General features: G+C 33.2%; 6 protein-coding genes across 6 annotated transcripts; 3 read left to right on the top strand and 3 right to left on the bottom strand.

Annotated features, from left to right (window-relative positions):
• Positions 1 to 1,686: 1,686 nt before the first annotated feature.
• Positions 1,687 to 34,299, bottom strand: LOC137925676 (collagen alpha-1(IX) chain-like). Its single transcript, XM_068769148.1, has 23 exons — positions 34,193 to 34,299; positions 26,241 to 26,299; positions 24,466 to 24,682; positions 23,394 to 23,586; positions 22,774 to 22,851; positions 22,325 to 22,411; positions 21,237 to 21,305; positions 20,340 to 20,378; positions 19,693 to 19,764; positions 19,328 to 19,390; positions 19,090 to 19,185; positions 18,502 to 18,580; positions 17,607 to 17,668; positions 15,921 to 16,020; positions 15,119 to 15,207; positions 12,882 to 12,989; positions 12,408 to 12,524; positions 11,836 to 11,952; positions 6,576 to 6,630; positions 4,892 to 4,993; positions 4,348 to 4,515; positions 3,334 to 3,396; positions 1,687 to 1,802 (listed from the first exon to the last, which is right to left on the bottom strand). Exons 1-23 carry the CDS (start codon positions 34,204 to 34,206, stop codon positions 1,699 to 1,701), a joined length of 2,151 nt encoding a protein of 716 aa, XP_068625249.1. The 5' UTR covers positions 34,207 to 34,299; the 3' UTR covers positions 1,687 to 1,698.
• A 4,927-nt stretch (positions 34,300 to 39,226) lies between these two features.
• eIF2alpha (eukaryotic translation initiation factor 2 subunit alpha) lies at positions 39,227 to 43,029 on the top strand. Its single transcript, XM_068768879.1, has 7 exons — positions 39,227 to 39,320; positions 39,404 to 39,641; positions 39,975 to 40,203; positions 41,071 to 41,303; positions 41,724 to 41,839; positions 42,272 to 42,383; positions 42,866 to 43,029. Exons 2-7 carry the CDS (start codon positions 39,404 to 39,406, stop codon positions 42,931 to 42,933), a joined length of 996 nt encoding a protein of 331 aa, XP_068624980.1. The 5' UTR covers positions 39,227 to 39,320; the 3' UTR covers positions 42,934 to 43,029.
• Positions 43,030 to 43,835: 806 nt separating this feature from the next.
• Positions 43,836 to 53,022, bottom strand: EndoG (Endonuclease G). Its single transcript, XM_068768945.1, has 6 exons — positions 52,732 to 53,022; positions 51,610 to 51,812; positions 50,895 to 51,018; positions 46,688 to 46,800; positions 45,705 to 45,885; positions 43,836 to 43,995 (listed from the first exon to the last, which is right to left on the bottom strand). Exons 1-6 carry the CDS (start codon positions 52,933 to 52,935, stop codon positions 43,900 to 43,902), a joined length of 921 nt encoding a protein of 306 aa, XP_068625046.1. The 5' UTR covers positions 52,936 to 53,022; the 3' UTR covers positions 43,836 to 43,899.
• Positions 53,023 to 53,579: 557 nt separating this feature from the next.
• On the top strand, positions 53,580 to 55,997 carry PheRS-m (Phenylalanyl-tRNA synthetase, mitochondrial). Its single transcript, XM_068768954.1, has 3 exons — positions 53,580 to 54,225; positions 54,397 to 55,041; positions 55,748 to 55,997. Exons 1-3 carry the CDS (start codon positions 53,710 to 53,712, stop codon positions 55,913 to 55,915), a joined length of 1,329 nt encoding a protein of 442 aa, XP_068625055.1. The 5' UTR covers positions 53,580 to 53,709; the 3' UTR covers positions 55,916 to 55,997.
• A 2,631-nt stretch (positions 55,998 to 58,628) lies between these two features.
• On the bottom strand, positions 58,629 to 74,013 carry LOC137925363 (uncharacterized). The gene is made up of 9 exons (XM_068768792.1): positions 73,911 to 74,013; positions 69,554 to 69,704; positions 69,316 to 69,472; positions 67,260 to 67,399; positions 66,153 to 66,320; positions 65,360 to 65,441; positions 64,149 to 64,191; positions 63,254 to 63,880; positions 58,629 to 62,441 (listed from the first exon to the last, which is right to left on the bottom strand). Exons 2-9 carry the CDS (start codon positions 69,685 to 69,687, stop codon positions 59,080 to 59,082), a joined length of 4,713 nt encoding a protein of 1,570 aa, XP_068624893.1. The 5' UTR covers positions 69,688 to 69,704; positions 73,911 to 74,013; the 3' UTR covers positions 58,629 to 59,079.
• Positions 74,014 to 74,634: 621 nt separating this feature from the next.
• On the top strand, positions 74,635 to 101,231 carry iav (transient receptor potential cation channel subfamily V iav). Its single transcript, XM_068769149.1, has 25 exons — positions 74,635 to 74,647; positions 80,975 to 81,073; positions 81,161 to 81,315; positions 82,172 to 82,312; positions 82,590 to 82,671; positions 82,819 to 82,914; positions 84,115 to 84,332; positions 85,090 to 85,315; positions 85,772 to 85,887; positions 86,634 to 86,882; positions 87,416 to 87,567; positions 87,974 to 88,104; positions 88,824 to 88,909; positions 90,294 to 90,455; positions 92,147 to 92,335; positions 93,019 to 93,134; positions 93,569 to 93,708; positions 93,797 to 94,006; positions 94,819 to 94,967; positions 95,781 to 95,916; positions 96,750 to 96,846; positions 97,726 to 97,806; positions 98,309 to 98,418; positions 99,509 to 99,611; positions 101,019 to 101,231. Exons 1-25 carry the CDS (start codon positions 74,635 to 74,637, stop codon positions 101,167 to 101,169), a joined length of 3,408 nt encoding a protein of 1,135 aa, XP_068625250.1. The 3' UTR covers positions 101,170 to 101,231.
• The last annotated feature ends 1,791 nt before the right edge of the window (positions 101,232 to 103,022 follow it).

Below are 103,022 nucleotides of genomic sequence, written 5' to 3' on the forward strand. Positions count from 1 at the left end.
CCCATTAATCCTTGTCTGTACTAAGCTTAATGCATTAAAAACCTTACATTCTAATACCTAGCATATAAAATAAGAAGAATCCAGAGAGGAAACTCTTCAACGGATTAGATTTAATTCCGCCCACATCTCGCTCTCTACAAGTTCTAAGCAGCTTTCAACAGATTATCCGTGAGGCGAGGAGTTTACTTGTTTGAAGGCGATACTTTATCAATGTGTCGTCGGAACTAATCCTTGCTAACGCGTTTCAAGCTTCGTTTATTTTTAAAATGTAAAGAAACATTCTCTATTTAATATTTTACTGACCCTAATGCATAACGCATTAATAAATAAATATTGTAACCCGTAGACATAGTATGTAACCGACGTAGCCTAGCGAGATAGCAAGTTGAAAGTGGTAGTGTTTTGGCCACTAGACAAATGGTCACTAGGATCTTAAAGTTCAGAAGGAATAACCTCAGATGGGTTAGCGTATCATGCAGATGACATTGTTCATGTTATAGGAAGAGGTTGGGTGCAAGCAATATTCAACCGGTCCTATTAGGAATCTACGGAGGAGGCCTGAGTTCTGGGATGGACCTCCTAAGGAGAAAAATGGTGACGATGTCAAAATGTTAATACAAGATAAACACATATTTAATGGAATCGGGCATTATTTTGCGGAAGTCCATTCTAAGTAAGGAAAGGACCAATATTTAGCCAATTCCGCACATGCAGTGCTGTGCACCGATTAGTGCACAGCACTCTGTGTTTGGCACTAATCGGTGTAACATAACTCCTGAAGATGCCCCGTGGAGGGGTGAAACACGTGTTGAGTGATTTAACGGTGGCAGTTGTGTAATTCGCATTGTTTGCCGCAAGCGCATTTATTAGCGGGCTGGCGGAAAGTGGCTAAATATTGGTCCTTTTCTTACTTAAGATAAACACATGATTAGGACGCTTTTAGTATTGAAAATTAAAATATTTATAACTAAAGATTTAATTATACGTGATTAAAAATAAAGACATTGATAAAAAAAAAATACACGTAGCCTGCATCATAAAATAGCTCTACCTAGAGTAAAACGTCCATCTTAAATACTTCAACATAAGGTCGTAGGTTCAAGTCCAAGGAGAGGGGCATGCAGTGCTCACGAATATGCCAGATAAATCAAAAAATTAAAGATATGCGATATGTTTTGAAAAATATTTTTAATAGAAAATATGCACTAATTTTGCATTATATTATAAAAAATATATTTTTATCGATCTACGTTATAATTTGCACAACAGGACCGCATTTAATTTCTTTGAGATAATAAACGATTGTAAAATAAGATAAAGCTAGTCTAACAGAAGTAGACATTTAATATTTACACAATCAGAACCGTTATCCACTAAATAATATTAAAAACAAAAAAAGACAATTGAATGTATAAAAAGAATACACAGCAATTACAGCTTCTTAGGAAAAACAAAAAAAAGTAAAAAACTTTTAAAGACGAGGGAAATTTCTAAAGTTTTATTTTCATCAAATTTTATGTTATAATTATCTTATATTCCGGAGGATAACTTATGTAGAACATCTTTTTAAAATATGTTTAGAGGTCGCAACATTTATTTATTACGGTACAGGCCGTCTAAAACTTGATGAAGGATAAAAAAGGTATTACAAAAAAAATGCATTTAAGTTGAACAGAATTTATTAGCACAGCATAGTTATTATGGTCCCTTGAAATTTCCAATTGGCGAATAGGAATAATAGGAGGCGACGGGACAATCGCACGTTCCCCTGGATCCTGGAACTCCTCTCGGGCCGACTGCACCTGTGGGAACAATTTGAATTGAAATTGTTAGATTATTATTTTACTTCCTTTATTTTACACTTTGGATTACTTAATTATTATCCCTTTACAGCAATATACAGCAATTAAAAGTACCAGAAAAGCTCAATTTGATAAAAACATTTTTTGTCCTAAAGGCCCTCACATGGCAAAAACAGAGCTACACGGCGTCTCTTAGTGAAAGCAGTGTAGGCACCAGAAACGACTGACGATATTGGCCACGACCACTCTGATAAGAGTACATGATTGAGAAGTAGATTTTTTTACCGGATTTACACTGCTGTCCAAGTAGGTAGATTCCGCCTAAAAACGCGAAGCTCTAGGGGTGATGCACTAGTTGAACCCAGCCCTGGCCGCTACCTGATACTATTTCACAGGATTTCAAGAAACCAGTATTAAATCGCCCTTCCCTATACCGATATCTTTCTATTTAAACCTACGTGAGATCCAATCATGTCATGATTTGTGTGAAAGAGCCTGCAATAAACTCAGTCCAGTGTTTTGAGCAATCAATTCCTAAGCTACTCTAGGTTACCTAGTATTTGTTTGAACAACATTCCAAATTTATTATAAAATGTAGGAGAGTTTATATTAAAAGACTGCGATAGCTGCGTCCAAAGGTGTTACTAAGATAACCAAGCTTAAAAAACATTTATAACAGGCTTTTTTATTTTCTTTGCTTCTAGTGCCTCGTTCACGCTACATATATAAGTAGTTTACATATTGTCACAATTTTTACTTCGACAACTTTTCCTATTCTTTTTTCTCTTTTGATATATTTTTTTCACGCTTTGCTGTGTTATGCATCTAATTAAAACTCCGAACAAATGGGCAGTTTTGATAACGCAAACACTTATTGGTAAAAAAAAAACAATTTTTCAAACACTTAGGATATATCTAATAATTCACAAAATTTTCAAGGCGATTGGTTGTATGATTCTTGGATCTATCGAGTAAAGATAGACAACTATTTATTTTTATATATATAGAAGACGTTTTTATGTGTATCTAATACTATTATTAATTAGTATATGTGTAACAAGGTAAAGAAATTAGAGAAAGATTATATCCTTATATCCCTATAGATGTCTTTGGGGAAGGCCGTTTATGGGGTGAAACAAAAATATTATTACCACAACTACATACACGCAACAACCATAAAACTATGTTTTTTTTTTGGAGAAATATTTCCATACTAGCTTCCAGTACTGTAACTTTTAAATTTCTTTATCAATATATTTATCTTTTTCTCTAAATAAATTCGAACAATATTTAATTACTCAATAATATTTCGATCTTTTAATAATTTTGACAGTATTATACAATATTCTTGTTTCATTATATTTATATCAAATCGTTATAATGTTCATGCTGTTTGAAAAGTTCGAAGGAGGTCGAAAATTTAAATTCTGAACATGCACTGTAAACTCAAAACAATCAAGTTTTTGTTGTCATAGTTTTTCCATTATTCGTTTAAGTCGGTTTATCTAAAACAAATTTTGGCATGAATTACCTGGACTTCCAGGATCGCCCCGTTGTCCAGTTCTTCCATCGGGGCCTGGGGGTCCAAAAGGTCCTACAAAATAAAAAAAACACTTTATGCTATTTAAATAAAAATAATCTAAATACTTTTACTACCTGCGCTTTTAAATCAAGGATTGTTTTAATATTTTAAGAAGTAAGCCACCGACGGCTCGGAACGCTGTTCTTTAAAAAAGAGCTGGCCAGAAAGTCACCTCAAATTGCTCTTTTAAACAAAATTTATCATTTTTTTATGTATTAAGTACACTAGTAAAACTCTTGTATGCTATAATGAGATTTATTTAATTATTTACTTACATTTTTATATTTTTAAAGTAGAAAAGGAAGGTCTTATAATATGTATCATATGGAATGGAATATCTTGTGGAATTTTAATACACATGCGCACACGCAGGACCCATGAAGGACTTGTCTATTTTTTGAAGACGTAATTTAGGCATTAAGAGTTTATTTTTATTTCTTGCATTTATCATGTGTTTATCACTAAATTTCATTGAAGATTTTAAATCAAAGCGCATAAATAATGTGTTATTAAAAATGTATTGCGAAACAACCGTCAGAATACTAATTTTTACGGAAACATCTCTCGAGGAATCTCTGGCTCAGTGACATATGTAACGTTTTACATGAAAATATTTATCCGACTTTATTCAAAGTACATTCTTGATGCGAAAGTAGACAAGAACGTTTCTTTCCTCGATTTGTAATATCTTTCACTGTAGCAAATGGTCAACATTTGCCTGTTGTGGCTATAGGAGCTGCACCGGGCTAAAAGTAGCTAAGTGTTATTAACTAAACCTTCTTTCTCAACCGTTTTAAACCGAACTTTTGTCGTGTTATTACTTTACTTAAGATCCATAATTAGGAAGTCGCATGAACGAACATTTCGGGGGAGAGAGTGAGTGGGATCCTCAGATAGGAATGTCGCTCAATATGCGCGTAGCATATGAAGTCTTTACAACTGACAACCCTTGAACAGACGTACCTTGTAAACCTCTTGGACCTTCTGGTCCTGGAACTCCTATCCCTTCCGGTCCTCTCTCGCCTTTATCGCCTTTCTCTCCACGAGGGCCTGGTTCTCCTACTCGTCCTGGTTCGCCTGTACTACCTGGATAACCAGGAGGTCCTTGTATACCGGCTTCCCCGGGTAAACCTAAATACATAATATTATTAAGACTTTTGTTACGACAAGCAACATTTTCGCGTAAAATAGAAAAGTTGTTAATGAAAGAAATGCGTAAAGAATAATTTCACTTTAACTTTATAAAAGAAATTACTGAATATAAACTCTGCGGTAAGTAGGTTCTCAATATCAACTACACACTTTTAATTTACAATTACATAACTCCCTCAGATTAGGTAATTAATCAGTAATAAGGTTGGTGAACCATTTATAATAAGATCAGTTTAAATGGATTATTTTATAATTTTTTCTCCTCACGTGGCTTCAGATATTTTAAGTCCATTATGTTATTAGAAAATTCTTTACGATTAATCGGAATTCGAGTTGAATAAAAATAAATACTAACCTGGCAACCCAGGCGCTCCTGCTCTACCGGGAGGCCCTCTTCTACCGGCGCTTACAGGTGTGGGTGGCACTTTGAGACTCTCCGCTAGTTCTTTCAAACGAACTTGAAAAAGAACATTTAAAATTTCAGCTTTTCGTTACGAGTAAATATTATACTTATCGACTTGTAATAACGTTCATCGTCATTTTCATTTCAGCTACAGTACCTCCACTGTTGGACATAGTACACCCTCATAAATTTTCTATAAAACAACTTGGAAGTAGGCAGCAACCAGCGTCTTCTAACAATCTTAACATGGTCTTCTGTCCACCCTTTGAATGTATGTTGTACGTTGTGCTAGCTTTATTTTTGCGATACCAAGAGACAGATCACGATCAATTTTTATTATTAATGATGACATACAGCAGTTCAGTATAATCACATTAATAAAATAAATTATAAATTAAGTACATAGTAATTAATTTATTAATAGTACAATGAATCAATAAATAATTATTGAGTTTTTTATACGCATTACGTTATAAGAACATGTTAATGTTAAAACGTGTCTTGGTCGAATATTTGGTTTAAATCCGTCTTAAAAAGCGTCCCGTAGAGGAATCTACAAATATGCCGTTTCAATAAAATGGCTAACATAGAAAAGATGCACACATAAAGCAAATAATCGAGGTTCGGCTTACTGCTTATATTTGAGTAGTATTACATAATAAATATCTAATGCATTTTTTTCTGTAATTCAAATTTATTTATATTTATAAGTACATATATTGTAATAAACAAATAATCAAAAATGTTTATGTACAAAAACATAAAAATATTACAAATAAAATATGTACTATATACTTTTCTTTTATATCTACCATAAAAAGTTATGTATAAAAACATATACTTGAATAAACAGATATTAAGGGGCAACAGCAATATAAAATAAACTAGAGGTACATGTTCTTTCAATAATAAGTCGCTATCAAAAATTTTAAACTTAAAATTAGGTATAGTCTGATTTAACTTAATAATTTGAACAAGTTTTTTTTTTTCATAGAAATACGTGTCAGCGTAACTCTATTGTAAATTCGCGTGATACTTATAAAAAAATATATTTTTAGAGGATAGACAGTGAAGGTCGCTGGAAGTCACTGGATACAGGCAGCTTAAAACTGGAAATCATTGCGATCTTTGAGTAAGGTTTATGCTTGGCAGAAAAATAAGCTTGAACTTCAGACTTTTTTAAGATTCTTTGAATTTGTACTGTATTGAAAGTTTATTGTAATCACCAAAATTACGTTAGTGATATCGGCAAAGTTGACATCGTCTTTTCAGCTTATAGACCCACTGCCTCTCCCGAAAATTTAACTAGGGGGATATACCATAGTCGCCACACTTGGTAGGTAGCTTCGCTATCACAGTGTATGCTACGCAGAGGGCGCTGCTGCTCATCCTCTTAAAACTTGTTTGTTAGCAATAGCAATCCTATCTAATTAAAGCACCAAGTGTAAATTACATAATATTGTATCTCGGGAATCGAACCCGCGATCTATAATCGAAAATATTAGTCCTCTGTCGCTGAGCCACCGCTATTCAAGTTGACAATACTTTTTGAGGTTATTTCGTCCGGAAGCAAGTAAATTAAGACTTAATTTTAAAAAAAAAACAACTTATTCCATTGTTACACAAGAAATATTACCTCTGATCAGATCCTCGCAAATGTTTCTTACTTCTGTCTCACTAAGAGAGTCAGACTGGAAGAGAAAAAAATATTTTAACACATTAATCGACAAGACGTGAAGAGCAATAGCGTATATTTTATATGGTTTCTCACATGCAAAACATACGATTATTTCAACGCTAAGTCGCCATGTCTCGACATCTATGGTGTATTGCTTTGCCAGTTCCGAAAGCAAGCTTTGACACATTTGTTAGATATAGTTAGAGAATTTTTTTGGTTTTGTAATATGTGGTTAATTTGTAAAAATTTGTATAAATTGGATAGCACACTACTTTTTTTACTTATTTATGTTATTAATATTGTACACACCTTAATTAAACAGGTGCATAAGAATTTTTAATTGTTATAACTGCTTCTGACCAGCTTTACTTAGTATATCTATATATATAAAAGAAAGTCGTGTTAGTTACACCACTTATAACTCAAGAACGGCAGAACAAATTCGGCTAAAAATTGGTAGGGAGGTAGCTTAGAGCCAGGAGATGGACATAGGATACTTTTTATCCCGTTCGACAGCGTTCCCGTGTGACTTGACTTGAAACGTCAGTCACTATAAAACGTGGTATAACAAAAAAGAATCAGACTTGGAATAACAAAACGCAAATGACAGCAATGTAATTGACGTAAAATGACAGCTATGTATTGACGTAAATAATTAACAAGTGGATTGAAGTGAAGTGAAGTTTAATTAATAGTGCCGCGACCAAGACGATCGAATCTTTCCCGACAAAGCCGTAATGCAAGAAGAATACAAAATACTGCAAATGTAAGGACTGAAGAAAAACAAGAAATTGCACGTGAACAGCGCCGCGATAGTATGGCTCGACTTCGTGCTTCTCAATCACGAGAGCAAAGTGAAGCAGCCCGTGAAACAGCTCGGTTGGCAATGCAGAATCGACGAGCGAACAACAGAAGGCAACAAATAGATAATGTGCGACGCAGAACAAGATATTTAGCTGATTTGAATCGAGCAGCGTTTCGATACGATTGCAGCAAGATAGCAGGTAAACAGATCAACGACCATCTGGAACACACGAACGCACATTTAATGCTCCAACAGTAGACGAAGTTGCTATCCTGATTGTTGGTGAACAATTGGAAAAACGCGATATTGTGCTTACACGTCGCGATACTGGGCAACTGCAACAAATATCTGAAACTCATCGATCATATGACGCATTGCAATACCCACTGATGATTTGGCAAGGAGAAGATGGATATTATTTTAATATTAAAATGATAAATCCATTGAATGGTAAAATATCAGTATCTTAATAATGGTTAATGTCTGTATTATTTGTCTTTGAAATGGTTAATTATCAAATTTTGAATTTCAGGTGAAGAAACTACAAAGAATCAGCTCAAGCTCAATGAATTATTATGCATATCGTTTGATGATTCGTCAAAATGCTGACAACTATTTGCTGCGGTTTCGTCGATTGTTTCAGCAGTATTGCGTTGACATGTATGTAAAAATAAAAACGGAACGTTTAACATTTATTAGGTTGAACCAAGCCAAACTGCGTTCTGAGGAGTACATCCATTTACGTGATGCTGTAAGTACTGAAGGAAATGCAGCTAATAATGGTCGATTAACTATTCTGCCGGCGACGTACATTGGTAGCCCACGTCATATGCATGAATATGCACAAGATGCAATGACGTATGTTCGTCATTACGGCCGGCCAGATCTCTTTATTACTTTTACCTGTAATCCAAAATGGATAGAAATTACTCAATTGCTGCTTCCCGGACAAACATCAAATGATAGACACGACATCACAGCACGTATATTCTGGCAAAAAAATCGGTCCCTGATGAACTTTATTGTTAAACAACGCGTCTTTGGAGATACTCGATGCTGGATGTATTCAATCGAATGGCAAAAGCGAGGCCTGCCGCCATTCTTATTTGGTCAGTGGAAAGAATTCAGCCTGACCAAATAGATAATATCATATGTGCCGAGATTCCTGACCATGAAGTCGATCCAGACCTACATGATGTTGTTACTACTAATATGATTCATAGACCGTGTGGTGCCATCAATCCCCAATCACCTTGCATGGTCGATGGAAAGTGCTCTAAAAGATATCCACGGAAATTAACGGCGGAGACTGTCACTGGCAACGATGGGTATCCGCTGTATCGGCGTCGATCACCAGATGACAACGGTCGAACTGTCACAACGAAAGTGAAAAGAATGGATTTCGTTGTCGACAACAGTTGGATTGTTCCATATTCGCCACTTATTTCTAAAACGTTCAAGACACATTGCAACGTTAAATACTGCAATTCAGTTAAGTCCATAAAATATATTTGCAAAAATGTCACGAAAGGCAGTGATATGGCGGTTTTTGGATTGCAATCCTCAAATACCAACGATGAAATTTCACGCTATCAAGTTGGTCGTTATGTGAACTGTAACGAAGCGATTTGGCGTATATTCGCATTTCCAATTCACGAACGTCATCCTACTGTTATACATTTGGCGGTGCATCTGGAGAATGGTCAACGAGTATATTTCACGGCTTCGAATGCTACGCAACGTGCTGAAACACCTCCAGCAACTACATTGACCAGTTTTTTTGCAATCTGCCAAAGCAATCAGTTTGCACGAACTTTGCTTTACTCGGAGATGCCACGTTATTGTACTTGGAATGTTTCATCCAAGAATTTTCAAAGACGGAAGCAAGGTGATGCGGTTCCTGGGTATCCAGATGTGCGTTCTACTGATGCTCTTGGTCGTATGTATACAGTTCATCCAAAGAATGATGAATGTTTCTATTTGCGGTTGTTGCTGGTAAATGTGCGTGGGCCAACTTCATTTGACACACTACGAACTGTTAATGGTGTAATATTCCCAACATATCGTGCTGCATGTGAAGAATTGAACTTATTAGAAAACGATACCCATTGGAATACGACAATCGCTGAAGCCATTATCTCTGCATCTCCAAGTCAGATACGCACATTATTCGCTATCATAATTTCGACATGTTTTCCATCAAACCCATGTAACCTGTGGCACAAATACAAGGATAGTATGTCAGAAGATATTTTACATCAAAGTCGTGTCAGTTCCAGAAATCACGATATTGAGATGAATGAGGAGATACATAATCGTGCTTTACTCTTGATCGAAGATATGTGTTACCTCATGTGCGGTAATTTATTAATCAGGTTAGGAATGCCAGCGCCAAATCGTGAAATGAATGACGCATTTAATCGAGAATTGGAACGGGAACGTGAATATGATCACCAGGAGATCATTAGATTTAGTAGTTCAAAGGAATGTACCCCTGTTAAATTACCAACAAAAGGAAGTTTATGATACTTTAATGAAGACAATAGCTGATGAAAATGGTGGTTTATATTTCCTAGATGCCCCTGGTGGAACTGGCAAGACATTTCTTATGTCATTAGTTTTAGCAACTGTTCGGGCGAGATCTAACATAGCGGTTGCAGTTGCTTCTTCTGGAATAGCAGCCACATTGTTAGAAGGATGCCGTACGGCTCATTCAGCATTCAAATAACCGTTAAATCTTCAAACTATTGAAGAACCAACGTGTAATATTGCAAAACACTCAGCAATGGCCAAAGTTTTAGCGGCATCGAAAATCATCATCTGGGACGAATGCACAATAGCGCATAAACGTGCATTAGAAGCACTTAACCGAACATTAAAAGATTTACGCAATGACTCGAGATGTTTTGGAGGAGCAATGATTTTTCTGTCTGGCGATTTCCGCCAAATCCTGCCAGTAAATCCAAGATCTACGGCTGCCGATGAAATAAACGCTTGCCTCAAATCGTCAAATCTATGGCGCTATGTGAAGAAACTGCAGCTGACAACAAACATGAGAGTTACATTGCTTAATGATACATCTGCTGAAGATTTCTCGGAGCAATTGCTGACTATCGGTAATGGTCAAGTACCTGTCGATGAATCGAGCGGATTAATATCATTTCCAAATAATTTCTGTAATTTTGTCTCATCAAAAGACGAACTTATCAACAATGTATTTCCAAATATTATTTCTAACTACAAAAATAATGAATGGTTGAGTGAGCGAGCAATTTTAGCGGCTAAGAATAAAGATGTAGATGACCTGAACTACATAATTCAAAATAAGATCATTGGAACAATGCATTCATTCAAATCTATTGACTGCGTCACAAACGAAGATGGAGCCACCAACTATCCAATTGAATTTTTAAACTCTTTGGACGTGCCTGGCTTACCACCGCACAATTTACGCCTAAAGGTTGGCTCCGTAGTAATCATGCTTCGAAACATAAACCAACCAAAACTGTGCGACGGTACGCGTTTGGTGGTTAGTAAATTGATGAACAATGTAATTTACGCTACGATAATGATAGGAAAATTCAAAGGTGAGGAAGTTCTCATTCCGAGGATCCCGATGATCCCAACCGATATGCCGTTTGAATTTAAAAGACTTCAATTTCCGATACGTCTTGCATTTGCCATGACCATCAACAAATCACAAGGCCAATCCTTAAAAGTTTGTGGTTTAAATCTAGAACATTCATGTTTTTCACATGGTCAATTATACGTGGCATGTTCACGGGTCGGAAGACCATCTGCGTTGTTTGTTTTTGCGCCTGATAATAAAACAAAAAATGTCGTGTATCACAAGGTACTTAAGTGACGAGCAACCTATGTACTAAAATACAGAAATAATAATGAATGATTAATGCAGTTATTTAATTTTTTTTGTATTTTTTCCAAAAAAAAAAACACAATCTGCTTATTTATTGCCATTAAGGCGGAACAAAGTTCGCCGGGTCAGCTAGTCAATAAATAAACAACAATTTGGTAATACGTAAACTTTAGTAAGTAGATAGGTGCGTAAGCCCCCACTAGGTAAACCGACGACATAGCTAAGGTTGCGGGAAATCGTTAGATGCGGGCAACACAAGAGCAGCCATCGTGGTGACCTTTGAGTTCCCTCAATGCCTATGCTTTAAAGTGGCCGTAAAAAAGTTGAAAAAGAAACTTTAAAAATACAAACAACAGCAACAGTTGTGCACTAGTTCTGTTTTAACTTGAGAACATACATCTGATTAATCCAACGATTCAATATCTTTCACCAAAATTTAGCACATGTATTGAAGAGCTTGTGTTTGACCATATTTATGAAACTTCATCAAACTATTCATTAAAAATATGATGTCGTTTTTTTATATTCGATAATACCTGTGAAACAATATTATTAAATCCAGATAATCCGGGAGGGCCTCTTTGACCGGGCGGTCCAGGGATACCGTCTTGTCCATCTTTTCCTGGTCGACCAGGGATTCCAGGATCACCTTTCTAAGATAAAAATATAGAATATTTAAATCATAACAACAATGTTTCAAACAATATTTTTAGCTTAAAACTTGAAATCTATATATCGTTATAAACGCATTGTAAAATCTCATTTAACAGCAGCTAGAGTGTTAAAAAGGCGTATAGAGGAATAACGTATAAATGAAAGTCTTACCTTTTTTGTTATAGTTAGTGTAAGTATGTACGGCTGCGGGTGTGGGTGCTTGCGTGTTTGTGTGTATTCGCACGCGCGCGTCGGTGCATGCGTGTATATGTTTGCGTGTAAATGCGCGTGTTTATATGCATTTCTGTTTATTTTACATCTCCATAAGGTTTTCACTTGTGTACAATTTGTTTATATATTTGCATAATTTATAATTCGCGAAATTTTCTTCTAACCTTTATCTCTATTATCAAAGAAAGTACCAAAAACCTGGTTATTGATAAGTATAACTCACCGGACCTCTCTCTCCTTGTGGACCTTGTGGTCCTGGTATTGAAACAAGTTCTGATGACACAGCAGGAGTACCAGGAGGTCCGACTGGACCGGGAGGTCCCATTGGACCGTCAGGGCCCTGAAAGTAATACAAAAATACGAATCCATTTACGATTGTTAAAAGTAAATAACTTTCCAGAATTATACTTTGAACAGTACCTAGAAAGTCTGTTTAGAATACTATTTTAAAATTTTTTAAATCAAGTTTGTGATAAATTTTTTAGGATTTTTTGTACATATTATTTTTTCATTTGGTAACAGCACCGAGCATGCTTAAAAATTTATCATGTTTTGAGAAGTCAAATATTGCACGTACTTCAAATTATATTCTTAATACAAAATAATGGTTATGGGGGTAATCGAAAACAAGCTTTTTAAAATTCGTTAGAAGACTAAAATAAAATTGTATTAGTTTGGTGGAATATAGGGCACCTACCGGTGGTCCTTCAGGTCCTCTTTCTCCTGCATTTCCTTGTAATCCGGGTAAACCTCTCTCCCCATTCAACCCTGGAATACCTGGTAGTCCTTGTATACCGGGCAATCCCTTTAAAAAAGGTTAATCAATTAAAATGTATTACTCCATGTAAGCTATCAAAGTGACCCCTACTATTGTTTTTGCTTATTTTATGTTATTATATGGACTGCGTAGCCTTAATGACCGCTGGAACCTTAAGGTTCCGCAGTAGAGACCACTGACTAACAGGCCCAGCAAAGGATACCCGCCCACAAAATGGACGCACAACCTTGTTAGAATCGCAGGAAGATGCTGGATGCTGACCGCTTTCAAATGTGATACCGACTGTTTATTGATTGATGATGTTTATGATTTAATTAGTAAAAATAGAGTTTCTTACACTACACACACCACACTGAATCCTGATGACCCAATACCTGTGATATTTGAGAAGTAAGGTGAAGGATTAAAGATGATGAAAAGGAGGAAACTAGAAATGGATGAGTATGTAAGATCACGTGAAATATGTTAGAAGACCGAATGAATGACTTTAAGAAGACTGAAAAAGGAGAAAAGAAATAAAAATAAAAACGTGAAATTATTATTTATAAATTGTAAGTTCCTTGTCCCTAATCGAGATAGGGGAGAACGCGAGGCCTTCAATAACTAGAACCATAAAAAATGGTCGTATCGCAAATTTATGAGGGAGACCTATGTCCAACCGTAAACCTCCAATAGACGAAATTAAAAAAAATAATGATTTGAATAGCCTTAATTATTTGAAGTTTAGGGATCTACTCAAGATCACGATGTTAAGGAGCATGGTAATTTTTTATTTATCGCGACTTTTTCTTTGATTAATTATTGAAAGATGGGAATACAGTATTGTTTTAACATCAACAAATCGCCTACTTTATTTAGATAACTTAAAAGAGAAATTTTATATCAATTTGTCGATAGGAAATCAATACGAAAAGCCCTACATTGGCTCTTAATAATTAGTTGCATATATTTTATGACATGTCGAAGAAAAGAGATGTTCGTGTCACGAGTTCACCATGCAAATATCCAAAATCGATCCACTTTTCCCATTTTTGATGATATTACAAATTGTAAGAATTTCAATAAAATATGTAAAACTTATTTAGAATTTCAATGCAAATATCGAATGAGATAGTCAATATTGAATTTTCTCTAAATCAGATATTTTCTTGGAGGGTTGATCGTCTGAATGAAGCGATGAATTTTCAGATGGAGAAGAGATAAGATAAATCATTTTAGATCTATGAGAAATGAATAACGTTTCCGAAATTGAACATTTGGCATTCCTGAATTGAAAACCAATTTCTTTTACAATTTCTATAACATATTTGTGACTTCAACATGTGTTAAAAGATATATGTCATAAGCAAATTATTGATCGTGAAATTAAACGAAATAAAAAATTTATTAATAAATTTAAAATATAATTTTTTCATATTTACACTTTTAGTAGGCATTTTCTACCTGTTAACCTAAATTGGTGCAGAAATAAACATGCAGGTGTGTAATAAGAGTTATAGATTAATACTATGTACTATATATGAACAACAAATACATTTTTAAATAGAAACATAATAAGTGCATAAATTACACATATACATACATAAAAATATACGAAAACACATACTACAAGTAATATACAAGTAAAGTGATCATAGTTTCGATAATTCTTCTGTGAATAAGTCTAGAATCTTCTTTTTTAAAATGTAACGGCTTACTGATGTACGGGTCCCTAATTTCGAGAAGTATGTGCAAAATTAAGAACGTTTTAGACAAAAAAATATGAACGATCAAAGTCGGATTTGTAACAACAAAATAATATTATTTCTTTGAGATTTCTTTTATGGTTGGAGTCAAGGAATGTCAAGTATGACGATGAGTAGGAAGGAGTGTTAGACATAAACAAGGAATAAAAAGTTTATAAAATACAAAATATTCTCCGCCCGCCGATGGACAATTGTTTCAAAGAGCAGAGACGCAATCGTATTTCTGTAGATTAAAAACGAAACGAATGCAGTAATTGAGTAAGCGGTCTAGGTTATTTTAATACTCTTTAATTATAACTAATTAATAATAGAAAACTTTTGCTATAGATATATTCTGATCATGTTGCCTTCTTATTAGATCTTTCGTTGATCAAAAAAATAATGTACTTCTCATAATATTATCATACTTACGACAATTCCGTCTGCTCCAGGTGGACCCCTAGGGCCCATATCACCATCACGACCGGGTCTGCCAGGAGGCCCCCTTTCTCCTTTTGCCCCTGAAAAATTTATTGTTAATACTTCGAATGGGCTGTAAAAACAGTTTTTACCATTAAATATAAATTTATCTTTGATAAATTCATAATAGAGGAAAAAACACTATTTTTCGATATTTTAAAATATTTTGTTTTGATGTTACTAACGAAATTTTTAATGCTTTTACATGCTATAACATTTTTTAGGCTTCATAAAATTTTTGATTCCATTGTGAGCAACTGTGTACGGTGTCACAATATGTTTCCATTCAATATCTATAAATTTTCAATTATAAATTGAAGAATTTCACTACATCTAAAATGTTATTAACCGGAACCGAATGGAACCGGGTGAGTTCTCGAGTGGCGATCACGAGCCGACAGACAGCGTGAGTGGGCCCCGCACTAGATGAACCGTCAATATAGATAAGATAGCAGGAAGTCGCTGGGATAAGGTCGCTGAGGGAGACCTTTGCCTTGCAGTGGGCGTTTATAGGATAAAAGAAAAAGGTGAAGAATAAAGATATTTGGAAATTAATCACAATTTTGAATTTGAATTTCGTCTTTGACGCCATCAGAATATTGGGTACCACGTATTCTTCTCATGATGTACTCAACTTCTCTCTACAAATGATCCTACACAGATAACAATATGTATAATTGAATGAAATAGTGAATTTTAAGTAATATTTGATAACATTGGCATTAGTAAAAAAAGTGGTTTATTTTTAGTTTACCATAAATCAATGAAGTGTTAACATTGGCAGGAGGGCCAGGAGGTCCCTGGTATCCTGGCTCCCCGCGAGGTCCGATGGGACCAGGTGGCCCGGGAAATCCCTGTTATAAAAATAAAAATTCTTTTATTTTATACATATTATATACATTACGGTTTACTTTTAATCGGTTACTAAATTAATTTAGATACGAATAACGGCAATCATCGTAAGTCCACTACTAGACATAGATGTCTCTCATACGTTTTCATAAGGACCGGTTGGAAGCGCCCTAACTCTTTCTACGACCTTAAAAAGAACGTCTATCTTTAGTAATCTTTTTAGTCTATCTTTCTTTAGTAAATAGTAAAATTAATAAACATCTAATGTAAACCTGTATTAATTATAAGATATTTTTTACAATGCCAGATAATTTATAACAAATAAATAAAGCTTTAACCCTTTTCTTGGTAATGTATCTGTAGAGATACATCAGAATTAAAAAAAAATAGTGGCATCAATTTTGAACGCAAAGTAATCATTTGTATGTGAATGTTTAGGTAATTTCTTAATTTTCGAACACTTGTTCAGTTTTTTCTGTTGGCATCTTTGGGTCTTAAAAGTCAAGTGGTATGAATATTAATGTAATATTTAAAAAAATCTGCCAAGTTAAGGGTTAACATTTTACTCGATATGATAATATCCTACCGTACGATCAGAATACGTGAAATGCTATGAAAAAATCGCAAAATAATTTGCAAGAAACTCGTAGACATGATTGTCGAACATTGTTTTATGTAATAGTTGCATTGTTAAAACACAAGAGCCTGCCAGTTCTTTACATTTATTGCCGATTTATGTTTCAATATTTTGCAAGTTTTCTTTACTAGTATTAAGCATTTGCTTTATTATATAATTCACATACAAATTGATTAAATATAGGTGTAAGAGTTATAAAGGGGTGAATGTACAGTTCATTTGTCAGCAAAAAGCTTTAAAGCATCTGTTTTCAATCACCCAGAATAAAGTGATTTTGAAATAAGTCACATTAATTTATTTATTTTTTTATTAAAATGCGACTGGTCAATAACATCTGGCAGTATAAAATCTGGAGAGACAGATAATGAACAATAGTTAATTTCAATACATCGTAATGGGAATTATGGAGACACTTTTCTTCCTATAATATCATTACGATATTAATTTTTTGTCTGTATCCATTGATTTTTGAACAGTGTGTACAATATATTAATTGACAGAAATGAACTAGATTCACTCATTTAAAGCTTTTGCCCCTATAACTTATCATCCTGTATGTAAGCGAGAATCAATAATGGAAATAGAATCACAGAGCCTATAATATAAAGTCCCATTTAACCACAACTGTAACCACTGCTCTCCAAAGTTTCATAATTATGTGAAAGATTAATTAAGATCGCTTTCAACGTCTCAAACTGTTTCCGTTTAAGCGTCTGGAATATCTCGGAGAAATTACTCGTTACCCGAAAACGTTGCTCGAATAAACCACTTCATACGTTTAATCTAGTGCCAAATTAATTATTTTAGGCGTATCCCTAATAAGGCACTATAACTTCTTGTAATGAATCAAAACATACTTTATACAAAAACAGAACTAAAAGGTGTGAAAGTTCTTTATTTACCAATTTTAGTTTTATTTAGTACATTGGTAACTTGTTACTTTTAACTCACATCTCTACCATCAGCACCTGGAAGTCCCGCTAAACCCACAAGGCCGGCTTCTCCTGGTTCTCCTGGAAGGCAATTAAGATTTTTTAAATAGGGAACTTTTCTTTTATTAATGAAATTAATATTTTAACACTCTTCGTTTTTATTACCCAAATAAAAATTAACGAATGTTAGACCAGAAACTGAACTGGTGATTTTTTGTAGTTTTAGTAATAACATATTACAATGTATTTATTATTTAGTATAAATATCAACATATGTAAACATAAGTGCGGTTATGTGTCTTATATATGTATGTATGTTTGCATGTACATGTCGATTACCCGCTAATTATTTTTATCTATTGTCATACTGTGGTTGTCTGCACGAAATTGTCTTTTCATTCATCTATGTATTTCTTTTCTTACGTGTATAATAAACAGTATTAAATATTAAAAAAATTGTGATAAATGTAATACAAATGTATCATCAGCCATTACTATTTTTTTAATTATTGTTCTTAAATACAAATATTATGCTTTGAGTCCTATATCAGTAAAATCCAAAAGATGACCGAAAGTAATTCGAGTAATAACAATTAAAAATAATTAGTTTCTAAAGTTGACATAAACAAAATTTACATCGGTAAGTAGAATTCTATGAAAGTCAAAAATTCCAGAATTAAGATTTAAACAAAACAGTGTATTATCGATGAGAGAATTGGGTGCGACCTGATCAATCCTTACGTCTTCAATGTTAACTTAGTCTCTCTTCACACTTAAATGTAAAAAACTCAGCTCAAAATTTAAAAGCTTCCAAAACTTATATGAAAATATATGCTATCAGTTTTACATAAATTAATAGCGGTATACATAAAAATAAGTTTTAAAAGTCCTAAACAATTTATATATCACAATACCTTTTTGCCCAGGATCGCCTTTATCACCTTTTGGGCCCTGTTTTCCTGTTTCTCCTGGTGGCCCAAAGCCAAAAGTACCCTGTAAATCGGTATTGGTATTAACATCTTCATAATTGATATATTTACGTCAAAAATACCAGTAGCCTCCAACAGTATACGCTTCGCGTTTCTGCTTCTGTATGAAATCTTATTTTTATTAAAATAAAATAATGAAATCCTATGAATATACACAAAAGAAGTCACAAAAGAAAAATCATCAAGTAGCTAAAAATTGATATGGTTTAATTTTTTAATTTATTTTTATTTAAATATACATTGGTATTCGTTGTCTGTTCCGAAATATTTATCTTTACCTAATCTTCTTCAGTATTGTTTTACAGTAATGTTTTATGATATTTTAGAACAGCGTCTGAACATTTGTCCAAAATATTATTTCGACTTAATTCACTTAACAAGAGCGTAAAATGATTTGTGAAGTAATATTTTATATTTCAATTCTGATGCTTTGGAAATAAAGATTATCATTATTATAAATACATATAGTGATACTGTTTGTTTTGTATTTGAAAACGTTTGAAATACACTTACATTTACGGGTACTCCTGGTGGTCCAGGCTGGCCTCTCTCACCCTTTGGACCACTAAATCCGGGCGGACCAGGAGGGCCTTCCACACCACGAACTCCCTTAAAAGATATTTTGATTATATTTTTTTAAATTTTTATGTCTTAAATGATCCCCGATGGTAAATATATCTTTCACCTTCTTCCTTTAAAGGGACTAAGGGGGAATAATTAACATAATTTAAAAATCTAATTGAGAACGTACCGGTAATCCTGTGTATCCTCTTGGTCCTTGTTCTCCTTTTGCGCCTGGTGGTCCCTCGGGACCCTGAAAAATTATACAACTCAAGGAATCATTAAAAAATTTATTATTTTTTAATAAAGATTATGTTCATTTAAGTGCGGCGTAAAATAAACAGAAGCGTAAAATCGAATCCGAAAATTTACATTGTTATAATATATAATATGATGGTATTAAAAATGAAGTGTATAAAAATGCAACTCTTCCATTAGGTTTATTAAAACTAGTTGCATTTAAAGTTGGTCTGATGAGCTCTACATTCTTTTGTCTTTCATTAATTAAATTTAAAACACTTACTTTAAAACATATTAAAAGCAATTTCAACCTACCGGCGGACATGATTCGTTACATGCTGATGTTAACATAGGAATTCTATTAGGTGTCGACTCTGGAGATATTAACTGTAAAAAAAATATTAATTACAATTACACTACATTTTCTAATAATTTACCAAAGATATAATATAAAAGCAATAACAATTGCAATAAAATTAAGTAACAGAACATTCGGACCGCTCATAAAACGATGTTAACATGGCTAAAAAGTAATTAATTTTATTTCATTATTTCAAGCCATCCACTGGACCGAAGCCTCTTCCATAGATTTCTTATAAAACTGGTTACAATCGACCTGCATCCAGCGCCTTCTGACAACCTCAATATACCATGTGAATAAACGTCTCACACTGCGCTTGCCGGTCCCAGGTTGCCAGTTTAAAGTGGCAGTGGACGGGACACATAGATCATATAACCTTTGAGGCGGATGGTTCTCGAATGGTGACTAAGAGCCGCCAGACGCGGTGTGACTACGCCTCTACTAATTAAATCGACGACAAAGTTAAGATCGCGGGACACGCTAGATGCGGGCAACGTAAGACCAGTCATCGAGGCGATCGTTGAGACAGACCTGTGCCTTGCAGTCGGTATCTATCGACTGAATAGAAGAAGAACAAGAAAGCAAAACAAGAGAGACTTACTGCTGACGGAGCCGTTACTGACTTCAGTTCTTCTGGTTCCTATAATAATAACAAACAGACATACAATATACAATATATACTCATAAATTTTTAATAGTTTTTTTTTAATTAATTCTAATTTGTATCGCTAGTGTTTTGTTTACAATATTTTTTTAGGTTTTACTAAACGCAGACAGTTGGGAGAGGGTTGCCGCTATTTGATACGGATCTTTCTTCTCCCAGCTGCGAGGCACGACAGCGTTTTATAATTTTTTACAATTTTTCTTACACAATTTTCTCTTGTGGGTACAGCTAAAATTTATACATATTAACAATTCAATTTGGAATACTCAATTATATATTAGTTGGTACATTATTTTATTTCAAGTCGCTGCCCAAGCGCTACAAACCGTTAAATGCCTTGAGATTTAGGACAATGTGCCGGGCCAACTCATCAAAAGATTCTGCTGTAGATTTTTTCTTGAGAAGGTCCGGTAAGATGAACGGAGGTATATTAAAGTTTTCAAATTTTTTATAGTTTAGGTACAAAGTTTAGTACAATGAAATCTATGTTTCTATGGAATAAACATATGTAATTTTGAGAAATAATTTTAGACGTGTTATCGTGTAGCGAATGCGAGCATATTTCTTCGGAGAATTTTCATTTTTGACCTATGTTACAAATATGTAAGATATGGCCCTTTTTACATAAGCAATATGATAGTATAGTCCCTTCTTTACAATGATGATATTCCCTTTTTAATATCCTCTTCTGTTTTGTCCTAACTAAGTCATCATGTAAAACATTTTGCAAGCATTAAGAACTTTCCACAACCTACCCATTGCTTCTGTACCCTAGGTAAGTTATTGTAGCCCTTGCGTAGCATAAGAATGTAATTATAAAGGTTATATACTTACGATTTCCTCGCAACTATCCTCTGTGAGATTGTAACGGTTACAACTTAACGACAACCACTGAAGATCTATCTGTAATTTGATTTTATTATTTCATTAAGTTAAAAATTGTTGAGCATTTTAATAAATTAGTGTATAAAAATAGATAACATAAGGATAGAATTCATATAATCACAACTGCAACTTTTAACAGAATTTTTATTGGTCGTTAGTTATGTTTCTTTAATTTATTTGACTCTACTCTGCTTCTCAAGGTGTTATAAAAACTCCACAATAAAGACACTAAATCAATTCATCGTTGTCATCATTATAAACGCAACTTAAACATTATATAGCAAATAACGTTAAGCGTTTATCGTTTTGATAATTTTACAATTGATATTTGATGCCATTATTTTCCGTCCGCACAGTCAATTTTTTTAAATTACGTTTTGATTAACTTGTCTAGCGGATTAACAAGTTGAAGTGACAGTGGGCTTAAGGTAACTGAAGTAATGACCATGGATAGGTAAACGCAACGTATGATATAAAGCCGTGAGATGAACACTGGACTAGTTAAGATCGTATGTTCACTTTAAGTCGACAACGCTGAACGGCAGACCACTTTCCAACTGTCCTATTGAAAATCTACAGGGCCATATGTCCAGCAGTGGTAGTACTACGGCTGAAGTAATGATGATGATAATGAAATGAATTCAAAGCTCTGCCATCTGAATTCCTATTAAAAAAACAAACAGATATCGACATAACTGTGATTAAATAACTTTTAAATAAAATTCAAAACATATTCCTAGTAAAACTTTTTATTTGTCATTTTTATGAAATACAACGAAAAAATACATTTTTTTTAACCGTAGTTGGCACACTAATTTCGAATGGACACCGATAGCGATTTAAATTTTAACCCGACGTATGAATGTTTATTGTCTTTTTGCAATGATAAAACTAGTTTAAATATTTCAAAATCCGCTATAACATCGCTGTATATACTTACAAATAATGCGTCCCGAAAAACCTGTTTTATATGTCTACAAATTACATTATTTCACACTAAATGAGTTGTGACTAATTTTAATCAAGATTTCACTTACCGGGGTTGGTGTGCCGTTATCATTGGATACAATAGTTACAGAAGTCGCGTTTCGGAAGTCATGTTCTCTTATTTTTTCTGGAAACAGCTGTTAAAAATATAATAAATACAGATAAATTAATCAAATGTACATTGTTTCAATTCTGAATATGAAATTTTGCATATGGTTATAATCGTATGCAGGACATCCCAATCTTTGATGTAAAAACAACATTTATTCGTGGTATACAGATCAACTGCAGATAGTTAATTTATAAGAATAAGACAGAACGTATGTATGATAAATATGCCCTGTTTCGTTCTATGTAATGTATGGAATGTAACGTATTAAATCTTATATATTTTTATTTTACGTATCAAATTTTTTTAAGTATTTTTTCGAGTATTGAGTTTGTTTCTTCTTTCTTTATTCATATCTAACATAAATTACAGCATTTTATAATTACTTACTTCTTTGCAGTCAATAGCGACGTAGACAGTGTCATCTGTTACAGCTGCATGTATCTTGTGCCATCCAGGTGTGAACAACTGTAAATTGTATGAAGAAATTGACATTGTTATTTAAAAATTGTCTCTAGTATTTACTTTGTATCTCTGAAAATTGTCTTTTCAGCCCATAGAAGCCCACTGCAAGGTAAAGGCCTCCCTCGAGGTATTTATGGGGGTATAATTGTAACGCTTAAAAGGTGGGTTGGTGATCACAGTGTGTATTATGGTACGCAGAGAACACTTCGGCGCATCCTTTGGAAACTTGTATATAAGACTGCCACTGCTCACAAACAAGTTTCCAGAAGATGGGCAGCAGCATACCATAATTCCACACTGCGGTCTGCAACTCGCCTAATTATGATATATTTCCCCATAGATATCTTTGGGAAAGGCCTATGCCTTGCAGTGGTCGATATAGGCTGTAACGGCAACATGTTGTTTTGATTGTTTAGCAATTAAGAGATTAAGTTAATTTTTAACAACAGTTTTTTTAAGTATTTTCTTTACTTTTACATGAGTAAATATAATGACGTTATATTTTTAGTACTCCCTAGGTTGTTTCATTTATTTTTAATTTTTACCTCAGGACAATCAAATACAACTCTAGACGTCTGCACATATACGGCAAGCATCTTCACATTCGGCAAAAGGGTGAGAGAGAACAGAAGGTGCTGAGATCGAGCTCGGATCAGGCTCCAAGGCCTTTGATGTCCATGCGCGTTGAATGTCCCCACCACACTGAAGTGTTCAGGCCACCCGTTGGGAAATACTTTTCTGAAAATAATTTAGACAAGCTCACAGTTTGATAAGCGCTGTTTGATAACTCGTAATTTTTACAAGGTGCCGTAATTACTAACTCATTATGCCTATAATCTTTCTTAGGCTTTGTTATGTTGTTAAGCCGATAGCGAGACGTACAATATTTTGCTTTACAGAATTTCGGAAATAGTTAACGTTTCAAGAAAATTTCTGACAACAATTTTCACAGCTTCATAGTCAGTCAGTTCAACATTCCGATAGTCATTTTTAAAAACCACTAAGTTTTATAACAGACGTGGCCGAGCTGATGGAGAGATGCCGGCAGTAGATAGAATACATAACGCACTGAAAAGATGATCGCTGGGGCTTTGGTTCTTGAGTGAAGACCATGGATCGTAAGACGTCGACCCGCAAAGTGAACAGACGTTATAAAGCTCTACAACAAACGCTGGACGCAGACCGTTTTCAACCGGTCTTTTCGAAATTGAGATTTATGTACATGAATTTTATGTAAATTAAAAAAAAACTTTCGATCGTTTAACACAAATCTTAAGTAAGAAAAGGACCAATATTTAGCCACTTCCCCACAGGCAGTAGTAGTCGTGCAACACGTGTTGAGTGATTTGGCGGTGGCAGTTGTGTGATTCGCATTGTTTGCCGCATACGCATTTATCAGCGGGCTGGCGGGCGGTGCACTTTGTTGCACGACTACTACTGCATGTGCGGAAGTGGCTAAATATTAGTCCTTTTCTTACTTAGGATGGACTTCCGCAAGGTAACACCTGATTCCGATAAATAAAAAAAATCACAAATCTTAATCACCAAGCAGCCAATGCTCTATAAAGTGTCATAATTATGAAAAAGATAATTAGTCTTTACCAAGTAAATACTTACTTTAATGGTAAGGTAAGATTCGCACCATCGCCGATTCTATATGCCCTTTGCAAGTCCTGGGAGCCCTGAACTAAGGTAACTCCGGTAGTGTCAGGCTGGTCCAGTCGGTACACCGCGATCAGGTCCACTGTCTGGAAATCGACGTCGCCTGGCCGGAGAGGCGAGCAGGGGGAATACGGCGTCGCCTCAGGAAACGGTGAACTTGTCGTTACATTATCTGTAACCAGTTTATCAGCTATTCATAATCGGAAGCCATAAGTTTACCTCTAAATTTAGTATAAAAATATACTTATTATTATTTAATTAGAGATATTTATTTAAATAAAGAGAAGTAGAGAATAAATAGAGAGTCGTTAAAGTAATATAAAATATTAAAAATTACTTAAGTGGTCTTTAACAGAAACGTCTTTTGAAAGTTTATTAATGTATCGTTACTGTTGTCTTAATGTAACGTTTGAACACGAATCTCCTGAAAGCTAAAGTATGTGACGTCTTCAGTATCTCTTCGTAAGTTTCGTAACAAATAAAATTATAACTATGCATATATTATTATAATATATATTTAAAAAAAACTTATCTATGTGCATAAGAGCATTTAAAAATCTATTAAATTGCTAAGTATATAGGAGTAGCACTAGAACTTAACGAACTTGTTATACCTTTGTCTCTTTCACAACACAAAACAAAAGAAAAATATAATAAAAAAACGACTTCTTGAGTGGTAATAAAACTGAATTTTTACATTGAATAAACTGTTCTGAGTACTGTATAAATATAAAGGATATTTATCAAATGATAATAAAAAAGGAACTAAGTTTGTTTTTGGCGCGTTTGGACGTAATTATTGAATGATGCTATAATATTGCAGCTTAATTTGATTCTAGTTTATATCAATTTTTGCATCTTTCTGTACTATAGATACTTTCAATGGTGTACAAAACAAAATATCGCTAAAATTATATTTAATGATAATATGAACAAATAGACTTTATTAATAGCACAATAGAGGTTGTAATTAGTACATGTGTCATTAGTACCGCATGGGCAGATATGACACAATACAGTCGAGTGCAAGACATAGGACACACACAAAGATCACCACGATGATCGATATTGCGCTGATACCATCCAGCAATCCGCCTCAAGCCACTCCGCGTCTACCGGCTGGTGGTCGCCACTTGAAAACCTTTGGGCTATCGATTGTTCGAGCATACCTCACCCACTGCCACTTTAGACGTGCAATTACGGATCTCCTGATTTCTGATTCAATCTCAAAGCGAACATTGCTCTCTAGGTCATATAGAGCCTTTTTATAAAGCACATCCTAAGCGACTACGTCTCACATCCGTATCATAATAAATGGAAAACAATATGAGTATAAACACTTTATTTATAGCACAGTGAAGATTTTAATTAGAGCATGTCGCCGCAAGCCCCTTTTACCCTTCATACGCAATGGCACTAACAATGATAGCCTGCGAACTGATTACCGTGACACAAATCGTAGCTTCGATTCTACGCTGCCTGAATGGTTTGTATAAATCAGAAAAATAACATAAGGAAATCTGCATACATTTGTAGTAAATATTCAAAACATCCTACATACACTGGTCGTTATTGGCTCGTATATTCAGTATCAGAGATATCTAGTCATATCAACATTTGGAACACTAAACGATTATTAATACTGCCTTTTGAAGCTTTCATATTTGAATATATCGTTTTAAATCGTTTAAAATTAGAATTATAGTAACGAATAGAGTTTAGAATCTTACCCGTTGCTTTTCCATCACTTAATGGATACGTTATAAGAAATATTGCCAAGGGCTGAAACCTGAAACAAAAAGGACACTGAAAAAGTATATTATAATAGTAATAGAATAAATAAATAAAAAAAATATTGGTACATAAGGAAAACTCCATATCCGGAAACGAGATCTATCGCTATAATTTCTTCCCAGTTGCTTTTAGTAAAAAAGATATTCAGATCTCAAACTTATTAGCCTACAATATAGATAGTTATGGTGATAGTCATCAAATATGCTTATGTTGCTACTTCTTCTCCTTTTTCTCAGCCGATAGATGCCCACTGTAACACATAGATCTCCCCAAGGGATCGTCAACTATTGATATATATAACACTTAACTTATAAAATCACTCCCGAAGCAATATTGAGCCCTTATTAATTATAATAAAAAATTAATATTTATTTTAGTATTCAATAATTACACATGTAATTACACCTGTGTTATAATATAACACTCTGCTCTTTCTTAAAAAGATACATTAACAAAAAGTGTATTTTCAAACAAAAAAGAATTTAATAGACATTAGTAATAACAACAACAATAATAATAATATATAAGTATGTGCGTGTGTGTGTAATATAATAAAGACTGAACATTTCTTTGTTTATTTAAAAAAATCATAAAAAAACGTTAGTGTCTTTCATAAAATCTCTTTCTATAGCTTCAACGGAAAGTAGCGTCGCACTAAAAGTGCCTCTTTAATCTCTAATTTCAGAGTATTTATTTTACAAGAATAAGACCCCAAGTTCTCAGATCTTTTAAGCGGAAGTATCCTCCGTGAAGTAACTGAAGGTATTGCCCTTAATAATTTATTATATGGGTAGAGTACTAGGTTCATTATACTAAAGATAGGGAGTAAAAAGGATTCTACGTGAAGTTCCCGTGTAGGCAAAAAAGGTTTTATCCTTCCTGCAGAAATTCTGCCCTCAGTATGAACTAATATTAAAAATAGTTTAAAAAATATTTTGTATTGGGGTCTCTATTAATGACAAAAAAATAAACGTTACAAAGCTCGTTACAAGATTTTCTCAGCTAGCATTAATTTGAATTTAGAATTCCACCCAAAATATATTTGAATCCAATGTTACCAGCATTGTGAATTTTATCAAAACCTTTTATAATAATAAAAATTACTGTGTCATAACATAACAAATAGTTCAAGTAATAGCCAATAAAGATACAAATTAAAAAATGCATAAAACTCAAACCATTAACACCGTTTAACATTGACCGCGCCGGCATGAATCAATCGGAATGTCCTAGTTTCTCGTTCCATCAAATCCCGATACGTGATGGGTCAACAAATAATTGATCTTTTAGGAGACAGTGTTAACGCACGCGGCCCACTTTGAAGGCCTTCAAACGCCAATCAGACGGGTTAAGGAAGCAATTTGTTGATGCGAAGTGTTTATTTTACAGACGTTATGTAAATGCATGTAACATCTTTTACATGTACCAATTGAGTTCTGAATTCAAACTTTGTAATTTAAGAAGGTTAAAATCATATATTGAGATAATTAAAATATGAACCATTAATGCTTAAATCCATTAGATTAACAATTCACTGATTCGTTCAACACCGTTTTTCTGAAAGGATATCCATATATTATAGAACCTTTTTGAAAATTTAGAAAAAGATAGTTGTTTGATTACTTAGGAATCATTCAAGGTTCCAAATAATTTAAAAAATCCTGTCGTAGGCATTTTTCTAATTACTTTATGCTACTCCTATAATTTGAGACGATGAAATAAACTAATAAATATAAATAAAGCTGCTATTTATATTAGAAAATAAAAATATGATGGAAAATATGCGTAGCATTAGACTTTATTAGAACTTTATAGAAATTTAAATTTAAAATTCTAAAATTCTTTTTTCAACTTTAGATGGATTACATTCTCCATTCACGTCGAAATGAGTTTACCGCGGAAAAGAAAACGCTTATGAAACTCGATGAGACTGTGTGCTTTTTTAAAGAATATTAGATTAAATAGCAAATTAACATTGAAATAGCTTAGAGTCCAATACATCATTCGTGGGTATTCACTATGAAACAAACATTCTACATCTACCAATGAGAACTATCTCGCAATTTTCTGGGATCCTATTGTACAAGCGTTTGCACTACTATATATTAATTAAAAATTTGTTCAAACTGTCCTGAATTTGTGAAATGCCTACCTAATCTTTAAAAACGTTTCAATCCTTTACGCCTATAAAAACGTTAAACCTTGCAATTTACACTTACTTCTAGGTACATACGTATAACGATTTTTGCTTTCGTCGTTTTTGCGTCGCTTAGAGAAACGATCCTTGAATAACTAGGTCCAAGGACCAAGGGAAACGGCTTGAGCTGCCATTCTAACCACATTTAGCAATCTGATTGCAGGGTGCACAAGACGGCATTTAAATTATAACTTCTTAATCTAAAATTACTACTACTTAGAAAAGAGTTCGATTTAATTCGACGCAGGCGCACACTATGTGAGAAGTGATTTAAAAACAAAGGAACCATATATCCGCATGATATTCTAGATCATTAATCTCATGCCTTCTCTCTAAGAACAGGCAGGTTTACCTAAGGAGGTATAGCCGCCGTAGTAGAAGCTACACATCTATCGTACAACTGTTAACCTGCGAGCCTTAACAGACTGCCCTACTTTGAGCGAAGTCAATTCCCTTTGTACAACCGATATGTTTGACTTCCGCCTTTAAAATAGAGGAACGTCGTCGCAGCTTATCCCGAGTTTTGATAAGCTTCATGCCACGTTATTTCCAAAGGTGTATAAACACCCATTAAATTTTCTAAATACGAACGCTCCGATTTAAAAAGCCTTTCGCCTTTTCGCAAAATAGAGTTACACTTCAGTTAAAATATAGAATATCTCTACTCTGAAATGCCTCTTTGCAAATATATTTTATACGTATATTACACATGTATTTTACATGTGAGTTTATATAATTACTGACACATTCCAGCTCTTTGTTTTAATTGACGTCCAATTAAATAATGTCAGGAAGAAATCACTCGTGACGATTAGACCACCCATTGTGCATTTATAATTGTTATTTAACATTTCCGTATATTTCTACGGGCGTGCAATAGCATATCTTCGTTTTAAATAAATAACTGTTTTGTGAAAGAATTAACACTTTGAGTTATCTATATAAAGAGTGATTGGTTACAAGTGTAAAAGTTTTATAGAGGGTGCATGTATGTATATATGTATATGTATATGCTATCGATTCATGTATGGTACGACCTGTGCAAAAATCAATGGTTTCAGAAATAATGAATAACGTAATAATAACATTGCAAGAAAAAGCATTTTCAAAGTTTTGATTACGACATACTGAAGTTAATTATTGTTTATCATCTATCAGTGCAAACTTTGAACTACCTAAAATCATGCTCTGTCGCATTAGAAGAGTTGTGTGTCTCAGGTCTCAAAAAAATAACTTGTTTCAGAGTCATTAGTTTATTTATAAGATGATTGGAAATAAGAGTGCAACACTACTGTATAAAACATAATTTGATATTTAAAAAAATCTATGTACATTTATGACACAAGACACTGACTAATCACTATGTCTTTGGAACCATAAAGTTTAGAGACTTGATATTTAGTAGAAATATTTCTTTTCTTGACTAGAGCTCAACTAAGGGCAGCTTTTATAAAATTTTACCTGCAAGGGGTTTGAGGAGGCGTTCATTGAGTTCGCTAAGTGAACGGTAGGCAGCTATTATATATACATTCAAAATATATACATTTATTTTGTAAAATTCATGTAAGTCAAATGTAAACGCGTGACTCTGATGCAACTATGAGTTTATTAGTCTTCATAAGATTGCTTTTCGTGCACTACCGGTTAATTAATTTGTCTGGCGAACAACAATTTGTCTTTGACAAATCAATCTGCTATTTATAAGAAGCATAACTACGTAACATATTAGAAAAACGTTGTCTTGTAAAATTTTAAAAAAGTGAATACATTTGGTAGTTTCAACTATACAGATCAACTAGTAATATTGTTTCTAAATATGTGAATGCTGTTAGCCCTAAGGCTTTATCGGTACTGAGTTCACGGAGCGAAAGGGTCCGTGAACTAGATTCAACGAGTAATGCGTACCGGTCTTCTTATACGATAATTTAGGTAAGAAATACACAGTGAAGAGGGGCTATTGTTGCTTAGTTTGACAAGATGAAGGTGACACGGGAGGATGAGAGGGGGGTAAGAAAACTCGAGAAACATTGTTAAGATACTTTAATGCCGATTAAAGATATCTTAGAATATTTCAAGTAACTCCCGAAGGGTTATTCTTTGGATGGCCAAACATCTTAAGTAATAAAGAAACAATCAATTTTAAATATAAAATATTAACTAGTTTTTTTAAAAAAAATTCGCAAAGATTATTATTAATGGATTAACAAAATAAAATTTGTTTCGTTAATCTTATTTGTAGGGAAAGTGTTGTACTTGACATAACTTTACAAGATGAGTCGCAGAAAGTGTAACGTGATATGACCACAAGCAGGGGATATGATAAGAAAAGTGTAATTTGAGATGACGTATTGCATAAAAGGCCCCTAATAGTAGAAATTAATTTGACTAGAACCACATTCAGTTCTCCTCTATTCTTTTGCAAATACGAAAGAAGCAATTATGGAATAGCTGTTACCAAAAGTTACTGGATTAATTAATGTCTGTGTAAATGAAAAGAGTTTATGAGCTGAATGATTATTGGAGCAAATTGACGCTCGTAAAGCGAATCAACGCGACCGCAGAGCGGCGGCTGGACATTTTTCGGCTACTTTTCAATCGTTGCAAGGTAAATGATGCGTCTCAACTAAACACACGCTTTTGTTAATTTTCAGTCATAGCATTAATCGTTAATACAAAAGGAATAATTAAGTGATATAATTTCATCATTGTCATCATGTCAGCCCATTGCAAATCATATGCCTCTTCAAAAGATCGCCACGATGGACGGTCTGGCGCTGCCCGCTTCCAGCTACTTCCGGCGACTTTGACTATGACGTCAGTCTACTTACTGTGCGATCTACCCATGCCGCGTTTACCGACTCGTGCTCGTCACTCGAAAACCTTTAGGACTCAACAGCTGTCGATCGCACAAGCGATGTGCCCTGCCCAATGCCACTTCAAACGAGAAATCTAGTTACGGTGGCCTTCCTTCTCCTACGTTACTCTTTAAATCTATCTCGCAGCGAAGCTCCAATCATGGCCCTTTTCATTGCTCTTTATTTTACATCACACAGAAAATAAAAGGTACCATATAAATTGATCAAAAGATGAAGTACAAACGGCGGTTCTTCATAAAGCTGTCACTTATTTCAAACAACCATTGGATGGACTTTATTAATAAAAAAAATAAGCGATCGGTCGTCAAGCGATAAAAAGAGTTGAAAATTTATATGCAAGTGTATTAGATTACTTACGTTACATAGTACTTATAACACATATATTATAAAAGTAAGTATATAATGTGACTTATTGTACACAGCAAGAAAATAATAAATCGTTATAAGCAAGAGTGTATATGTACAATACAGTAGCGTACAAAATACTAAAATGACAGGCGAAGCTTTTTCAGTCATATATAAAGAAGCCTGAACAGTAGATGATTTTACAAGCAATTGCTTGCTTAAGAATCTTTTATTCCAAATTCTCTGACTCACTGTGAATGTGTCTCAGGAAGTGGAAAAGGTTTTTGGATAAGTAGGCGAAGGGAGAAAGAATGTGTATCTATATAATAGAGGAGTCACTTAAGCCTGAAATCGGAGTTGTGATCATATCTACGTAACCCAAAACAAGAGGTCCCAAGAACGGCCCCAAGGAAAAAAAGAAAAGAAGGAATTATTAAATACCACAATTTTAATTAATAATAAAATTATATGATTAATAACATATTCAGAACATAAATCTTTAAACAACTACCTTCAGAATTAAAATCAACTCTAGTCAAAATAAGCCGACTATCTTCATAAAGCAAGTGGAAGTTGTAGAAGAGGGATATAGTTGAATAAGTAGTGACAGAGCAGTGGTAGCCCAGTCGTGACGTAATAAGACTTGCGGTAGTATTATAGATCGCGGGATCGATTCCCAGGATGCAATCTTATATAGTTTACATTTTATGCATTAATTATATAAGATTGCCACTACTTAGAAACAAGTTGCCCGAGGATGGACAGCAGGGTCCTCCGCATACCATAATTTCAAACCGCGATCGCCAACCCGCCTGTCAACCGTAGCGATTATGGTATTTAAACTAATAGATATCTTTGGGGGTGTATGGGCTGAAACGACGACAACGACGAAGGAAAGATACTGTTAAATAAAAGGAGATACGAGGTATTCACATATAAAAAGTAAACAAACTTTGGTAAACCTAATCTATACATAGTTTATATAAGAGATATCAAGTTATGTATTGGCTCATCACATTATCTCTGGTACCATAAGGCTTAGGAACTTGAAATTAGATAAAAAATATTTCTTTTACTAATCAAAGATTAGCTAAGGTGATTTTACGAAGTTCCGCCTTCAAGAACGATTGAGGCGATGTTGGTTAAAATAAATACATATTTTCAAACTATAGCTCTTATTGGTACAAAACTTGTCCAGAATTTTTTTTGGTATGTACGGATTTCTTTCTATATATTACTCGGGCAAAATGGGACAAGTAGTTATTTATATATACGTGACAAGCACAAGTCCACCTCTTTCACAATTTTATAACAATTATAATAGTTTCAAGGAAAAAATTAAAAATTATTTTCATTTTAGAAATAGTTCTATTAAAAGTCTGTAACTCTTTTAAATTTAACGAAAGTAAGGCAAGCATGGGTATCGCCGTAGTTAGTAAGTTCGAATCGGCAGTTGTCAAAACTATAGGTCAATCTGCTCTTGAACATGCCTGCTATAGTTTATTAGAACGCATAGAATGTCTTAATGATATGTGTAATAATATATAAATAACTATTATAGGTAGATAAAATATTTTTTAAAAAAATGTATTCCGTATAATAGTATTAACTTACGAAAATCTTAAATCATTTATGTGATTTACATATTACACATTTTTTTTCTTAATGTGTGCCGTCAATTTTGAATTTCTTAATTTGTACTTGTCATGCTGTGGTTGCCAGTGACTAAAGTTGACTTACCCAATATGTAATTTGTATTTGCATGTAACACAGGAAATATTTTTGATGGTCCAAAATAAATAAAGTAGAAAATAAAACCACTCGATTCCCCTACTTAATGTAAAATACGTCTATTATGCGGGTGTCGGGTCTATCACGTTGTAGGGATTGAGGCTGAATACCGTGCATGGTCTCTTTACAATGCATTCGCGTTCACCTTCACCGACCAAACTCCTCTCTTTCGCTAACCAAATTTTAAATGTACGATCATTTTTTTCCTAATGTTGCTTACGAAGCCCGTTCCAGAAACGAGCTGAAGTTCTTTCTCGACAATCTTAAATCCTTCAGCAGATTATAGAGAGATATATTATTTTATATATAAACAATACGCTGCATGTACATTTTAATAATTTTCTTAGGAGTTTTGTCCTATTCGAGAAAATTTTTCATTTTACATGCAATATTTTATGTAGAGGACATTTTTTAGTTACCTAATAATCTATAATTAAAAATTTCATGTAAATAAAGATTTTTAGTACACAAGACTTGTGCGGAACCATGATTTTGTATATTATTGGATACAATGAAAAGTCAAGCTATATTTTTAATAAAAAAATTATTTTAAAATTTTCAATTGATTAAAGAGATGGTTATCTTTTTAAATTCTATATAAACTTCAAATTAAACCCAAAAGATTTTGAAATTCAGATAAAAGGATTTTCTTATGCCAATTTATACAATTAACACTCACCAGTACGTTGTCATAGTGGCTAAACGTTATATGAAACTGAATTAATTACGTGCATATTTTAAATGCATCACAGTCCCGTCCTCATGAGGCTGACACTTGCAACACTGACTGACTGACAGCGGCCGAGTGGGCCACTCAACGGGCCCGAGATTTATCTAGTCCAGCCCACAGCGATATATATCAATTAATTCGCGGCATGACAGACTTGTAATAGCTGACTATTGTTGTATATTGATATGCGTGAGTAACGTGCAAGCGATGTTATTATGATACAAAAGTTATATTACACACTTCCTAATAAGATCTCTTTTTTGATAAGTTTATTAAATTAAAATAAAAGTCCAATATACAAATATTTTTTAATATTAATTTATTATGTACAACAGTAAATAAAATCTTCTTTATTTTTTTACTGTTTTAAAAACGAAAATTTATAATTTTATTATCATCATCATCTCTCAAGCCTCCCGCATAAATTTCCTCTGGGAAGTCGTCTCCATATTAAGGTCGTCTATCCACCTTCTGGACGTCCTTAGCTGCGCTTGCCGATGTGTGGTCTCCACTCACGTACCTTAAAGCCTTGGCCTACCATCTATTCAGCACGCCATATAGTCTGCCCACTCATCAACTTGCCAATTACTTTCATTCGTTTACGAATCTCCACATTCCTGATTCAATCTCGTAAGGAACACAACTCTCTCCATGGCTCTCGAAATGAGACACCACGTTCCAGTGCCGTAGCTCATCACTGGTAAAATTGGACGAAGAATTTCATCTTGAGGCGCAAGGGATATTGGACGAGATGTTTCGTAGTTCCCCGAACGTTGCACATCCGAGTTGGATACTACGGTCGGCCTCTTTCCTAAAATTGGACGACCACGAGTTCACTATCGCTTTATAACACTTAAAAGCCAAGGCACCAAGGATCGCCTCGATGACTAACGATATTTTGCGCTGTCCGCATTGCAGACACTTCTCCCGAACTTAACTATGTCATCTGTTCACCAAATGAGGCCTGCCTATCCTCGTCGCATCTACCGGATCATGTTCGTCACTCGTGAAAGGTTTTCAGCCCCATTAGCCGTCGGTTGCACGAACTTTATATCATAGTAAACTCAGTTTTCAATAGGTCGTAATAAAACGATATTTAAAGATTTAGTTTTACGCACTACTATAAAACAGCATTTGGCAACAAGTTAGAATATTCCCTAAGGATATAAATTAAATTATTGCGTGTGTTTTTTGTTTTAATTACAATAATTCATTTTATGTTTATTAATTCGTTGTTTATAGTTATATCATTATTTAATAATGAATATTCATTGTAAAAATAATAACTTTTTATGCCTGAAACAAGACTGCTATAGCCATAGTAGCAATTTTCTCATTGAAACATTTTCGTAATCTACAGCCCTGAAACTCCCCGAATTAGTTAAAACAGTATGATTACTAGTCAGAACTTTTTTTTAATGAGATAATTAATTATTTTTAAAATATTATACGATGATTATTTTTTTAAGTTTTTAATCACAACTTTATTCCCTCTAACAAATGTTTGTATGCCGTTTTGATAAATATCTGAACGTACTGTACAAATGTTTCGAAAAGGTCTCTAGAATCGAGGCAATATCAATGCACAGCACTATTCATGTATTCAACATAGCACAACGTACAATGTTGCAAAAGACTTTTGTTCTACGATTGATTTCTTACCATTCCAGAATAAAACCACAACCCTTACAATACGACTTTCAATGTGTGGAGCGGCAACATTGTGATTCTCATTATTGTTTTATTTCTTAAGTTATATAATGCTTGTTATTATCTATGTCACTAGCATAAAATATAGCGCATTGTTTCATATACAAACCATTTCGATAGTCCTCGTAATTTAATAATTATTTAAGGTTTTCACTACTTTTTTCCCTGTAGAGATAAATACGTTTTATCGTTTTCGGCTTTTTTCCAATAAAACTTCGATCTACATAACAGGGGTGGCCAACCAATGGCTCGCAAGCCACATGCTGCGCTGAAGAAATATTTGTAGTTCTCGATAAATGCACCCAAGTTAGCTTATATTATTTTTTATTATTGTATTGTATTAAGTAACTGAAACTTAACTTATTAACTAATTAAACAAGCGTCTGAAAAAACTACTGAGAAATTCCGTCACCAATTATTCATCTAATTTTAAAGAACTATCAAGAAAATAAAAATTAATATGTTTAAATTATTTAAAATATTACACATATTCAATACTTTTTTATGTCCTGCCTGTATTATTTTTGGAGTTTAATACCTTTTTGGATAGATTTCAAAAACATATTCAATTACGACTCGTGAAACATTACAAATTATGAAAATAATAATATAAAAATATATAAAAATATAAAAAAGGCTGGGACTATTAAGGAACTTCGTCTCCCCTGCTAAGTTTATTATTGCAAAAAAAAAATTTTACATTTTAAACATTCCAATACACGGAGCATTTATTAATTTTCCTAGTAGTACAAGAAACTTCAAAATGGACCTTTTATATTAGAACAAAGACTACTTATCCGTCCGAGAATGAGTCTGAAGCTTTTAGGGGCAAATATAATATGAAATTAATAATGAATAATTTAAAATCAATTAGATCTCTTCTTATTATTTTGATGCTATTAAAATTCGTAAGTATTTTTTTTATATTAAATAACATGTTTGAGTGTGCACATGTGCAGTGCATTTCACATTTTATGATTAATTCAACTAACAATGATTCAAGAAGAATCAATTGATTTACATTGCAAAGGTAAACATTAACAATAACGACGAATGGCTGCACTTCCTAGAAACAAAGTATTATGACACGCGAGTGTAAATTATTGAATGAACCTCGGTTAATGAATTTCATAGAATCGATGTAATAATTAAAGATCCCATTTCGTTTCTGTGCTAATTAAAAATGACATAACGGCTAAAAGAATCTATGTGATTTATTTATCTCTTTCTAAGGGAAGATCTTTCATTTTATAAAAAAAGAAAATTAACACCTACTAATATTTACGATTCATGTATACAATATTATATTCATGTATATAATATTGTATTAATAATTTCTTTTCTTTACATCATAAAGTAACAAGAAGGGCTGTAGCCACCTGATAGGAAATAATAATGCGATTAGGAATAATTTGAATTACCAAAATGCACTACAGTTTTTGGATTTTTTTATTACTTCTGGTTTCTGCTACATTTAAAATATGGCCTTTGTTAGCTTTAATTTTGATTTCATCATTTTTTATTTTACATTCTTTTTTCATACTTCTCAAGCTCTTTCATTATTCTTCTATTTTTAAACACAGCTTTCATTTTTAACATTATTAGCATTCCTTCCAAACATCGCATTTCATCCCTCATCGCCATTCCCAAGGTATCACAGTTCGTCTCTTATTTCATTATACACAGTTATTTTATAATTTAATTTATTTTCCTTATAACTTTACAGTAAATCTTTATACATTTTATGCTAATTTCTTATTACTTTTACCATTGATAATTCAAATTTCTTAAAAAAAAATTCTTACCCAACCTATTACACAATTACTAATTATTAAATAGGACTTGTAATATTAATTAATTAATTAATATTACAAGTCCTATTTCTATTGATTGTGTACTGAATTATCCTCCTGCGATACCCCAAGAATGTGAGGTGACTCTCGTCGTCACCCACCGAGGAGACGATGCTATCCATATCTATACGCTTCCCTAGCTCTATACCTTACAGGGACAGATATTGACCAGACATGGAGGCCGCGCTCCGTATCTGCGCTAATTCCAACTTAAGGACAACCAAGCGTGTGAGTGCGACCTGGCGATAGAGGAAAATACTCTGCATCTACTGCTGGATAACCCGAAGTATGATCAGATGCAATCTAGGACGAAAAGTTGATCACGAAACTTTGCCGGAGATAATGTTCGCAAAATTGTGCGCAAAGCAAAGGCCGCTATGATGTCCTTTACCGAAGAAGTCTTACGACTACCACTGGCTAGGGACGGCAGCACGTGATTCCCTATTCCAGCACAAAGGAGGCCGTGAACAGACCGAGTGCCATGTGTAAATAGTTAAAATCTACAAATAAAAAGTTTCAATTATAAGTATTTATAAATAGGTAGTAAAATTGGTAGTAAATTATCAAATGAAAAGGAATAACAGTATGCTAAATGCTATCTATTATTAGTAACAAAAGGACATACATGTAATATTGGAAGAGGATGATTAAAATAAAAAAATACATTAATGAAAAGAAAAAATAAAAAAAGCTCATAGGAAAAAAATCTATGGATGATACAATAATGATAATTGTTAAAACTATAGTGCGAAAAAATTTATTACCAACCCTCAAACCTACTGTGATTAGTTCAACATAATACTTGGCACTCATCACCTAAAGCACCAGATGGACTTATTATGAAGTTAAAATTAATGATTTGTATTTTTATTTTATTTTTGTGAATAATAATAGTTAAATAGTTAATTAAATAGGTAAAAATAGTTGTACAACATAACAAATGTTACTGAACGTCGTACGTATATATTTTTTTCTTTCTTCTAAAAAAAGTTATTCAAAACTGATTATAAAATAATAAATTGTACCAAATATAATTAAAATTAAACAAAAATCGTAAGTACACTACTAGAAGATTAAAGAGAGTTTGTATAAAATAAAAATTCGGAAGCCTAAGCACGTCATGTATGTACAAAGCAAGAGAAAATGCTAGAAAGTCGAAAACCTGACAGAAGAAGCAGCTTATAGCTGAAAAAGCTCGAGTACGTTTAAAGATAAATTTAAAAAACATATTATAAGATTATTATCATTTGACGAGCGGAGAACCAAAACATTGTCACAAAAATTAATATTATTTGTTTGTTTAGTATAAAAATACTTAGTAAAATTGTATTCTGTAAGCAAATCGAATTTGATAATAGTTTTTGGTTCATCTGCATTTAAATTTTATGATCTGCTAACACTATTTTCTGTAGCTGTCAAATTGTCAATACGGTCAACGTGAACGCTTTATAACATTTCATCATTTTCTTAATTTCATTAATTAAACTGTCTTGCTTAGCGAGAAATAACAAAAAGTGATTATCGTTTACAATTATTATGTTGTACTTTAAACATTTATCGTACTTTTGTTTTAATGTAGGTTATAATCGTTTTGCAGATGCCGTTGTCGTGTCGATTTTACCAGGAGAAATATCCTGAGGTGGAAGATGTAGTGATGGTAACAGTGAGGTCTATAGCGGAAATGGGCGCATACGTTCACCTCCTGGAGTACAACAACATTGAGGGCATGATTCTGTTGTCCGAATTGTCAAGAAGACGTATCAGGTCCATCAACAAACTTATAAGGGTTGGAAAAACAGAACCAGTCGTTGTTATTAGGGTAGATAAAGAAAAAGGTAAGTAAATTACGCCCTCTGACAGGCAATTTAATTTATATCTACATCTTTAAACTGCTACAATATAAGTATGCAATTTTAAAGCCATGTTTTTAATTTCCTGGATATTTGATGGTATTTAACTCTCTTAATTTAAGCATTGTTGATACTATAGACACTAGTTTATTCAATAATTATAAATGAAAGTCATGGTCCACTAAAATAAAATTATGAACTTAGATTATTTTTTGAACATTGAAAAATTTATACAGTATTATACATTACCAATCTCTAATGAAATATAAAAACATTACTATATTATTTGATTTTAATAAATATGTGATCTAATTTCAGGTTATATTGATTTGTCTAAACGGCGTGTATCAGCAGAAGACATAGAAAAATGCACAGAAAGATTTGCTAAAGCTAAGGCGGTGAATTCAATACTTCGGCATGTTGCAGAACTTTTGCACTATGAGAGCTCAGAACAGTTGGAAGAGCTGTATAAGAGAACAGCTTGGCATTTTGAAGAAAAATATAAGAAGAAAGCATCTGCTTTTGATTTCTTTAAACAGGCTGCTGTGTAAGTATAAGTATTACTATAATTTTATATAACAAGGGAAACACTGTTGGTTGAAGTTTCATTGTTAGATGCTAGAGTAATTATTTCAAGACAGGAAATAAACTTTACAATGTTATGAAAAAGAATTAAATCAAAATCAAATAAATTCAATACATTTGTTTTAGATTAGATTACAGTAACAATTACAACATCCAAAGTTTTACTCTTGATGTACATGAGCTATGACCAATTATTTATGCCAAGTTTCATAAATGTAAATCTTGCTAGTGGCTATATTCTTTCAAAGTTGGTTTTGTATTTCAGCACTTTAAATGTTACATTCCCAGAGTTCATGACATTTTTTTAAGAGCACACCTCATAACAATTTTATCTTTCTGCTATAAATAATTTTTCAATTTATTGAGTATTGTAAAATTTAGAAATAATTTATGTTTATAAATTGTGGAGATATTTTTTACAATTGTTTAAATATGTCCCCCACCAGCTTCACTCTTTTTTTGTGTGCCATTTTATAAAATTTATTCTAGGCAATTTTTAACATGACAATAAAAAATTCTGGCAAAGTTTTATACCTATTAGAACTGTTGTTTGAAATTATTCTTTTTTTACATAAAACATTCCTTCCAACATTCTTCCCTTATGGGTGAAATTTCTACACAAGGAATTTTCCTATAAAATTTCAAGTCTATATTCATTGCCTTTTCTTTCAACATTATCATTCCATTATATATTATTAAAATTATTTTTTAACCATACATTCATTAACAGCATATGAGCAATACATTTACCCCTATAAAGTTTGTACACCTCTAATCAAACACCTTATAAATAGATAGATATATTGTAAAAGATTATGTTTTCCTACAGAGATCCATCAGTTCTCAATGAATGTGGATTAGATGAAAAAACAAAACAAGTGTTATTAGAGAACATCAAAAGAAAGCTAACTTCACAAGCTGTTAAGATCAGGGCAGATATTGAATGTGCCTGTTATGGATATGAGGGAATTGATGCTGTGAAGGCTGCCCTCAAAGCTGGGCTTTCTTTATCCACTGCTGAGATGCCTATCAAGATCAACCTTATAGCCCCACCACTGTATGGTAAGTTTCATACCTTCATCTTGTATTTAAAAAAAACAGATATGTAATCATAGTTGAACATTCACTAGTGAGACATTAATAACTATTAGTTCCTGGTAAATAAATCAACAAATGCTTTTTATACATGCATTTGTAAAAAAGAGATGCTATGGCAAGTTTAGTTATTTATCAAAGTTAAAAAGAAACTACTTAAGAACTCTTTAAGAAACTGGGTCCTTTTCTATACAAAATTATTTTTTCCAATAAGCCAACTTTATATCACTAGCTACTTAAGCATTCATATATCTATTCTCTGGTAATAAATAGAGCAGTCACCATTTAGAGAGAACATTTTGATTTGAACTGTCTTTATTATGTCACTAATTTAAATAAGTTAATGCTAAGTTATGTTTTAACTTGTATTGCATTTTTTATTTACAGTCATGACCACATCAACTCCTGAGAAGGCAGATGGTCTAAAAGCTCTTCAAGACGCTATAGATAAAATCAAAGAAACTATCACAGTGTCAGGTGGTGTGTTTAATGTACAGATGGCAGTAAGTATAATGTTAATATCTCCTTTAAAGACCTAATGTAAGAGTTTAAAAAGGTCTTGATCATCATCATCATCTTTATGGAAGCACCATCCCAAGTTTGCACATATAAATTGTCACAAATGTTATAAAGCCAGATACTCGGTGATCTCAATTTCTTGTATACAAGCTTTAGATTTTTTTATAGTCCATCTATAATTGAATGGAAAGCTTTCAAAAATGTGCCCATTATTTGATTGACGAAAGTAAGCAGTAGTATAGTTATAGATTATAGACCATGGGCCTGTATACCTGTCGTGGGTAGGTGGACCGATGACATAGTTAAGGTCGTGGGCCACGCAAGACCGATCTTTAAAGAAGGTTGCAGTGGATGTCTATTAGCTGACATGATTATGTTGATTGTTATATAAGACTAATCTCTTTTAAATATTTCAGCCTAAAGTGGTTACAGCAACTGATGAAGAGGCTTTGGCAAGGCAAATGGAGCGCGCTGAAGCAGAAAATGCTGAAGTTGCTGGTGACTCAGCAGACGAGGGTGAAGATCAAGGTATGTACAACAGCTTCTTATATATATATGACTTATACTTATGTTACCTATGTGCTGGTAAAATTGTGTCTGAGTGTGATATGTTTTTTCTACATAAATTATGACTGAAGTGAAGAAAAACAGCATCCTGATCATAAAGTATATAGACAAACTGCATTATTATGGTTTTTTTCGACCTGGCTTATGCTGCTGCCCAAGTGGCTTATGCAGTTTCTAACCTCTGTTTAGTTTCATTAATTTATTTAAAATTACGATATGTAATTCTAGTGAGTCATTGGCAGCTTCCTAGTTATAAACTGTGTTAAAGCTGTCAGCGTCTATGTCACTGCAAGGCAATGGCATCCCCCAAAGATCGTCACTATGACCGGTCTTGCACTGCCCATATGCAGCGATTTCCCGCGATCTTAATTATTTCTTTAGTCCACCTAGTGGGTGGGTTACTGTATAGTGTATATTGACATATTTTCGTTTAACTTTCCAAGGTATGGGAGACGCTGGTGATGATGGCCCACAGCAGAACGGTGCTTCTGATGAGGATGAAGAAAATTGAGCATGATATATTCATATTACTGTAACATATAAACCGCCACTATAAATATATAGTACCATCATTCAACTCCTAAAATAAATACATGTTTTATACAAATATTTGTTTTATTTATACTGTTGTTCATGTTCAAATCAAAAGCAAATATATTATAATAATGACAAATCGACATTTTATTGCTGTCTTAATTTGTCCATTTTAATTTGGTCTTCAATGTTAAGGAAACTAAAAACATTAAGCTTACACTCATAGAAATGCTTTGTAGAATGGTCCTGCTTAGGTAATACTAAGTGAAAATGTAGCAATAGTAAACATGTGAATTGTGATCCTAAACAAATAAATAATTATAATATAAAAACACAAAACTGTTTTGTATGTAGAATTCTTAGAAAGCACCATATTATAGTGCATGAAGGTATTATAAACAGGAACAAACAGAGTTTTTAAATATTTTTATTGGCTATTGTATTCAATTGTAATTTCAAATTGTAAATTGTTTACTAACAAACAAATGTTTATTTATTCATATTATGACATATTAAGAAACATTTACAGAGACCACTTGTGTACGTCATAAAAAATATCTGGAGAGACCAATTAGAAACAAACTAAAATAATATTGAGATCCCATGCTGGTATTGAATGATACTAGTTAATCTAATGGCAAGGGTACACTAAAAATAATTTTCAATATAAATTGGTATTGCATGCTTTTATTCAGACAGGAAAGGAATGCGATTGGTAAGAACTTTCATTCTGCCGAAAAAAAGTTCTGAAAAACTAACACAAAATGGGTCATACCAAAAAATTTATTGAGTACAAGATTATCACTATTTTAAAAATAAATAACAAAATTGAACATAATAACATTTAATTAAAATTCTATTTACATATTTAAAATAAAATTGTATTTATTACTAGTACTAGTATTTGTAAATTTCTCTACAGATTCTTTATTTAAAAATATATTCATATTTTTCGTCCATTTATTTTATTTAACTTAGTTCTATGTATTTTGTCAAAAAATAATAAACCCGCTGCTCTTTCTATAGTCTCTGGTGGTACCTGCGAATGTAAAGAGGTATGTTAAAATCAGAAATAAAATAACATGCAATCATTTTGGTAGCGGAGAAACTGTAAGGTCATCAGAACACGTCGTATAGTCCTGCTGCAAATATACGCACGAGGCTTTTGTCCAGCAGTGGACGTCCGACAACTGAATAGATGATGACAAAACTCAAATAAAGTTACCAAGTAACTGGAACACAATTCCCTTATACTTCAGAGTATACCCGATGAGAATTACCAAGAAGTATCAGCAGGGGCGGCTTAACCTATAATGCAGGGTGTGCAATGCACACGGGCGCCGCCGCGACGCCCTCTGATACGGCTAAGAGCATCGTCTAGAAATTTATCGCGGTTCGCCGCTTAGTTTCGCAACAGAGATGTGCTACAGGCATAAAAAAAATAAGTCTTTTCTACCGTCATAAGAAGAAAGGCAGTAACTAATACCATACTGTAACCTACTTATAAAATAGCTTGTTGGAATATGAAAAAATCTTGTTATGACGGCAAAATTAATAGTTATAGCCGCAGGGGGGAGAGTCAGGCCTAAGGGCGCCAGGGTTTCATTGCACACGGTCGCTACACGAGCTAGAGCTGCCCCTGAGTATCAGACTAATAAGAAAAGAAATTGCGGGGAAATTGCATTCATTTTTATCATACAACATGTCTTTTGTGTATTTAAAAAAAAAAAAACAAAATTTTAATTTCCTTCTAAATTTTAAATAGGTATTATAAAACATGTCATAGAAAAATAAATCTGCATTTGGAACATTTGTGTGAATTTACGACTTCAGGTCAAGTTTGTTTTTATTTGATTTACAATACTGATGAATCTAACAAAATAAATGAAAGAGACTACTTAATAGCTTTTAATGGTTTTATTGTTGGCAGTTCATTAAATCGTAAGTGAAACACATTGGACTGAAATTCAATTCAGCACTTCAGTAAAAGGAAGACCTTTGGGTATGGACGATTTTGATCATGATATTGTTCGAAGAATGGTGGATGATTTTCACTTACGATTTAATTAACTGCCAACAATAAAATCATTGAAATCTTTTAAGTATTAAATTAAATTATATTGACCTCTTTGAGAGCACAGATAGTGAAATGGAGGTTACTGAGAGTTAGAATTATTATTATTTTTATTACAATATCCCATTTTAACAATAGGTATAATGGTGGTAATTGTGTACAGTTGTAATTTTCCTAAATAATTAAATACGTAAACATAATGTAAACATGTTTTTTTACTTACAGAAAAATTGTAATTGTATTTACTTATAGAAAAATTGGCGTATTTTATACAAATAAAAATAATAATCAAAAGAAGCAAATGATACTTGTTTTAACAGCTCCTAATAAATACCGGACTGTTTGTATTTCGTGCGTCAGAGATTACGCTCTACGAAGCCGAAATAAGCCGATTGTCTCTCCAAACGTCGATGTGTAATATTTATCGGCGTGTACTATACTTAAATTAGGATCACTTCAAACTGTACACACTGATTTTGAGAACGACCTTGTGAAAATACTCTTTGCAGGCCTTTCAAAATTGATTCCGACGCATGTAATTTTTCAAAGGCTCAAATACTTTTTTTTATTTATTTTAATGTTTTGCATATTTGGCTTAATATGTTAATAACCGTATCATAAAAATTTCACTTAATAGATTTCGACATTTAGTCACATATTCTATTAGCACTTACCATAAAAGAAGACAGAGGTGTCTCGTCTGATATCTTTTGGTTGGGCATCACGTACGCCTCCATTTCAAGGGTTCCGTCCGAGGCTTCCCCCACGACAACCTTGTAGAAATGCGTCGGTACAGCCACTGTATTCGCACCGATCACTTGGTATCGTACATATAATTTACCATCAGACTCCTTCCTACAGACAATATGAAATATTTATACATTACCAACAAAGGAACATTTACAAAGAATAATAATATGCATCATGAAAAGAATGCCAGATGAACCCAATTTAATATAAAAAAAATCAATTTGAGCTCCCTAATAAAGGCATTCTTCAACTAACAAGCTACGAGGGTTCCAAAGGCTCTATTTGTGAAATACCCACAAAAAAATGAAAAGGGTTTTTTAGTCACTTGCACAATAACCTTAACATAGCATGTATGTAACTGCAACTTGAACCTTCATATTTTATAGACTCACGGACAGACAAGGACTTCGAGTAACGACTGATTGTCCGCGCGATTCTTGGAACGTTTAATGATATTATTCCTGCAAGCAATAGCCATGTAACTTTGACAGTACAGACTTCCGTAATGGCGTATGGATGCAACTTTCATTAGAGTAGAGAACCTCTCTCTTCTTCTTCTAAAGTTATCTTTTATTACTTATCACTGTAATATGATTTATTTATAAAGTTTTGGTTAACAAATAATTCGCCTAATATTACGAAATTCTTCTTCTTTCTTCTTTTAAGCCCTTAGACACTCACTGCAAAGCATACTTTGCTTAAAGGCCGCCATGATGACCGGTCCTGCGCTGCCCGAATCCAGCGACTTACCACGACCTAAACTATGTAGACTTCACTTGGCAGCCCACAAATATTAATAATTTAATTGTTTGTTTTCAATCAAAATCGCGTGCCGCGTAAAATTCCTAAAGTTACACACCGGACATGACGTTTTTATTGAACAGATATTTAAAAATTATCGAATCACCTGGGAAGATACAAAGGACCCGTGCAGCAATAGACATTTACATAAACCTTAGTCAATTTCCTCACATGTTTTTCTAGTCGGTTCCATGAATGCCTGTTAAATCCTTCCCCTACCTGCGAACAAATTATTAATATGTATATTCATAGTATTATATATGTATGCAGTGGCGTACCTAGAACTTTTGCCGCCCGGGGCAATCTCCAGTTTGCCGCCCTTTCTATTATATGTCAATCAAATAGTGGTTTTTGATTTAAAAAAATATTGATATATCACTTCAAAGTAATCATATAAACTTTTTAAAAGAAATGACATTTATAAACTGACATCAAAAAATTTTAGTTAGGAAAATTTGCCGAACAAAGTCGTAAAGATCTTCTATGTCTTCTATCTCTTAAATGAATACAATAAAATAAAATTATTATATTGTTCTTGAATTAGAATCCAAAATTTACACTAAAATGCATTTATATACACCGAGGAATAATATTCGAAATCATAAATTTAATCATTACAACTATAAGTAAATAAAAAAAATGGCGCCCCTAGGTAAGTGCCGCCCGGTGCGGACTGCACCCACCGCCAAGGTACGCCACTGTATGTATGCATAACCCAATGGTGGGTCACAAAAATTACAACGTTCCGTAATGACATCACTATAGTATTGTGCTGTGCCAAATCACCTTACGAAAGGGCGGACTTACGGAACCGAGTGACCAATATTTCTCTTCATGTCCCTACGCATATGCCTAAGATGCGGTACAGCAGTTTTGGTTGCTCTATAATATACTTATTATTATCTATAATCCTGCAACTTCCCCCTCCCATCATCGCGACGGTTCTTCCGGAAGGAGTGGTGATAAACATTTGCGACGTATGGCGAAGTTTCCGCTTTTTCTCACGTGACCTGATGGCCGCCGAGATCTCGCATACCCGTGTTTGAGCGCTATCTTCGCGGTCGAGCGACCTCGGTTTTGTAAAATTATAGTTTATCGTTTTCGAAAATATCCCCTACTTTACCAACCCGGATAGATTTTTTTTTCGTTACCCCGAAAGCACCATTCCGGGGCTCTCGAATAAAACCTGCAAAAAGTACACTTTTTCGAATTCTAACCGCAAAATCGAAGCCTATAGTTTCCGAGGACGCGATCGCAAGACTCTTAGCGAAGTTAATCGAAGTTAAATTACCCCACGCTTATGTAAATTTTCCGATTTTTCTTACCAAAAATTTAAAAAAAAAGAAACAATATTTTAATTGGAAAAATTACACCGGAAGACGCGTTGCGGTCGTAATAAGGATTATTGATCATTTTCGTCGCCATTTAAAGGCCACTCTGACTAGAGGATTTTTTTTCAATCGCGAGCTATATTTGATTCTCTCTCTCAAGGTAAGAGATAGAAGTTTGCCTGCATAAGACTTCTTTTTAAGTCCTCCAGTGTATTCTAGAAAAATATGTCCTCTGGTGAATTCAAGATGGCAGCCGCGCTGCAAATGTTCATTTGATTGGGATATTTTTATTAAAAAATATGAAAAGTAGAAGAAGCAACATTTTCGATCAAACTACTGCAATGAATAATGTAACGCAAACTTGTGGCAATGACATTTGACCATTTTCGTCGCTAAATGCCGACAACAACGGCCGCAGGAAATTCAGTAATGTTATCAAACTATTAAATAAACCTTTCCTGGCGAATAAATAAAGCTATTCGTAACCAAAACCAGAAATCAACTTACGAGGCGTATCATTTACTCCAAGGCCTTAATGTACAGAAACACAAACATTACTATTTACCTAATTTAAGTTTAAATTTAATATCTTATTTTTTATTTGAACACATCACTTTATTTTATGTAAACGTTGATTGGTAAAAGTGGTCACACAATAACTACACATGATTTAAAAATCGATAGCAGGTGTTATATAGATGGCATAGGTTTATATGGGTTGAATCCCCTAATTAAATATAAAGATAGCGTTGAATAATTGTTAAAAAATGATTTAGTTATATAATATCAATATTGCTGTGAAAAGGACGGCTAACTAAAAGACAAGTATAAATTAAAAAATAGCTGTTTGTCGTTTTGCAGCGCGATAACTTAAATAGGGCATGGCTCCAGATATAAGAGGCCTCCAAGTATAAGAGCTAATAGTTAAGATAATAAAGTTATTATTATATTTCTCACTTATAGTTAAAACGTTGTACTTGTATTTTTAAATGAACACGATTGTCGGAGTTGAATAAATATGACATCACAATATACAGTAACGTCAGTTTTTAAAATCAAAACAACATTATATATATATATATATATATATATATATATATATATATGTGTGTGTGTATAAATATATATAAATACATACATATATACATAAGTAAATTGGGTGTTATTTTTTGTTTTTCAGAAGGTCCATCGATCTTGGGTATTGTAAACTTCTCTATACGAATAGACGCCTAGATTTATAACCTTGAAATTTTTCAATCTGTGAGATCAAGTCATGAAGGTATGAATGTTTTTCTTTCGACAGTATTTTAATAGCTCGAATGTATTCTGAATATGACCGATTGGATTAAACAAGATATAAAAAATATTAGACAAGGAGATTTCTCGCACGGTTTTTTATGTCGCTTGATATTTTTTTTTTTGTATCAATCGACTTTTGCAAGTGTGTAGGCTTTTGGCACTTGAATAGGTGCACGCGTGTTGCGCAGCAGCGCACGCAAAGGGCTACCTAGTATTTATTATATACTTGCACCTACTAAACAAAGTGTCGGCCTAAAGGAATTGAGATCATAACGGCTTCTCAATGCCGTGGAACTTAACGAGGAATGAAGTCTCTTCAAATCTGTTGAAGCTGTAAATACCAACAATCAAACAGCATTTTAATGAATATTGTGGTAATTTCCGTTAGGCGGGCGAAATCAAAAAGTCATTCACAATATGCATTTAATTTCTATAAATAAGTAAGAAAAGGACCAATATTTAGCCACTTCCGCACATGCAGCGGTAGTCGTGCAACATAGTGCACCGCCCGCCAACCCGCTGATATATGCGTATGCGCTACCGCTACCTACCACCGTTAAACCACTCAACACGTGATTCACCCCTCCACGGGGCATCTTCAGGAGTTACGTTACACCGATTAGTGCCAAACACAGAGTCACGACACTAATCGGTTTAACATTTATAGCTTTGTTGCACGAATACCACTGCATGTGCGGAAGTGGCTAAATATTGGTCCTTTTCTTACTTAAGATGGACTTCCGCAAAGTAACGCCTGATTCCATTAAATATTCTATAAATAAAACAATCAGATTTGGGGTTAAGATACATTTCCAAAAGGAGACAGGTGAACGGAATCGACGGAGCAGAGATGCGCCTCGAGACGGCTCTCCGGAGAATACTGTGTCTCTACTTGAAAACTACAGCTACAGTTATTCATAGGCGGACGATAAATTGACGTGATCTTGTCCATTATGCACCATGTAGATTATAGAGGTAACGTAAACAACGCATACCCAAGTATGGGCTATTTACAATAACACAGCGCGGTAGACTGCACCGTGTAGAGGGCAACTACACAAAATTTTTAGTATAAATCCCACAATTACCCCTCATCCGCCCAAAAGGGGGTAATTTGAACATCCAGAAATTTTCCCATGCGAAATCAAAAACAAAGGTTTTTGAAAATAAATGGACGTTACCACGCTAATGTACGATTCATTATATGTATACCTCGCTAATGTACGATGTTATATTACAGTGGCACGGGATTTTGTAATTTCGAATTGTGCAGCATCCATAACAATTAACCATCATGTGGTGCAATACAAAACTCTACCAGGCTATGAAACATAAAACACAATAAAGCTTATTATGGAAAAATTATTTCGTCCCCCACTTGGTGGACTGACGACATAGTTAAGATCGAAAATATCGGTCGGAAATAGCTGTTGTAAGCAGCGCAAAACCGGTCATCGCAGCGATCTTTACTGCCATAAACGCTTATGCCTTTGCTATGGCCATCTCTAGACTCAAAATAAGTAGTGGTAAAATAATTGAGTGGCCAAGTCTCAAACAGTAGTGATAACTGGATAATTCCAGTGCTTAATACATCATGGAAAGCGATAAAGGCAGCCAATTGATGATGTACAGCCACATCCTCACCAGTGAAACGACCAGAGAAATAGAGATATTATAACAAACCTGTGGGGCCATGTTGGTGAGGTAGAAAGTTTGTTCAACATGTTTTTGTGCCAGCCGGTGGTTGCCCGCTGCAGCCATGTGACCCCGATCGAAACCAGACCCCTTGTAGTCACTATTCTGTGATCTATCCAATAGAAAATTAAATGTAACCTTTTCAAAAATTTCGCAGCATAAATACAATGAAAATCATCATTTTTATCCATACAGAATAAAAACCGACTTTGTTCATAACAGATTAATTTGATCTAAAAATCACTTTCAATTCAAGAATCAAATCAGACTGGCGAGTATAATGGCGGCGAGGTACGGGAATTCCCCGCGTATAGTGTGAAATGTTTAGTCTGTTAATATTTTTAATAAACTAACTTATAATAGCTTGATATATATAACATTAAATAAATATGATAAAAAGATCGTTTTAAAATACATTAGTGTTAGAACATATATGAAATTAAACATACAGGAAAATAATAAAAAAAAATTAATTATTTAGATCCTACATAAATATTTAATTCAAGAGTAACACTTCAAAATTATCCACTACCAACTGTCATGACAACCCTCAAAAATGTTTTTTGAGTAATATGTTAAAACACAGAGCAAATCATCTAAAGATATGATACCAAGATCATTAGATATCTAGGAGTTTTAACATTTTTTTAACAGAGTTCTATATTGTAAATATTTGCCTAATAAGAAATAAATAAATACATACCTAAAGAATGGATGAATGCTCTCATCCGGGGTAAAATCACACTTGCTCCTATCAACTTGATCATTCTTTTCAATATGGGCTTTGGTCAAATGCTCAAAGACCCAATGTGGTACCCTGTTACGACGATCATATGACAGTACAAAGTCATCGAAAGACCTCACATTATCCAAACCGGGGAAGCCATACTTCATTATCTGTGAAACCTGTAATTAAATACAGGTGTTTATATATATAAAGTACATCCTAGTAATTATAATGTTTATATAGGGGTAATCACCTTAACTAGTAAAAAGCAAATACAGTATGTCAGATGCTATTGTACAAGGAAACTGCCGAGCAACTTCCTATTAAGGTTTTGTGGAAGATTCGGCGGTACAGGTTCAGCCTGCTTAATGTGAATGTTACCAGAAAACTACCACACATTGCAGTCATTTAATCTTATTTGCTTATATTGTTGAAACTAAAGAGAATAGATATGCACAACTGTAAACTGTTGTAGGTGCACTAAAATTATTTATATAATATCATTACTCAAAACAATATAATTTGGATTTTTTTTAATTTTCGCAGTTAATCTTGGCAGAAAATTTATAAATGATTTCCAGGGTTTTAACAAGAACTATGCTTTTTTGTAAATCATAAAACTCTTAACAATATTGGAAAGAGGAGAATTTAACAATTATCTAAAATGTTTAAGAACATAGATTAATAATCATTCCTCAGTATTTAATAAAAATCTTTATTTATATTTTAACAATGGGGCAAGCCTATTTTAGTAATTAGATGATGTATGCTAAGTTTTAAGCCCACAGTCAATTCTCAACCTTCGTACAGATTTCTAACATGGTCTTAAAAATTGTATAGATATTGAAACCAAATATTTAATATATCCATATCTGCTAGACAACAAAGTTCTCGTAGAAAAACCTTGTAAAATTAGGACCAACGCATTGCAAATGAGAGTTTATTATATATACTAATATAATACTAAAGATAACTTTTTGTAACTTCTTAGTCTATGAACCACAAAAAATATGTTGTTGTGGTTAAAAAATACATTAAAAAAATCATCAAATTAACTTGAAATACTTTTAGTTTAATTTGCATATTTGAAAGCCATACCCTGGTAGATCCAGTCTCTATATAAGGTGTTGCTGCAGATACCGTCCCGAATATAGGTAGCCCTGGCATATTCCGTATTTTTTTACCGTCGACCTCTACTAAGTTATTAAGTAAACCAATTTTATTTTTATTTAAACCAACATAATAACCTGTAACTCCAACAATACCTAATTGAACTATACGGACAACTCTTTTTGGTACCATCCTGCTTACTACTTAGAAATCCATCAAAAAATCTAGGGATATTTTTAAACGCTCACTTTTATCTCAGTAATTTTAATTTTCCATCGATTTAAAATATCTTTTAGGTTATGTCAGTTTTAAATATTTGACATATTTCATAATCATGAACATAATTGGCAATCACGGTCTTTTTTATATTAATTCACGGATAATAATGTTTGGTATCATTTAATGATTGTACAGAAAAATTACAGCATTGTTAATAAAAAGTAAAAATGAAACTACTTTTTAACTACATAAAACCTATTACATTTTAAAATGAAAATAATTTAATTTTTATATAAAATAAGGTAATTCGACTATCAGTAATTTTTTTTCTAAATAATTTTTAAAAATTGTGTTCGACTAGGATGAAGCTAATTTGATCTTTTAGATGATGAACATAAGTGTAAATGAGTATTATATTTTAAACTTTAAAAAAAATAGTCAACTATTCATTCATTTCATCAAATCAGTTTGAATTTAATTCATAAATTGTATTTGTAGCAGAAGTTAAAAATGCCGGAAAAATTAAAAGCAACGTACAATAATTAAAAAAAAACCACAACTGTCAGTAATGTACTGTTTTGACGAATTAAAACTCACTCACTTTTCAATCGCCCATTTGTTTGAGTCTTATAATTTGTAATGTAATAAACTGAAATTGATAACATCGTTTTTACTATAATACCTAATGTATTCTTAGAAACTTTGGTGGTTAATATAATAATATTTATTAAGTTCAACTAAAGCAACATGACTAAAATACTTTTAAAACAGATTCGTATACTGTCGGGGCATTTATCTAAGTATAATTACACAACTGCACCAAAATCTATACAAACTATCAATATACATGGTAGAGAATTCGTTACTGACGATTATACCAATGTAACACCAAAAATTTTGACGTATTTAAATCAAAATCTACATTTAAAGAAAGATAATCCGTTATCAATGGTAAGGCAAAGGATTGTGAATTATTTTTATTCATCATTCACACATAGAGGTAATCCAACATTTAGTGTGTACGACAATCTATCACCTATAGTAAGTACAAGACAAAACTTCGACGATCTTTTAATACCTGAAGATCATCCAAGCAGAAATAAATCCGATTGTTACTATATAAATAATAAGACGCTACTGCGTGCCCACATGACTGCCCATCAAAGCGACCTACTACGCTCTGGCCTGGACAATTTCCTAATGATTGGCGATGTATACCGAAGAGATGAAATAGACTCCACACATTTTCCTGTGTTTCATCAGGTAATTTCATTAATCCTTTAAAAATGCTGTTTTTTACAAGTTCCACTTATATATCTCAAAAATTCTTTTACAGCTTTTAAAAATAATCTAATTGGAATCTAAACAAAAAAAATGAATTATAGTGTATAAAACAATTTTGCAAAGTCTAGTACATATTTAATAATATTTCAGGTTGATGCAGTTAGATCTCAACGAAAAGATCAATTGCTTCCAGAGCATACAGAATTTGAATTATTTGAGCCCACTTATGATCCACAGAACCCACAAATGTTCAAAAATTGCATAAATGATCCAAACAGACAGAGTTGCCATACTCTAGAAGCATCAAAATTAATGGAAGCCCAGCTTAAAAATCATCTCATTGGTTTGGTTCATACACTATTTGGTGACAATGTAAAACATAGATGGGTAGATGCATACTTTCCTTTTACACACCCATCATGGGAGTTGGAAATATTTTATGAGAACAATTGGTTAGAGGTACTGGGATGTGGCATTGTAAGAAATGAAATATTAGCAAAAGCTGGTCCAACCAATACAATAGCTTATGCTTTTGGTCTAGGTTTAGAGAGACTTGCAATGGCATTGTACAAGATTCCTGACATTCGGTTAATGTGGAGTCAAGACACAGGCTTTGTGTCACAGTTTCAGAATAAAAATTTGAATGACAAAATAACATACAAGGCAGTTTCATCATATCCACAGTGTATAAATGACATTTCTTTTTGGCTACCTTCAAATGTTACTACTGATACATTTACAAACAATGACTTTTTTGATTTAGTAAGAGATGTTGGTGGAGACATTATAGAACAGGTAATTTTAGCTGCACAATTTCTTTTTATTTTTAACTAATCTATTTTTTTTAATTCTTGTTACTGAAGGTATAGGATATGTAGATATTGCACAGTAGAATATGTTGATATCGAAAATATAATGATAATAATAAAGACCTTTATTTTGAATATAGAGAATTACAGTTTTCATTAATAGTCCATGTTGTAGTTGTCTATGCATCTTACACTCAATTTGTATGTGCCCAGAATAAATAAACATTATTTTAATTTTATTTATTCATACATATAATTAAAATTAGGTTCGGAGTTGCCACTAAGGGCAGTGTATGATGACCACCCACAAGGTAGACCAACAATCCTTAAAAGATGCTGAATGCAGGCTATTATCAAACCTGGCTATTTGGAAATCTATTAGGAAGTCCATGTTCAGCAATGTAAGTCCTAAGTCTGAAATGTTGATGAATATAAATATAATAAAAATAGTTTCCAACAAAAAATATTTTCACTGTTTAGTACAGATATATTTTGTGGTGATATTATCTAGATAAATTATTACAAAAGAAAACTTCTGTATACATATATAATTATATATAGTTACAGCAAATTACCTAACACTCAGTACAGTGGTTTTGGTCAGACTTTACTTGTATTATAAATTCTAAAGGTCTAACCTTCTCATATGTTTCTAACAATTAATTATGGTCTTAAGTAGTATTTTTTTCCAGGTGAAGCTGAAAGATAAATTTGTGCATCCAAAATCAAAGAAGCATAGCCTGTGTTACAGCATTGTGTACAGGCATTTGGAACGAACTCTAACACAAGGAGAAGTGAATAAAATTCATAAGGAGATTGAGAAGGCTGCAGTGAAAGCTTTTAATGTTGTTATCAGATAAAAAAATATTAATTAATTCTAGTCTTTGATTAAAAATAAATTATATTACATAGTGTCAATGTATAATTATTTTATTGTCAACCATAAGCCAAAGCTTTAAAATATCATCAAAGATGATAACTTGCAAATAAGTATAATTCTTAAAAATAAAACGTATCTAATATTGTGTATAAAAATAATAAATTTTTTGTTTCATAAATCATAGTGTACATTGTGACAAATGTGTGATGGATTTACCACCACTTTGTTAGTGTACATTGGCTCTATCATATAGTGTACCCTATATATATTTTATCTATGTCACAAAAGAAAATTTTGGTTGCAATACATTAATACTATACTAACTGCCTTGTTCTTATTATTTTTAAATATTCCTCTTCAGTGCTATTCGAGGTCATTTTAATAAAAAGCAATGTATATGTGAAATTTAAATCATTGTTATATCAAAATTTTTAAACTGCCTAGTAATTTAAAAATATAATGAAGTTTGTAATTTATCACGTATGATTTTGGAACAATTGCTAAAATCTGTTGAAAAGTTTTTTCATTACTGATAATGTGGTGTTGGTGCTCGAGAAGATAACCTTGACTATAGACAAATTACCTTTAAAATATAAACCTATAAATCTATAGTTTAAAAAAAATGAATTGAGAAAAATGATTGATTGATTATTGCTTGCATTGCAATTTTGAAGTATTTTAGGTTAACGTAGCCCTAACTTTAACCATAGAAATGATATACCCAATGAAAAAGCGAGCTTCTTAGATGGACACTGTTTCCAAAATCTATTTTTATACCTACTTAATTTTTACGATGAAAAAATAAACACGAAAAGTGAACGTTATCAAACGTTAAAAATTTTAACAGGTCGAGAAAGAGCGGCATATTATTAAAAAACAATTATTAAGACTGTGGACGATCATTGTGTAATTAAAATATAATCAAAATTTACAAAAATTCTTCCCATCATCAATATACCTAATTTTTTACGCAAACATACAAATAATTGCTACAGTACTTAGCACTTGATTTGGCACATATCGAAGTGTAAGCAACGGCTCGATCGATAAATAAGTAACATTTATTTATATCACATCAACTATTCATTATATCGATCACTTTTTGAATAGTACAAATGTATTTTGTAGTTTGTGGCATTGACTTGACCATGCCTATCATGACATGTTAGACACATGCCCATTGCATGGACATCCCCCACTCACCCCACCCCTCCCCTCCTCAAACATCGATACAATGGCCAGCCTTGCGGGCCACCTAGTGGAAAGCCTAACCACGACGTTGACCTGTGTTAATTTTCTTCCTGTCTTGAAATGCCTTCGCATACTTGTTCTTGCGGCGGCAATTATCTATCACCACCAAAAGTTTTACAAGAAATATACACATAACAAAATGAATATTAGATAAAATATAGAAAATATTTCAATGTATTATTGTTTGTATATTATTGTTACATAGCATGGTATGTTTTTATTAATAAATCGTGTTGTATATTATACAGAGGAAAATATGGGTAGTATTAAAAGTGTGATAACGTTCATGACTTTTTATTCTAAAAATTCACCTTCATGTTACATTAACATCCTAAACACTATACTATATTCGTAGGACAGAGGTAATACTATAAAATGCCTATCTTTTAGTATTAATCATAATATCGACAGGATGCGTTTACACTAGTGGCAAAATAGTCTAAGTCTGTTGTGGAAAAATACATATGTTTTGTTGCTTAAAAACACCTTTTTATTTAAAACCTTATATTAATATTAAAAAATAAGAAAACAGCGTTAAAGGTATACGTAATAAATAAAATAAGTATGATGTTGGTATTATATTGAAAAAACAATTGCTACTAATACAAAAAAAAACAATGTTCGTGTCATCTTTGAATTTCGTTACAATTGTTTGTGTTCCTTATGATCATCTTCAATTTTATTATTTATAACCCTTTCCGACGGAAATAGTATAGTAAAATTAATTATTTATGAGGATTCAACAGCACTATAATTACTTTAATGAGAACTCTGTACAATTTTAACTAGAACTATATATTTCTAAAGATATATCACAGTCTTTGTTGAAATATTTGTTTTACTTTCAACTTTTGCCAATTCTTACATTAAAAAAAAATAAAATCTTAAATATATTATGGCACCGCCACAAGCTTATCATTCTATAGCCAAAATTCTACACATTAAAAAAACCTATAGGAACGATGAAATTTTAAATTTGTTCTGTCGTATCATGTTTGTATGTCAAATTATACAAGTGAAGAGGTTATTTATATCAGTGTGCAAATGGCTTACAAATTTCGATCGATACTATTAAGTACGACGTTCACGAAACTTGTTCACAATATTGGTACAATATTTCACATTTGTATAGACGAAATTTTATATAGATATAGATTCTTAAAACATGTCTCCAAATTTAGGAATATGGTCGAAGTAAAAAAAGTTATTTCTATTTGACCACACACGTTATTTTAAATGAAATGTCACGTTATTTTTACACTGTTGTCAAAAAAAACGCTTTTATTTAATAGTCATTGTTTAAAAGTAATTTGATACTTTTTATAAGTTTCAAATATTATTTTAATTATAAATTAATAAAATTAACTAGAACAATAATTTATTAGATTGTCGCAAATTGTTAGAAAACTATTAATAAACGTATGGTAAAACTAACTTTAAAATAAAAATAAATTATCCTATATTTGTCCAATAAATCTTACATCTTGCATAATAATAGCCATTAAATGAAGATCAATCTTTTTAATTTTGTAACATCTAAATGTTGACTAATTTAAAAATATATTTTCACTAACTTAAATTACACAATAAAGTTGTTGCTAGTTTTATAATTTGCTATTTTATAAATGAAGCTACTTACAGGGTCTTCGATCAATTTTTAAAATGGCCTAACTCTCATAACGAAATTTCCTATTTACGCAACAAAGAAATTGAAATATAGAAATATTAACGAAATAGTAATTAAAGTAGTTACTTCAAGTTATAATACTGTTACGAAATGAAATAGTATATGTATACATACACCCATTTAAATTGTTTAAGACTAATCATTATCACTGGTAAAAATATATATCACTAACAACAATGAACCTAAAACAAACATAAGTTAATTTGTTAAACACCTAAAATACAATTTCCTTCTCCATCACTATTGGAATCGATATCTGTTTTTTTCAGTGTGTCCGTTTCTTCTTTTTCAAACTCAACTGAAATATCATAGTTCGGAATTGCTACAATTCTTTCAGAATTTATAGACGACGCGAAACTAGTCACAGTCCCTTCATCCCTAATACGCTTACATTTTTTTGCCAGCGGCTCATCATCAGAAGAATTGGACGCGCAGTCACGGTGTTGTTTTTTTAGAGACATTTGTTTTATTTGCGAACGTCTTAAAATACAGGGTTTTCTACGTGGTTGCCTATATTGTTGAAAAATAGTTAGACGTTTAGCTTGTTCAACCTTTGATCTAATGCTTTTTGTGTTTGTTGAAGTTTCTAAAGCAGATTTCAAAAGCGGTGATGACTTTGAATGTTTGCCTAAGTTTTTTGATTTTTTATCTTCACCATCCGTTAATGATGGTTGCTTTATAGGTGATTGCACGGACGTGCTTTTCGTTTCATTTTGTTCAACATTCTCGGGATTTTCAAAATCATCAGTAAGATCAATAACAGTATTAGAATTAAGAGATCCATTTACTTTCGCCTTTCTGCGTATAGAAATAATAATTTTTTTAACTATTTTATTAACTGTAAGTTTTTTATATTTTTTAACATTACCAACACTTTCGACTGTACTTGGGTTATACATTGAATCGGATGATTCACTGCAAAGGACTTGTGTGTTCATTTCTGTGTTATCTTTGCTTAAAGATTCTGACGGGATAGGTCCTTCAGCATTGTTGTAAATGTCTTCTGGAGAAATTCCGGACAATGTCATTAAATCTGACAAAATTGTTTTCCTTTTCAAACTGACTGTGGCACTACAACTATTAGCTTCTCCAGATATAGTGTCAGTTTGTATGTTTGTCATTTCTGCGTCAGTTTTTGTTTTATTTAAAGTATGTAATTTATCACTTTTACATACCTTATCATTTGGATTAAGGTTATCAGTCAATCTCGCAGCGTTATGAGACTTGTCCAAAACCAACTCTGAACTATCTTCCTTACAGTTTTCAATGTGAATATTTCCACTATTTAAGCTCAAATCTTTAGAATGTGTTTGTAATAAATTGTCCCGATTATCGTTTGACAAAGGGTTTTGTTCGTCTTTTGGCGGATCGTTTATATTTGTAATAAAAGATTGATTAACACGAGGAAGAACGTTTTTTGCTGAGTCGGAAAGTTGTTTTTGAACACTATTAAGAATTTCAGGAAGTTTAGATAAACTTTCATAATCAATTTCTATCCCAGAGTCTATTGAAAAACTTAAAGTATTGTCAGGCAAAAGTACTAGGTTTACTCCTTTTGGTATAATCGATTGGACTGAATTATTTGATAATGGGGTCAAGGATGATGAAGGCGATGGTAAACTTTTTGTTATTGTTTCATCTTCATCTAATGGTATTACTTCAGCTACTGGACTATTTAGATCGTTAACAATAATGGCCTTCTGCGTTGCAGACGTAGTTTGTGTTTTCTTGGAGTTTTTATAAACTTTCAGTGGCGCTTTTGGCGGAACCTCTGATGGTTCCGTATCCGTGGTATTACTTTCATGATTTTCGAGGTCTTGGTTACACGACATATCAGTTATTTCAACATTTGTCAAACAAACAGAAGGCAGCAACGCTGCATCGTTTGCCTCAGCTTCGAATTGTACTGCGCCAAACGAACTGGGCACTAAATTTGTGAGAGGGGATTGTATAGAGCATTCAGAATTAAGATGATTCAATATTGTATCAATTGAAGCAGTTTCAACTTCTGTTATCGCTATTGCACTAGGAGAGCGACAATGTTTTTCTACATTGCTTTCGTCGATTTGACCTGAAATATCGGGCTTTTTTAATGGAATCGTAGGTTGATTAAGTTTATATTTATCGGTTAACATGACTTTCTTAGATTTCGACTTTAGTAAGTCGCGACAACAACAAAAACATTCTGTTTTCGGGCATAAGTGTCTTAATTTTTTCTTAGCTTTATTATTAATTCTTTCTAATCTATATTTGGCCCAACAACAATAGTTTATTTGTGTCGAAAATGTGTGGTATGAATTTTTTAAACTACGTTTTTTTGTTGTAGCTTTGCTTGATCCCGTTACTTCCTTTTTTTCTTCATTTTGTAAATTGGTTGTACTTGTATCCAATTGAACATCCTTTTCTAAATTAATAGGGTTATCGTCATTTTTATTCATTTCTTCGACGTCCTTTTTATTTGCTTCCGGTGTCTCCTTAAAAAGCGATCCTGGATACCGTTTTTTATTTTTCCCTCTATAACTAGGCTCTACACCATTTAACAAGCACAATACTTTGTTGAGAGTATCTTTGGTAATCAAAGATTCATCTGTAGAATCCTGAGAATAGAATACACTCCAAGGTGGTACAATTTTTCTTATCTTTGGTGCTTGTATTCTTTTGGATACGACCCGTTTCTTCTGTGGTTCTAAAGATGACGAATTATTTTCGTCGATAGGAATAGATGTACTATAAGCATTTGCCGAGTGTGCAGGATCTTTATATGGAACTTTAATCAATTGTACAGGAGGATAATTGGAGAGTATAGGACTTATTTCAGCTGTGAGCAATTTTTTATTGACAACATTTAAATGTTCTACATCTGAAAGATTAGAGACATTGTAATTTTCTAGTACTTGCACGTCTTCATGTTTTGGCAAACCGTGTTCTTTCGCCTCTATTGCCTTTGGTAGAAATTCATCTAGACTCAATTTACTACTGTCGATTAAGCTTTGAACTGGTATCGCCGATGGTAGAACTGATACTGTACTTTCACACGTATCGCCCTTTTTCTCTAATTTACTAACAGGTGTGTTTGAGCTTTTTAAGTATAAAGTGTTATTTACAAGTTTTCTTTCAAAACCTTTGTGAATATCAATTGTCACCGGTTTGCAAGCGCTAAAAAGTCGTCTATTGCGTTCAGATGTAAAGAAACCAACCGTTATCCTTTTTAATCGGGTATTAAAATCAGGATTCTTACATAACTGTATCGGATTATATTTCCTACTTTTTGGCTTTTGTAATAGCCAACTTGTGTAACTTACTCTAGGAATTTCAAAAGAATTTGAATCATCATAGCTTTGATCTATATTTAAATCTTCTGTTACAATATTATTTAGAATTGGCTTGCTCTCGCGTAACGCACATTCAATTATATGATCACCTTTAACGAAATTAAAACTTTTGCCCTTAAAAATATTCATTTGGTCCAATTTCTTAGTATAAGTTACGGCACACATAGTAATTTTTGTATCTATATTACATGTAGCATCGTCTTCGGCCAAAGAGTCGATTGACTTTGTTTCATTGTCTGAAAAAAAAAACAATAGATAACAAGAATTGTTTACATACACAAATGACAATAAAAAAATCTGAATAAATTTTACCTGTGGGTGTACAATATTAATATAACAGGTCAGCGCGGCGAAATGTTGCATAAAATGCATTTATCCCGTTATAAGTAATCGAATTAATCCCACAGAGTAAGTTGTATTTTGTGACTGAATGATAATGTCAGATCTGATGATGAAAAATATATAGGAATTACGTGTACAATGTACTGTGCGATTCATCACCATCATGTCAGCCGGTAGACGCCTACTGCAAAGCATAGGCCTCCTCCAGAGATCGCCAAGACGACCGGTCTTGAAGTGCTCGTGTCGAGTGACTTTCCGCGATCATGACGATGTCGTATGAAGAAATTGAATTATCGATTTTACTTTCTTTGTCTATTTTTGTCACGTTTAAACTTGAGCTCAGAAGCGCTTATCACATTACACGGTTTCCAAACCCTTTGAAGTTTTCCATCACTGTATCACCGAAACTCAATCAAATAATTCTGAAAACTAAATCTACCGTACCATAAACCACTGCCCTTCGTTTGGGCCGATGTGTAATATTTATCGCCGGGTACTGTATCTTTGTATTAAATGTAATCTTTATCATAAGGGTGGTGTCACTTGTAATAAGTACTTATAGTTATAGTTCCACGGCAGGTGGCTTTAGTGTTTTGACACATGAAAGATAATTATAAAAACTACCTCCAATGTTTTACCAAAATAGTGTTCTTTTTTTAAGAAAACTCAGTCGCATAAGACGACGCAGAAGAGAAGAATATCTTACCTTCACTTTCGTTTATGGTTTTCTCACAAATGTCTTCATTATCACCGTCATCAAACTCAATTCCGTCGTCTATGAATTTTAAATGTAAAGGCAATGTATTAATATCGGTTATTACATCCGAGTTTTGAGAAACGTTACTATCGTCATGTTTTTTATCTTCATCGGATACCGTGTTGCCTTTGTTATCAAGAGTAATATTACAGATTTTGTGCTCGTTAATAACGTCATTAATTTCTGTATGAGATTCTGCAAACGTAACGTTACCCATTACGCTCGTAATTTTCGGAAGATTGAGTTCTTCCTTCATCGTGAAGTCGGTCTCTTCGGTATTTCCCTGTGCATTTTTATCACATAATGAGGCATTATCACTTTTTATTTGTATTTGATCACTTCCTGGATTTTCAAACACGTCGTTCTCCTCATCGACGTTTATTATTTCATCGGTAGGCTCATTTTTAACTATCATTTCCACGTTTTGTTTTACATCTGTAGTTTCAATGGACGCAACATTTTTTTCAATCTTTTTAATCACATCATTATCTGTAACCTCATTGTCACTATCGGAATCAGCAGCGAGCTCTATTGTTTCTACCTCTGGTTCCACTAAAACAAGATCTGCTTCACTTTCTGCAAAAAAATATTAGATAATTATAAAACATAATATTTTTAATTAGACAAAAAAAACTTCAATATGCGTAAAAGTTCGAATATTCTCTTTTAAATTTAAACGTTTAAGAAATCATTGAAATTTACTATATTATTTACTATTAATAGAAAAACATGTATTTCAACTAAGAATATAATTTATTTATTACTTCCGCAACTGAAAAAGTAATCTAATAATTTATTTGATCACAATCGTAAATAATTCTTAAACATTTACTTATTCACTCACCATTGTTACTACTTTTAGATTCTATCATCCACCCTCCGTTTTCCTGAAAGAGAGACTCGTCTAGTTTTATATAATATGTTAGAGATTAGTACATAATTCCAATGATTTTAACCGTGGGATGTCCTTTGCTGGATATATTAGTTGGAAGCGGCCTACATCTTCGTCCCCTAACTGTCGTCTTGACAGATGACTTGCTGCGCTTGCCGGCCCGTGATATTTACTCCACAATCTTAAGATCCCGATCACCTTTTCTGTGCACTAAGTGACCTAACCACTATTATTTCAACTTTTCATATATATCATATAAGCCTTTTTTATCCGCATGTATTTACATTATATACAAGGTAAACGTCCGCTTACACAAATAGTAAAATTTAATTTTTTGAACATGTGGTTCATATGACGGAAGTAAGTGAACGGAGATGTCATGCATCCAAAAGTAAATTAAATATCTAAAGGTGCTCCTCTTTTTACCATAACTATTTCTCCATAACAACCAAGGCGAAAAGGAATACGTATAGATTTGAATCATAAGTTATGCTATGGTTGGTTCATAATACGTTGTTCTAGTTTTTAAATTAGATTGTAATTAAATATGTTGTCAAAGTATTCCGCAATATTTTTAAACAGTAACAATACAAGCTTAGTAACAGTTGTACAAGCATCTTAGCTTGTTATAGCGATTACACGACGCGATACTGTGAACTAGTAGATAAAAATATAAAGGTATTTCTTATTCTGAGTTCAAAAATAAAGACAAAAGGCATAAAGAATTAAATTGTCGCTATCTTCAATGTGTGTTATAGTTTTTGTACCGGACTGCCCAAATGGCATTTACCGATTCCGCAGGTTTGAGGTGGACCGCTTCTAAGGTTCGCTAGCCTTGGCTCTGGCCACTATACATAGCAACTCCGCCGGATTGGGAGGCCAGCGAGCTTTAAAAAAGCTTTGGCGGACACTACACGGAGGAACCTCGGCTTGAGCTGTCATTCGTCGATAAAACATGTTCCGACACAAGGACACACGAAAGGGCTGAAGTGTTATAATATTCAGACAGGTGTGTGTATGCAGAAAAAGAAATCCTAAAGTGAAACAATATTTTCAATAAAAAGACGACCTAACCGAAATTCTGCCGGCTATTAAAAGTTGGTTTAGTTAGTTTAAAAAACAAAGAAGAGGGAAGGCATTTAAATACTTTGAATAAAACTTACAAAGGCACAAGCTTGAACAACTTTCTTCTTCAATATCAGATCGGACCACTGGTCAAAAGGTTTGGTTATAATATGTGGATATCTGAAAAAAATACGGGAATAAATTTACGAAAGGAGAAATATTCAAGAGCTTTTATCAAAACCTACGTCTTTCATACAGTACCCGGCGATAAATATTGCACATCAACCTTCGGAAAGAGACAATCGGCTAATTTCGACTTCGTAAAGCGTTATCTCTGTCGCACGAAATACAGTGTGTGGGTATTGTAAATTCATTGTATGGTTTCCGTTGATGTGGATACTTCCAGTCCGGGGGGCTTTCACAGCTTCATTGAAATTGGGTTCGAGCACCCTTCAGTTCCTTAACAAAATTTACTGGTATGATCGTATTCCAGTTGAATAGTATTAAGGTTATTACAATTATTAGGTGGTTTAGCTATAGTAGTACAGAAAATGTTGTATTAAGGGGATCGGAAAGTAATGCCGTTTCTGTCGACATGTTTTACAAAAAAAAATGATTGATTTTTACCATTTTGGCATGGAAAATTTGTGTATAAGATGGCAAAAGGTTGTTGACAATGAAGGTAGAAAGGTAATGAAATGTTGATTTAAAATAAAAACTTGTTAAAAATGTAGACGTGTGAAATTAATTTAAGGAAGCAACATTACATTCCGGTCCCCTCGCTCCTGGCCGCTCTTTCCTAAGGTGCGCTTAGGACAATATCCGTACTACCATAAATAATTTAAAATTCAATGCTGCAAAAGTAATAACTAAGTGCACGTTAATATTTACCGCTCAACTATTTTCAACTGTAGTTTAGTCGGTTTTATAAGTTTGGCTTTATCCAGTAGTTTAGGGTTCCCCCGATAAGTATGCCAGAAACTGTATACTTTAGACCGCGTTAGCTGCTTCAATTGCCACCAACGACGTTGCAGCAGCATGGGAGAGCATTGTCGCCCGCTGAAATAATAAAATAATTAAAAACAACGTTAAAGTCGATTACTCGGCGATTATATGAAGCTATATTCTAAGTCACTTCAAAAATTAACAATTAGCTTAAGTTTTTTTTCTTTCTGAGCTTATGACAATCTAGAAGAGCCGTTTGTAAAATGTATAAAATTACAGCTATACACTCTCTAAGAGAAAAGGTTTGCAGTGGTGGGGAGGTATTATTATGACGATTCATTGTCGATACACACACATATATAGGCAGAAGCAAAAGCTTACCAAAATAATTATACGAAACATATGTATTAGGGGGACCGGAAAGTAATGTCGTTTTCTTAAGTTATATTCACACGACTACATTTTTAACAAGTTTTTATTTATTATCAATATTTCATTACCTTTCTACCTTCATTGTCAACAACCTTTTGCCATCTAGTATTCAATGCCGGAGCTGTAAAAATCAATCGGTTTTTCTGTAAAATATGTCGACAGAAACGGCATTACTTTCCGATCCCCTTAATATATATATGATCTATGTCCAAGAAATATAGCATGTATTATAAACAAAAGTAAACTTGCTATACCGTTCTCTAAGCTTAATATAATTAGTAACTTTTGTAGGCATAATAAAATTATCATGAAATCAATTTCAGTGGTATATTAAACAAACACTTGTAAAGAAATCGTATTAAAGTGTGTAATATTTAAGTTAATAAAGCTTGGGAAAGAAATTGTTCCACTACAGTTTTAAGGATATTGAGAAAGTGACAATAAAAGAAACTGAGTTTGTTGCGTAATCTCTGTAATAGAGAGGTACAACTTGCTTCTGATTTCTATTAAATTGGGCTCGTTTGGCATTCCATGATAACGTACACAATTGGATATATATTGTAAATGATCCTATGTGGACAATAATATAAATAAAAATACTATAGTTTGAAGTATATTTACCCAGTGTTGTACTCTTTAGTTAAATCGACCCAAGACATAAGGAGACTTTTAACGGGCTGATTTTCGATGTCGTATTTTTCCACGAGATTGAATAGGTCTATGAGAACAGAGGATTCCGGTTTCCCATTAACTATCATATCCTTTGAAAAATAAAAATAATTATACTCAATGCATATTATTTTCAGGTTCATATAGTAAAAAAAAATTTACACCCTCTTTGGGCGCTTGTATTTTTGTGGACAGGGGAGAGAATAAAAATAAATATATACTAACGTTATATGAATGTAATAACACGATTGTAGTCACTATAATGAAGTGCACGGTAATAATAATAAAACGTAAACGAGTTTTTTATAATACTATTTTGAAAATCTTGCGGCGGGCGCATATCAGATCAATCGTGATCGCAAATTATACAAGATTTTACAAATACCCGTCGCTGAGCTTCTTAATATATAATCTGCCTACATTGATAAGTGAAAGGAAACTAACATTTTAGTTCTCCACTATTGAAAATAGATAAATTTCCGTGGACCCTCTCGCTAACATACACGAACATTGAGTCTCCCCCGCAACCTATTTTAAAACAGAAACCAAAGCCAGTTTTTAAAACACATTCACACAATATTATAAAAAACCTTGAATATTTATGTTAGAAAAATACAGATATTTCATAACGTCCTCACGAGCATTTGGAGCAGCTACCGTCCACGTTAAAATAATAACTTATATTTGGTACATCACGCAAATAAGTTTTAATAATTCAAATTTACGTTATGATAAGTATGTGTATATGTGTGTGTCTGAAGGTGTGTTTATACGTGCGTATGTGTGCTAAAAAGAAAACATTCGAATATATATTCCACCAACTAAATAAATCACTAACCTCAAAAAGTTTAATTTTAATGTCTCTTTTGAAGTATAGCAATACTTGTGTTGGGAGATACTTTTTATTGACAAGTATATGTCATTTTAGAGTTTATCGTTAGTTCATGTGAAGGTTATTAGACATTCAATTGAGACCCTTGTTACACTTTTTATATGGCAATAAACATTATAATTTGATTCGTGTAATTAAAAAAAATAAAGCTTTTAAAGTAATATCATCCAGATGTCAACTCTCGTTCAGTCAACGCCAACGCTCTGGCGGCGGTGGACTGCACGACTGCTATTGCTCATGTACCCTCAGCACCGTTTTTCCAAAAGCACGGAGCTGCGGTTTCGGTAGCACTATGGCCAAGAAAATTTGCGTATGTTTTCGTAATAAAAGTACGTTAAGAAAAGTGACGAATGGAAAAAACATCACAATTATGAAACAGTCCCTGTGTTAAGAGAGCTAGGAAGTTAAATGTTCCTCACTTTAAATAATTTTCTTTAGTTGCGCTCTAAGCAAATCATACAAAGTTTTGGTATGTTACCGAAAATGCTCATTACTATCTTTCGCGCGAATCCCATTTTTTTTCACTTACTTTATTAAGTAAGAGAAAAAAGATTGCAATTCGCGAAAGAGGTGAATCTTCGCTTAAATCAATATACATAAGTCATTTTTATTGTTTTATACTAACACAATCACACTAAGAGAAAGGCACATTTGTCCAATAATTGTGTAGTTATGAGGTAGTTGGTAAATTATTCGCTACTATCTCACTACCACTCAGTACAAAAGCTTCATCTGTATATTATATGATTTTAAAATTATTAAGAGCTTAGTTATACAGCTCTTTCATATAAACTATTAACAAGGCAGGCCCGGGCATACTACCTTGCGGAATACCATATGAAGAAAGGCTCCACGCTGCTTAATTCCTTTAATAAAATAGAGTTCCATAAAAATCTGCCCGCCCCCGCCAGGAACCTATGGTTAACAAGATTCAACAAGAATAGCAAATTTCTAGCATAAGATAATGATTTGATAGTTATTTGACTTTTATTTATTTCTCTAGATATGTTATAGTTGTAATTAAATAAGGGATTTTGAAAAATGTTCTTACGACAGATATCTATATTGAAGTATTATTTTTCCTTTTACGCTTTAAAATTTTCATAGTGAAATTACCTCCGCAATAACATCTATCTTCTCATGTACGAGTACCATATCGAAGGTCAGCCAGTCTGTGAACGTCATGCGCGCTATCTTCGTGATGCGGTCGGAATGATCCTCAGCGGCCAACAGCCTTTTCAGTTTCTTTAAAGTCAATGCCCTCATGTGATTCCTAAATATGTAAAAAAGACATGATAGCATTTCAAGCTTATTGTTTTACGTTTCACTGTTCAAAATCAAATGTTCCACTTACCATAACAAACGACAGTCGCAGACGTAATGTTGATTCAATTCTCTCCACATCTCCTCCTCCGGTTGCTTGACCTGGTGCATACGACGCGCAATGTTGCGCACCAAGCGCCTCTTGAACTTGTCTAACGCAGACATTCTTCTCGCTTTGTATTCTATCAAATAAAATATAATTTGGCTGCATTTTTTGTACATCTCTTGACATAGTGTTCACTACTATAGAAGGCCCGCATCATCGGTTCAGATGCTGATCAAGTAGCAATTTTCCGGGGGTCGAGGGAACAGGGCGCCAATGGGACGCATAGGTTATAGCATTCTAATTTAATTTCGACCGAGAGGGCTGATCGACGACTTGCGGGGTTCCCATTACCTAGCTACTATTACTACCACTTTGAAATCATTAGCGTTGGGACAAAAAGTATCGGAAGAAACTTCAGCAAAACTTCTATTTAGAATGCTCGGGGTTTGTCGACACCCTGTAATTCACTACCCGACCTCGATTCCGTTGAGGCCAGTTGGTTTTCGAACAGCTGTAAAATGTTTTGTACGATGCCCTGCCTGACTTAAAGTCGTTGCATCGTCCGGAGACTCGAGTAAATACTTCGGTCTCAGAACGGCGCGGCGTCTAAATGCGCCGGGTGTGATTGTTTTATAGGCGGCAGCATCTATAATAACCTAGTTTATTGTTTAGCGGCAGATTTACAACTACTTTATTAATAAGATATTCCTTTGTTTAACAAAAATGGGTTGCCAGCCTTTAGCAACACAGTGGCAAAGACTTTGGGTAAACAGAACAAAGGATTTTTAAGTGATAATATGGCTTAAGGACGTATTGCCCCTACTAATATAAAGAGTATGTTTGTGAATGAGATCACAAAAAATAATGTAAAAATTTGCTGTCTGCTGAGATCAGTGCCTGGCCACCATATTTAGGTATTTTAAGTTGAAGGATGTCAATATAGTACAACTGTATTCTAGCTTCTATAAAATTGGATTCTTCTGGGATTATCACATGACGTATACAAGTGACACTAAGTGATCACAAGTGGATATTTACACGTATAAAACCTTAACAGTTGTCACCAGAGACAGTTTCTTCGACATCATAAATATCAAAGCTAGCAGTTTGCAGAGTTAGCTAAATACTACTACTGCATCCATTTATATCTTTATTGCTAATAGAGTTTATCATAAGAACTGTAAAGGAAAGTCAGAAGACACTCAAAAGATAGATAAAGAGCGTAATGAGCGTAAAGAGTATTCACATACATCTGGCAATATCTCGAACCATTCAAGAGTTCCTTGATATCAAAATTTCTAGTGATTTGTACATTATCGAGTGAACTCCTCACCGTGATTTTACCCCCAAGATTTAAATGATACAATGAAAGAAATATTTATTAATTCAAATTGGCTTTGCTATGTAATATAATGATGCTTTTCGAAGCATGAACATTAATATAACAAATATATAAATAAATATTTGCACTTAGACAACCAGGTTCGAAATATTGATCCTATCCGAAAGACCCTGACAATATTACAAAATTTTCCTGTTATTAATCGTGTATATGTCATGTAAAAATCAACATGAAATTAATACCAGGCGTGTTTATATCCTATATTATTTTTTATACAATAATATGTCTTATTGAATTGTATCCGAAGAGTATTTATAATATAGTGATACATAAATCCAAAGGCTATATTCAAGAATTATAAATAGTCGGTCTTTCTGCTTGTCCATCACGCTAGTAATATTAAAAATCAGTTAAGAACAAAAAAACTAAGATGACTTAGCGTGTCCATAACCTCAGAATTATTATTATTAACTCTAGGAAAAGAAATTAATATAAAAAAAACTAGTTACTTGCAATTTCTGGTCGACAATAACTCGATTTTATAAATGACTAAACTTTAATACAAAAACTTAGGACTCCTTTAAGCATCTTAAAATTCAATGACAACCATATGCATAGAGCATTATTAGACAAGAGTGATACGAATATTTAATCTTTCCAATTTCTATCGAGATAAACCTAGCAAATAACTCGTTAGTTACTCTTTCAACGCTGATTTAAAAAAATCTGTTGTAACATTCTGTTAGAACTACCGATTAAATGTGCAAATATTAAATTTTCTGAAAATCAGCTAACTAATTTAATAAAAAACAACCATGTGATAGACTTCAGGGTACGTAGTACTTATTTAAAATATCACGATACAAACGGCGCAAGTGATAAGAAGTAAAACGTATTTAATAAAGTAAAACTTTTATTATTTTTACACAAATAGAGGCAGGCACGCATCGCACGACAGTCGAACACAAAATGGCGAAACCGCTGCGCTTGCGTCAGCTAGAAAAAGACGAGCTGACATTTGTTCATTTCTAACGAGAGAGATAGCTTATTACAAAATATTTACGTTGGAGGGGCATCGCGTCAACTTATTGATCCGAAAACATGTCAGATATCAGCTTATTTTTCGTTAAATGAAATATTTTATTAAAGTTTATCACTCTTTTAATATATAATATAATTTCTATGTATATAAGCATATAAGCTCAAAGAAGAGAATTATAATCATTTCATTTTAATTTTTTCAAACAAAATCAATTATTTACAAAAATACTAATATCTGCCTAACAACTTTTTACATATTAAACAATAATACAGATAAGTATTACTTAACATCTCTCATACCTTGATTATTAGTTTACATTTTTAACGTAAAAAAACTTTTATGTCATTAACGTAACTAAAATTATTAAAAATGCATGGTTTTCTTAAAATTTAACTACAAACTTTCAAAATGAAATTATTACAATACTAAAAAGGTATAGTATAGTATAGTATTTACAATACTAATAAGCTATAGTATATGTATACACAGAAACAAAATAATTATCCATTTAAATTAAAAAATAATCAAAAACTTAAGGACGCATAATTAATAAAATAATTAATAAAATACGGTCACAAATACGAACAAATACCGCTGATTCGAAACTACTTTGGAGGCCATTGCTACCTGACGTCACTACGCGTCTTGTTAAATCTAGCACTAGTAACGTACAGTGACGATGCCCTCGGAATTAAAAACCGTGAAGAAATTTATTTCAATTCATCCATGGTTATATTATTTTGAACAGGTATACGAGATAGTCAGAATAATGTAGTTTTTTTAAAATTACATATTAAGAAAATAATGGTTATCCGTGAGTACACATTTTTAATAAGAGAACACCGTAATATTTTTGTTTAAATAATTATTTATGGTCTATTCTGATAATCAAGTATTCATAAAATAAAGTATGTTAGATATTTTATCGACGACATAAATGTACTCCGAAGTATTTCTCATTATTTTATATCTAATATAAGACCATTTGTTTATACTTATTTATATGTAAATATGTATATATATATATATATATATATATATATATATATATATATGATAGTGAGAGACGTTTAATTTAGGGCATGCTTAAGTTATAATAATAAAAATCCTACATTTTCATTATTATAAACTTTTATAGCTATATATAAACGTTTAGATTGGTGCAGCTCTATATATCTTAAGCAAAATAAACCTTTTAAATCTCGATAGCAGAATTTGTAATCTAAAAAAAAGATAGAATAATAAGATTTATTATAAAAAAAAATGTTGAATCAATGTGCAATAAAAAGTTGTACGAAGTACACAAAAGTAGTAAATGTTGGACACTCAATGCCGCTTAGCATTTATCTAAATTACATAAGGTAAACAAATATACACAACACATAATAAAACTTAAGTTATGCTTGATCCCAAATATATTTTCGAAATGATCACACCAAGTTTGCAAAAGCAGCATAAAACAATATAATCACATAATTATAAAACTAATCATAAATTTGTTGAACGTTTATAAGAACTTTAGTTTTTTAGTTTAGTTTATTGTTGGCTATTAATGGCGATTTAATTTTACAATTTTGTAATAAAATACAGTGTTGTTCTGTATATACGTAAACTTTTAATGTATTATATTGGACATATTTTAACTTTAATTGATTATTCTAATGATTTTGTAAGATAAAATACTCCCTAAAACGTTTATTTGTTTATTAAATCGAAGTACTTATAACAACTATTTTTAAATATGACATTAATGTTATCAATGTAAATAAAACCAAAACCCAGCAAGAGAAAAAAAAACAGATCAATATTATATTAATATATAATGAAAAGAAAAGAATCGTAGTATCCTCCGCACGTCCGCTCAGCGCTGGTGCCAAGACAAGAATGTCGTATTGACAAGTTGATACCATATGAAGATCTACTTAGAAATGTACTACAAAATACAATAATTCACTTACTTTTTATAAAACATCCGATAATGTCACATTTCGTTACAGATTTAATAACGTTTTTAAAGTGAAACGGATATTATTTCTCTTCACAACTCACACAACGCACGTATTCAACACCGCATCCAAACACAAAATGGCGAAATTACACGTTGGGCGAGAGTGTAAAAGAGAAGAGCGATATAACTGTCTCTGTCAATGCGATCGGTAGCGACCAGGGTACGTGAGGCCAAGCCACGAAGATTGTTGTATATGAATAAACATTTCGTTACTGCATATTGCACGGAACAGTCGCGTATGGCGTTAACAAAAATTTTAATTTTATAATAATAATAATCGAAACAAAAAGTAATGTCGACGTAAACAATAAATAAGAATAGACAGTAATCAAAACTTTTTCGCTATAAATGTATTTCAAATTGTAATATCTAGACAGTATAATATTACCTTTCTGCTGTCACTAAATTAAGTATATAGAATTTGTAAATAGCTAGATTAGGCATAATAGTATGCGAAAAACTGTCGTTGAATATAAAAATACATACTGTACATAACTCTTCTTGCCAAACAGTGTCTTAATTAAATAATCTTTAATATAGTGGCATTTATTTACCTACACAGTAATTGTGTACATATATATTACAAATGGTTTTGGTGTGTATAAAATTGACTTTGTTTTTTGATTAAATAGGTGTATTTTTACGTATCTTTAATTTATCTCTGCTTCGCCCAAATGGGTAACTGGTCAAAAATACATTCGACTATATAATTTTGAATAAAAAATTATATAGTTAAGAAATTGTATGTAAATAACTTAAAAACTGTAAATAAATAAACAAGAAAACTGAACGAAATTCATGTAAACAAAAATACATGCGCTATACAACAATTCGTAATACGTCTCTGATTAGTCCGCGAAATATAAAAATACTCGCCGGCCTCAATTCTCCGCTATATCATTATTTTGTCACATGACATTCTTCGTCGATTTTCTTAAATGTCAAGTTTGACTATTGAATCCTTTTATCATTTAGTTTTTAACTAAACGTAATATTTAAGCTAAGGTATTTAAGCTAGACGTGTTAGATATAATAGTAATAGAACCAAAGTAACAAATAAGTATTGCATTTAACAATCTCTGTTTTATTAAAAAATAACTATATTGTTAAAATATGAACTGTTACATTGGCTACTTTTTGACTTACTTAATTTTGTCAACGTTTAGAGTTGTTATTACGTAAGTTTTAAAAGAGTTGGTTGGAAGAATTGCTGCAAACAATGAGGCATACTATTACATCTAAATACAAAATATGTTATTTTATAAAATGTTCAAAAAAGTATCATCGGTTAGCATTCTGTCTCTTAAAATATACTATAGACCTAAAAATATTGGTTAGTAATGTCGAAATTAATAAAGATATGCATTCACCATCTAGACTCGTACTTTCAGGTTCGGGTGGGACCCTCTTTTACCTATCCTACATATTTCGTTTATACTGACTACAAAGTTCCCAACCGTGAAGCTATACCAATGGGTGATGTGTACCCGTGGGCAGGATTCTACAATAAGTCTTGCCCCAATCGTCGCAGATGGCGGTACTCTAATAATAATTATATCTAAAAGTTGTAATATCACAAGCGTTATCCGAGTGAACTATGAATCGGTAGGTATCCTTGTAAAATTATCGAAACTCTGTAATCTAAGAAATACATAGTAGCATATTATGTTATTTATGGTAGTTTTTGTTTCTTCATTTTAATGTATTGCACATTCGCAATCATCGAAAGTTTACCCCGGTTAAGTAAATCGAATATATAATAGATGAATAAGAATTAGGACGAAAACGCAGGTAAAATATTTATTTAATTTTGGTGTACACGTTAATTGAAGAGGATAATATAAAACTTAGAGAATCTTGGCCAGACCATAATAGAAAATCATGTAAATAAGAGGGTATACGAATGATCTAACAGTAAAACGTTTAGTGCGACATCCAGTGATCACAGGTGAATCATTAAAATATACAAACCGGTTAGAACGAATTTATGTGATGACATAGGTTCTCCAGAGATGGCGCTGTTTGAAATAGTCAAAATGCGAATTGAATCTCCAAACTAATGTAAGGAGTGATCACTTGATTAATCCAAAAATGCTTCCACTTGACATTACAATACCGCAAAAACCTACTTTAGCTTTATATGGATATTAAATCCAGCTGCAAAGCCATAACTAGATAAAAGAGAAGGTAAATTCAATACGTTTACAACGATATTACAGAAGTAAGGTACTTATAATTTTTATTACAACAAGAAATAGAATTACAAATATTACGACGGTACTCTGCAACAACTTCGCTAACCGCACCAAAAATAAAGATGTGTTCTTATCATCGCCGGTCACGGTTCGCTATATTTCATATTATATACAATGCCTTTGACAGTGATATGTTCTTTTCGCACAGCTTGAATCTAATGATTGACTTGGGCGTTATGTCTCAATACAACTTGTACCAAACTGTCCTTTCCGTTTCTTGCCTTAATTAATTTAATACTGGCAATAAATGTAAATTTCACTTTTATTGTTATTTTGTTTCGCTGAAATAATAACTATGTCGTCGTTTATACATTTGAGTAGGTCAGCAATTCAATTTCATTTCAAAAAAATTCCTTTTATTCTCCAATATTTCCACTTTTAAAGTTAAGTCAATGTTTTCCTTTCCTAAGTCGTTCATTTTACCTTTTATAATTTTTAACGTACCACGTATAAAATCCATTTTATTACAGCATAATCGAAAGAATTTATTTAATTGAGACAATTAGTTCTTTACTTTATTGACATCATCATTATTGTTTTAATTTATTGATAGCCATAGCATTACATATATTAACCTTTCTATTAATTATTTCATCGACTTTTGGCACTTCCTCTTCTGGTGTTTTGAACTAATTTCTATGGGATTAGTCCGTTTGACATTCACAAACTAATACAAATTTACAACTTTTAGCGTTCGATAACTGCTCTGTAAATTAAACTGGATGTGCTTGATTTGCATGTACTATTTTTCCACATTTCATTCCGTCCACAAGGTGGAAGGCTTTGTTAAGATCTAGATCCGATCGCTTCCAACCTGTTCTATTGGAAATTTATGGGTGTTGCAGAATACGTTCGTCGTCGCATCCACGCTATGGTTGACGGGAGTCTGCCATCAACGTTAACAACGAGCGTGCAGAAAAGTGTATTGCATTTAATTAAATATAAAACTTAAACAGAGCCGTATATGCACCAGCGATCTCTGGATTGCCTATGTCCAACAGTGGACGTCCTACAGCTGAAATAATGTTGATGTCGATAATAAAACTAATAACGTCGAGGTTAGCGGGTGTTTACAATAAACTAATTTTTCTCCCTCACGTCTCTCTTGCCCAGTGTGACAAGAGTGACCCTGTGGAGTTAACTTTTGCCTTCTTAATGAAACTATCAATATACCTCGGCTCTCTTCTAAATTTACTAACGGCAGTTGACCGAAGGCGTTCGCACGAAGGAATAATTATTGTAGTGAATATGTCTCTTCGTAGCTACCTCTTTGGGTCAACCATTGGCAGTGGCGTAGCTAGAGGGTGGCGAGCGGGGCGGCCGCACCAGGCACCACAAGCAGGGGGGGCACCAAAGTTGAAAATAATTTTTTTTTGAATGATGAATAATGAAATGTTAAAAGAAAAATGAAAACCATAATTTAAAGTAAATAACATATAAATAATATCGAATTTTACTATTTTTGTGCTAAAAAGTTGTTAAATAATATGAACATTAAAAAAAAGTAAACGGTTACAAAAATATAATATACACAGTGTTTAAGCTTTTCATTCGCAAAACACAGTGTTTTTTAAAAGGGCCCTAAATGACAAAATAATAAATTATTACATTATTGCAAGATTATTTAATGATAAATAGATTAAATAATCTTGCAATAATGTCAATAGAACATGAACTAGTCGACACTATTGATTTTGAAAATGTGATTAATGACTTTGCAGGCCAAAAGCGAGGAATGTTTGTTTTAAATTTTTCCAATAAATTAAGATTTAATGTTATTTTATATATATTTATTATTATTTTGAACCAAAAAAGATATATAACTACATTCTGTTCTGAATTTTGAAATTATTTACTCTTTAGGAGGGGTGGGGGGGGGCACCAAGCCCTAATCTGCCCCAGGCCCCAAATACCATAGCTACGCCACTGACCATTGGTCTAGGAGTGTAAAAGAAATTTAATAATTAAATCAAGCATAGGTTATAAAGCATATTTTCAAGTGTTGAGTAATTTCATTTTTTATGTAGTTCGTTACCTGATTTGTAGTAGTTTTTCGGATTTTTTACCTTCATCAACATCATCTTATCCAATAGACACCAGTCGTTAAGATTTAATAGAGATGATACAATTCCCCAAGAGATGGCGTAATTGACTATTGTTAGATTCTTAATCAATAATCTGATCAACAATGTGTTTCCTATCTATTAATATGCCAATTGCAATATAATATATAACTACCTCTTAATCTACGCAAATATTCGCAAACTATTAAACTCCGATACGTTTTAAGTCACATTTGTTTTTGGAATGTGTTCTTTTAGGGATTTCAAATGATAAAGTATCTTTATAATTTACTGGCTGACAAGCAAAGGAAAATAATAAAAACAGAGGAATGTTTAATATTTGTGTTTCACATGACCAATTAAAGTAGTATAAAAAAAACAAAATTGTTACCTTGGTTACGTCCATGTTTGGCGTTTAGAAAAATAAGTTTACGAAATATTGGCCATATTTTGTTAATGTTTACCACTTTAAAATGTTTGAAACTTGAAAACTTGTTATAACGTGCGGGATTAAAATAAATTTATTGTGCTGTGAGATTTATATATACGTAATCTTACAATAAGACCTTTGTGATGTTCTTTTTTAAAATTATTTTTTTAAAAAGCAAAACGAAAAAAAAGTGTTTCTCCCAAATGTGTATAAGTTTGACTACGAAATAAATTGATGATTTTTTATTATCTATATAAAATATAGTAAATATATACAACAGTTGTATAAATATAGCGTTTTTGTTAATATAAATCCAATGCTTAAAAAGGTAAGAAATAAACTACAATAACAGCTTGTTTGAGAGAAAATTAGACTGATGGATGACATATTATCAATAAGCCATCAACAGCATCATCACGTCAACTGATGGACGCTCATTAGGAGTATTGTTTCTGGTGATGACTCCGCTGTTAGCTCGGACGGCTTTAACATGTGATGAGTTCACGAAACGGAAGGTTCCGTGAACTTTACAAAAAATATAATGAGCCAATCGTTTTCTATTTGTACGATGACGTCAGGACGAAGGTAGTAGCTATACACGGTGTAATTGTAGCGTGTGATGTATATACGGTCTCACTCGGAACTCTAAGGTAAGATGTGGACCCTATATCGAATCGTCCTCGCTAAGCGAAAGGGAGGGCGGGCGGCTTCTCCTGTAAACGAATTGGATTGTGCTTGCAGACGCTCACTGCAAGACATTGGCGTACCTCAAAAATCGCCACGATGACAGGTCTTGCGCTGTACTGTAAAAACGATCTGGTTGGTTTTGATGACATTAAATAATTGTATTTAAAAAAAAAGAAACAAGTTAGTGAAACTTTGTTTCGAGATATTATTAATTTGTTTTCCGTTGTGAAAGTTAAATGAATTAAATGAAACATGCTTAAATTTTTCTACAAAAAAGAAGCGAATAAAAAATTGTGTATATAAAGGACCTAAAAGGGAGGACATAATCAATACAAGGGCGACGAACTTTCACAATGATAACGCAAGACATAGATGTTTAGGCACTCGACAAAAATTATGAGTTTGACTGGGCTGTAATAATAAATCTGCCATATAGCCATGACCTTCAACCTTCAAACGGTTCCGGTCCCTTTAAAGATTTTTTTGGGACAGTCCCAAAATTTCTACATAAACTCATCGAACAAAATTATACTTATGGATTCGTAAAATTTAATTAAACTTTAAAAAGTCATTTCATCCATTTTATTATAAAATTGGAGGAACTTATTTTCCAATCTATTATTTTTTACAAATTGGCAGTCTATGCACGAGGCTATGAATCAAACTGTCGTAAAACATTCTTTAAACATAATACTCATAAACATTCTTCTGGCGGACTTGATCAGATATGGCTTATTCGTGTCCACAGCCTACGCTACCTACGCTACCCTGGATGGGTCAACGACGTGAAGGAATGTAGCCTGTTCTGTGACAATCCATAAGGAGGCAGATGACCAGAATAGACACATAAGTTCTCACTAGCTTCAGCAATTCTGAAGCACAAAGGTACCGTGATCAAGCCATACCCTTGACAAGGCTATCCGTATTAGTACAACGCTGGAGTGACAACGTAAAACGTAGGATATAGGCCGCTTTCAACAAGTCTTATTAGAACTTTATGGGGGAGCCCTATGTTCAGAATGATGAAATGATGAAAGATGTTCTGCAACGGGAATAATGATAATAATGATGAGAGGTACTGCATAGTACAGCGCGTCTACCAAAACTGTTTTATTTAGTTGAAATCTCACATAACTCTGTTCTACCTCAGACGGCGGGATAGTTTGGGAAGCAGGTACTTTTAGATGTACTTTTAGATATCTTATTTAATACGTAAATTTTCGTTTGAAATAGATTTGATTTGATAATAATAAATAAATAGTAAATAGACAATAAATAAATAATTATTCAAAGAATAATAATTATCTACTAACTTTTAAAATTAAATTAAGGTATATTACATATATATCTTAATCTAATTTTGGATGTACGGGAATGAGTGGATATACAGCTGATCTGATTTTATTTTTATAATTTCTTTGTTTTATTGTTAACCTAGCGGATTGTGGTAGCCTGTCATTAAAATTGCTATTAAAATAAAACTAAAAAAACTGAAGGTGTACTACAAGTTCGCATCTTCTAATGATTTTTTTATCTTGCAGAAAAATGGGTGCTACTCTGATCAAGCTGTGTTCTCCGAGTGGCGTCCCTGCAGCGGGCTCAGTGCTCGATCGAGTCATTTCGCAGCCCAGTAGTGAGGACCACACTGTTTTATATAAACTTGCTGATTATAAAAAAGGTACAATTATCAATTATTCATGCAAAATATGTAACATAATTTTTTTTTCAACCACCCTGTGTATACAGTCACTGGTCTTGGTTTAAGGTGGTTTACTCCTTGAAACCTACACAAAGGGCGGCATGGTTGCAGCGGAGAGGTTGATACGCGAAGAGTTCTCGGCGTACATGTACGCAGGTGGCCGCGGCCGGGTCATCAACAGGGCGGAGTACCTTCGCTGGAAGTTCAGAGACCAGGAGCAGGTGAGTTCATAAAAATTTATTGATTTAAGTACACCAGTAGTACACATAAGTTAATAATACCTTAGAACTTGCCTTATAAATAATATTTCTATTATTGTGTTCGTTTATAAGTGTTTAAACATTTAAAAACAACATTTAAAATTAACTATTTACAACTATAAAATAGGTTAAGAAAACACTATTGTCTCCAATTTCTGTTAGCCTTGTGGGGCTGTTAAAGCTTCATCGGTCACAGGGCTCATGGATTGAAGATCCGCGAGTAAAGCAAAAGTTTTATCTAATACTAATCTTATCTAGTACAATCTAATAATCTACTATCTGTCCGTTCTCGTGCGTCACTTGGTTGTTATGTGGCATGTCTGTTTGTCTCGGGTCTACTGTTTTTCGTTCCACCGGGTGTTTTTGGGGGGTGCAGTCCTCGTTCCGTAGCTACCCATCATTTGGACTGCCTCCGTAGCTCTCGCTGTTGAACCCATATTTTTTGGTTTTCTCTGTTTGGCAGCCCTCTTGCATTGTCATGTCTAGTCTGTTTAGTGACCCAAGTTGGCGGCCTTCCTACTCTTGAGAGGCGTACAAAAGACGACATGTAAGAGGAAACATCTGGCTTACACCTTTAAACAACCATAGAGCTCTTGGTGTTATTTCTCTTGCGTACAATCGCCTTTGAGGAAAGTACCTTAAACACTCAAATAAATCTGTTAGAGATACATGGAATTTTTAAGATGCTTTCTGAAAACACTCCAAGAACTGAACGATGAATTAATCTCTTTTTGTCTTATGTTAAATAATATATAAAAAGGTATTTCAACAAAAAAAAATATTTTCAAAAAAAGATTTTAGGTGTCTCTTTTTGCAGGTGGTATTGCCAATAGAGGCGTCATTGTCCCCTCACGATCCTCTCGCCAAGTGGGAGGACCATATGGCCTGTTGGCAGATGAGCTATCGAGGCGCCTTGGGGGAGTCTCTTCTGCATTTGTTAATCATTTGCGATACAAAGGTTGTTACTGCTTGGTATACTTATCATTGACTTTTTAATACTGGTTTAATTTGATAATTACCGAGCGTGGCAAGATTCGGTCATTTTGCGTATATTCGGTACAAAATGCTAACTGCACATACAGTGACCGCATAATCCTGACAAAGGCATTAGTACTCAGTCACTCTATGAAGTGTCCGCTACTGTGATCAAAGAACCTGAGGCAGGGCATCTTGACCATCCAAAAGATATCTTCCCGAAACCAAAAAGTGAGTCCATAGCCTTAACTGTGTTTCAGATCCACACGCGTCTAGCTAGGACATTAGTCAAATGTTTCCCGAAGCTGTCGTTGGATGTCGTTGAAGGAGAGGAATATCTAGGTAAATACTATCCGTTTCTTTTTTTATACTAATGTAATAAAATCATAAATTTGCGAAATCTTTTAATATGTATTTTATTCTGTTTACGCGTGGTACAGCGACTTTGGTAGCACTGTAGCCTAAACTAATGTATTAGTATTTTCTCAGGCGCAAGCTCTCTGCATTTGGCGATAGCATATAGTAATAATGAACTCGTGCAAGACTTAGTCGAAGCAGGAGCTGATGTCAGTCAAAGAGCTATCGGTTAGTACATATGTATATCATATATACAATCATCATTATAATTTCAGCAATAGGATGTCGATTACTGGTCATAGGGCTCACCAATAAATTTTCCATTGGACTGGTTAAGCAACCTGCATTCAGAATTTTCCGACGGCTTTGACAAGATCATCTGTCCAATAAGGGAAAGGCTCTTTATTCGCGGTGTGTATGTTCCATAAATATGCCGCGAATACAAAAACCGGAATGATAAATTATATGAGATTATATGTATACGTTCCTAGGTGAGAAAATTAAAAAAAGGACGATTTAATTGAAGTTTTTCAAAATTTTGATTAAATATCTTAACGGTTAAAAAATGGTTTAAACAATTTTGTAATTTTCTCTAGCTTGGCAGTTTTCAATTCAGTCTGATACGTAGCAGTCACATTAGCAATTTGCCTCAAAAAAAACAAGGCTTCGTTCCATAGACGGATATATGTTCATAAAGAAATCCTAAAGCTCATTTGCCATTCCTATACCTTGACTAAGATTTCTCAAATTAAATGTCACGTTTTCAGTGCTTGTTGAAGTTTCTTCTTTAAAGGGCTGTGAATTTAACATTTCCTCCAAATCATCATCTCAATCAAATCCTGAATGTCAATTCTATTCTTTTAAAATTTATTTCTAGTAAAATATTTCGATTAAAATTCTATCTGTTCGAACCCATCTTATTTCGGCTATGTTTGCTGTCAAAGTTTGAACTTGCACAGATTCTTCATCATTTTGCGCTGTCACAGCAGGACACACTATTTTACCTTTTTTTTTAGTCCATTTGACGGTATTTACAAAAGATATTGGGGTTATTAGCTATTGGAATGCTTTCCTTATTATATACTTATTAGATCTGCGAATTAAGGCACATAGGAACTGAGCAGCATTTTTTAATCCGCGAATAGTAAAAACGCGAATAAAAGAAGCACGAATAAGGAGCTTTTACTGTACTTAAGTTACGAAATATAAATACTATAAACTAGGTTTAGATCTGTGAAAAAAAACGTGTTTTATGGAATCTATTAAAACATTAAAATTTTCAGTTCATGACATGGTTTATTGTATGTACAATCATATTAATAATCTATAAACTACTTAATATGTACAATCATATTAAGTAGTTTATAGATTTTTTCTAATAAAAAGTTACTTAAAGTAGGCTTCCTAAGACAGTGTCCTACTCTTCAGGTAGCTTCTTCTTGCCACGAGATCAGCAGCGTGTTCCACCTTCTCGTCAAACGAACTACGAAGGTCTTGCGTATCTAGGAGAATATCCATTAGCGTGGGCAGCATGCTGTGCAAACGAAGCCGTGTACAACCTCTTGCTAGACTCAGGAGCTGATCCGGACGCACAGGATTCATTTGGAAATATGATTCTCCACATGGTAGTTGTTTGTGATAAATTAGTAAGTCAGTTTCTTTATTGAAATTTTATAACTGTATGAAACTAAATATTGACACTACACTTTTAGTGTAGTGCTAATAATTAGTTACTTTTTTAGCAGAATAAATAAACTGGCGGTTAGATATTTGGGCGATTATCACAGTATTTTAAAAAAATATCCGCATTTTAGTCACATATCCTTTCTAGGCACGCAGTGCTAGATGTGATACAGAACTTCCTAATATTTCGTCACGTTGATTACCTACCTTATGCAAGAATAATAAATGCAATTTTTTTTGTTATATTTACTTCTAATCATTGATGTTAGTTAATATTTGTTACGCTCTGTCTCCATACTTCTTTATAAAATAATATTTATTGGATAATGGTATTGGTTGCGTAAGTGTTTCGTTTGTTTACTGTTAGTTACAGCCAGAATTTTTTGTTGTCCTAAATAAAATAAAGTGAAATTTAACATTTACTCATCCATCAACATTTTTATGTCAGCCGACAGACGCCCACTACAAAACACTGGCTTCCTTCAAAGGTCGCCACAATAACAAGTATAGCGCTGCCCGCATTCAGCAATTTCCCGCAACCACCTTGTACACATCATCGGTTCACGTAGTGAGGGCTTACGCCACTTTTACCAGTTCGTGGTTGCCACGTAAAAACCTTTCATATCCCATAGCCGTCGATTGTACGAGAGATGCGCCCAGCCCGCTAATACACACGAATTAATGGTGTTAATTTAAGTAATATAACAATTATTTATTCAGGATATGTTTGGCTACGCACTAAGGCATCCAAAAGTGCCGGCAAGTAACGGAAGAATGAACCACGCGGGGTTCACACCGCTCACACTGGCGTGTCAGCTCGGTCGCGCCTCCGTCTTCCGGGAGATGCTGGAGCTCTCCTCCAGAGAATTTTGGAGATACTCAAATATCACGTGTTCTGCTTATCCATTGAACGCTTTGGATACTCTACTGCCAGACGGAAAGACAAGTATTAAAAACATTTACATTTTTTTATGTTTTTTATTGAGGATTACCCAAAATGAACAATACTACAGACAAATACAAAGCAAATAATACAAGATTAATTTCAATTTTAATGACTGGCAACTAAACCATGCTCTTGGTATTTTTAGGTTAGGTGTATTTACTATTATCACAATTTTATGCAACATCAATATGTCATTATTATTTCATTAAAATCATTATATATAAGAAAAAATCTCTGTCCGGAATATACATTATAGTTACGTACAACTATATTATAATACAGAGTATTTATACCTAACTATATTGTATTTCCTGGAAAGAGATAAAATCAAAATGAGAGCAAATTATCATGTAACGAGACACGGATGGGCATACAAGGGGACATTGTAGTTTTTTTGTTTTTAAAACATTTTTTCATTGTTGTTTAAACATTGACAATATAATGATATGTTTTCAGATTGGAATTCCGCGCTATTCATTATCCTTAACGGCACCAAAGAGGAACATTTAAACATGTTGGACGGCGGGATAATTCAGAGGCTTCTGGAAGAAAAATGGAAGACATTCGCTAGGGTATATCATTACTTTAAAGTCAAAGACAAATTTGCTGATCAATGAAATCATTTAAAATTATCAGCTTAAAATTAAGTTTACGTCAGTTTTGTTTTTTTTTTTTTAAATCATAGTTAGTATATTGTTTCCTTAATATTAGAAACCATAAATATACATATGCAAATGAATGGTATGTAAGAAAACCGTGAAAAAGACTGATGTACAGATAATAGGAAATCGAGCTGAGGTTTGATTCATCTGGCATTCACAAATCGAATGCGCTCCGAAGTTCCGAGACCGCGAGAACTTTTGTACATGACAAAAAAATTATACGTAAAAGATTCAAACCAAAGAGGTGATGAGTCTTAATCCTTGTATACACACAACAACAAAGTATTGTTTATAAAACAAAATACGTAGATGAAACCAAATTTTAAAACAATTAAATTGCAGGCAATTTATATAGTATTTATACAAATTCCGAAATATAATTTCAAGTCGTTATTTCATGTCAGCTAAGTGCAGTTCAAATATAATGCTCAATAATTTGTTGCAATAGGCAGGCCACATTGCGCGCAGAACAGTGGTCGTCGTGTGTGTAAAATTATATATATATATATATATATATATATATATATATATATATATATATATATATAATTTATATATATATATATATATATATCATTAAAATATTCGTTAAAATTTTATTATTTACGATATTAACCCTCGCTAACAGTAGAGATTATTTTTACGTATATTTCCAGCAAAAGTTTCTAAAACGTCTTATGATCTTCATGTTACATCTGCTTCTGCTCTCCATCTCTGTATACTTGAGGCACAGCAGCGCTGAAGCGGATGCCAACCCAGACTGGGGCTTGGAAGTGACAGATGCCAGAAGCGGCGTACGCCTGGCCAGTGAACTTGGCACCATACTTAGTACCCTGTGTTACATTATCCTACAACAAGGCGACGAGATCAAGAATCAGGGAGTTGCTGCATATTTTAAGCAACTGGTGAGTTGTTAAAATGTTTATTACCTCCTACATTATAGACTAACAGTCGAAGGGTAAAGATTTTTAATATTTTTTATTACTTTCACAACATCATTTGTCCGGATGTTCTTTTACAATTGTCTTACTTTACTTCATTATTCCCCAAAACGTAGCGAAATAATTTTTCTAAAATATGTATTTACAGAATCAAATAAATAAAAGTCATCATTATAATGAAATTGTTAATATATTTTGTACCGGCACTTTCTTTAAGGAACTTGAAAAAGAAAATATCTTAGGACACCTGGAGTTTGTATTTATATTAAAATTAATTTAACGTCATCATCGTCATCGCCTAAGATGAGACGCCCTCCCAGGGCATGATTGCCAAGACGTACTTGAAAAATTTAAGACCAGACGGCTTGATATTTGTCTACCTCCTCGATTCCGCAGTTTACATAACTCAGGAGGAGACTAGCATTTACGCGCAGACGATAGATGAAATTTGATACAAGAATAACTGGACTTTAATAAATTATTGGTCATATTTACAGATTCATGAACCGGCCAAGTTCATTTTCTTAGCATCCAACTTGTTGCTTCTTGCTTGCATACCAGCCCGACTCTCTCGGCAGACTATGTTAGAAGAGGCCATCTTGATATTCGTTCTGCCAGGGTCTTGGTTTTTGCTTATGTTTTTTGCTGGGTAAGCAACTAATTAAAGCAATGTAATATTTCATTTTAATTTCTATAATTATACACATACCTCTCACTAACAATTATTGTTTAGGTTAAAATAAAACTTCCGTATGTTTATTATAATATTTGGTCAAGTTTGTTTATTTTGTGTAACCATCTAAACTAGAAGTAGTCAACCTTTTTACAAGGTGAAAAGACCAGCACCCAGTGTCTTCCGACGACTGTTACGAGGTGTGACTTTGAGTGGACGTCCTCAGATAAGACTGTCGGTTCGTGGTCTCCACTACAGATCTATCATTAATGAAACACAAAACACCACTAACAACATTATTAATGTAATTCTTCACTACACAACAACATCATTTTATCATTCGTACATTCATTCATTCATCACGTTATTTTAAATCTTTTAGTGCCGTTAAGCTAACGGGTCCGTTCGTCACGATGATCTACAGCATGATAACGGGCGATATGTTCACCTTCGGCATCATCTATAGCATCGTATTGTTCGGCTTTTCGCAGTCCTTCTACTTCCTTTACAAAGGTATTGATATATTTTCATGAATCTTTAGCGTTCCAGATTTTATACCTTTATGTATAGTTTAGTCTAACCTCCTGGCTATACATAAAGTCGGAATAGTCTATATCACCAATATCAGGTAACGATGCTATGTATTTGCAGTTGTTTCAGTTTGTTTTCTACTACTGTCTCTTTGAATATGATCAGTTATTCCAAAATTAAAGGCAGCCTTTTGGTGATGATTCCGTAGGGCGTAACTTGGTTTGAACCTTCGCTATAGTCGTTTTATGCTGTTATCTAATGAAGATAATTGTAGAAATGTTGGGGAAATTATCATCGTTAATGTTATTTAAATAAGAGTCCTGCAGACCGTTAGTACAGAAATGTTCTCGAGTAACTATGAGTCGGCGTGGTTAGCCTTCCCACTTCATGGTTAGTCCACATAGTCAAGGTTGCCGGAAGTCTCTGGATGCGGGCAGAGCAAAACCGATCATCGCTGTGACCTTTGGGAGACGCCAATGCCGATGCAATAAACAGAGAGCGTCTATCGGCTGACATGATAATGATCAAAATGATTCTAAAGAAATGTGGATATAATACGAAATCACACATTTTACTAATTAATAATAATTTTTTAAAATATTTTTTTTAATAATTATTTATGTAATTCCCAGTTTACTAACTAGAATCACAAATGTATTAATAAGAGGATAACGATAATAACAACGATATCATTGTTCCAGGGTTTCCAAATGTCCAATCAACTTTGTTTTCAAGCTATCCGAGCACTTGGATGGCGCTATTTCAAATCACACTTGGCGATTACAGCGTAAGTTTTACTTTACTACAGATTTATCATTTTTATCATATTGTGTACCGATAGACGTATATAACTCTCCAAAAGATCGCCTAGATCGCATCCATTGACTTCCTGCGACCAGGAATATTTCCTCGGGGGCCTAAAAAGCCGCAACGTACACACCACAGTTAGATGTTTATTCCGGTTTTAAACACGATTTTAAAATAACGTGATTTACAAAATAGAACAAGAATAAGACTAAATACATTCTATTACATGATCTTATTGCTCTGGCACGAATTCTTAATTTTCTTTAATTCTAATTTTGACCAAACATCATACATACAGAAACATATCTATTCCACAACAAAATACTATTAGAGGAATACTATTACGCCTGATTTTGATTGAGTCCGTATTAAACACGCGACACAATATTATTATTAGTAGTGATGAATAGTTACAAAATTGATTTATATTTGTATTTTTATAATTTTTTTTCTTATGGAATGAATTTTTACTGTAGATTAATTTTAATTTTTTTTGTAATAAGAATGAGTTGTTTTTGTTTTTTAAATACTTGTGTAAAATCAGTGGTGTACCAAGAACTTTTGCCGCCCGGGGCGATCTCCAGTTTGCCGCCCCTTCTATTATAAGTCAATCAAATAGTGGTTTTTTATAAATTAATACACATAAATAAATTATTAAGTTATTTAATCGATATTAATTAATACACAGAGTAAATTTTTTTAGACATATGTGTATGCACTCGTAAACATATTTATATAATATCTACTCTTCTTTCTAGCTTTCATACTCAGAAAAATCGTGTATAATGCTCTCAAAATTAAAATTATTTGTAATTTCTTGTTCTATTGGCAATATTGCAAGAGTTTTTGGTCTTAATTGACACATTGTAGAACGAAGATAATTTTTTATCAACTTCAATTTTGAGAAGCTTCTTTTGCAACTTCCGACACTGATTGAAATTGTTAAAAAAATTCTTAACAAAATTACAATGTTGGGAACAGAATTTTAATTTATTATTCAAGAAAGAAAATAAATATGAAATGAATATGTTGCTTTTTACAACTATAAGTAAATTTAAAAAATGCCGCCCCAAGGTAAGTGCCGCCCGGTGCGGACCGCACCCACCGCCCCCCCCTAGGTACGCCACTGTGTAAAATTCATATTACACAAGTATTTTAAAACTTTTTTCTTTACTTTTTTGCATAGTTTTGGGTAAATATTTCGTTTTTTTATCTTGCAATTTTTTTTAAGTCGTGAAACATGTCCTCAAATTTACCATGTTTTTTACACTTTTCTTTTCTTTTTACACGCTTTTCTAAGAAACGCATCCAATGTGCCAAAAACAGTTGAGTGTATATAGTCATATATATTTAAATGTTTGCAGTATACAGATCTCGGCATGACTACATATCCAAACCTGGCAAAGGCAGTATTCGCACTATTCATGGTTTTTGTACCAATCCTGTTACTGAACATGCTTATCGCCATGATGGGCAACACGTACGCGCACGTCATAGAGCAGTCGGAGAAGGAGTGGGTGAAACAGGTAATATGCTTTTAATTGTTTACCTTCTCTTTTCATTTTTATAGAATAACTGAACCACGAAATTAATGTGGTGCAAGTCCATAATCCTTAAATTAGATTAGAGGAAAAATATTCCAATACAAATTTATTTTTGCAAATTTTAAGTACAAATAATTTCTTACAAACCAAATAATTTACCCAGTTCATAGGTTACATAAACATAGTTTATAAACTACTGGTCCTTTTACAAGATTTTTACAATTTTGTTCTTAAAATAGTAGTGCCAGCGTTTACAAAATAGCTGATTATAAATACCAATTTAATATATCTGTCTATTATATTAGAATAATTTGAATAATCTCACATTAAAAATGAATTCTCCCATTCTAGTGGTCATAAGAAAGGAATTTCGTTATTAATTACTCAAATATACAAAAAAACCTACTATAACATTTAATTCAGACAAAAACACAAAATATGAGTTAAAACTTAACCAACAAATGCAATAGGATTAATCAAAATTAGTAACTAAACATTTAATAAATAAAAAAACAGCCATAATAGTAAGATAGATATTACAGTCGACTAGATAAAATATTTTTTCATCAAAATAGTTTTCGACGCAAATTTACCTCTGGTTCGGTATTGTCCTTTAAAAAGGGACATGGTCCACTATGGAACAATACCACCTCCGTTGTTTACAATAGAAAAAATAGTTTTTATTTTAAACCTATTACTTTACCTATTTATTTACATATACAAAAAATATGTTTCTACATACCTAATAGATTCAGGCGTTATTTTGCGGAAGTCTATACTAAGTAAGAAAAGGACCGATATATAGCTACTTCCGTCATGCATTAGTAGTCGTGCAATAAAGTGCACCGCCCGCCAGCCCGCTTATAAATGCGCATGCGGCAAGAAATGCGAATTACACAGTTTAAAAAACTGTAATTAATATGCTAATTAGGAACGATTTCATCGGTCTTATAAAGACTTTTAAGTCTACCCTCACGTCGTTAAATGGCGACGCCTCAGTAACGTTTTCATACAACCTTTGCCTCGATCGTTTGAGTTAGAAACTTGCGTCGCACGTTTTCCAGTTTACGGGAGCGTCCAATAGAACGATTACTCATTACAGCTGGCCCTCTTCAGCCCCAGCGAAGGAACCAGATCCTCCTTCTTTGATCTTTGACTCTGCCACTAACCACAATTCAGCTGCAATTTAAATCGCGGAGGTCAAGGAGAGCAGGGTATCGTAATACCAACACCCCACTCCTTCAAAGACTTCGCTTCCGCTGCTGAAGCAGAGACAAACAAATACTCCCTACTATCTTCTGCAGCCAACCTATTTCTAAAGCAGGCTCAGAGCGGCCGCTTTTGGCCAGTCCTGTACCATAGGCAATTTGTGTAGGTTCCTTTAAGCTTCACCTGACGTAAAAGGCAACATACCTGGCAACGGCTATTGAACCTCACCGAAACGACAAGGCAGAAAACAGTTAGGGATTTGGGGGTAATACATATATTTGCAACGCTTGTGCGTTTTCACAAACGGAGTGAATTCTAGAAGGAACAACTTTAGGAAGTTTATAACAAAACCGACGACTTAGTATACATCCTTCAATAATCATGAAGGTTTATTTTTAGAGTAAATATTTCAGTAGGCGTATAGTATTCATTAATCTAAATTCTCAATTATTTTTTATCCAAAGTGGGCGAAAATAGTAGTGGCCTTAGAACAGTCGGTAGCACAAGAAGACGCACATCGTTACCTTCAAGAATACTCGATAGGACTGGGCCCTTCTGACGATCCGCGCTACGAGCAGCGAGCCGTCATGGTAATCAAGAGCAAGGCCAAGACGAGAGCTAAGCAACGCAAAGGGGCCTTAGCCAACTGGAAGGTATACCGTTTATATTAATTTTAGATGTATTTCGCTTTTCTTATGGAAATTAAAGGAATGTAGTGGTCGTCAACAATTTTGTAGTCAGTAAAGACGTGTTTACACGTGGCTAGCTTTTATAAGGTTTACAAAAGTTTGCAAAATTAATATGATTTTTTTTCGTGGTGACTTTATGAGTTTATTACATTAGTAATAAAACTTTCACTCACCTACTTACAGATACAAGATCAAGGTTATTTAAGATTTTTTTTAGTTCCAAAACCTCTGTAGGCTTGAAAGGATATGTCCGTATCCTGTAAACAATTATTAGAATAATATTTTGTTTCCAGGTAGACACATCCTAGGTCGTTATGACTGACGATAGGATTATCAGTGCATATCCTATTAAGACTAGATTGCCCGAACAACAATTATTCATAAGAGTTTGCAGCATCTTCCAATTTTATTTTTATTATTAATATTTACTAGTAACTGGTCACATATATAGTAAATATATATAGTTACTAGCAAATATAATTTATTTATACATTAGTTATTCTTTTATAATACGTTATAATTATTCTAAGTTTCAGTGTTTCACGTGTTAACTCAGTACTGCGATTACAGTGTAAACTGTTCGAAAATAATGAGAGTTAGGTTGATTAATCACATTAATGTAATTTATAATTCTTTTACTAACAAAGCGTGTCGGTAAAGTAACCATTGCCGAGTTACGAAGACGAGGTATCAGCGGCGAGGAGTTAAGAAGACTTATGTGGGGAAGGGTCTCAATTTCAACACCGACGAAGGCACCTTTAACGTAAGTTTTCAAGATTTTTTATCTAGTTCTGCCAAAATGTACGACAGAATGTTTACTTAATGTCGAATTGAATCCTCGGCTGGGCATTCGGGAAACTACGAAACATCTTCTCTTTCCATATATCTTAGTGTCTTAAGATGATGTTCTGCAACCCAAGCGTGACTTACAACAGTCAACATTTTCTCTTACCTCGTGCCTCATTTGTTAAGTCACAGTTGATCAATAGCTATGAACAGGGCTATGCTTATGATTTCTTATCGAGAACGGAGGATTGACGGTTTCCGTAGATGAACGGTGATGATATGTTAATATCATTCTTTGACCTATGTCTTCTTTCTAAGTCTTTAAAAGAAGTTTTGCACAAGTCTCAGGCAAATATTTAATGACTTTTTATATCTATATGTCATGTGACGTCATTGCCAATTGATTGTTAGGAGGCTTGTGGTACCTCCGCCACCGGACTGCATCGCCACAACTGACGTGGCGCTGAATGCTGAAGTTGGAAATGGAGTTGGTTCGGCGTTGTCTTCAGCTTTAAACGTCATGGCATTTACTCATGAGCTCGAACTGGGAGGTTAGTGGGTGTGGTTAAAGTAGATCTCAAATACCGAGTAGTTTTGCAACAAAAAGTAATCTATTGTTCTTAACTGTTTTTGTTTCAGGCCAAGAAATAACACAAACTACGCCAGATCTGTTAGTTAACGGTCAAACCATACCAGTAACTTCCACTCAGCATGGACAATCAATATCTAATCAACAGACCGCATCGGGTGTTGATACAAGAATTCCGTTGCTTCCAGTTAAAAGTGATTTAAACATGAAAATATCAAATGCTCCAATGGACAAGTCAAACTTAAATGTACAAAATGCCAGTACTTATCTTGCACCGACTGAAATACCTTCAAGTCATTCTCTGGAAGGCCATAATATCTCAATTCAGCCTTCATCTATTCAACCACGTAGGTCTTTAATTATTATTTACCTAATTAAACAACAAATTTAAGAATTCGTCAAACAAAATTATAAAAAAAATTCTGACTACAACATAAAGGATTTTAACTTTAATACAGGATTTTAAGTTGTAATACAGTTTGAAAATATTTAGGAAACGTGTATATTGAGATAGCGGTTTTACAAAAGATGCTAACTAGACTGTGATTTGTGCGACTGTCGCAGTTAAAATTAAATAAACGTTTTCGGTACGTGTGCTCGGTAGGACTGACGATTGCGCGCAGCGAAGAACAGAGCTGCTTTTTGTTCTCATATTCTCTTAATCCGGTGGATTTCTGTACAGGAAAGCTGAATTTGATCCTAATTACTGTCAGAATGATAATCTAGTAAGTTTGCTAATTTAATTCAATGAAGCCGCCTCTAAATTTTCTTGATAAAAATTCTTTAGGTAATATGTATCTAATTACACGATACATGAATTTCTGATAATAAATTTTCTTATTTTTTATGTACTGACTTTAGTTTTTCTCTCGGTTTATCTTATTTTTCTGTGAACATTTTCAAATATTTTAATAGAATTTATTGACTTGTGTGTAGTCGAAAGTTTGTGAAATTTTACCAATTCGAAATGTATTTTTATAACAAGACAATCTTGCGTACGCTTATTTTTATTAAATAAATAACATTTTTTATTATTTATAGCCGTGATAAAATAGTTTTTTTTTTTTAATAGCCATCATCAAAGAGGAAATATTCAGAGATTTTCTGTTGGAGCTCGTGATATTGGCCGAAAATACGGAACCAAACGACCCCCGATTAAAAAATTTAGCAGAACAAGCTACAGATCTGGAACATGTTCCTGTTATAGACATCAACATAAATGTGAGTTATCATATCATTCTCCAATAAATTAAACAAAAAACATAATTGAACATTAAAATAATAAATACTAATTTCAACATTTATTTAAAAATTTTCGTAACATTTCAATATGTTACAGTAAAAGGCCCTGTCGTAGTCTAATATATAAAATAAATAAATAAAAAAAAGATTTTTCAGATTGACCACTTTTTATATTTATTGAATTTAAAATAATTAAATTAAAATTGTGATTGATAAAAACTGTCCGCAACGGCAAGACTTTCGATCGTAGATAATGTAAAAAAATGAAGCTAAACGTCTAGCCTTTTTAAGCCCGGTGAAACTAAATCAGCCATCAAACATCATAAATACATCTGGAAATCGACAACAGCGAACGTACGAATTTGAGTTATTGTAACGTTGAAAATCATATGAGAAGCCAAGTATTTTCATGGAAACCATTTCAGCTATAAAGGTCACCCGTTAGCCGCTTATAAGGTTAATCGGAAATGTTTCCCATAAGCTACATATAAAAACAACAACAAACACACAGAAATGAGCCTCATGACCATGTTGCATGCGAAATGGGCGGTGTGGTTTTCAAATCTAGTAAATACTTTTTAGGTTTTAGGCCTACTGTTAAATCTCTTAAACTAAACAGTAGAATTCACTAATCTTTTTTTACATAATTTAATTTAAAATTGCAATTAATAAAAGTAATTGATTTCCCGATTTTGGCTTAGCATGAACGTAGTAGGCTGACGCGGTGATTCGTAAAACAGACGTGTTAAACACTTGTTACAAAAGTGTATTGTTTTGTTGTAAATGTATTAGACAGCAGCGAAGTCAACACGCAAGATGGTGGCTGGTGCTGTGTCCGGTTTGTTCGGCGTAGCGGCCGATGCTCCCGCACCGGAAGCCGGCTGGCGGAGAGAACGCCACGACCATAGTGACAGTGATCCAATATCTGGTACTTAACACTTTAGCAATAATATATTATATTATTCAAATACTTATCGGTAAGAACATAGTACTTAGATGTTAAAGGCTGAATGAATACAGTAAAAGCTATTCGCGGGGATCCATAAACACGCCGCGAATATAGAAACACTGAGTACGGAATGGTAATTTATATGGGATAATAGAAGCTACGTCTAGGTGATAAAATAAAAAAAATATATTTATCACTTTTTGTGATAGATGTTTTCTTGTTTTATTATTATTCAGAAAGCCGTTTAGTATTTTCTTCTGTTCTGTATGGATAGGATTTTGTTCGCCTACAATCGGCAAACATATTTTGTACATTGTTAAATGGATGTATTGCTTAAAATAAAGAAATCAGCACAATAAGGCGACAATTTATGCATTAAACGTGCTACCCAATGCAACGACAATCGTTCGTGAACTTAATGCAGTCTGTTTTTAACGCCTGTCACTTATTTTTTATTTGTTTATTACTATAGTATTTTTTAATTAATGTGACATGACCGTGAGCACTCAACATTACGGGAATATGGCAAAGCAGCACGTCACGGTCCCATACTTAGTAAGTCCGCTTGGACACTTACATAAACACACAAACGAACACTTTCACGGACACTATTCCGTTCGGAATAATTAAGGAATTTTAATCTTAATTCCAACATTTATAAATATGTCTATTTATTAATGAATCGGTTTTCTGTCAGCCTTGATTAGGTAAATAATTATAAGTTTAATGAGTGCAATAAATATATTATTATTAAATTTTGTTTTATATATGGCCGTTGGCGTGCCAGTTTAAAAAATATAAATAAATAACAGAGTCCGTTCTGCTGGGCCGCGCTTCCCGTGCCAGACGGGCACGATCGGCTTCACGCCGCTCTGCTCCACCTCCTCCACATCTCTACGTTCCAGCCAGGTAAGGACTTCATAGATCATGCTTAAAAAACCCTGCAATCAGTCTCTTTGGACTATATCACGGGAGCTAAGTGTTCGTTCTATTTACGAAAGCATTGCGTTATGGTGGTCATTATGGCGAATAAAAAGGTTTTCTAATGTGATTATTTTGGATTTTTAGCATTTCTTCAACACAGTTAATTAATACACTATTTTTACTTTTAATAGAACTCTTATTGATCGTCAACTATGTTTAATGTTTGACTCTACTTCACAAAGTGTTATAGTTGTGAAGAAAAACCAGGAAGAAACCACATAACTCATATTTAAAAAAGTTAAGGTCGCTTCATCACTGTTTACACGCACCATCTTTTTTCGTTTTTATTATATTAACTAGTTTTATCTACCTTTATTAATTTATTTCTGCACCGCACAAATGGTTAACTGGCAGAGAATGCCTTCGGCATTAAGTTCGCAGTTATACAAAAAACGTATAAAAAGTTTTGAAATAAATAGATCGTCGACTAATTGCAAGGATCTAGACCGGATCCTTGCCGGCTAATGAAGTTGTTACGGAACCGTTAATTATAACATGATTAAACCGTTTAATGGTGGGCAGTGGGCAGCAAGGGAGGTAAAGTTCTAATAAGGTCCGTAAGCCGTAAGTTGAGACAATGGTTCGGAAACTTCAGCATAGGACATCTGCACAGGTGGATAGATGAACTAGTTGAAATCATCGGAACAGTCTTGTTACAACCGGTCCAGCTATGGACTTCCTAAAGATAAAATGATGTTTCCTTTAACGACGGATTTTAGGCCTGAAACTTAAGTTGAAGGAGCTATGATTTGACTCAGCCATGTAATGATTTTTAATCACTAAACCATTGAAATGAATTTATAGGTCTATGTATCTGGTGGCTTCCGAGAGTAGTGCAGTTGAAAGTGATGCACCGTGGGAAGAATTGAGTTCGGGAAATAATTCGTAAGTATTCTTGTATTATAGTTACATTCTCCTTTGCTTTTGTTAAGTTGCTTCGTAGTGACATCCTTTTAGTATATTCTTTTGCAGTACAGTACTTTCTTACTGTGATAAAAGACGGGCATATGAATCACAAACACTAACTAAACTAACTAAAATGAGGTTTTTCTCAACAAAATGATACTTGTTATATTGTCAAAATTATATGTGTTGTAAAACACTACACACTTGATTGTATTTCTTTATGGGTTTTTCTATAATGATTGAAATATATGTTGTCCGTCATCAAAATATCACTTCAGAAAAGTGTCTGTCGGTCTAATATCTTTGTTATTGTATACAGACACTAACATCACAACAACCAGGAAACCGGCATTTAAGCCAATAAATCGAAAAAGTTGTCATCTATTAATCCGAAGTCTGCGTATTGGATAATAATTCTTATCTAATAAAATTCTATAAGTACCAAGAAAATTGTATTACTTACTAACACTCGTATTTTTAGCGCTATAGATGGCGGGGGGGACGAAGCCGCTCGCATGAAAGCAGCGCGACCTCTATGCATTCAGCACGCTACTGGTCAAATGCAAGCCGAACATTCTCTGTTTATCATAGGTAAGCATTTATTTTATAAGGTTCATAACTTTACATGGAAATTACTTTTCGTATATAAAACATTGCATATTGAAATGGAAATAATATTTAGCGGATTACATCGGGTTATGCATAAGAGACCCTCTAGAGTCTTCTCGTCTAGAGTATTGTGTGAAAGGCCTTAGGCCAAAGCCAACGTCTCCTCTCGTAGGCTTTTACGCTAGGCCACCCCATGAGACGTCCACCGAAGTGGTCTAAAAGCCCGGCGGCCTCCTAATCCGACCAGTAATTTTAATATTTTGGTATCCTGTCCATAAGAAAAATAAACTGCATTGTCTTTATAAAAATTAATACACTTACATTATGCCTTCTTTATAAATAATTGTTCATATATTTAATAATAAAACGGATGGCTAAGGCCTGCTCTGGATGTTCACTACTTACATAAATAAAATATATGTTTCACCAGATAATATTTATTTTAGATTTAGAGTAGTAAAAATGATATTGTCTATTCATCAGTCTATCTTACCAGCCAGTTTACAAAGAAAGGAGGCTGACGTTTCGTTCACAAAATGTATCAGTAGAAAGTAACTGCTCGAGCCGAGAGCTCTTGTGGTAGCTGCCGAGCTTTGCCACCTATTAAATGCGTATCCTAAGCATCATCTTTACGACTACAGTCATGAGGGAAATGTATAGGAAAAAAAACCACCAGCGCCCATGAATTTGAGAAGATAACGCAAGACAAAAATTGTCCAACACATATCTTCTAATCAAGTAAGATGTTCAGGACTGAAGACATACGTAGCAGATTTAAAGAGGCCTCCTAGCAATGCATAGCGTTCACCTTCAACGATCAAGCTCATCTTCCTACCTAACAATTAGTTAATATCTAGTCTACAAATGCTACATTGAAAGGCCATTCCAGAAAAAAATTGATGTTCGTTCTTGACTACCCTAAATTCTTCAACAAGTTAAAGAGATTACGCTTTTATACCTCTAGCTCCTTTGTCATAGAATAATAAATAATTATTATTTCACTAAACATTTTGTGAATTAATGGAAATATAAAAGTAAAGGTTGTTTATTTTTCAAAATACAATCTTTGAAGGTACTGGTAATGGTGCCGAAGTAGACAGCGCAGCGCCGGTTTCCACCTGTGTTAAACCCGAGAAAAAGGTTCGTCCGAAAACTGCGCGCACACGGCGAAACAGGTATTTCAATTCTAGAAGGCGAGATAAGTGTTCTCTACTCATCACTTGGTTTTTAAAAAAAAAAAAACTATACGTGCCAATCCCACTGAAAGCCAAAAAAAATTTTTTTTGACACTTCGTAACATAGGTAAATATTTATTTAGTGGACAAAATATAACAGATATAGCAACATTGGTCGTTAAGGGTAAATTCAATAATGAAAATGAAGGCAACGAACTTGCGATTCGTATATGCGGCCACAGGAACACTCATTTTCAAATAATGGTTTTACTTAACAACAGTTATGAAAAGAATGACAAAAAAAATCAAGAAATCCACAACAAAACAAAAATGTACTCGCAACAGGCAACATTACGTAATCGGTGACGGCGTAGTCAACGAAATTTAAAAGCAGATTCAGACTTGAATTCTCCGCAATACTATCCTGCTACTTAATTATGTCACATTCTCCATCGATTTTGTTTGTGGTCTAGTCTTTAAATCTAGTAATTAAAACTTTTTAATAACCTAAACCCATAAACTGCACCAACGGCCTTCATATTGTCCAGTTATTTGTAACGACTTTCTAACATTGTAGTTTCACTATTTTCTTGACATTTTTTTAAACGTCTTAACGAAAATATGACTAACTGGTCGAGCCATTCTCGAGTATTGCACATATCAAGATTGGGCGATTTATTTTGGTTTAAATCAGTAAAAGTACAGTTAAAAAACAACTCAAAAATAGCGTTAGTTGGAAGAGGTCCTTAATCCTAATTGAAATCAAAAACGAAAATACGAAGTAAACCGAATAGCTGTGCGGACAGAATACTTGTATTTGTCAGTTTCGTGGTAGTTCACATACCTGCGAATACAATAGCCTGGAGTTACCTGTTGCGCAGCACTAAGTTACCATCCTATTGTACTTCTACTGTTGCTCAATCGGGACCAGGAAATTAGCAAACGAGCGATAAAATTTAGTGAGTTACAATATTATAGTCGCGAATTGCCACTACTTTTACCAGTTTTCCGTTCACTAATCGATAACATATCGTGAATAGTCAATTATCTATAGCCTTTTTAGTTTTTGTATTGATTACCTTTAACCCTTTATAAGTTAGAGGCGATATTTTCACCATGATTTTTATCAGTGAAATTTTTGTCCACCAGCCGTTTTTTTTCATTCAGGCAACTTTTAGGATTGTCATTATAAATAGACAGTTTGAACATTAGTTTTTAATTTTATTATATACCCCTATATTTTGCTATTAATATATAATAAATTATGCATAATATGTCCGATCCAACATATACTTACGTTTCATTGACAGTTAATAATTGAAAGCAGTGTAAATTTAAATGGATATCACTAATGCTCAATGCATAAATTATAGAGATGACCTACGATGGAATTCCTTTAATTTCCAGGGTATCTCCGGTACCAGAACCCAGTAGTCCATTACAGCCTTGGGCCACGGCACCGCTTAGCAAACTTTCCCGGTTCATTCATTCCGGGGACCGGACGCCGTCACCAACTTCAAATACGTCGACAGACAGCAGCTCTTCTATTAGATATTGATTTTTCCATGAATGGAAACTATGGCAAATATTTATAGATAATGTATGACAACTGTTGTTTTGAATGTTGTTTAGAACACAGCCCTATGATTGAGTTATTTGTCCGTTCATAAAAGAATCGTTACTACAAAAATAAGCGTTGTTAGTGTTATGGGATCAATTATTTAATTACAAGTTTAAAGTTAACAAAGGACATTCGTGTACAAATAAAACAAACGAATTGATTCATACGTTTTATTGTAAATGCCCATCTTTGCTTTGGCCTCTGTGGAGGAAATAGGAATTGCAAGAAAACAAAAACACATCAGTATATATGAAAACCTAACACGTTTGCAGTCATTGTTTAAATAAATTAGTTTATATAATTGCATTTATTAGCTTCATAATTATAGGTATATCTCTTAATAATCGAAATTGGGATGATCTGAAGACACATGAAGATAAACCAACATGCAACAGAATAATAATTGTGAAGTATTCATAATAGTACCAAAAGTTAATTTAAATAATATAATACGTACATAGATGACAAACTTGAAATAAACAAAACCCTAAAACAAATATTATTCAACTAAAATAACCAATTCTAATTATTAAAATTGTCAATGTCAGCCTTGTTTTAGTTTTAGATGACATGTAAAATGTTTAAGAGTTAAAGTTCATTTATATTTCACGTAGATAAATATTTTTTGAAATAATTTATTGATATAAAATTCATTTAAATGAGGTTAAAAATTTAAGCCCGTAATGATTCGACTAAAAAAACACAACACATGTTTAAGGGAAATGCCCCTAATATGTTCAAGATATACAAGTTGAGCACAAAGTTGTGTCCTTCAGAAAAATGGTGCAAAACGCTAAATCACTTATTTGACATAACTTTTTATTCCGAAGTTTACACTACAGAAGTAGCCATTACGTTTGTACACACCCTGTAAAATATACATTGTTTATAATTTTATTTTCATATTAAATATAATCCCATAACACAGAACCACTCGAAAATAATTTTCTCAACAAAGTACCCCTTTGTTAGTTAGCTTTGATCATAGAAACTTATTTACGTTTGCAGAAAATTATTTATTCGTTCATTTGCTTCATTAGAATAATCTTTAAACCTTTTTATTAGTAGCACAATATCATTTTATAGATATATTTTTCATAGACCATGAACTTACCACTTCTAGTATATACAAACCCCATCTATCAGCCTCCCTTTCTAGCCTCGTCGCCTGCTTTGCACCATGTCCCATTGCATTTAAATCTTTACTACCTTTGTACGGTTTTAGGAGTAGGCCACAACTCCGACCTTTAACAAGATCGACAACAGACTGTCATGTGAACAATGACTAAACAATTGCGAAGACAATTCATTGCACACATGACGTTGAAATGGTTCAAATTTGAAAAAATATAAAAGCGAAAAATCATGTACACACTAGAAACAACCTCAAATTCATCATTTTAAAAACAATGGCTGTTCCTATATATAATACACATCTATATGAACTAAATGGTATGTTTCATGAAGATTATTGTTGTTTACGGTGAAGCGACATTCGACTGCGCCCGTAAACGTTGGTCATTTTTAAAATGTCGCAGTTCTCTTCGACTTGCAGGATTGAATTGCTGTGAAAAGTACACAGGAAATATGCACAAGCCCCATTTAAACTTTATGAGTAACAAAGACATGAAAAATTATATATGATTAAAATAAAAGTTGTCTGAAATAAGTTGACCAAAACTCTGGTGAAAAGCTATAAATAAAATTGAATAGCACATTCCTACAACATCGTCTTTGTATATCCTACACAACAAACAACAAAATAAATGAATTTTGTGACCCAGGATAAC

This window comes from Battus philenor, unplaced genomic scaffold (genome assembly GCF_028537555.1).
Source record: "Battus philenor isolate CCGP_79_NKW_IND1 unplaced genomic scaffold, ilBatPhil1.0.hap1 SCAF_27, whole genome shotgun sequence".
NCBI classification, from domain to species: domain Eukaryota; kingdom Metazoa; phylum Arthropoda; class Insecta; order Lepidoptera; family Papilionidae; genus Battus; species Battus philenor.

Coding starts and splice junctions, on each gene's coding strand:
- EndoG (XM_068768945.1), bottom strand. CDS start 52,935: ATGGTACCAAAAAGAGTTGTCCGTATAGTTCAATTAGGTATTGTTGGA. Junction 46,801..50,894: donor TCACCAACATGGCCCCACAG/GTTTGTTATAAT, acceptor ATTTGTTCGCAG/GTAGGGGAAGGATTTAACAG. Junction 45,886..46,687: donor GGTCCTTTGTATCTTCCCAG/GTGATTCGATAA, acceptor TATTGTCTGTAG/GAAGGAGTCTGATGGTAAAT.
- iav (XM_068769149.1), top strand. Junction 81,316..82,171: donor AGTTCAGAGACCAGGAGCAG/GTGAGTTCATAA, acceptor CTCTTTTTGCAG/GTGGTATTGCCAATAGAGGC. Junction 86,883..87,415: donor CTGCATATTTTAAGCAACTG/GTGAGTTGTTAA, acceptor TCATATTTACAG/ATTCATGAACCGGCCAAGTT.
- PheRS-m (XM_068768954.1), top strand. CDS start 53,710: ATGACTAAAATACTTTTAAAACAGATTCGTATACTGTCGGGGCATTTA. Junction 54,226..54,396: donor ATTTTCCTGTGTTTCATCAG/GTAATTTCATTA, acceptor ATAATATTTCAG/GTTGATGCAGTTAGATCTCA. Junction 55,042..55,747: donor GTGGAGACATTATAGAACAG/GTAATTTTAGCT, acceptor ATTTTTTTCCAG/GTGAAGCTGAAAGATAAATT.
- LOC137925676 (XM_068769148.1), bottom strand. Junction 22,852..23,393: donor TTGTATTTGATTGTCCTGAG/GTAAAAATTAAA, acceptor TACAATTTACAG/TTGTTCACACCTGGATGGCA. Junction 22,412..22,773: donor TCGCTATTGACTGCAAAGAA/GTAAGTAATTAT, acceptor TATTTTTAACAG/CTGTTTCCAGAAAAAATAAG.
- eIF2alpha (XM_068768879.1), top strand. CDS start 39,404: ATGCCGTTGTCGTGTCGATTTTACCAGGAGAAATATCCTGAGGTGGAA. Junction 39,642..39,974: donor TAGGGTAGATAAAGAAAAAG/GTAAGTAAATTA, acceptor ATCTAATTTCAG/GTTATATTGATTTGTCTAAA. Junction 41,304..41,723: donor TATAGCCCCACCACTGTATG/GTAAGTTTCATA, acceptor TTTTATTTACAG/TCATGACCACATCAACTCCT.
- LOC137925363 (XM_068768792.1), bottom strand. CDS start 69,687: ATGTCTGCGTTAGACAAGTTCAAGAGGCGCTTGGTGCGCAACATTGCG. Junction 69,473..69,553: donor TGCGACTGTCGTTTGTTATG/GTAAGTGGAACA, acceptor TTACATATTTAG/GAATCACATGAGGGCATTGA. Junction 62,442..63,253: donor AACCATAAACGAAAGTGAAG/GTAAGATATTCT, acceptor TTTTTTTTTCAG/ACAATGAAACAAAGTCAATC.